This window comes from Hemicordylus capensis, chromosome 10, assembly GCF_027244095.1.
Source record: "Hemicordylus capensis ecotype Gifberg chromosome 10, rHemCap1.1.pri, whole genome shotgun sequence".
NCBI classification, from domain to species: Eukaryota; Metazoa; Chordata; class Lepidosauria; order Squamata; family Cordylidae; genus Hemicordylus; species Hemicordylus capensis.
This window is the reverse complement of record NC_069666.1, coordinates 16,926,712-17,048,430: the sequence shown is the minus strand read 5'-3', so window position 1 is coordinate 17,048,430 and position 121,719 is coordinate 16,926,712. Positions and strand designations below refer to the sequence as shown.

The 121,719-nt window shown below is 45.1% G+C and overlaps 2 protein-coding genes across 5 annotated transcripts; one reads left to right on the top strand and one right to left on the bottom strand.

Annotated features, from left to right (window-relative positions):
* Nucleotides 1-955: 955 nt before the first annotated feature.
* On the bottom strand, nucleotides 956-71,108 carry ARIH1 (ariadne RBR E3 ubiquitin protein ligase 1). Of its 2 annotated transcripts, none has more exons than XM_053271862.1 (14): nucleotides 70,489-71,108; nucleotides 45,532-45,599; nucleotides 42,659-42,803; nucleotides 30,117-30,209; nucleotides 29,908-29,963; nucleotides 20,699-20,765; nucleotides 18,978-19,084; nucleotides 18,571-18,613; nucleotides 17,841-17,912; nucleotides 15,544-15,674; nucleotides 15,152-15,208; nucleotides 7,467-7,740; nucleotides 4,545-4,657; nucleotides 956-3,979 (listed from the first exon to the last, which is right to left on the bottom strand). In XM_053271862.1, the coding sequence occupies exons 1-14, from the start codon at nucleotides 70,858-70,860 to the stop codon at nucleotides 3,895-3,897; spliced, it is 1,683 nt and encodes a 560-aa protein (XP_053127837.1). In that variant the 5' UTR covers nucleotides 70,861-71,108; the 3' UTR covers nucleotides 956-3,894. The 2 variants fall into 2 exon arrangements, with proteins under 2 accessions (XP_053127837.1, XP_053127839.1); XM_053271864.1 differs by having other exon boundaries at nucleotides 7,467-7,727; nucleotides 15,151-15,208; nucleotides 70,489-71,104.
* A 4,968-nt stretch (nucleotides 71,109-76,076) lies between these two features.
* On the top strand, nucleotides 76,077-118,948 carry HEXA (hexosaminidase subunit alpha). 3 transcript variants are annotated; one of them, XM_053271865.1, is made up of 14 exons: nucleotides 76,078-76,399; nucleotides 89,980-90,078; nucleotides 91,587-91,652; nucleotides 93,681-93,727; nucleotides 94,260-94,370; nucleotides 100,345-100,446; nucleotides 101,571-101,703; nucleotides 104,132-104,312; nucleotides 106,346-106,432; nucleotides 108,070-108,142; nucleotides 109,404-109,584; nucleotides 112,845-112,935; nucleotides 114,974-115,078; nucleotides 116,903-118,948. In XM_053271865.1, exons 1-14 carry the CDS (start codon nucleotides 76,156-76,158, stop codon nucleotides 116,964-116,966), a joined length of 1,584 nt encoding a protein of 527 aa, XP_053127840.1. In that variant the 5' UTR covers nucleotides 76,078-76,155; the 3' UTR covers nucleotides 116,967-118,948. The 3 variants fall into 3 exon arrangements, with proteins under 3 accessions (XP_053127841.1, XP_053127840.1, XP_053127842.1); XM_053271867.1 differs by lacking the exon at nucleotides 76,078-76,399 and adding an exon at nucleotides 89,757-89,839; XM_053271866.1 differs by lacking the exon at nucleotides 100,345-100,446 and having other exon boundaries at nucleotides 76,077-76,399.
* Nucleotides 118,949-121,719: the final 2,771 nt, after the last annotated feature.

Here is a 121,719-nt window from a genome sequence, read left to right as displayed (position 1 = left end):
AAGGAAACAGTCCCCAACTGTGTTGAAAGCATTGTCAAGGTTGAATTTCTAGCTACCCAGAAAATGCAGATCATTTGCTTCCATTGAGACTGTGGTCTTATTACTAGAGGAAAAGAGCAGACAATGCTTTTTCACAACAGTTACAAATGATACTAAGACTTTTACCAATCTCTTTAAAAAAACAAACCACACACCCCCAACTGTGGTGGAACACTAGAGAAAAGAGGTTTTCACACTACTACAAAAACCTGGTTATGTGTGGGTCACCAGAGAAAACATTAGCTCTGGATCTCCTAGGCCCAACATACAATGGCATTTGCTTGTTACAGAGATTTTGAAGGCAGAAGACAAAATCTGAAAGGGGCATGCACATTCATTCAAATCATTGTGTTAGAGAGAAGTGCTTAAGTTACTCCACAGCAGCACTTATTCCACTGCTCAGCAGTCAGGCCCAATCAAGAGGAACTAGTCTGGGGCATGCGAGTCACATGGTTGGTGATGTTTATGGCCACATGGAACATTTGTGTAGCCATTTGTGGAAGAAGGCAATTTATGTGTTGAAATCAACACATGGGGGGGAAAGACACGTGAACAGCCAAGGCTTCATCACCACATCCACCTGAACTATAAATCCCAACATGTCTTGGAGAAGGCCAATTCCTCCCTGGCTCACTCTACCTGTTCATCCAACCATATTCCAAGGTCAACGTTTTCCTGAGTTGTATGCAGTCAGAACTGTTTTATATAGAACTCTCCCTGCCACCAACAGTGACAGCCAGGTGACTTTAGATGCATCCTAATTGAATGGTGTGGGATATCTGAGCATTTTAAAATTAAGAGTTGTGTTGTCATGGTGACTTGAAGCTCTTGAACGCAGACTGGAACTAGAGAACATGGCTCCAGCTAAAAGCAGAAGAGAATTATTGCAAGCAAAGACAAAAAAAAAAAGAACTAGTGAAATAACAAAATAAAAGTTTATTAGAATTAGGAACGCTTTCTCTCCCTCTGTTTAGCCTTAACACGGAACAGTCCAGCAGTTACAATGAAGTCTAAGAACAGTTATTTCCACAGCATGAGGTGTTCTCTAGATGGAAAATTAGATTACGAATCTTCAGCCAGCTCAGGCAGATTGTCTTACCACCACCACCACCCCCATCACAACCACCACCACCACCCCCAAGCTGGATAATAGGATCCTGTACACTGAAAGATTCTCCCAAGAGCTCTGGTCTTGTCTCACGCAATAACTGATTTCTAATACAGCAGTTGCACTAAAACATTTCAGGGTTAAATGGTTTTGAAAAATTAAGACTGATACATACACTACAAAAACCAAAACAGCTGCAGTGAATTAAGTGGAATGGGTGAGTGGGGACGGGGCACTAAATACAGACCAGCATTCGCGCTTTGCTCTCCTTTTTCGTACGGCTAGAGGCCTTCTCTCAATCAGACCATGATAAAGTCAATACAAACCATTATTTCGTATAATGCACCAACCAAAGCTTGAGAGTAGCATCTTCATTGCCAAGAATTTGCTTTTGGAGAAAAAAAGACTCTGTGTAAAAGGACAGAGGAGGAAAAAGCTGTCTAGGACTGATGAGCAAGTCTTTGTAAGAGCTTCTGTTTACGTAATCTCATTCCAAAGTCCACAGCATTTGAGAAAATTTTCTAAAATTAGGTGTGTGATCCTCAGGAGCAGAAGACACAGCACATTCATACCTAGTTTGGATTTTTCTTCTTTTAATTTCATTGGGGGAAAGGAGTGGCAAGAGCAAGGTGTTCAGAAAACAAACGAACAAAAGATGCTGGAAGCATGAAGACACAAGGCTGACTCATTCACCCAACACTGCATGACCACTGGTTCCATCAATCCAATTTCCAAGAGAAGGTGCTCTTTTAGATAAAGGCTGGATTTTAAAGAACGTTGGGGAAACCTCTTAACAGGGTTAGACATTTCCTATCAGTCATGTGCGGCAGTGTGCAAAGGCATAGCAGGACCCACAGCAGAAAGCCTTCTAAGACCCATCCAAGCAGCAGCCACACCATACCTAGCTTAGTAGAGCATCATTATCTGCATAAATATCCACACCCTCTCCGAAGGTGACAACTCCTCTCCTACTACCGCCTTGCTAAAGGGAGAACTCAACACCCTCGCCACACAACAGGCATATTGCTCATTCTGCTTCCAGGAAGTTGTGGGTGAGCTAAAAAAAAAGGCAAGCAAATGAGCCCTGTCACACAAAAGTTTTAAGTGTGAACAGATGCAAAGCTTCACTTCTCATCATGCCATTTCAACACTAGCCTAGCCCCTTAGTGAGGCTTGTGCTCATCCAGTGGATTTTTTTTGAAACCCTCTCAAACAGCACACACTCACATAAACATACCACAAGCTTTCTGCAATTCCCTTCAGTTTTTTAAAAAACTGTTTGCTAGGCTGCATGGGGTGGGGCGCGCTGCTCTTCCAACCACACGATCCAAAGCACCATTGGGTATACGGAACTAGCTGGACAAGATCTGTGAAATCTCTCAGGTTCCTGTCACGGTGGGAAAATGCCACAAAATGGATCTCCTCATGCAGTGGATTAGACTATAAGTGACACTGTACAGCTGAAATCCTTTCTTTCCATTGGGGGGAAATACCCAATGACTCCAGAGACTGCACACCTCTGCAACTGGATGGAGCGTTTGCTTTCTCAGGCACTTTTCCCGACAACCACCAAAATGTTACCCACAGCAGCTCAATCTTTTGTTCTCAGGGTCACACAACTGACAAAACAAGCAACAGGAATGTTCCATTTGAGTACCGAATCCACAGAGAAAATTCCTAACACTTCCTATGAATGACTATGAGAGCCAGGTGCAGGGTGGACGTCTGACGTGCGCGGAAATGGCAAAGATGATCAAGAGGGATGATATTCTGAGCAGAGACAAAGCAGCCAGAATCACTACACTTTCATTTCCAAACATAACGCACACCAGGGCAACCAGTTTGCATCAGAAGCTGGAAGTGTGAGTGGGACGGTGTCCTTTGCCAGCAATGAACACACCCAAACCATGGAATAGTTGCAAAGGAGCTGCAGGAGGAAGAGGAGGAACCAATTTCTCTCAACACTTTGGAGAGAGATCGAAAGAAAAAGAGAGGAGAGTCATTACAGCAGCACACACTGCCCCCATCCCAATCCCAGGTAAAAAGCAAACTGAAAGAAAATGCACAGCAAATAGACATAATCTTGAAGATTTTTAAAGAATAAATATTTTTGTAATTAAACATTATGCAAACACGTGCCACGCTTGCTCTTTGTCCATGCATATGCGCTATTTACAATTTTGAAAAATACTGTGTTGTCCTCTTTGTTTTAAAAGTCATATACAAAGTTTTTCCTTGCTGTGTGTCCCCTCCCCCGCAAATCCTCTTTTCAATAAGCCAAACATTGACCCATGAACTGGTGCGTGTGTGAGGGGAGCAGGGAGGGGCGGGAGCAGGGGGGGTGGAAATCCCATACCAAAGTACATCAAAATGGCTGGTTGGACATGAAAAGCAGTGTCAAGAAACTGTTTTAAATTTCATCTGTAATACGCATAGGAGAAAGGAAAAAAGTCAGCTTGGAGAATGAAGCTACGTTACAAGTTAAAGTTGGAGGGGTTTTTTGTTTTTGTTTTAGTGCGTCTGTCACACTTACTGGCCACCTAGAATACTGTTGTACAATGGTTTATCTACCTTTTTTATTACAATATAATTTACTTAAATTTTCCATTAACAAAAACAGAATTCCGGTACTACAGACCAGCGGTGTAATAGGCGTAGTGCCCCTTTTTTGTGTGTGTTTTGCTTTAATTGCATGAGCACTCTAGATGGTAAAAGGTTTTTCAGAGTTCGCTTTATGCGGGCCAGACTCAGTCCTCAATATATTCCCACAGGTCCTTCTCGTAGCCTTCATGCACATGCTGCAACAAAACCTTTCGTCGACTCTCGCAGTATCTGCAAGGGGGAAAGTGTACAACCACCATTAGCAATCACGGCTGGCCATCTTACACCCCCAAAGTTGCAAAGTAATGTGGACGGACTTTATGCAGAATGGCAAGGAGAGTCAACACCTTGGGTATCTACTCTTGCCTAGCTCATCACAGAAGCCAAAAGCATGGGGCTTCAGAGGTTGTGCACTAGAGTAGGTGGGGCCTACTAGAATCACTATGCTGATTAATTCTAAGGCAGATGAGTACAAAGCATTCCAAGATCTTGGAATGAAGTTTGGCAGCCAACAAGCCCTTGATGAGACTTCTGGCATTCATCATGCTATTGGATTTCCCCAATTTTTCTATGTAGGGTTGCTGCTGGGCTCAGCCGCTAAGTCCAAATCACAGCAGCTGATCAGGCAACCTGGAACGAGGCCAACAGCAAGTTAGCTGGACAGTGTCTTGCACCAACAAATCATATTGGGAGCAAGCAGTGGCCTTTCTCTCTCTCTCTGCCACTTCTGACAAGCTAGGCCTGAATTCATTTTGATGGCCATCTTAGACAACCCGCCAACTTTGAAGGAGTATACCTGTACTTATCTTGCACTTTCTGCTTTATGTCTTGCAGTGAATCTTGGGATATATCTCGTTCCAGATACCCAGAAAGGACCTCGGTAGCGTTTTCCAGATCTGCTTGATTATTCTAGAAAGACAAGATATGTACAAACACCATTTTAATAACCCAGAAAAGTTCCTTGAAACACACACACCCACACCCACACACACCCACAAGAGTAAATACTACTAGGACCATGACCACGGATATTTATATAGCATTTTTCAGCAGTTCTCAATGTGGTCTACATAGAAAAATAAATAAGATGGCTCTCTGCCCCCCAAAAGGCTCAGAATCTAAAAAGAAATAGAAGGTAGAAACTGGAGATACAGTGCCACTGTACAATAGTCACCAGAGGGATGCTGAGGTTAGATAGGGCCAGTTTCTCTCCCATTTTCTAAAATTCTTAAGAGAATCACCACTTTGAAAGGTGACTCTTAAAGACAGAGAAGATATGGTCCAATGAAGCATGTTTCAAAATATCTAGGGATGCAAACATTTTCAACATATACTATTCAAACCTCCTTGAAGAAATACCTTCGACTCTTGAGGGGGTTTGACCTTATATTTGACATTCTTTGACCTTATATTTATCTCTCTGTAATCCACTAATTTAGTGGAAAATTAACCCTGTACTACCGGAGGACAAGAGCTTTTTTATGGGTATGTTTGAACTCCAAATAGTCACTCTCCTGGGATGATCATAGACAGATGGCTAATGACCCATTTTTAGGTAAACTCTTTCCCATCAAAAAATCATAGCTCTTAAGGACATTTGCACATGCACCTTTTTTAATTATTTCTCTCTGAAATCAGGTGCTAATATACTTTAGCTGATCTCAACCCCAACAATTAATTATCCTACTGCTTATAATTGGAGTTAAAACTTTAATTTACCAACAGACCAAGCTAGCTGATGACTAGCATACTAGTAGGTAAGGCAGAAGGGACTTTAAAAAAAAATTATGGCTTGACATGCTGCTGTAACAGAAAGTGAAAGGAAATATTAAAAATCACCTTTGTGAAAAGACTGAAGCAACTTGTGTATTAATTAGAATATTCCCTTTAATACTGCTTTTCTGGTAATACGCAAGTTTAAGTTGACACTGATCGGGCAGTTCAAGGCAGATGATCAACTAAATTATTTAAGTGGCTGATAGCCTGATTATTACAACAAATTATTTCAGGGGTTCTCCAACTTGGGTCCAGAGATGATGTTGGATTTCAACTCCCTCAATCCTCAACCACAATTGACAACATCTGGGGACTCAGTTGGAGAACCCCTGAAATACTTTTGTTCCCCACTCTTGCTCCTCAAGTTATTTGGATCTTGCTCCCTATTACTTGGAGCTAATGTGTCCCATCAACCCTGCAAAATTAACAACAAGTATTTGGAACAAAGCTAGCAACCTAATGACACAGCGGGGAAATGACTTCACTAGCAAGCCAGAGGTTGCCGGTTCGAATCCCTACTGCTATGTTTCTCAGATTATGAGAAACACCTCTATCGGGCAGCAGCAATACAGGAAGGTGCTGAAAGGCATCATCTCACACTGCGTGGGAGATGGCAATGGTAAACCCCTCCTGTATTCTTCCCAAGAAACTACATGGCTCTGTGGTCGCCAGGAGTTGACACCGACTCAATGCCACACTATACCTTTACTTTACTTGGAACAAACTTAACCATAAGTCAAAGTCATTAAAAGATAACCAATCATGCTCGGGGTGGGTGGGTAATATTTTATCCCAAAAGTTAGTATGGTCAGCTGCCATTCTGAGTCACACCACTGCTCCATCTAGCTTAATACTGTCTACACTGACTTGTAACAACTTGTATAAGTAAATTTGTCCTGAGGATTACGGCTTCACTCAGATATCAGTTAGTTAACCTTATATTATTTTGGAGTAATTCTGGGGGTCTTTCAGATAGAACTGGGATCAACTGCCGTTTTGACCCATGTGTCTCACTGGGATTATTCTGCCCGTTTAGAAACAGCTTCTTACCAATGTAAGAAGCTGCCATACACAGAACATAGTAGCTGCCATATATCAAATCAAAGCAGTGGTCCATCTAGCTCAGTATTGTCTTCACAGACTGGCAGCGGCTTCTCCAACGTTGCAGGCAGGAGTCTCTCTCAGCCCTATCCTGGAGATGCTGCCAGGGAGGGAACTTTGAACCTCAGATGCTCTTCCCATAGCAACCCCATCCCCTAAGGCAGTGGGTTCCCTAACTGGGAGTCTCCAGATGTTGCTGAACTACAACTCCCATCAGCCCCAGCTACAATTTATTGTGGCTGGGGATGATGGAAGCTGCAGTTCAGCAACATCTGAAGGCTCCCAGTTGGGGAACCACTGCCCAAAGGGGAATATCTTACAGTGTTCCCATTCAAATGCAAACCAGGGTGGACCCTGCTTAGCAAAGAGGACAATTCATGCTTGCTACCAAAAGAGCTTCTTACCCCTCTTTTGCTGCAAGACTGCAAACCATTACTTTAGACAGTAAACCAAAGATTCTCATACTTGGATTTCCAGATGCTGATCATCACTACCTGCCACAATGGCTAGAGGCCAATGTCTAGGGACCCAAGTTGGAGAACCTCCGGTGTAAACTATTCTGAGAGTTTTGGAAGGATCGCAGTGTATCAGGAGTAAAATCCAACTAACTGTGCACAATGATACTCCACGAATCCCCGAAGTTTTCAACAAGTACAAGTGAGTTCCCCTGTCTACAAAGAATACCTTTCCAAGCAAGAATATTTCACAATTCCAGAACTATAACAGAAAAAGCCTACAAAATAAATCCCAATGAAGAAGCAAGTGCCTGCTGTGGAATGTGCAAGCTAAGTGGAAGGTTCATCCAGTGAATGTTTCAAGAAGTCCGGCAAGCTTTCCTTACCTCAAAGATAATGGACTGATTATTCTTTTTGAGGTAGAAGGCAAAGACGTATGTGTACATGAGTGTGGCACGACACTGGCAAAGGACATCAACTGCTTTCTTCAGGAACTGGACTTCGATCCATGACATGTTGTGCTGCTGCATCTCCTCCATCTTCTGCTTGACTTGGGCATAGAGTTTGTGCTCAAAGCGCAGGCTCTGCATATGGTTCATGTAGCGATTGCAGTAGAAGAGGTACCTCTGCAGGGCTGCTCTGGATCGCTGTGTTAATTCCCATTAGGGGAAAAAGAAAACCAATAGTTAAAACAAAGTAATAGCAGAGCCACCTAATGGCGCAGCAGTGAAATGACTTGACTAGCAAGCCAGAGGCTGCTGGTTCGAATCCCCGCTGGTATGTTTCCCAGACTATGGGAAACACCTATATATCGCAGAAGCTATATAGGAAGATGCTGAAAGGCATCATCTCGTATTGCGCTGGAGATGGCAATGGTCAACCCCTCCTGTATTCTACCAAAGGCAACCACAGGGCTCTGTGGTTGCCAGGAGTTGACACCGACTCAACGGCACACTTTAATAACAGAGCACCACCAAGAATAGATTGCGGGGGGGGGAGTAATTGGGTGGAGAGCCAGTCTTGTGGTGTAGCAAGCATGAATTGCCCCCTTTGATAACCAGGGCTCATCTTGATTTGCATTTTGAGGGTGACTACATGTGAGTGCTGTCTGCTGTAAGATATTCTCTGCAGGGGATGGGGCCACAGCTCTGTGGCAGAGCATCTGCTTGCATGCAGAATGTCCCAGGTTCAATCTCTGGCATCTCCAGTTAGGGCTGGGAGAGACTCCTCCCTGAAAACCTTGGAGAGCTGCTGCCAGTCAGTGTAGAAAACATAGCTAGATGGACCAAGGGTTTGACTCTGTAAAAGGCAGCTTCCTATGCTCCTATATTCAGGGCCAATCTGGGAAAACATAGCAGAATTCTGTACTTCAAGCAGGTTCTACAACATTCCTGTACATAGGAAGGAAAATGCTATTGCTCTTTCCAATCTATGGCCACCTACAAGGTATTAGGAAATTAAAACCACTGTACATTAGACATACATCAATCAAAAGCAGAGCAATTCTGGTCTTTCTGATGATCAACTTATATCATCAGGAGACTAAAGTGGCACTGATCCAGAAAGAAACATTGGACTTACCATGAAGGGTTCTTTTTCATAGTTGAGGAGACCATCCTTAACATTAGGTTGTGTACTAAGCATGCTCCACAGACAAGACCCAATCTTTTGAACTGTAGGCATGGCTAACTTCCTGCCTGGAAGGCAGAAAATCCCCAGTTCTGGGACTGTTGCGCCAAACGAGGATACGTACAAACTCTGCAAATACTGCAAACTGTATTTTAAGGAAAGAAGAAGCAGAATAGGAAAGAACAGGCAGATATATTCCAAAGGCAGAAAAAAATGATGATAGGGAGATACTACAAATCTATATCCCCTGGAAGTTGCTGCCTCCCCAAAACAAGGACTCCCAGTTCTGCACCTAAGGAGGAAAAAACAACAGCAGCTTCCTCAGGTGGGTTGGATGGCCTTCTCAGCTATGAAAAAGAACGCTTCACGGCAAATCCAACGTTTCTTTTTCCACAGTTGAGGAGGCCATCCTTAACACTGGGACATTTCCAAGCTGAATTTGAATATGGGAGGGAAGCGGAAGGCAAACTAGACTACCTGCTGCTGGGCCGTGTGCCTTAGTGCCGCCTGCGCAGAATGGAAAGAAGAGATCTTGTAATGTTTAATGAAGAGTGTAATGAACGACCATGTAGCTGCCCTGCATCTCTCTAAAAGCAGGGTTTTGGCTGAAAACACTGCTGAGGTGGCTGCACTGTGAGTAGAGTGCAAAAAGAAGTTTGGAGGCCTATTAGGTGGCCGTAATGCAGGCTTTTACCCATGTGGACAAGGTGACTTTAGACAACATTCCCCAGGGACGACTGATGGAAGGAGACAAACAGGGAATCCGACTGATGAATCGCCTTGGTCCTTCTGATGTAAATTTGAAGTGCACACTGGACATCCAGAGTATGCCATAATTTCTCCCTAGGAGGGACCGGAGCAGGGCAAAAAGGAAGGAAGGATGATGTCCTCAGAGTGATGGAAGGCTAAAGTGATCTTAGGTAAGCAGGTCAGGTCAGTCTTAGCCCCACGAAATACACCTGGAAAACACATAACTCCTTCCGGATGGAAAGTGCCTTCAGCTCTGAGACGATACGAGCGGAAGTGATCACTGTTAGAAAGAGAACCTTATAAGACAGAAATTTTAAGGAACTGTCCGCCAAGGGTTCGAATGGAGGCTGGATGAGGGCATTGAGCACCTTGTTCAGGTTACAGGAAGGAAATCTTTATGCAGTGGGTGTTTTTTTTTTTTTTTTGTCAAATTAGTGGCCCCCTTCAGAAACAGACTGAGATGGGGGTGCAAAATGGAGGAATGTTTTGCTGAGAGATGTAGGATAGATGAGAGCTGATGTCTGGCGCTTGAGAGTGATGGGGCGTAAGCCCATATTAACCTTATTGTAAGAAGGCCAGGACTTCAGGTATGCCCATGGAAAGAGGGTGGACACTCTTCCTGGGGGCCCAGGTTGCCTGATTAAGAAGATTAGTGGAAGGTCTCCTGGAGGCAAAAATGGTGTTTTGCATGGCCTTCAAATAGCCCTTCTTAGCTAGGATAGAGCATTCAATTTCCAGGGGCACAGTTGGAGCCACTGAGGATCTGCATGCAGAAATATTCTTGCGCCAGAAAGTCTGGATGAAGAGGAAGATGCCAAGGCTGATCGACCAATCGATTTTGAAGATCTGGAAACCAGGATTTCTGAGGACAATGTGGGGCGATGAGGATGATCTCTGCCCTTTCCCTACAATATTTCTGAATCACCTTATGATTGCAGTTGGGGGAAACTCATACAGAAAACCTTGAGATGATTGTGAGGTGAGGCGAAGAGATCCACATTGGGAAGGCTGAAACATGCTACAATCTGTTGAAACACCAATGGATGGAGACACCATTCTGCTGGATCAATGTTCTGGCGATTGAGCCAGTTGGCTGTGCCCTGTAGATATTCTGCCACAATGGATTTGGCTGTCTCGTTGTCTGTGCGTTCCAGTATGTGAGCCCTCCTGACTAATGGGAGAAACTGAATCAAGGCTAGATGCACCTCTTGGAGTTTGAGCCAGTTTATGTTGTGGGTCGCCTCCCTGGTTGACCAAGTGCCCTAGGTGTACTGGCCTAGCCAGTGAGCTCTCCAGGCTGATAGGCTCGCATCGGTAGTGATGATGATCCACTCCAGAACAGTCAGTGGAAGCTCTTGATCCAGGGCTGGCGACAGCCACCAACCAAAGTACAGCTGAACTGAGGGAGCTAAGGGTATCTCCTTGTGCATGCATGCCATGATATCCTCCTGGAAGGAAAGCAGAAGCCATTGGAGGGGACAAGAGTGCCAGCAAACCCATGGAGTGCACTCCAAGCAGGCAATCATGGATCCCAGTAGCTGGGCTAAGAGCATGAGGTCTGCTGATTTCTTTTGCAGAAGGGGATGAATCAAGAGACCAATCCCCATGCTGTGCTGAAATGGAGAAAGGTGGCTCTTCTGGTAATTTATCAGGAAACTGTGCTCTCTGAGGGTCTGGAGGGTGAGCGGCAGAACGCGTTCAGCCTGAGGAAGGGAAGACACCCGAACCAGTGGATCGTCCAGAAGTAGGTGTACCTGAACTCCAAGGGTCCTCAGGTGCGCAACTCGAATGATCATGATCTTTGTGAAGAGCCTTAGGGTTGAGGAGAATCCGAATGGGAGGACCCGACAGTGGAAGTGGGACCTGTTGCAACGGAACCAAAGATACCTGTGGTGAGCAGAAAGGATTAGAATGTGAAGGTATCCTTCCGAGAGATCTATCAAGGCCAAGAAGTCTTTGTGGGCTATTGCTTCCTTGATTGTATGAAGTGATCCCATTTGAAGCTTCCATTTCCGGATAAACCGGTTCAGGCGCCAGAGGTTGAGGACTACTCTCCATGATCCGTCTTTTTGGGGGACTAGGAATGAAAGAATTAACACCAAGCCATAATTATGTCAATGGTATATGTTTTATTACCTTGATCAGCATGAGATGATGAATGGCCTGTTCCATCCGAAGATGTCCGATTGGATTTTTGGACAGGTTAAGGTGACATGATCGTGTGGATCAAAATCCAGAGAATAACCGTTGGCTATGGGTAGAAAGTACTCACTGGTCTTGGGTAGTGGGCTTCCTACTGCAGGTAAAAGTGGAGAAACTTGCTTCCTACTGAAGAGTAGTCCTTGCTTATGTTGGGACTAGGGATGCGCATGAATTGGTCCATAGGCCATGTTAGATGCCTGCGAACCAGTTTGCAAATGGCCCAGTCTGGCGGTCTGACACCCGGAGGGCAGGGAGGTGTCGCTTTAGGGGCGGGAGGGTTGTACTTACCCCACCCGTGCTCCATTTTTAAGTGAAATCATCAGGGCGGCAGCAGTACTCCCTACCACCCCTGCCCCCTTGTTGCCTGCGAAAAGCGGAAGTAACTTCCGTGTATGCGCGCGCCACTAATGTGCACGCCACACAGCATGCATGATGTCAGCAGCACGCGCATGCGCTGAAGTTACTTCCACTTTTCGCAGGCAACAAGGAGGCAGGAGGACCACTGCCGCCCCAAGGATTTCACTTAAAAATGGAACGCCGGAGGGGGGAAAGCGGCAGGAGGGGTAAGTACAACCCCCCATACCCTTACAGCGACACCCCCCCCCCCCGCTTGCACATCCCTAGTTGGGACTGGGAGGAAGATGGGGGAACTGTCAAGCTGCATTACTTCTGGCAGCTCCCCCCCCCCCCCGTTTCCACTGCTTATGCTAGGTGGGCTTGTAGGGGGTGGTACAGTTGTCTCTGCATTGTGAGAAGGAAGATCTCAAGAAATTCCTGAAGGAACAAAAAGGCTGATAATTAGAGCAAGGAGGCCTACGGGGGTCTCACCAAGGTGTGGCAAGGCCTTCTTTATTTTTTGTCTTTATTCTATCCTATGATCGGATTGAGCGCTTCTGCAAACAACTGGGAACCCAAAAATGAGGTGGCAGCCCAGTTATTACTAGGTCTAGCCAAAAGGTAACTGCACACAGCCACTCCAGCAGCCATAGCCCTAGATGCATGCTGGATGCAGTCCAGGCTAGAATCAGCCATAAGTACTGCCGCTTTAGCTAACTTGTTAAGCACTTGACGAAGTTTAGTGTTCTCGGGAGGTACCTATTGAGCTAATTCCTTCGTCCAGAGGACCGAAGCCCTGGCAGAGATAGAATTAGTAGCAGCAGCCTTGAGGACAGTGGCCGCCACTGTATAATTTTTGCAGAGTAATAAATCTGACTCTCTCCGCTCAGGGGTCCTAAGTTGCTTGTCACCCTCCTTAACCATCACCACCCCTAACACCAATTGTGCCACAAGAGGGTCTACTGTAGGTACTGCAATAAGGAAACAGACATCCTGCGGTAAAATGTATAATTTTTTGAAAACTTATTTAGTGGCTTGGTAGATGCAGGTATGGACCACTCTGCTAACATTATGTCCCTTAACATTTTAGAAAATGGGACTGTTGCAGTCTGCCCCATGAAAGAGGGAAAGATGTTCTGGTCTAAAGTGGGGAGATCTAAAGGCACGTCAGCAGGAGCTACATCATTTATGGCACGCTTGGCCTTGGCCAGGATTACCTAATCAGAAGATGAAAACGGGTGTGTAGAAGCTGGAATGGGAGCATGTGCAGCCTCATTCGAAAGCTCTCCCTCCTCTTTGTCAGAAGACACGTTATCACTCAAATTCACCCCTCTTTGAGAGGCAGCTCCCTCAGAATGAGGAATTTGAATCACAGGTATAGTCTTTGCTGGTATAGAGGAATCCTGGATAAAGGTTAGAGCCGCTGACGGAACTGCAGACAGGGTGGTGACAGGTACAGATGGAGGGATCTTGGTGGGTGGAGAGACTGCTCAGGAGGGACGTCTGGGTGGAGGGCTCTGCTCTGAAAGTGGGGATCTATTGCGCTTCCTGCGTTTTTGACCCCTGGTAACAGGAATAAAACACCCCTTTTCATTAACAGGAATGGCCCGTCTGGCAGGGCTAGAGGTGGGTGAAGATGACCACAAAGGCCAAGCAGGGGCCTGAGGAACAATGGGGGCGCGGGTAGGTGTAAAGGCACTGGGACCTCGGAAGGAGGATTAACTGGAGGTACAGGAGTAGAAGTCAAAGCCTTGATAATCGAACTGCATTGCTTAGTGATAAAATCTTGTAGCCATTCAGCAACATCAAGTGGGAAAGGGTCCTTGTTTGGCAAGGGGACCGTACTCACGACCTCCGCGGGGACCACCAGATGTAGATTCTGAGGAGCTGGGTTGATAGGAGGTACCGGCTGCGGTGGAGGTCACTCGGTCCAGCTCTGATGGCACTGCCGGGATGGAAACATTGTGCCGACCTGGAGAAGGGAGTAGTGGCAAGGCCGGTTCCTCGGCCCCGGTGGGCGGATGCATAGGCAGCAGAAGCAGTGTTGAGACCTCCGGAACTTCTGGCGGGAGAGCCTCTAGTTGCTATGAACCGGATGCTGGAGGCATCAATGGCATGGGCGCCATTTGGAACCACCAATGGGAGGTGGTGAAGAGGGAGCCTCCAGCACGGGAGGCAAGAAGAGCGCTCCTCACAAACCGCCTGAATGAGGAGGTGCTCACTAAGCCGAACTGCGCTGGAGGGCTTCTGGCGCCATCGTTATTGCTCTCTTGCAAATGGCACATCTTTTTAATGGCCTTTTTATGGGCCTTCTTGCTCTTCTCTATATAGAGAACGGAGGCAGCTCGGGGATTGTGCACAGAGCGCTCCTGGCATGGAGAAGCGGAGCAAGACCTCTGAAATGTGCTCCTGAATATTAGAATTGCCCTTGAGGTCAGCAGAATTGTGGAAAGTGAGCCCTCTAGTAAAGCTCCGGCACTGGAGCAAAGCATAATGGCCAGCAACCGCAGGAAAACATTAAGAATGAAAGCAATATCCAATGAGCCAAATTAATAGCAAAACATTTTTTATGGAAATTTAGAAATTTAAATGTAAAACAATTTGACTTCCTTCCCCTTCTGGCACACTTCTATGGGTGGTAGAGGGAAGAAAGGCAAGTAAAAGACAGAAAAAGCTGAAAAAGCTAGCCACCAATGAAAAAGTCAGGAGCTCCTTTATAGCCCTGTGTTCTGGAGCAAGATAGGACCAGAACTGGGGATTTGCCGCCTTCCAGGCAGGAAGCTAGCCACGCCTACAGTTCAAAAGATTGGGTCTTGTCTGTGGAGCATGCTCAGTACACAACCCAGTGTTAAGGATGGCCTCCTCAACTATGGAAAAACAGATGCTAATCATGTGCTCAACATTAACATGCTTTAAACCAGGGGTGGGGAACCTTGGCCCTCCAGCTGTTTTTGAACTACAACTCCCATCATCCCCAGCCATATGTGGCTGGGGATGGTGGGAGTTGTAGTTCAAAAACAGCTGGAGGGCCAAGGTTCCCCACCCCTGGTTTAAACAAAGCAAAAGGAACAATGCAACTGAAGCAGTGCTGGTTAGTCCCAAGTGTCCTATCAAAGCAAGCTTCTTGGTCCTCATCAAGTGTTATGGACTCACCTCTTGGGCATCTCTTGCTGCCTTTGCATCATCCTCATTGTAGCGATTACAGTTGTACCTAGAAGAGATTTTTATGAACATGTAGGTTTCCAAAGCCACTCTCCCTTCTTTCCATCATTCCATGGTTCTGAAATATTATTTTACTAGCACTTCGAAAGGAAACTGGAAGATAAGCCCCTGTGAGATCTTTTGCAGTCCAGGGTATATATTTGAACAAAGGGTCAAAGACCAGTCCAGATCTTCTCACCCTAAAAAAAGCAGGATGAAAAGGGAAGCTCTTTCATGCACATGCATCAACTATTGTTTTTAATCTGTGCAAAGATCTTCACGCAGAGAAGAGAAAAATACAATTAGACGCATGGGGAAGATTGAGAAGCCAGAATTTAGACCTACCAGGCAGATCCATGAGGCTCCCAAGGGCCAAGACACACCCAGCAAAACTCTGCTTTACAATTCTGGTTCCGACAGACCATGTGGTTGCAGCCTCCATCCTTTTCTATGGTCACATGGCATTTAGGGCATTCCTGCAGAGGGTATAAAGAATGGTAATGGTGGGAATAAAAACATGGAGATATTTCCCTCTTGTTCCCAACTTTTTAAAAAGGAGTGGTGCAGAAAGCACCATGATGGTACAAGAATTTCAGGAGTCGCTCCTGTGGCTGAACACCCAGTTGTCAGCTGGACTTGGCTGGACTGTCTCAGCAAGTTAGCGGAAAAGTAAGCTAATCAGTGCAAGTTCCACTTCTTCCAGCTCAAGTCTTCATTATGCTTCATAAATAAATATCAACATCATGAATAAAAATAGGCATGTGCCACTCTGCTAAGAATTCCAGCACTCTCAGCATTCTTTAAATTGTCACCTTGGCTTACAGTATTCATTTACTGATCAAGGGAAAAGCTGAAATGCCTGACCACAAAAGTTTTAAAGTGACCTCTGAGAGAGAGAGAGAGAGAGAGAGAGAGAGAGAGAGAGAGAGAGAGACAGAGACAAAAGAGACAGAGAAAGAGACAATGAAAAGTAAAGTTACTAGGAAGTTACAATGTTCACACCATATATATTAAAAATACATTTTAATTTATTAGAAGGGCCCCTTTATTGTATCAGCAGATGGAGAGGGAGGAGAGATTAACACAAACATCTAAGTACTTGTACTTCAACACCCATAACTATCTAAGAGAGGCATTCCCTTTTGAGAGACAGAGGAATGACTCTTCTAGGATATTGCCTGCTAGGTGTTAGTAAGAAAAGTGTTTTTCTTTTTCATTTGTTCCAGTTTCCCTTAAGTTTTCTCTCCATTTTGTTGGTTTGTGTTTTTATTAGTAGAAATAGTGCAAAAACATGCTGTAGTTCCCAGCAGGAGCTCCATTGTGCAGCCACCACCTTGTGGTGGCCATTTTTTATTAACCATATGCCTTGGGATGCAAGGTGTGGGGTGGGGGTGGGGAGAGAGCATGGCTGCCCCTTCAGTTCATAGCACATTCATTTTTGGAAAATGTAAATGGATCCCATTAAAAATAGTTCAATTCACTGGGAAAACAAGTGCCCATGCCTGCCGAGATGCATGTGTGTGTTTAAACACAAAGTATGGCTTATACTTCAAAGAAACAAGTATGCTTTCCCCTCAAGAATCATGTACATGTTTATGGAGACTCAATGGATTAATAGACTAAAATTTATACAATTGACTAAGATTCCTTTAATATTAAGGACTAAAGATAGATACACAAGGAATGTCTTAGCAAAGAGGCACCTTTTAATGTGGTGATGCTCTTTATTTAGCAGGGGGAGTGTAACTGGACCTATCCACCCCCAGCACAGTACCTCCAGTGACTGTTGCTGGTGTCTATCTTGTTTTTCTTTTTAGATTGTGAGCCCTTTGGGGACAGGGAGCCACCTTATTTATTTATTGTTTCTCTGTGTAAACTGGCCTGAGCCATTTTTGGAAGGGTGGTATAGAAGTCGAATGAATGAATGAATGGTCACCAGAGAGTATATTCTAGACCATGCCTGCTCAATTTTGTCCCTCCTGCAGATGTTGGCCTACAACTCCCATAATCTCTGGCTGTTGGCCACTGTGGCTGGGGATTATGAGAGTTGTCATCCAAAAACAGCTGGCGGGGGGGGTGTCTAAGTTGAGCAGGCCTGTTCTAGACCTACTGTTTTTAAATTCTTTGGGAATGGGTGTGAAAATATTTCATTTCACCTTCCACTGAATCATTTACATTTTACATGCAAGTAGCTGGTAATAAATTTTGGGGTGCTTGGCTATGGTTTGAAATTGAAGCCACCAAACCTTTGTGTTTGCAGCAATCCAGTTAGATGTTGCTCTGTCGCCATCACACTTCTTAATCCACTTCTTTAACCTCTATTAGGAAAGCATGTCAATAAGTACTCTTAACCTGCATGGTTTTAAGTGGCTGCCAATTTGGAAGCCCCCTTCAATTCAGGACACAAAGCCTCTTGACAATCATGCTAGACAGAATATTAGTATCTTTTGGCTCTACTGTCCCCGTGCACTGAAAAGCAAGAGGGGAAACTGCAGCCCCAAACAGGCAGGATTTGCCACCCCACTCGCTAGTTCAAGAGCAGTTTTAAGATTTGACTCAGACAGTGTGGCTGCAAGGGAAAAGCAACACTGGTAATAAATTTTGGGGTGCTTGGCTATGGTTTGAAATTGAAGCCAGCAAACCTTTGTGTTTGCAGCAATCCAGTTAGATGTTTCACTGTCGTCATCACACTTCTTAATCCACTTCTTTAACCACTATTAGGAAAGAGAGAGAATTATTCCAAGGGTGTCATAGCGAGGTGTTTAAATAATTAGTAAATACCCAATTTCAATCAGTAAATACCCAATTTCACCTACATTTGCAACTTACTGCTTACACTCCATGGAATGAGCAGAGTTATACAGCTTCGGTCCTATACACCAAGTGCTGTCTTTTAAGATCTAACACCCCGAGAGCGCAAACTAGGATGCCTCTCTCATACAAGGTGTAATTTCTAATTACCCTGTGTTAACTGGTCAATACTGCTTAAATTTTTACAACTGTTATTTTTAAAACAGTATTAATGCTTTTTAAATGGAAATACATGTTTGCACCAATTCAATAACTGCTTGTTTTGTGGTCATGGTCAGATTTAAAAATTATTCATTTGGATTCATCGATAGTTGCATTCACTAATTATTCCACTATCTCACTTATTGAAAGGACTTCCTCCTTTCCTAACCCTAAGGAAAACTAACCAGGGTACACTGATAAAGATGCTGTCATACAAGATGTCCTCGCTTTGAAGGTCTCAGTATGGCAACCCAGAGTACTGGTAGTCATCATAAAGAACAAGCATGCTGCCACCAAGATATTTAAACAGTAAGGCTGAGTTTACTTTGCTACGTCCTAAACAGCTGAGTTAACACTCACCTTGCACTTAACAGGATCATGCCAGTTTTCACCACAGTTAAAGCTGCAAAAAAAAAAAAAAAATAGTTTAAAGGGGAACCTAGGAAGCTGCCTTCTACTGAGCCAGATTACTGGTCCATCTAGCTCAGTACTGTCTACACTGACTGGCAGCAACTCTCCAAAGTTTCAGGCAGGAGTCTTTCTCTCTCCAACCTGGAGATGTCAGGGATCAAACCTTGGACCTCCTACAGGCAAGGCAGATGCTCTACCATTGAGCTGTGGTCCCATCTCCATACATCACAGAGTCTGCACAGTAAGGCATTTTCACAGCATGCCAGCTTGCCCAACGTGTGACTTATCAAGCCAAACACGCTTGCACATTAAGCAGTGCAAATCCTTACAATCCAACATGAGAAATGTTTGCTTACCAAAACTGACGGCCACATTTACAGCGAACAGGCTTAGCATCAGGATATTGTACTTTTACAACATGGTGGCAATCTGGAGCAGGACACCATTTTAACAGTCGATTGCACTGGAAAGAGAAGGCACGCGATCTTGACATGGAAGACCAGAACAAAAATATCAAGTTGCAGTCCAATCCTTTTCTTCTGTCTTGCCAGAATTCTCCTTTCTATTCCAGCTTCATTAAATCTCTACCAAGAAATGTCATCGCTACCATTTTGGCATGGAAGAGTCTGCCTGATCTTCACCCAAACTCCCGAATATGCAAAGCCAATTTGGCAGAATCAGTTATAAGGGAACCCCAAGATTATCCAGGCCAGGCCTTGACAAATCCCAAGTGCCTGGGAGCCATGGCACCTAGACAATGATATTCAGAGGCAGAATAATTTAATAAAATCTTTATTCCCCCGCCCCCTCCAGGCAGCCTTTCTATTCAAAGTATGTTACTGTGAAAGCTACTCACCACACAATGTCCATCACTAAGTCTGGTAATTTTATAAAGTGTCCATTGTCTGACTCCTAAACCTCTTGGGCTGGCTTCCTAAGAAAATTTGTCAAGGCCGGATCTAGGCTAACCAATGCATATCTAGCATCAGCAAACCCATTTAGTCCCTTGTCACCTTTTGCTGTCTGCTATACGGAGACAACTGTTGTGTTCTATTCCTCTAAACTCTCCGAGATACATCTTGGAGGTGACATTTCAAAAGTTTGCTTTTGCGGAACTTTAAAACCAAGATATTCTGGATTTCTGCTCAAAATAAGCAAATGGCTTGGCAAGAAGGCTCATCCTTTATTGCCTTGAATGGTTAATTTGTGGAGAGTCACAGCATAGCAGTATCCATGTGCAACCCACTCCCATGTGCCTGCTCTGCAGGCAGCCTCTAGTCCATGTGCCCTGCTGAATTTCATGTGGCCCAGCACCACATTCATTAATCTCTGGCTCCAGGCTAGGCACACAACGATTGAGGACCACAGGTAGGCTGCTGTGAGATTCTGCAATCCTCTCCAAATGAAGCTTTACCGGCATTTTGCAAGTGGGATGTATGTTGTTCTTTACAGCAGAGGACACACTCAGTAAGACTTTACATGTATCTCCTGGGATTCAGAAGTGAGCAAAGCTCTACCTGACTTATTTGGGTACTACCCTGGTGCAATATTAAGTTCTGATAATCATGAGCAACCATTAGGCTAGTTTCTAAGGCAATGCAAAAATAAACAGTGCCCAGTTATGCTCCAAGAACGGGCCGGAAGCAAGTGGCCAAAATACCTGCTGCAAGCTGGGGAACTTGCATTTGAAAATGATTAGAGAAGGTAATCCCCTGAACAGCTGTCAATAGCCACGGCAGTAAGGATTTTGGATTTCTGCTGCAGAATGCTGCCATAAGCAAGGCTCCAGCTTAAGTCCTTTTTATTTCAGGAAGTGCTCTAGTTAAAGAAACAATCCTACCTATTACTACCATTTCAGCACCAAAAGCTTAGCTCTAGAGCTGCGACTGATCTTTCAAACGCAAAGCCAATACTGCCGATAGAGACACCCCACTTGCATCAGTTCTTCAAACGGGACTCCTACCCTCCACTGCAGTCAAAGTTACACAAAAATGCTTATTGTTCAAAACAAGAGAAGCAAGGACAGCTGCTAGAAATCAGTGTCTCTTCAGCAGAGAGTTTTAAACTGAACACTCACCTCTACAAAACTATTGGTTATTAAATGCTGGTACTTTAATTTAACTTTTGAGTCTGTGATCAGGCGCCTATGAAGAGAAGAGAGGAAGAACAGTGTATTGAGAAAGTTCATTACTTTATACAGCCAAGATCTGGTTGTCCTTTTATACACTTGTTTGTCAGAAGCCAAAAGGAAACACATTCATTTTACAAGAGCGCAGGATTACTTTTCTAGTGCATTCAGTTAAAGATACTGTATACTTTAATTCCTAAGAAGCAGAAATTAATGTTTTTAACAAAAGATCATTTAGGATCAGATTTTATTATTTCCCCCACTTCCCAGATACTCCAACATGTTTGTTTCTACTCAGCATTTACACATCTGCCTTCATTTCCTTTAGAGCAGGGGTTCCCAACAGGGGATAGGAGTACCCCTAGAGACACCTGAAGTGCTCCCAGGGGGTACTCACAACTCTGTCTCCACAAACTGCAGGGGTGTGTGTGTGCATGTGGGCGCGCGCACACACACACAAACAATATATCCATGGGGTACCTGAGCTGAAGGTTTCCTATAGAAGGGGTACACTTGTTTTTAAAAGTTTGGGAACTCCCACTTAGCAAGTCCAGAACAGACTCTTTTGAGCCCAGTGGCCACTTTAACATTATACTGGCCAATCCAGCTGTAAACAAAACGGAAAAGCAAGCTAGCACCAACAACCATCATCATAAGATTGTTTAATATTGAAAGTTACTCCAGAAACCAGCACATTTCTGGAACACTTATAAAGTTTCCCCAAATACTTTCAAATCAAGAACAGTTACTGTATCACTCAAACCACTGATGAGTGTACAATAAAAGCTGCACAAGATGATCACTGAAAGACCGTAACAGAACCAGATTAATATTCAACATCAGTCTCATGTAAATTTATGCTATGCAGCTGTGAAAGTTAAGGCTATCCCAGAGATGTGCAGTTGAAAACTTTTCTAGAAAGTTTCCCCCTATCTTATTTTTCTGTTTTCCATCTCAACATGGTTTCATAAAATACATCAGTAACAATGAACAGATGTGAATGCAATTATTAGGCAAACTTGGAAATGGCACAGCTGTAATTTACGTTCTTCAGGAACGTTTTTCACACCTGGGAAGGATGTGGCAGTGCACATATGTTTTACTGATTTGTAAAAAAGAGGGTGATATAGTGTGGGTTTGCATTTTATATATGTCTATGTCAAACATTATGCTAAATCAGATCATAATCTATCTAGGGCATCAGAAAAGTTTGCATCATTAAGTTTTCTGAGGCAAAGTTATGCAACTAAGAGAATTCCTGAAAAACACCCAATGCAAATGTTTCTGGGAAACTTACATCTCTGGGTGATCCTACACTGAAACAAGTACACTGGGTAATATAGCTATCATGATCATGGAGTTCTGAGAAAGGATGTTTCCTTCATGAAAAGTTTGTGGTTTGTTCAAAAAGGTGCATGTCATCAATCTTCTTTGCCCATTGATTAAGCCATTTTTGGAAAGGCGGTATAGAAATCAATCAATCATAATAAATAAATAAAGCAAGCAAAGTATTTGCTACAAAGAGACACTAAAAACAGCGTTGCAGCAGGCATTTTGTGGAATAGTCTTAAGAATGTAAGCCAAATGTGTGCCACAGGCATTCCAGTTCTGGCTGCAGGACCTCTTCCCAATATCCCACATTGAAGCCCTTAGTACAGTTTCAAAAGATGCACTTAAAATGCCTAACCAAAAGGTAGTGTTTGACATTAATTCCTAGATGCTCCCTAGAAGGGAGGAGAGCTGGTCTTGTGGTAGCAAGCATGACTTGTCCCCTTAGCTAAGCAGGGTCCACCCTGGTTGCATATGAATGGGAGACTAGAAGTGTGAGCACTGGAAGATATTCCTCTCAGGGGATGGAGCTGCTCTGGGAAGAGCATCTAGGTTCCAAGTTCTCTCCCTGGCAGCATCTCCAAGTGAGGGCTAAGAGAGATTCCTGCCGGCAACCTTGGAGAAGCCACTACCAGTCTGTGTAGACAATCCTGAGCTAGATGGACCTATGGTCTGACTCAGTATATGGCAGCTGCCTATGTTCCTATGCTAGCCTAATCAATTTTTAGATGCTAGACCAAGACAAATATGAAAAGGGGCTTAGATAGGCCCCCTAAGGAAGGAGGGACAAAGCAGAGTTGTCACCATGGAGAGCTTGACTTGGGGCTCACTAGCCTGACCTGACCAAGAGGAAACCTGGTCCTCCCCACAAAATCATACAGAATGGCTGTGGTTCTTATGAACACAAATACTTCCAGACAGACAGACAGACATCAAGCTGTATAGTGCTTTATAGGCAATAACTAGCACCTTGAACACTGCCCAGAAGGTAACCGGATGCCAGTACAAGTTTGGGGAAATGGCTGCTGATGTTCTCTCTGGTTCACGTCTGCCAAAGGGCAAGCAGCTGAAATCTAAGCTAGGTGGAAGCTTCAGAATACAGGATAGTTTTCAACAGCCCCATACCGAGCTCATTACAGAGGTTAATCCAAGAGGATATGAGTACATGAACAACGGAGACTTTGCCTCTGGGTGAAGGGTACAGCCGATGAGTCAGCAGTAGCAGAATAAAGTGGTCCTGGCCACAGCTGCAGGCTAGGAATCCTGGAGCACAGCCAGGTCAGTCACCGTGGGAGGAGAGCCGGTCTTGGAGCAGCTAGCATGATTGCCTTGTGTGCTAAGCAGGGTCTGCCCTGGTTCTAGATGACCTCTTCCCGTGGTTTCTTATAGGTGTTAGTTTTGTTTCACTGTTATTAGTTACTAATTTGTCTCCAGGCCCAATTCAAAGTGCTGGTTTTAACCTTTAAAGTCCTAAATGACATGGGACCAAGAGATCCTAAGAGCCAGCTCTTCCACACGGACACTCAAATCAGCTCTGGAAGCCCTGAATCGCTCTGCTGCCCCCTCCCCCAAGAGGGGTATGCAAGACAGGGCCTTTTCAGTTGTGGCACTCCCAATTGCCAAAGCCCTCCCAAAGGCGGCCCTGTCTGGCTTCATCACTACTGGCTTTCTGGCAGGTTGTTTTCAGAAGGCCTTGGGAACAGTGCAAGTGAGCGCTATGCAGGATGCTGCTACTCGTTATTTTTCACTGGGGGGGGGCGGGGTTGGCTGTTTCTCTTATTTTTTAGTTTGCCGGTTGTTTTAAGTTGCTTTTATGGGGTCTCTTAGTATTGTGGCAGAACGGTAGGATAAAAATTTTGGACAGAATCCAAACGAAGCTAGTCTTGACTAAGCACCACTGAAATAAAGGAGACAAGTGAGTTATGGGCAACTGCACTCAGACACTTGGTTGAGAGGGAAAAGGTTGAGAAATCAGTAAGGAAATGCTGCAGCCACAAGACTTGCCACCAAGTGGTACCTAGGATGCAATCTGAAAGTACATGATGCAGCAACCTCCGAGTGTAGAGCTACTCCAGGTCTCCTGCAGATAGTGGCCTACAACTTCCGTCATGACTATTGGCCATTGTGGCTGGAGTAGCCCTGTTCTAAAGGGAAGCAGATCTGGAATCTGGTCAGTATATGGATGGAAGACCATTTAAAAGTGTGCTGTCAAGTCAGTGTCGACTCCTGGCACCCACAGAGCCCTGTGGTTGTCTTTGGTTAAATACAGGAGGGGTTGACCATTGCCTCCTCCCATGCTGTATGAGATTATGCCTTTCAGCACCTTCCTAGATCGCTGCTGCCCAATACAGGTGTTTCCCATAGTCTGGGAAACATACCAGCGGGGATTTGAGCCGGCAACCTCTGGCTTGTAAGTCAAGTCATTTCCCCACTGTGCCATTAGGTGGCTGGGAGGATCCCAATATAAAATCCTATGTTCCATATCTCTCTCTCTCACACCCACACAGTAACTGCAGAAAAGAAACAATATTCAACTAAATATTGGCCACAGTTTTCCAACCACAAAGTCCAGAGGCAGACGAAGGATTATGTTAAATGTCCTAGTCAGAACAGGGCTTAACAAATCCCAGGTACGAGGGAGTCATAGCATCTAGAAATGCAACTGGCAGCTAGATTAGGATATTAAGAGGTACAGTTATTTGATACAATCTTTATTTGTCCAAGGCAGCTCTGTTTCTGCTCTGAGACTTATAAAGGAGATAAAGATCACAGACCACCCGCCGCGCAAACAATGCCCATCACTAAATCTGATAATGTTGCAAAGTGCCCATTGCCTGGCTTCCTATATTTGGGGGCGGGCTCCTAGATCCAAAGAAAATTGGTCAAGGCCTGTCTTAGGGTCTAGGTATTTTCAAGGCTGGCTTTCGAGGGACAAGGTAACTGGAAACACAAGATGATTTTCATGGCACAGACGGCCTACTGCTATTTGTGTTTAAAATTGTTTAAAATCAAAATCGTGTTTTAATAGTTTTAAATTTAATTGTTGAAATGTGTCAATCTTTTTATTGGCTTTTATTGTTTTGTACACCACCCAGAGAACGTGTTTTTGGGGCAGTATAAAACTATGTATTATTATTATTATTATTATTATTATTATTATTATTATTATTATTAGGTGTTTGTTAAAAGAACTTCTGCATAACTCATTGGGTTCTGCATGTGCAACATGTTGAACATTTAGGTTGCTCTCCCACACTGGTATTCTCTTTAAAGGTTAAGTATGCCGTTGAGTCAGTGTCAACTTCTGGCAAACACAGAGCCCTGTGGTTGTCTTTGGTAGAATACAGGAGGGGTTTACCATTGCCTCCTCCCACGCAGTATGAGATGATGCCTTTCAGCACCTTCCTATATTGCTGCTGCCCAATATAGGTGTTCCCCAAAGCCTGGAAAACATACCAGCAGGGATTCGAACCGGCAACCTAATGCTTGCTAGGCAAGTCATTTCTCCACTGCGCCATTAGGTTCTCTTTAGGAACACAGAAAGCTGCCTTATACCAAGTCAGACCCCGGGTCCATCTATTGTCTAGATGACTAGCAGCGGCGTCTCCAAGGTTTCAGATAAGAGCCTCCCAGATTCTGCCAGGAATTGAATCTGGGACCATCTGCACACAAAGCAAATGCTCTACCACTGAGCTATGGCATCATTCCCAGAGGTGGTATCTATGAGTCTCCCATTCAGGCAGTGGCCACACCAAGGCCTGCTTAGCTTTAGCAAGACATATATCATGTGCCCTGTTTAGACCATGCTCTGAGATTCTTTGCTGACACCCTGCCCATGGAATGTTCTCTCTTTAAAAGTTCACACAATGACGTGCGTTTTTCTTTCAGCACCTGGTAATAGTCATTAGTACATTAATAGTACATTATTACATTTTTTAAAAAATCACTTTACATTATTGTATTTTTAACCTGGTTTCTTTATTGTCCATATGCTATCAAGTCTGTTTCTAAAGTGGTTTATTGCAAGAACCCCAGCAAGCATCAGGTGCTTAATGGTCTACTAGAGACTGGGCCAGTAGTCCAGAGTCTACTTTCTGCCTATCCTTGTCATACACGATGCAATCAGCAGCCCTTGGGAAGAAAGCCAACGCAGAATTTCACCTCAATGTTTTGGAAAGCTATTATAGGGTAGGGCAGAAATGGAATATTCCAAGGTAAAGAGCTCAGCCATTGTGATACTGAACAGTACTGGAGATTGCATTACTGTTGCCTACCAAATACAGTTTTGCCTCTTTACACACTGCAAGGAATTTTGATAGTTGTGGACAAGCTGCCTTTCAGAAGAGCTTATCCACCATTACTGATCTTCTTAGTGAGCAGCTTCTGTTACCTTCACAAGAACTCCAGATGAACTGTTTAAAAACCACAGCTTTAAGATGACATTGCATTTACTGCCTCTCATTTCTCCCCTTCCTACATTCCTACTCTGAAAGGCGAAGCAACACGCCAGATACACAGCATGCTAGGACATGGTGAACTGGTGTTCTGGGATCAAGTCCACAATAACAATATCCAGCTTCTATACACAAGATATTTGTTTTGCCTTTATTAATGGCTCAAGTTATAGACAAGGAGTACTGAAGAAACAAAGCAGAACAAGATGCTTCAGGAACATTTCCCTTTCTTAAGGAGGCTGGCTATGGATGGACAGGTGCACGCTATAGTCTGGAACTCCCTTAAAACACCTCATTAAGTCACCTGAAGTGCACTCTCAGGGAACATATGAATGAATTTAAGCCACTTACAACAGGAAAATCAATGGAAGCGGCAGAAAGGGATGATCTATCCAATACACACAGCATCTGATGCTCACCCTTTTGGTTTACTCCCTGCTGGGAACCAAATATGAAGGGCTGCTTACTAAGGAGCATAATTCTTTAGAACTGCACTTGGGAAGCAGCCTTATTAAGGCTACAGAACATAGCCAAATATGAACTAGGAAACACTGCTGCTTGTTTTATTATTGGTATAGAACAGCTCAACACCAATAATAAAGCAGCAAGCAGAGCTTGCTAATGAAACTTATTTCCGTGCATAATCATAGGGGTATACCAGTTTTTTGCATCTGGTAAAAGGGGGTGTGAGGATCCGAGTGAATGCAGGCTATCTATATACTTTTTAACGTAAAATGTGCCACAGTGGTCATTCTCCTCTGCCCCATACCACCACTTACATCCAATAGTTTATAGTCAAGATGGAGGAAGTGCCAACTGCAAAAGTGAAGCTGAGGAGAGAGGCCTGGAGAGCCACCAATCTCCCCTAGGTTTGCCCAAGCTGTCTTCCCCGCACAGTCTCAGGAGCCCACCCCAAAGTGATGATTTTCTGTGAGGAATACTTGAGTGTGGGTTATATTCAGGTGTAGGGTATAGGCATGAAAATACAGTACGTTTAACAGGCTACAGAAAAGTCAATGGGTGTGTGGGGGGGAGAGACAGACAAGTAACAGTCACTTCAGAATATCCACTTTCACTACTGAAACAGTATTAATGCCCTAACAGTTTACTCATTAAAGAATCTGAAAACAGTTTACTTGGAGAATAACAGACGTGCCTTTTTGTTTGTAGCTTGTAAAGGTAGCCTGAAATATTATCAACAGTGCATATGAAGTCCTAATAGAAGATGAGCCTCTAGAGCAGGCCTGCTCAACCTTGACCCCCAGCTGGTTCAGGACTAAAGGTAAAGTATGCTGTCGAGTCGATTTCAACTCCTGGTGCCCACAGAACCCTGTGCATAGAATACAGGAGGGGTATACCATTGCCTCCTCCCATGCAGTATGAAATGATGCCTTTCAGCATCTTCCTATATCGCTGCTGCCTGATATAGTAGCAGTGGGGATTCAAACCGGCAACCTTCCGCTTGTTAGTCAAGCATTTCCCCGCTGTGCGACTTAAAGTCCCATAATCCCCAGTCACAGTGGCCAACAGCCAGAGATTATGGGAGTTGTAGGCCAACATCTGCAAGAGGGCTGAGCTGAGCAGCTCTGCTCTAGAGCCAGCGTGGTGTAGCAGTTAAGAGTGCTGGACTAGGACTGGGGAGACCCGAGTTCAAATCCCCATTCAGCCATGATACTTGCTGGGTGACTCTGGGCCAGTCACTTCTCTTTCAGCCTAACCTACTTCACAGGGTTGTTGTGAGGAGAAACTTAAGTATGTAGTACACCGCTCTGGGCTCCTTGGAGGAAGAGCGAGATATAAAATGTAAACAAAACAAAAAAAAGAAGAGTCTGACCAGCAGTAAGAAGTACCAAAGAAGCAAAGCAGAACAAGATGCTTCTTGAACATTTCCCTTTCTTAAAGAGGCTGGACAAGTGTGTGCTATGGACAAGTGTGTGCTATGGACAAGTGTGTGCTATATTATGGAACTTTCTTAACACACCTCATTACACCCAAAAGAAAAAAGAAAAATAACTGAAAGTGCACTCTCAGGGAACATAAAAATTTAGCTGGACTATTTCAGATTTCAAAGACATCACCTGAAAGCCAATGACTGGCTGAACATTTTACATAGTGACATCGTCCCACCTACACAGGTGTTCAGCATCAAGCCACTTAATATGCCGTAGTTGAAAAAACACTGCTGATAAAAAGAACAGTGGCCTCTATTGAAGCAATCCTAGTCTATGAGAAATGATACATCCAAATGATACATCCAAACCCCGTGTTTTATTTCTGGAAAGGGGTTACACAGTGTGCTTGGCTAGCATACGCAAGGCAAAGCTGCAAGATCATGAACTTGGTTCATTCAATGACCTAAACTGTACTTCAGCAGTCCCTTAAATCTATGAAAACAGATAAGGTCTTCAGGAATAGGTTTGTTTTAATACAAAATCAGAGAAGGAAATGTTTGTTTTCCAAACATTCCAAATGTTTGTTTCCCTTGTTTTCCAACTCCCCAAACCGTCACTGCACCAACTATCTTTCCACTACCGCCATAACTTCTAGTCAGAGGAATACAGCGCTATGGCAGCAGCAAGTGTGATCTCCTCTCTCCATCCAGATTTTAAAGGGCCCATAAACCAGTGGTCTCTCTAATTTTTTCATCTCTGTGCAGAATGAGTTTTGTTCCGGGCGGCAGTAGCAAGGCAGGGTGCGTGCACCTGCATTCAGAATGGGGCCTTCCTGATTCAACCTGAGCGGGATCTAAAATGAACTGAGTGGACATCCAAAAACTTGTGAGCGCGTGCATGCCTTAGAGGGAACTGTGCCATAAACCCATTCGAGTATTGCAGGGGGAGAGGGAGAGTGAACATTCATGTACCTGATGCAGTGCCATTCTGACTAGGAAGTGTGGTAAATCACACAACAGCGTAGATGGCTTCAAAACTATAATTTATGTGATATACTAGTATACCTGATAATATTAATTAATTAATTACATTTGTACACCACCCCAAACTTTCATCTCTGGGTGCTTAAGACACTGCAAGCGATTAAGACACTGCAAGCGCAGCTAGATGGACTTCTTTGAAATAGCACATACTGTTTGTTTTATGACAGGATATGGACACAAAGATCCAGCTTCTCCATATCCTGAATTAAAGTGCATATCACAAACAACGAGATGGAGATGGCAAAAGAAGCATTCTATAATTGCCGTTCTGTAGACTATGGGGGAGGTTCACTCTTCCTAAGACAACCACAGATAAGGGCGCCCTTGGACCCATGGACAAGACTAACTCATATTTAAACACAACTCTGGACCAATCAATGAGACGCTTGCAGCTTGACAAACAGCTATTATTCAGATAATTTATCAACTATAGTACTTACATAACTGTATTGTCATCAACCAAGATATCACAGCCGTGAGCAGGGCATGAAATTGTCTGAGAGGGTGGAGAGGGGAAGAAACAGAAGGTGGTACATATGATTAGTTTTGAGGTCAGTGAAGAACTAAGAGCAAGTCAGCCTCCTAGACCATTACCAAACCCTTAACCTATTCTTCTAATAAAAAACATATTGTATTGTAAAAAAATTACCTGTCCCATGCCTTCCTCCATTATTTTGGTAGTTAAATATTCACTCCAGCACTGCATACAAAACTTATGTCCACACTCCAAGCCAGTGAAGTACTGCAAAGAGAAATGACATTTGATTCATGCTTTCCCCACTGCTGTAAAATTAAGTGATGTTTTCAGATAAGTATTCATGACCACAAAATGAATGAGCTCTCCAGATATCAGGTTCTTCACTTATCTTACAGCATCTTCCAAGGATTCAACCACCTAACCTTACTTCTTCAACCAACAGTCTTATTCATCTTATACGTAGAAATATCTATATATTTCTATTATTTCAAGGTTGAGTAGAAGTATAACGTAGACACCATCTTCATTTTTACAATAAGAACAAAGTCAAAATTTGAAGTACAAAAGAGAAGGATCAGAACACATGATCAGGTTTGTTAAAACAGGGCTGCACAACTTCAGCCCTCCAGCTGCTGGACTACAACTCCCATCATCCCTGACTGTTGGCTGGAGAGGATGGGAGTTGTAGTCCAACAACAGCTGTAGAACTGGAGTTGTGCAGCCCTGGATTAAAAGATATGAGGATACACCAAGATCTGGAAATTCATGGCCTGAAGTTCATTCACCAAGGAGTCAACCATAAATGTATCACATATTAATGGCAATAGAGGAAAAAAAGCTGTTACAAATGGTAACAAACAAAACATCACATGTACTTTCTTCTCCAGCCAATCATTTAGTACATCGTTGGAACAGTTTTGCTTTCCCTCACCAGTTTCACAACCTCCCATACAACTTGTTACCTTTCTGATCCTCCTCTTCTCTCCTCCCATGCCCCTTGATTACTTGCTGTGTATACCTCAAGCCTTGCTCACAGACAGACAATTTTCTCTGAGCAGGTGCTAACCAAGTCCAATTTCTAAGGGCAGAAACCCTCCAAAGCTAATCTATGAAAGATCTGCAGGAGTGCTCATTTCTCCCTATAGGTTCATTTCTCACATCAAATGGTAACCAATTCTGGTCTAAATATCATTTTAGTAGCATTTTGGAGGTCATTAGGACACCTAGAAGCCTAGGTGCATACTATCTTTAATTTGCATCAACGTAATTAAGGTAAACACCCCACAACATAGTTCATAATTGTTTCTCTCTGCCAGGAGAGGGACAGAGGGAGGAGTCAGCTAGGGCTGTAGTGAGTCACACCTGGTGGGAGGGGCCACATTCCTGTTCCAGTTCGAAGCCTACTCTCTATATAAGAGGCAAAGGCCAGAGTCAATCAGTCTTTATCACAATCTTTGACCAAATATCAAAACATCTAAAACAAATGTGAAGTTTAAATATAGCCGTATTGATAACAAATCCGTACAATGGATCTAACTGTTAGTGAGCAGAGTGCATCAAACTTGTATTGCAGAACAGAATTTCGCAACTGTGTGTGTGATAGATTGATTCGCATCTGTTAAATATTTGACAGAATTCAATCATCCTAGCAGAACAAGGTCAATTCACCTTCGCCTAAGACTTATATAAAAGACACACCACAGGAGCATATGTCCAACTGACTCAATCTGCTCAGAGTTACAGGGGCAATCTCTCTGCTCAACTGGAATTCTGCTATAGCTGCCAGCCAGTAGTTCCAAGGGGAGGGCATTCATACTCAAGAAGGCCCATCTATGGTTAGGAGAGGTGAAGATGTATAGGTAACTTGCTGGGAGAGTTCTCATCCCACCACTGAGCAGGTGGAATGACCTAGATGTCCTTGACAGGTAATTCTGAAACTCACTATCCCAGATCCTTCGTTTAATAAGTTATTTGGCTCTGAACAATCCCATAGAGAGGATTGCCTCAGGTGAAAGACCGTAGGTATGGAGTTTCCTAACACAGTTCTCCCACCAACTCGAGCAATGCCTATCCAATAACAACAAGGGAAGGAGACCAGAGGGCATTAAGTTGATTCTTGCCTAGTTTATTAGTATTCGATACCAAGCTCTGGCCTCTATCAAGGCAACACTCACTTACAGTCAGAGTGGCATGAGAAATACATTTGGGGGTCAGAAATAATCTTCTTAAGAACCTGGATTGTGCCCACTCCAGGAGGGAATACTTAATATAGGGTGCCAGCTGTGCCCCATATAACATTTGAGCCATCAATTTCACTAAGAATAAGTTGAGGGCAGCTGGAATGAGCATCCCTCCTTGCCACCTGTGGAAGTTGAGAGCTGCTGACGCACTTCTCTGTGCCTGAGCAGCAGCTTACCTAATTTAGGCGTTCCTCCCAGAATCCTGAAATACGACCCCCAAATACTTAAAACATTTAACCTCCTCTATATCCATTTATATTTTTTCTCCTATTGGGAGAAGGCCAAGGTTTTAGTTTTCTGGTAATTAATGTCCAATTGCTCTTCCTTGCAATAGAGGACTAAGGACATAAGAGCTCTTCTCATCCACACTTGTGACTGACAAAATGACGTCATCTGCATATACATAAGTTTTGGGTGGTATAAAAATATGTTAAATAAACAAATAAATAAAATATAAAAGAACAGGAAGCCATCTGCCAAACCCCTGAAGACACTTAATTAAAGAGTTAACACAAATACTGAATCATGATGGGGCTAGAATGCACCTGTTTGACCCCACTTGATGTCCTAATAGGCCAAGATAACTGGCCCTGCCAGCTGCATCTCACTCTGACTCATGCTGTCATACAGTTTGATCAGCAGCAGCAAGAGCTTCTTATCAATTTAGGTGCTACGGAACCTGGACCATAGGTGTACTCTAGAAATTGAATCAAACGCAGCTTTAAAGTCTACAAATGCAGCAAATAAGGTAGATTTGGAAGATCTTATGTATTTCTCAACTAAATGTTGCACAACCAGACAACATTAAATCGACTAATATTAATTAGGCTTATGGGTCTTCGATGGAACATTTCTATTACCCTTTTTGAAGGGTACCACAATTTCCAGACCCCAGTCTTCTGGTATGCAGGACGAGTTGTTTATATTGGTAAATAAGGCTGCCAACACTTGTGCCCACCACTCAGGATTTACCTTGATCATCTCAACTGGGATAAAATCAATTCCAGGGGCTTTACCACTCCACTTGATCAATAAGTTGTTCGGCCTCTGCAACTGATACTGGGAGCCAATTTGGAGTACTTTCAAGCGAGAGCCATGATTCAGGGGTGGGATGATTGGCACTAAAGTGTGTTAAAATGTGCCTCCCATGCCTTAGCTAGAATGCAGCAAGTCAGGGACATTGAGTCCCAACCAAAGCAACCTGAAATAATTCGCTAGAGTAAAGAAGAGTTTTTAAGTCTGGCCGCTTCTATCAGCTGTTGCCAAGTTTGCTCCAAAGCTTGTCTTTCTTTCTTGCCCAGCAGTCTTTTATCATCCTTTAAAATCTGGTTAGACTCAGGAGAGGGATGCCTCCTATGTTGAATAAAAGTGTCAATTAACTCCCTCTTTGTTGTGCAACATTTACAGTCAAACCAACCTTTGGATCTCAATCTACTCTGCGGTGATTTAGGTGTACTCCTTATAACGAATACCTGCAACTTTTTAGTAAGAGTTTCATAGAGATCCAAGATAGAACTAGCTTCAACAATCACCATTGCTAAGCTCAGTGAGGAACCCTCTTCCAAGTTTAATCAACCGCTCACCAGTTCACTAATTCACCCACACACCCTAATTCTAAGGGGCCCAGCTTCCTCTAAAGCATCATATTGTTGGTTGTAAATGGCCTTGATATTGATCGCTTGGGGCTTACAGATGATAACAGAAGATGGTCACTTTCCAGTCTACCATTTCAAAATGTGTAAGGAATTGGATCAAGTTACAGGAAATCAGCAGATAGTCAATGATAGACAATTTATAACTGAACCAGAACATAAACTGGTCTGGATAATCATCTGGTACTGCACGAATCAGGATAAACAAGTCCTGCACATTGGCCTGATGGACTAAACATAAACCAGCCACATTGCTTATTACACCCCTAGAAGTCCTAGGAAAGAGGGGTGAGCTATGCTCATCCCCTGGTGGGCATTCATGCTAGGATGAAGACAAGGCAGTATCAATGACATCCATTCTGGCATTAAAATCAAAAGCATTAAATGTTCTAAATGATTTTAATTGTAGACCGCAAGTTTTGGGTGGCATGGAAATATTTTAAATAAATATGAAATCTCCCCCTAAGACGATATATGCGGAGGAATATTTGTCTACACGTCTCAAGATACTGTTCCACTTGCTTCCAAAGATGTCTAACTTGAGCATGAAGACGTTGTGGGGGTAGATATAAATTAATGCAAAACATAGTAAAACAATCAAATTCCAAAAGCGCTGTGATGACCCACTCTGCAAGAAAAAGTTAATTTAGTAAACACAGCTTCTAGGTCTAAGGAAATAAAAATACCAAGGCCTCCCATTCGTCTGCACCTTTCTGGTTTAGACATGCATAATTTAAAGAAGGATGAAAAGTAGGTATAAAAAAATCTTGTAACATCCAAGTTTCCTGCATTAAAAATATCAAATTGTGTTATAAACTTTAAGGTTAAATCTGAACTTTTTGAGCCCCACCCTGCAATATTCCATGACAGCAAGAACAAGTTGTGGTTCAGAGTTAATTGTCAATTCTGGGCAGTAGCTGGCGCCCTGCTAAAACCTTAACAGGAGAGCCACTGGGGGCACCTATTGAATGCACATGCAGGTCAGATGGGGGCATTAAAGGCACTGGATGTTGATTCGGCCCTACAAGGGCTGAGGCTTGTTGTAATGAGGGCAGGTTTCCAGGGCTTAAGATCAGAGATGAGGAATTAATAGGTTGCTCGTGAAAATCCTGCAAAGTCTCTATCTCGCCAAGTGATAGATGAATGTTCACCACCTGTTCACATGCCTCCTGTACTTCCTGAGCCAAAGACTTAAGTCAAAACTGCCTCCTGTATAGGATCCAAAGCTGGCTGCAAATATAATGCACAGATTTCTATTTCACAGTCATGCTGAGCACTAGGCTGCCCCTTTGTAATATCCAATGAATGGGCTTGCATGGGTATCTCTAGGGACCAAGTCTTCACACAGAATCTCTCTTAATGCCTCACCCTCAGTAGGGGTTGCCTGTGCCACCACATCTGCATGGCTGGGTGTGATGCATTCAGCTACACTACCTGATGGAGTCAGATCTGTGTGATGGCAGTTCCCTCCTATCAGTTTGGACTCTAGGATGTTTGAAGATGGTTCTTCGGAGGGATCAGCTTCACCTGATGGACTGACCGCTCTGATCATCACTCCTGATTCCAGATGTTGTGGGGAGATCTCTGAATCAGTTAAATCAAATAAGCAGCTTCTTGTTTCCATAGGATTTTCAGTTGAATGTTTTCTTGGATCGAGGATATTATTTAATACTACTGTCATCACAATTTCCTCATTTATCTGCTGGGCTGAATCAGGCACTGGTTGGATGCTCATGACTTGGGCATTCTGAGCGAGAGTTTTCATCTGCCAGTTTTGCCAGTTCACTTTCACTCTATTTGACCATTATTGGGATCTAGTTAGCTAGTTGTTGCACCAAATCCCAGGAGCTACAGCATTCTCTAAAGGTCCTTATCAGCTCCTCAAGATTTTCAGTGTTTCTGATAGAATATTTCAGTTTCACTCTGACATGTGCAATCCACCCTCTCAGACCTCCTCCATCCAGCCACAGGCACCTGGCACTGCTCATTGACACTGGACAACTGCCCAGCCATTGTTGAAATTCTCTCTCTGAGGCCACCTTTCACAGCTGTGTGATTATTAGTAAATTTCTTGCCTCTTAATTTACAAGGGGGGATGGGATTATAGGAGTCCTGAAAAACTCACAGACCATTTCTAAACATCCCCATTTGTGGCAGATGGTACTGTAATCTTCAATAAACAAAGCTAATTGGTTTCTTAATGAGATGCAAGAATTTTGAAAGTTATTGGGGCTCAAGTTGGCGGAAGGGTTTCTCCTGAAGTTTACTTGTTTGGCTTTACCCCTTCCTTCCTCCCGGCCATTGTTCTCTTTAGATGGCTTGTCATCCTGCCTTTCTTTAACATCTCAGCTATCTCCTCCATTGCTGTTCCCAGACCCTCCATCTTCCCATCTACCTGATGGATTTTTTCAGAGAGATTTAAAGAGTTTCTGAGATTAATAGGCTTTGTTTGGAAAATATTTCTAAGTTACTTGAATCCAGTATCTTCTCGGGTCCTGGACAGCTCGAGAGGAGCTTCTAACATTGAGGAGGAAGTCTCTAATGGCAATGCTGGCAGTTTTCATTCTTCATTAGAGACAGAGGCTGTTGCTCCAATGCCACAAACCTATTACTAATGGGGAATGCATCTGTGATTCTCTCAAGGTCTTTTCCCCTTAAAATTTCATCCAGACATAATTGCTTACCAGCTTTGCTCCCTGAAGCTTCAGGGGCTAGCGGTGATGTACGCAGTTGTTTCTTCGAGCCCATCCTCTTCAGCAGATAAACTCATTATATCCATTGATTTGCTAATTATTATTAGAACAAACAGATAGCACAGAGCAAGAGCTGGAAACAAAATATGTAAGATTTCTAAAATCTAGCAATACTACTTATGATAAGCTAGCAATAAACAAACAGCTGAGAATACGGTGAGAGGGATGTTACCTCACCACCATCTTATCTCCCCGAAGGCCCGAGAGCTTAGAGAACAGGTATAGCAAGCAGGGTGTTGGAGCTTTGCTCAGAGTTTAGCAGGAACGTTTGCAGGGTAGCCAGAAACGAGTTCTCTTGATCACAAGGAGGCCAGTGGGAAGAGAATGTAAGTACTACTCCCTCCTTCATATTGTTAAGAAAGGAAGTTTAAACTGTTAAATAGCTAACCAATACAGCTAAGACCTAATTTTCTAATAAACAATCTCCAAAGACTATAAACAGCCAACAAAACCAGTTATGAAGATAGAAAGCCAGCAGGGGAAGGGGCATTTCCTAGTGTATTGCACAGAGTGTCACATGTATGACTATTTGCTCCATTGGCAGAAGTCATGAATGTGTACTCGGTGCAAAGAGCTCCCGGCTCTCAGGGAACAAGTTTGTTCTCGAGACCAAGGTGGCAGATCTGGAGAAGCTCAGAAAGACGGAGGTATATGGACGAGACAAGGATATGGCAGAGGCATCCCACTCCAAGGCTGATAGCTCCTCTGCTGGCAGGGAGAATGAAGGTCTCAGGGAAGGAGGACATCAGTCTGAGGAAGAGGGAAATGCTCCTTTAGAAGGGACCCCTTCCATGGATGATGAGCTCATAAACTCTCGCACAGGGGATACTCCTCCGGGGAGTGGGGGCCTCCTTGTACTGGGTGATTCAATCATCAGAGGTATAGAGAGATGGGTCTGTGACCCATGTGCAGACCACGTGGTGACTTGTCTGCCTGGTGAGAAGGTTACGGACATCACGTGGCATCTAGATGGGCTGTTAGGCAGTGCTGGGGAGGAGCCAGCTGTCTTGGTGCATATTGGCACCAACCACGTTGGGAAATGAAGTTGGGAGGTCCTGGGAGCCAAATTTAAGCTGATAAGGTAGCGTATTGAAGTCCAGGACCCACAAGGTAGCATTCTCAGAAATGCTACCTGTTCCACACACAGAATCAGCAAGGTAGAAAGAGCAGAGAGTTCTCAATGTGTGGATGAGACAGTGCTGGGAAGAGGGGCTTAGGATTTGTTATGCACTGGGAAACATTTTGGGGCAAGCAAAGCCTGTACAAAGGGGACAGGCCGCACTTGAACCAAGATGGAACCAGACTGCTGGTTCTTAAAATAAAAAAGGTCACAGAACACTTTTAAAATGACACCTGGGGAATGGTTGACATGAGCTGCGCAGTATCTGGTTCAGCAAATGCCATCCCTTAAGGTGCGAGGGAAGATTCAGATAAAACAGAAGGTGACAGAGTAGAACCACATAAAGAGTAGACAGAAGGCTGTGCAAGCTGGTCAAAGAGACCAAATGGCCATAAGAAAGATAGCACACACCAGGTAAGAGATTCAGTGTATAGGTGTGTATATGCCAACGCCAGACGCCTCCGAGCCAAGATGGGCAAGCTGGTGTGCTTGGTTGCTAATGAAAACAAAGATATAGTGGGCATAACAGAAACACGCTGGAAGAGTGAGAACCAGTGGGACACTGTTATCCCTCGATATAAACTCTATAGAAAAGACAGGGAGGGGCAGCTTGGAGGTGGAATAGCACTGTATATTAAAGAAGGGATAGAATCTAACAAGCCAGAAAACCTAGGAGGACAAGAGTCCTCCACAGAATCATGGGTGACAATATGAGGACTGAAAGGAAATGTGCTACTGGGGACATGCTATCACCCTCCAGATCAAAATGCTGAAAGTGACGGGGAGTTGCAGACGGCAATCAGAGATGCCTCAAGGAGAGACAGAGCAGTACTAATGGGTGACTTCAATTACCCACACAGACTGGTTAAATTCAGTCAGGTAATGACAAAGAGGTCAAATTTCTAGATATGCTGAATGACTGTGCCCTAGAACAGTTGGTCATGGAACCAAGCATAAAGAAGGTGACTTTGGACTTAATCCTGAGTGGCACCCAGGACCTGGTGTGTGATGTCAGTGTCATGGACCCTTTAGGTCCATGTGCAATCAAATTCAGCATACATACAGGGAGAGAATCACCAAGGAAGTCTAATACAGACACTTTGAATTTCAGAAGAGGAAACTTCTCTAAAGTGAGTTTGGTGAAAAGAAGAAAGAGAAAATCAGGAGAGTCACTTTGCTCCAGAATGCATGGAGTTTATTTAAACCCACAATACTAGAAGACCACTTAGAATGTATACCCAAAAAGAGGAAATGTACCACCAAGACTGGGAGGATGCCAGCATGGCTAACAGGTAAAGTCAAGGAAGCTATAATGGGGAAGAAGACTTCCTTCAGAAATTGGAAGGCCTGCCCAAGTGAAGAGAACAGAAAGGAACACAAACTCTGGCAAAAGAAATGCAAGGTGACAACAAGGGAGGCGAAAAGAGAGTTTGAGGAACATTTAGCTAAAAGCATCAAGGGGAATAACTAAAACGTCTTTAAATACATCAGAAGCAGGAAACCTGCCAGGGAGGCAGTTGGATTGTTAGATATTGAGGGAGTGAAAGGGATTGAGGATATGGAGGTTGCAGAGAAGCTAAATGTTCTTTGCATCTGTCTTCACAGCAGAGGATACTGCGCATATACCTGTTCCTGAACCAGGCTTCTCGGGGAGAGGGGCTAAAGAACCAAGTCAGATAGAGGTGACAAGAGATGTTCTAAACTATCTGGAAAAATTAAAAAACTAACAAATCGCCAGGGCCAGATGGCATCCACCCAAGAGTCCTTAAAGCAGTGGTTCCCAATCTGGGAGACTCCAGATGTTGCTGAACTACAACTCCCCATCGGCCCCAGCTACAATTTATTGTGATGGGGATGATGGGAGCTGTAGTTCATCAACATCTGGAGGCTCACAGTTTGGGAACTACTGCCTTAATTCAAATGTGAAATTGCTGACCTCCTTGCTAAAATATATAATTTATTCCTACAACCAGGCTCTGTACTGGAAGACTGGAACATAGCCAATTTAACACCAATTTTCAAAAAGGGATCCAGAGGTGATCCGGGAAATTACAGGCCAGTTACCTTAATGTCTGTTCCGGGCAAACTGATGGAAAGCATTCTCAAGGATAAAACTGTAACCACACTGAAGAACAGGCCCTGCTAGGGGAGAACCAGCATGCCTTCTGCAAAGGTAAATCTTGTCTCACCAAGCTTTTGGAGTTCTAGGAGAGTATCAACAGGTATGTGGATAAAGGTGATCTGGTTCACACAGTATACCTAGACTTCCAAAAAGCTTTCAACCAAGTTCCTCATCAAAGGCACTTAGCAGTCATTGGATAAGGGACTGGTTGAAGGACAGGAAACAGAGGGTAGGTATAAATGGAGAGTTTTCACAGTGGAGGGAAGTAAGAAGTGGGGTCCCCCAGAGATCTGTACTGGGACCAGTGTTTTTTAATTTATTCATAAATGATCTAGTAGTTGGCGCAATCATCAAGGCGGCCAAATTTGCAGATGATACCAAACTATTTTTTAGGGTGGTGAAATCCAGAACAGATTGTGAGGAGCTCCAAAAGGATCTCTCCAAACTGGGGGAGTGGGTGACAAAATGGCAAATGCGGATTAATGCAAGTGTAAAGTGATGAATATTGGGGCAAAAACCCCAACTTCACATATATGCTGATGTGGGTCTGAGATGTCAGTGACCGACCAGGAGAAGGATCTTGGGGTCATGGTGGACAGCTCGTTGAACGTGTCGACTCAATGTGCAGCAGCTGTGAAAAAAGCCAATTCCCTTCTAGGGATCATTAGGAAGGGGACTGAAAATGAAACTGCTACTATAATAATGCCCTTATACAAAACTACGGTGAGGCCACACTTGGAGTACTGCGTACAATTCTGGTCACCATACCTAAAGGAGGACATAGTAGAACTGGGAAAGGTGCAGAAGAGGGCAAACAAGATGATCAGGGGCCTAAAGCACCTTCCTTTTGAGGCAAGGCTACAACACCTGGGGCTTTTTAGTTTAGAAGAAAGAAAGAAAAGACGACTGCAGGGAGATATGATAGAGGTCTATAAAATCATGCATGCTGTGGAGAAAGCTGACAGATTTTTTTCTCCCTCTTGCATAACAACAGAACCAGGGGTCATCCCATGAAACTGACTGCCAAGAAATTTAGGTCCAACAAAAGAAAGTACTTTTTCACACAACACATAATCAATTTGTGGAATTCTCTGCCACAAGATGTTGTGACAGCCAACAACCTGGATGGCTTTAAGAGGGGGTTGGATAATTTCATTGAGAAGTTGATCAATGCCTACTAGTCTGAGAGCTATAAGCCACCTCCAGCCTCAGAGGCAGAATGCCTTCGTATACCAGTTGCAAGGGAGTAACAGCAGGAAAGAAGGCATGCTTCTCGGAGGAATCTGGTGGGCCACTGTGTGAAACAGGATGCTGGACTAGATGGACTTTGGGCCTGATCCAGCAGGGCTGTTCTTATGTTAACACTGAGTATACACTGCAATTTTCAAACACATGTGACTCCATGGAACCCCACAGTGTGATTCGCCTCATTAAAAGCTGAAGACGAGCAATATTAAGAACTGTAGAAAATTGAGATCAAAAGACTACAATCAACATGCCAATGTAGTAGACCAATTTTAAAAAATATTTTTCAATTTCCCGAACTCAATGTGATCCCATTATTCAGAGGGGGATGAAGGAGAACACAAAAATCACTAGAGTTGGGATTTCACTTCTTATCCCTAATTTTTTCTCCCATCAAAATTCTGAACTATTACTATTTGATCTTTGTTTCATTAAAATAGTTAATGAGGAAAACACACACACTCCATGTGGTGTATTGGTTAGAATGCTGGACTAGGACCCGGGAGACCAGAGTTCAACTCCCCATTCAGCCATGATACTTGCTGGGTGACTCTGGGCCAGTCACTTCTATCTCAGCCTAACATACTTCACAGGGTTGTTGTGAGGAGAAACTTAAGTATGTAGTACACTGCTCTGGGCTCCTTGGAGGAAGAGCAGGATATAAAATGTTTGGGTTTTTTTAAAAAAAAAAACCAACAACAAGCCAACCAATATTGAGTTATTTCAAAAGCTTTATTAATTTCTAAGAGCACTGATATGGTTTTCTGAAAATTTTTGAAAAGGGTATTTTTCTGATGCCCTAAACCAGGCCTGCTCAGTTTTGGACCCCCAGCTATTTTCCAACTACAAATCCCATAATCCCCAGCCATAGTGGCCAATAGCCAGTGATTATGCGATTTGTAGGCCAACATCTCCAGGAGGGCCAAAGTTGAGCAGCCCTGCCTTAAGCAGACTATATCCTCATTTGGTATGTTTTACATATATGTCATCAAAAAAACTTTTAAAGTACCAACTGTTAATTTTTTGTGCTGAATAGATCTCAAAGGTTTTCCTAATAACCACCAGTATTTGAACTGAAATATCTGATGGGGGCGGGGGGGGGAATCCATCATCATATATGTGGTTCAAATGTTATAGTAAAACAAATTCAAAGCTTTGTGTGAAAATCATTTTTATTTACAAAGATTTAGACACCACACAATAACATTTATAAAACATGCAACAGCATTTTATACAAACACTTCCAACCTCCACAACGAATAAAAGTAGAATTTTAGCTTTGGCTGTGCTACTCAAACCAAAACCACTCAGCTGAAATAACTTGATTTGGGAGGGGGTTAGTAGTAGCAACAGCAGTAGTTATCAAGAAGGTAGCTAGAGGAGGATGACATAATAGTAGCAAACATTTTCATTCAGGTAAACATACACAAAAAAGCCTAGTGGTAACAGGTGCCCATAGAAGCACAAGGCATCTCACACAGCAACATGTATTTCTTTTCGAGAAATAAATTTTACTTTTCACACCGAGTAAAAACAAGTCTGAGCTAAAAGCAACTTATTCTCAATTAAATAGGTACTCACAGAATTAGGATAATTCAGATAGCAGATCTGGCAAGGCATGTCCTGTGCAGATGACCTTGTGTTCATCTGACGTGTTCGAGACTTTTTACTAGGATTAATTACATGGCATTCTGCAAACAGCTTCTCCAGGTTGCCATCGAAGTACCTGTATGAACAGAGGAAGGTGATGATGGCAGATGTTAAATGAACATGTTCTGCATTGTTTTCCATTCAGAAAAATTATACCAGGACCCAAAAAGCACTTGCAAGTTCACAAGGGGCTTTCTGAGTACCTATGTATAGATCCAGCCTATATTCTGTCTCATCCTGTTTGCCCTGGCCCTGCAATGCTGCAAGACTGAATGTTTGCAGCAAAGGGAAACAGTAGCTTTAGTTTTGATCTTTGTATTTTACATCAGCATAGGCCTCTCCAGGCCTCTCCTCATCTATCCTTTGAAGTACTGTTGTCCTTAAATACCACAGATACAAAAGAAGGGTAGTATCCAAACAAAAACGCAATTCAAGAACAAAAAAGTTGTTCTAGTAAGAACTAATCTGCCTATTTTCCTTTCACTATCCCTACAACTGTACCAAATTTGATCCAAATCCATTAGACGGTTCACAAGTTAGCCCAATTACACCTCAAATCTTTACATGTCTGCCATCTTGAATTGGGGCGGATGACATCACAAACCACGCTGTTGAGGTGACCCTGTGTGTGACTCATTACAACTCTACCACATTTGGTAAAAATTAGTTAGGTGATCCACAAGTTAGCCCCCTTGTGCCTCAAATGTTCATGCATCCACCATCTTGAATTGGGTTGGATGACATCACCACAAACTATACTGTTAAGGTGGTCCAGGCATTGTGATGTTGAAGGGGGTGGGGCAGAGATAGAAACACTGGTCATATCATGAAGGGTTCTTTTTCACGGCCACCCAGCTGCCTCTCCTCCCCACCGCCACTTCTGCCCCCCCCTTCTTTCCCCCCTCCTGGGCCTTGCCTCCGCAGCTGGGCCGGGCTGCCGCCACGGCAACCAATCCTCCTGGGTGCGCCTCAGCCAATCAGGTGCATCCGCCACCCAGCCAGTCAGCTGGGCTCTGGGACGCATATTCCAAGGCACACCCAGGAGAATTAATATAACAGATATCCAGCCACCGAGTACAAGGCCATCCCCGTCTCCTCCTCCTGCTGATCATTCCCAGCATAATTGTCTTTTCAAGTTAATCAGTTTGCATGACATGACCAAAATACGTCAATCTTTGTTTAGTAATCTTAGCTTCTAACAATATTATTGGTTTAACTCAATCTAAAACTTCCTTATTCGTAATTTTCGCTGTCCATGGGATACACAACAGTCACCTCCAACACCACATCTCGAAAGCTTCCATCGTTCTCCTATCTGCCTTGGACTATCTGTGAAAGTCCAAGTTTCACAGCCATGTGTGGCTATTGGAAATATCTGTATTTGGTTAGGAGGCTAATATCTTTGCTCTTCCAAATTTTACTCATGCTGATCACTGCAGTTCTTCCAAATACTATATGCCTCCTGACATTGATCAATTTTAGAGCCAAGAAGAATAAATTCCTTTACTACCTCAAATATCTCATTACTGATCTTCACTCTGACTTGTGTATTCTCTGCAATCATCAATATCTTTGTTTTCTTGATATTAAGGTGCAATCCAAATTTTTTACTTTCTTCTTTAATTTTTAAAATTAACCATTCTAGATCTTTCTTGCTTTCCGCAAGCAATGTTGTATCATCTGCATAATGAAGGTTGTTAATATTCCTACCACCAGTTTTCACTCCAAAAGCAGATTCTTCAAAATGTGCATTTCTCATAACCATTTCTGTGTACACATTAAATAGTATGGGAGACAGGGTGCAACCTTGACAAGTGTCTTTCCCAGTCTTGAACCACTCTGTGTCTCCATATGCCGTTCTTACCATGGCTTCTTGATCAGAGTATAGCGACTGTACAAGATGGATGAGATGTGATGATATTCCCATTTCTCTGAGGCAATTCCAGAGCTTATCATGATCAACACAATCAAAAGCCTTTGTATAGTCAATGAAACACAAATAAAGGTCCTTTTGATATTCCTTCACCTTTTCCATCATCCATCAAAGACTGGCAATGTGATCACTTTTACTCCAAAATTGGAGTAAAGCACCCCATTCCATCCACATCAACAAATTTTGCTGAAACCCATACAGTGATTTTTTTTTTTTTTTAGTCACCACTAAGTTTCAGGTTGAATACAGCATGACACCAGATCATTCTGCCCATGACACAGGGAGGTGCCATTATCAATCAAGAGCAATTTTGGCTAACAGATTAACACTGTGAATATGTTTGGTATGGATCATCACCTATCTGAAACACCTGAGACTTCCTGTCTATCTGGAGCAAGGAGTGGAAGATTACCCATTGTGAGCTGTGACCTCCTACTTCGAGGGAGAAAAAGGAGCAACAAAAACATAAGCAATTCTAAACTGAAGCAACACTTAAATCTCCAACAATCCAGGAGCATGTTTGTGCTTGCATTCAGGATTATGAAACCCTCAGGAGAAGAACATATAGCAGAAGACTGGCATTAAAGAAACAACCGTTACATACCCCACAAGTATAATCTTTTGGAACTCGACAGATTTTCCATGTCCCCACCACACACCCACAGCATTTCTCTTCCATCCAATCATCTGATTTCCCTTATCAGTGAAGCACTTTTGTACCCAGAGTGGCTTGGACTATGTTTTCTTCACCAGGGAAGCTTGCAACAAAAATCTGAGAACTCTTCAAGAACATCAAATAGCAGCTAACTGGAGTGCTAAATCTAGCAGGTTACCAGTACCAAGCTACAGCCAAAAAAAGGTTTCTGCTTACCTCTCCATTAACTTTTCTTTATCCCAGTTGAAGTGACTAAGAAGTATCCTGGTGATAGTTGCTGGATTCTACAAAAAGAAGAAAGTGATTGTAGAAGAGAAAACACCAGTGTCTGCTAACAGTTAGAAATGTAATGCGTTTTAGACGCCAAAAGCTTCAATCATTCAAAGACAGCACAAAATACAACCCTCTGAATTCCTGCTACTAGATGAAATGTGTCCAAACAAAAAATCAGTCTTTCCTACATTCTGATTGATAAATGAGGGAGAAGCAACATCATGGTTTGCAGAGAGCTCCAGAAAGCTCTCAGGTTAATCATTAACAGAAATGCCACTGCTTAACAAGCTCTCACATAAGTAAACTAAGGAACTGTCTGGGGAAATACTCGCTTCTTTGCTATTGTTTGAAGACTACCAACACACGTATCGCTTCAGCACCTCAATGAGCAAAAGGAAACTGAGCCTCCAAAACATGATTGACCAGTCAAATATTGTCAAGTATTTAAATTGATTAATTATAATTAAGTACAAAAAACTTCAAAAGACTCTAGAGTGCAGTTCCTACTAGAAGCTTTAAGGAGTACCATGCCATATCACACAAAACCTTCTCTCCTCTCCACAATAGCTTCTGAGATAATCCTGACTCCTAGACACTTGAGACTAACAGGATCATCTCATTTTATATTACAACAATTCCAAACCCAGGACTGAGTGCCTCTGAGCATGTGCAAAAACCCCTTGCATTTGCTTCACAGCCTGTCTGGAAGCTGGTGTCCTGCACCTCACAAAGTGCAATGGCCCCACACTGGAAGGTTTATAAATCGTGATCTAGCAGAGTGCATAAAGGAAAGACAACCAACAAGTAATACAGGGAGAGCTAGTAATATAACCCACAATGCTCACCCTGGAGGAAAACAAAAAGATCTCATACTAGTGTTGCCAGCATTTTTGACAGAATGGAGTGGCCAATGTTTTAAATAAGAAACATTGATCCTACTTTCAGGGAATGTACAGAGCAGGGATTGACAGATCCCAGGCACCAGAGAGCCATGGCACCTAGAAATCGTGCTGTGCCTCCTTCATTAGGATATTCAAAGGTAGAGCTATTTGATGATATATTTATTTCTCACAGGTAGTCCTGTTTCAGTTCCAGGTATGATACAGTACTTTTAAAGAAAATAGAAAAGCAGCACATCTACTCTCCCCTTCCACAATCTCCACCACTAAAGTTGAATAATTTTATCAAGTGTTCATTGTCTGATTCCTCCTAACTTTTAGACTGGATTCGAGAACCAAAGAAAATTAGGTCCGAGATAGACAGCGTTTCTTAGCATGGATTGATAGGATCATTTAACTACCCCGCTGACTCTCAAGCAAAGCACGCAGTAAGGGTGACTGCTCTCCCCTTGATTATTTGACTCTATTAAGCCTCTGGCCATAGGTATTGAAGCTTCAGCTCTAACCTGCCGAGTTTAGCTTGGGACAGATCAGACTAAGATGGGGCAGGCATCTTTGGCACTCCAGCTATTCCTAAACTATAATTCCCATCATCCTCAACCACAATAAATTGTGGCTGGGGGTGATGGGAGCTGTAGTTCAACAATAGTTGGAGTGCCAACAGTTGCCTACCCCTGGATTAAGATGACATAAGGTTATCTTGGGAGCAACTTCATCTCTCTCATCTTCATCGCTTAATTCATGATTATTCCTTATATCAGGATCCAAGATTAATCAGTAAACACAAGAAATGCTATTAACTTGTTTCTAAAGTTGTGCCATCAAGTCATTCTCAACTCCTGGCAACCACAGAGCCCTGTGGTTGTCTTTGACAGAATACAGGAGAGGTTTACCACTGCCATCACCTGTGCAGTATGAGGTGGTGCCTTTCTGCATCTTCCTATACTGCTGCTGCCCGATAGAGGTGATTCCCATAGTCTGGGAAACATACCAGTGAGGATTCGAACCAGCAACCTCTTGTTCCCTCAGCAAGTTACTCCCCTGCTGTGCCAAAAAAAATCAGTTTGCAATATTATATGATCTAATTTCTGTTAACAAACCACACAACTCAACGATAAACTTTTAACTAATTGTAATAGAAAAGGAAAAGGGAAATTACAGAGTTCAGGTAGCCAGGTGAGCTTTGGAGGACTGTGGGCAGTGGTGACAGGAGAAGGAGATGAAGACTGCAGCAAGGCAGATAAAGAAATTGATAGGGTTCCACCAAATGTGGTCAGCTCCCTAGCCAGAGGTTGCTGGTTCGAATCCCTGCTGGTTTGTTTCCCAGACTATGGGAAACACCTATATTGTTTCCCATAGTCTGGGAAACAAACCAGCAGCAATATAAGAAGATGCTTAAAGGCATCATCTCACACTGTGCGGTAGAAGGCAATGGTAAACCCCTCCTGTATTCTATCAAAGACAACCACAGGGCTCTGTGGTCGCCAGGAGTCAAAAACAACTCAATGGCACACTTTACCTGTACCTTAGCAGCAAAGCACAAAACAAATGAGGACTCTGCTACTCCTTCAAGGACCCCAGGAAGGGTGACAAGGCAGTATTTGGCTCAGCAAACAACTCGTGGCTAAAAACATGGTTAAGAGAGGAAATGATCACAGATGGGAAAAGATACAGTTGAAACAGATCAGTTTGCTTTTTTTAAAAAAACAAACCTCACATTATTCAACAAGGAACTAGTTTTAAATAAATAATTTTGTAATAACCAAGAACTTTAAGGATAAGAGCTCTGACTGATTAGCAGCCCAAGTTCTGCTCACAAAGAGGTCACTGGAGTTCCTGGTGGGAACCCCAGTAGCCATTTAAAAAACAGATTGTGTAGGATTTCCATGGTATGGTTATTCCACCCCCAGACTGCTGTTCAATGCTACAACCAGGAGAAAATTTTACTCAAGAGAAGTTTATTCTTGAACAATTTTAAGATCAGATCTGCCAACTGCCCCCTCTAGTAGAAAAGAACTCCAAAACTGTCTCCATTTCTTGGCTGTTGCTGCTTTAATATAATCTACACAAGCCCACAAGGACAGTGTCTTCCTAAATGCCTGCCTAGAGGCAGTAATGGGCTGGATGAGGAATAACAAAATGAAGTTGAGGTAAGATGGAGGTACTGACTATGGGGGTTGGAACCAGAGAGAGTGTTTAGGACTGCCTCTTCTGGATGAGGTTACACTTCCCCTTAAACATCAGATATGCAGCTTGGGAGTACTCCTCGGTCCAAAACTCTCTCTGGTTTCTCAGGATGAGGCAGTGGTCAGAAGTGCTTTTTATTAGCTTCTGCCAATGTCTCAGCTACACCCATTTCTGGAGGTAAATAACTTTAAAACAGTGGTGCATATGCTGGTAACTTCCAGGCTTGACTACACTCTATGTGGGGCTGCCTTTGTACATAGTCCAAAAACTACAACTGGTACAGAATGTGGCAGCCAGATTGGTTTCCGGGACAAACCAAAGGGACTGTATGACACAGATTTTAGAAGAATTGCACTGGCTGCCGATATATTTCCAAGGAAAATATGAAGTGCTGGTTATTAACCATAAAGCCCTCAATGGCCTGGGTCCTTTGTCATTATCCCTGTTGCCTATTGAGATCACCTGGAGAAGTCAGGTTTCAGCTGTCACCAGCTCATTTGGTAGCGACTCAGGACCAGGCCTCCTCTGTGGCTGCACCAGGGGTTTTGGAATATGCTCCCTATCAAAATAAGAGCCTCTCCATCTCTGATTGCTTTTAGAAAGACCCTCAAGACATACCTGTTCTCTCAGGCTCTTAAATGCGATTCATTTTAAATTGTTTTTATCCCATGAAATTATTTTAACTTTTTATTCTGTGAAATTGTTTTTACTTTGTTTTATATTTGTTTTAAATTTGTGTACACCACCTAGACACAAACATATCAGGCAGTATATAAATATGATAGATAAATATTTGAACTGCCTACATCGTTCTAAGTCAAACTTTTGAATAAACCACTTACCAACCTTTGGTAAAGAGCCTAAAACCATAACTTTAGTTTTGCCATAGTTAACATTTAAAATTTCTTCTTTACAATTCTTGCCAAGCTTAACTAGCATTCTCTTCAGCCCAGTTTTTGTAAGTGAAAGGAGAATCATTTCATCAGCATGACAGGAAAACAGACCCTTTTCAGGAAGCAACAGAGGAAGGAAAAAATTCAGCAGCAGAGAAACAAGAACCAACCAAATTAATATAAAGACTGAATAAATATGCCAAGAGGCACCCCGGTTTGACCCCACATTTAGTTGCAATATGATCACTCAAAGGCCAGATAAACTAACCTTCATCTTAGTACAAGGACAGGCAACCTTGGCTCTCCAGCTGTTGAACTACAACCCCCATCATCCCCAGCCACAATAAATTGTGGCTGTGGATGATGGGAGTTGTAATTCAGCAGCTGGAGAGCCAAGGTTGCCTATCCCAACTTAGTAGATGTGTCTGAACAAAACTGTTCAAGGAACAGGAAGCAACTGTCGAAATCAGTAGTAGCCGGTTCTCCCACCCTCTGCCCAGTGTAATCAAAGGCCGCAGCTGAAACAACCAAAACCACATAAGGTATTTCATAACACTACATACACACGTTGAGACAAAATGGAACAAGACTAAGCCATGGTCCTTTGACCTTTCCTATAACTTATCTGTTTATAAAAGATGATCTCATTTACATTTCTCCATTCCTCTAACTTTTCCAACACAAAGTGATCATAAAACTTCACAGCGATTTCAAAGGAACTAGCTGATAGCAGCATTCCCTGTAACAGGGATTCCCAGATGTGGTTGACTACAACTCCCATCATCCACAGCTTTAGTGGTGTTTGGGAGTTGTGGTCAACATCTGGGAATCCTTGTTACAAGGAACACTGGTTGATAGTTTAGATTCTGCTTGTCCTTTTTCTTATGGACAGGAACCCAATGCAGTTAGAACTAGGAAACCCAATGCAGTTTTTCTTATGCCCCATGCCTAACGCACAGTTAAGATATCTGTTGAATTGATATTTGCAAACATTCTGATCAGAAGCAGCATCCACTGATTCATATTTGAATAGCTCTGCTGACAGCATGTGCTCATCAAGAGGACAGGAGCTCTAACACCTGTTTAGTAGTTACAGGGATCAGCACTTTTAATTTTTCAATGGAATATTTAGGTAGAAGGAGGATCCTCCAAATGAGAGCCAGAAATCTTGCTGTAATGTGAGGGCCAAGCATCAGAGGGGACCAGTTATCTCACCTAACCGTTGAGATACTAGTTTCCAAAGACAGCCCGCCATATTCACAATCATTGCAGACCTCTATTGCAGTTTAGCAAGTTTCCTTTTGTCTTAAAAGATGTGTATATTATATCGTAATAATAAAGTTGGACAGCACTTTCAGAGATCTTTCTTTCTGCTGTAAAAGAAAGATATATGGTTCTTTCCTGGCCCTTCTACACCATCCAAACCATGCATTACCACCAGAGTTTCGTTACTTACAAGGGTCCAGGTATTCATCATCATCATCTATATCCCACTCTTCCTCCAAGGAGCTACATATTTTTCTCCTCACAACAACCCTGTGAAGTAGGTTAGGCTGAGAGAGAAGTGACTGGCCCAGAGCCACCCAGCTAGTATCATGGCTGAATGGGGATTTGAACTCAGGTCTCCCCGGTCCTAGTCCAGCACTCTAACCACTACACCACCAACAAGCCAGCCACAGCAAGTGGAGAGCAATGCTGCCGCTTCAGTGTGCGGCAGGGAGGGGGCAAGGGAACAGTGGACAGGGTTGATGCTCAGGTGCTCGGGGGACCGGTAATGGAGCCCCACAGGCCAGATCCAGCCGGGGGGTGGGGGTGGCAATTTAACACCCCCGTATTATATAATCCTAAAGAGATTGCTCCAAGGATATCTTAATTTATTTCAAAAATCAGAAGCCACATATTCTTCAACAATTATGTGCAGGCTCAGCAAGATTACATTCTTTTGGAGGCAACACAAAATTTAGCTCACTCAGATATATCACTGGGGGCACATTCATCAGCTAAACCTCAGCAATCTCCCAATAGGAAGGGGCTAACAGAAGCTTATCCTTTAGCAGGCCTAGGATGTGTCTCCCTCAATATATCTAATCTAGCAATAATCGCCTTCTGTTCAGTAATGGAATTTTAAGGGCCTGGTTATCCTCTACTGATCTTTCATACGTGCATCATCCTAACTAATATGTTCCGAGGGTGCTTCCATGCCAATATTCCCACTTCAAAGGTGTGACACATCACTTTAGACAGTAATGGCTTCACTAACAAATCTGAGAATACAAAATGTATTCTGTTTTTAAAAATGCACATTTTTCTTAAGATTAGTGATCAAATGGTATGATGTTAAACATTAAAACTCAAACAAGCAGGCTATGTATCCAGTTGGCCGATTTTAGAGCAACCCTAGCTCCTATTCAGCAAGTTACCTGGTTTACCTTGACCCTGTTTTGGAAACCTGACAAGGTATAAAACTCTCGGTCAGGAAAACACTTAATACTATTTGCTTCAAATCTGAAAGGAAACAGAATTGCTCTTACCCTTTCTTAACTCCCCATCTAAGCCTGCCTTGGTGTCCCTCACCACCCTTTTATCTAGCCAAAAGTGTTCCTCCCTGACAGTCCCACCACCACCACCACCACCCTTGTACCACCTGAAGCAGCTGGTACAATTTGGCTAAAATATTATTTGGGTGAACAAAAAGAAACATTGGTCTTACCGTGAAGGGTTCTTTTTCACAGCTGAGGAGGTCATCCTCCAAGTAGTCTGGGTTGTAGACTGAGCATGCTCCAAGACAGGACCAATAAGAGAACTGAAGGCATGGCTAGCCTAAAGCGTGGGAGGCGGCCCAGCCACAGTTCCGGGACTGACATGCTCCCATAGAAAAGGAAAGGATTAGTTTAGCATAGAGCAAGCAGGCAGAGACAGAAAAGTACAGAAACACCTACAAAGCTAAAATGCCCTAGAAGTCGCCTCCACTCAGGTAGAACACACCACCCTGAACCAAACGAACCAACGTATAAAAGAGGGAAACAAGCATCCTAGGGTGGGCCGGACGACCTCCTCAGCTGTGAAAAAGAACCCTTCATGGTAAGACCAATGTTTCTTTTTCCACAGCCCAAGGAGGTCATCCTCCAAGTAGTCTGGGACATATCCAAGCTAATAACAGAAAACGGGTGGGACCAAAAGAATGCAAGTCAGACCACTTGTTGGAGGACAGTGCGGCCCAAGACCTCCTGAGAAGCACAAAAGGAAGAGATCTTATAGTGTTTGATAAAGGGTGTGATAGACGACCAAGTGGCTGCCTTACAGATCTCAAGCAAGGGTGCACTAGCCGCGAAGGCAGCAGAGGTGGCCACATTCTGGGTCGAGTGTGCAGTAATACCAGAAGGCGGTGGAAGATTTAAGGACTCATAAGCTACGGAAATACAGGCCTTTATCCACGAGGAGATCATGGCTTTGGAAACTTTAGTTCCCAGGGAAGACTGCTGGAAGGAGACGAAGAGTAAATCTGAGTGCCTAAATGGCCTAGTTCTACATAAGTAGATGTGGAGGGCACGCCTCACATCCAGCGAGTGCCACAATTTTTCTCTGGGATGGGTCAGTGGGGGGCAGAAGGAAGGAAGGACAACGTCTTGTGACTGAAGAAAGGTAGAATTGATTTTAGGGAGGAAGGTAGGGTCTAGTTTCAGGATGACTGCATCAGATTGGCACACACAGAACTCCTTCCGTACAGACAGGGCTCCTAGTTCTGACACTCTGCAAGCAGAAGTTATAGCCACCAAGAAGGGGACCTGGAGCGAGATATGGAGATCGACCTCTGACAGAGACTCGAAGGGAGCTTTTGTAAGGGCATTGAGGACTTTGGACACTCCTTTTAGGAATCTCCGAAGATGGGGATGGAGCTGTAATGAGGAGCCAGAGTGCAGATGGAAAAAAGAAGAGAGGGCCGATGTCTGGTGCTTCAGGGTGCTGGGCCAGAGACCCATGTCGAGACCAGACTGGAGGAAGGAAAGGACCTCGGAAACCCCTGCCGACAAAGGAGGTACATGTTTCCTGCGCGCCCATCTGGAAAAGGCCACCCATGAGGTTTGGTAAATGTGGTTTGTAGAAGGTCTTCTAGAGGCCAGAATAGTTGCCAGGACTGAAGGGGAATAGCCCTTCTGGGCTAATAGTGAGCGCTCAATTTCCAGGCGGCTAGTTGGAGCCACTGCGGCTCTGGGTGCAGATTGGGCAAGCATCATCAAGTCCGCTGATGTTACGTGTAGAAGAAGATGGATGAGGGAGTCTAATTTCTGCTGACATTCTGGTGGCAGAGAGACGGACGGGTGCTGAGTGTCGAAGATCAACCCCAGATGTTGGATAGTCTGCGACGGTACCAGGTGACTCTTTTGGCAATTAACGAGAAAGCTGTGGGAGGCAATGACTGACAGAGTGTGCTGCACCAAATTCTGGGCTAGAGTTAACGAGGACGCTCGGATAAGCAGGTCATCCAGAAACAGCTATGTGGATCCTGCTCCTCTGGAGGTCAGCAACCAGTGCCACCACAATCTTGGTGAATACCCTCTGGGCCGATGACAGACCAAAGGGGAGGGCCCTGTATTGATAGTGGCGGCCGTCGTAGCAGAACCTGAGAAACTGATGATGTGCTAGAAGGATAGGTACATGGAGGTAGGCCAGGGATAGGTCGAGAGAGGCCAGGAAGTCCTGTGGCAGGATTGCTTCTCTGATTGAGCGGAGAGATGCCATGTGGAGCTTCCGCTTGCGGATGAATCGACTGAGTGACCATAGGTTCCGAACTGCTTTCCAAGATCCATCCTTTTTTGGAACGAGAAATAAAAGCGAATAGACACCGTGTCATAAGTTAGTCAATGGCACGGGTTCGATGGCACTGATCTGAAGGAGATGTTGAATAGGAAGACACATTCGCTGATGTTTGTCTGGCTGAGTGGATCTGGGAGAGATGGTGACCTGGTCCGGAAGTTGTGTCCAAGGCGTAGCCGTAGGGAACAGTGGAAAGGACCCAACAGTCCTGAGTCGTGGTTTCCTACTGTGGACAGAATGTGAGGAGCCATCCACCTACAGTGGGGTAGTCATTGCTTTCTAGAACATGCTGGAGAGAAGGATCGGGAGGGACGTCCTCTAGTCGGTCCACCTCCACGCTATTGCCACTGGTTGCGCCAGGTAGGTCGATATGAGAAGCCTTGGTTGTCTCTGGGCAAGGCGAAGGCAGGTCCTTGGGAACCTCTGAACAGCCGAAAGGACTGAGTATTGGTTCGGAAAGGCCATCGAAAATCCCTGCGGTTCGAAGGAAAAGCTTTTTTCTTATCCTTGGTCTCAACAAGGATCAGGTCCAACACTTTGCCGAAGAGTCGGGCACCTGTAAAAGGGGTAGCCGAAAGGTTAAGCCTAGACCAAGGATCCTCATTCCAATGCTTTAACCAAAGAGAATGATGGACAGCAACCCCCAAGGCCATAGCTCGAGTGGCCTGCTGGATATAGTCCAGGCTAGAATCTGCCATCAGAGCTGTGGCTGTGGCCAACTTGTTTAACCCCTGGAGCACTATGGTGAGTTCGGGAGGGACTATGGCAGCCAGTTCCTTAATCCAAAGCATGGATGCCCTGGCAAAAATGGAATTAGGAGCATAGGAAACTGCCATATACTGAGTCAGACCATTGGTCTATCTAGCTCAGTATTGTCTTCACAAACTGGCAGCGGCTTCTCCAAGGTTGCAGGCAGGAATCTCTCTCAGCCCTATCTTGGAGAAGCCAGGGAGGGAACTTGGAACCTTATGCTCTTCCCAGAGCGGCTTCATCCCCAAGGGGAATATCTCACAGTGCTCACACTTCTAGTCTTCCATTCATATGCAACCAGGGCAGACCCTGCTTAGCTATGGGGACAAGTCATGCTTGCTACCACAAGACCAGCTCTCCTCTCCCATTAGTGATGGCTGCTTTGATGACTGTGGCAGAAGCCGCATGGTTTTTACAGATAAGCATATTGGCTTTGCAATCCTCTGGAGTTGAGTTGTTCACCTCCTTCCTTAACTACCAAGGCAGACACCAATTGTGCCACCGGGGGGGGGTCTACCATGGACACCGCCAAGAGGGAGGCTACCTCAGGCGGTAGGTTGGAATGCTTCTTAGGAATTGGGCCCAGGGCCTTAGACGAGGTGGGAGATGCCTATTCTGCTAGCATAACATCCTTGAACAAGGGAGGAAAGGGAACAGTAGCCACTGGAACAGAGCAGGAGGGGAAAACATTATGATCAAGAGAAGGCATGGTCTGCGCCATGTGGATAGGAGAAACATTTATAGCACATCTAGCCTTAGACAACAAAACCTCAAAATCTGAAGAGGTGGTATGAAGACAGCAGTGGGTGAACTGCATTCTCAGAGAGTTCTCCTTCCTCCTCGTCTGAGAAGGAGGCAGCCTCATCATTATTTCCGGTCAATCCTTCCTCATTATTTCCGGTCAATCCTTCCGGTCAATCCTTCCGGTCAATCCTTCCTAACACAGGGTTGAGATGCCCCTCCAATTGTGGGTGAGCATCACTGGGGACCACCCTTGTAGGAAGGAGGGCCCTGGATGAGATGACAGGCAAGACTAGGCCAGTGGCAGCCTCCTGTGGATTGGGAGTGGGAGCCCAGATGGGATAGAGGGCAGCTGCTGAGGAGCAGGGCGCTTAGGAGAAGGTGCTCCTTGGGAAGAGGAGTAGGGAGAAGGGGACCTGGGTCTCTTCCTCCTAGTGGGCATCCTGTGGCAGGGTTGAAATAAGCCCCTTTCATTAGCAGGAATAGGATGCCTGCTGGGACTGGGATAGGAAGAGGACTGGGAATGATCGCGATTAGCCCTGGGTGCCAGCAGTTGGCATACTGGCCTTAAAGAGATCAGATAACTGCCTAGAGAAAAAACTACCCAGCCAATTAGTGATGTCGGGTGGAAGGGTGAGGGAGCGCCTGGGATTGGCACAGTACTCGCGCCCACTGGGCACACGGAAGGCACAGAAGGTCTTGGTGGTGAACTCAGCTGCCTGGGCTGCACAGGTGAAAGAACAGCTGGCCATGGAGAGGCGGGGCACTCTGGGGAAGGAACAGCCAAACCCAAAGGTTGCAAAGGCGGCGAGGCCGGCAGGAGCACCCCAGCCAGGCACACAGGCAGGGGCTCTGCAACATCCAACACTGTCTCCCATACCAGAGGCTGGGGAGGAGGGCTGAGCAGCATGGTCAGCAAAGGATCACCTCCTCCGGCAAGCCAAGAGAAGGGATCAGAGGCAGAGGGAGGAGCCGAGTGCCCAGCCCCAGCGGCAGCTCGGTGTCCTCTGCACGTGTGTCCAGGAGGCGGCGAGGCTGACGTGCCTCGCAGACCGCCTGAATGAGCAGCCACTCGCTCAAGCGGACCACAGAAACGGGCGCCGAGCATGTTTTAGTGGAAGGGGCAGCTCTGTTCATTGCCTCCTTTAGGTGTTTTTCCTTCTTCCGTGCCATTTTATGATCTTTTTTGTGTGGCTTGCAGCCAGACACGGGAACAGCTAGCCGAGATTGGGCGCAGCATTCTGCGGGAGTGGGTGGGAGGACAGGGGGGTTCATCTCCCCGATAGCAGCAGAGACCGCAGGGACTGGTCTGCCCGATGGTCAGAGAGAGGCCCTTCTGAGAGGGAACCCTTCAAGGGCGCACCAGCATGTGAACGTTCCATGACCGAAGTGGTCTAGGAAAGATGAAAGTAAAATGAAGAAAACCCAAACAGCCGAATACATCAAAAAGGGGGGAATTTGGTGCAAACATTCAGAAAGAATATCGACTTCTTTCCCACCCTTGCACAGTGCTGAAAGGTGAGAAGAGAGAGGCAAAAGCTAGCCAACAAGCTCAAAGAGCGAAAAGTTTCAGGAGCAACAGAACCGACCTATTCTCGGTGTGAAGACAGGACTGGGGCTGGGTCGCCTCCCACGCTCTAGGTGAGCCACACCTTCAGTTCTCTTATTGGTCCTGTCTTGGAGCATGCTCAGTCCACAACCCAGACTACTTGGAGGATGACCTCCTCGGGCTGTGGAAAAATACACTTCACAATCTTAGCAACCAGCTAATAGCAATCTCTTAAAATCCTTATATCAGTAACTCCTGCAATCATCTGTTGATCAACTTTTTGGTCAGTAGGAAACACAAGGATCCTATACACTGTCTTCTGTAACCCCAGAAACATCCAGGTCTGGGAAACAATCTATTAGAAGTTAGGACTGAAGACACCATATTTGAGATTTAATGTACCCTAGTCAGGGGGAAGGGGTTCCCACTCCACTCTTCTTAGAGAATGGAAGTAGAACGTGTTCTGAACCAGGCCTGGGGCTCCCACCCACACCCACCCCAGCTCACAGTAAACTGAGAAAAAGCCCTGAAGTCTTAAAGTAAATCCCTCAAATATCTTCTTCTAGAACAAATGGAATAAACTACACACCAACACCAACACCCCTTGGCCGCCAAGCACAGCACAGCACTCAGTCGCGCAGTCTCTTGTTTCGAAGATACTGTGGAGACCCATCCTTCCAAGCCCCAACAGGGCTTGTGACAAGGGGACAGACAGATAAGGAACAGCTAGCATTAGCCAACCTTCTTGTATTAAGTTTCAATTTTAATGTCTGATTGCAGAATTATTTTACTTGTTGTGATGTGGGGTGGAAATTTTTCCAAAACAAAGTTTTCCATTATTAGTTACCTCCGCCCCCACTCCAGATCCCCAAAGAATGATGCCAAACCCGATCAGAATTTATTTAGGGCACTGGAAATATTTGTATAGTTAGACTTTCAGAAGAAAACACACCACATAAATAGGTAAGTTTGCACAGGAAGGTTTTCCAATTTAGAAGTTTTCCTAGAACTTCTAAGTTTTATGATCTAAGATCATTGCTCTTAGGTCACGGTCAGTCGTTTTAGGAGCTTTAACTGCAAAATAGAGTAGAAATCCCAGAAATACATAAAGCAGACTAAAATAGATCAAGCAGCCCAAGTTAAGGAATACATGTCCACATACGATGGAACACTCTGGCAAACATCCAAACTAACCCTGAACCGACATGCCATGGTTTTCCATTGCCCAAAATTGATCGACTTCCCTCATACAATCACCCCTTTCTTCTGTAGCCAGGTGTGCCTCCTGGAACTACATCCCTGACAGACCAGCTGCAGGAGGAAGAAGAAATTGCTAGTAATCAATCTTCCCCTCTCATGCAACTGGCACAATAGCGCTGGATTAAGTCCGGATATCCTGGTAAAAACCATACCAAGTATGTTGGCCTTGGCCCTGTAAATTCTGAATTACATAGTAAGCACCAGTGTTCTCTCTAAGTTGTGTGCATGTGTATCCACTCACAGATTTTTTGATGTCCACTCAGTTAATTTTAGATCCTGCTCAGGTTGAATCAGGAAGGTCCCACTCTGAATATACGTGCACACACACTGCCTTGATACTGCTGCCCAGAACAAAATTCATTCCTCATACAGATGAAAAAAATTAGAGAGAACACTGGTAACACATGTCTAAGAACTTGAGAAGTGCCTTAATACATCATCTGAACTGTTTGTGGTGGTATTAATATGAAGATATTATGTTATTCATAGAAGGATTATAAATTGGGAATCAAACTGTATTAAGAATTTGTCTACACTATAATTGAACACTTGAGACTGTAATCCTGCTGACTACCCCTGCTGACTTGGCAAAGAAGCACCTTTTTAACGTGGTGATTCTCTTTATTTAGCAGGGGGAGTGTAACTGGCCCTATCTACTCCCAGCACAGTTCCTCCAGTAACTCTTGCTGGTATCTATCTTACGTTTCTTTTTAGATTGTGAGTCCTTTGGGGGCAGGGATCCATCTTATTTATTTATTATTTCTCTGTGTAAACCGCCCTGAGCCATTTTTGGAAGGGCGAAATTGAATTCATCATCATCAGGATTTTAATGGGGAAACATTAGTATAGTGTTTTTTCCAATGGAGATTCACACATTGTTCATTTAAGTCAATTCACTAAATTGCTTTGCAAAAGTACTGAGGAAAATCAAGTATCAACACAGTTCACTGACATCCAAGAATTATTCAAACTATGAACATACTTGATGCGTGTTCTGAAAGCCTACACATGTAAGTCAGGTCAGCTTTTTCTAAAACTTCTGAGAGCAACATGTTACATAACACCCCTTTCTAGGTCTCTGCTAGTGTGATTAACATGCATGTTTTGTTGATCCAAGGATAGAAACTGCTAGTGGCAGGGAACAGCTGTCCTCCTCCTGCAGGCAACTCTGTTGAAGTTAATCTATCAAGAATCCACAAGTTGCTGAAAGAGTAAAAGCAATGGCTTCAGTAACATTCATCCTTTCTAGAAAGACTGCCAAAATTAGTATGAGCTGAAATATCAGTGATATTTTAAAGGAATGCATTTTAGAACCTAACCATAACACAAGTGATAGATTTAATTATCCTGAAGAATGCAAAAACTTCACATTTTTCTGAAACACATACAACATCAACATGAATTACTTTACGTTACAAATCTTCAACTTACTGTATGTTCAGGACTCTTCAGTACACTGGTCAAGTTAATACTACCAGCATTTTAACTGGATGAAATGACAGTTTACAGCAGGATGTCAGGACAGCATAGGCAGTCCCTCTTTTACCCTTTTAACTCTTAAGTGAGATAGGCCAATAAGTTGGGAGATACAAACACTGGCCCAAGGCCACCATAAATTTGGTGGCCAAGCAGGAATTTTTACCTGGGTCTTCCCAGTCCAAGGCCAGCATTCTAACCAAAATGGTTCTCAGTAATCAAAGTGGTCCATTAAACCAGGTATGGCATTAGCAAGCTCAGGGGCCACAGGTAACTCCCAGTGAAATAGCTCTCCAGGCCTTTGGGCTTAGCCTCTAGCCAATAAAACAAATCTTATTGGGTGGCTGGGGACAGTGCTCAGGGTTATTCTTACTTTCTCTCCCATTACTCTCAGTTTTCTTCACCCACAAAAGCAGCCTACAGCAATATTCTCCATTCTACAGCAATATTCTCCTGGAATTCAGTAGTCCTGCTTCCAGTACTTACCAATCAACTAGACCAGTGGTTCCCAAACAAGGGGCCTCCAGATGTTGCTGAACTACAACTCCCATTGGCCCCAGCTACAATTTACTGTGGCTGGGGAGTATGGGAGCTCTAGTTCAGCAACATCTGGGGTCCCAGTTTGGAAACCACTGAACTAGACCCTGCCCAACATTCATGGTTAGAAGGTTGGGCAGAAACAGAGGGCGGTACTGGACAAAAAACATGGAGTGGATTTTTCTGTGTAGCAGAACATAGAATAAGGCTATAATTAAGAGTTCAGACAGCCTGTCACTTAAGAAACTGCAAGTTTTTTAAAAAGAATTCTCTGCCTTTAACATGGTGATTCTCTTTATTTAGCAGGGGAAGAGTAACTGGCCATCTCCACCATCAGTACAGTACCTCCATTGACTGTTGGTGTCTATCTTATGTTTCTTTTAGATTATGAGCCCTTTGGGGAAAGGGATCCATCTTATTATTTCTCTGTGTAAACTGCCCTGAGCCATTTTTGGAAGGGCAGTATAGAAACCGAACCACCAACAACAACAGCTGGCCTTGGGCTTCTCTCTCAGCCTCCGTGTTAATTATCTGCTTTTTGATCGTGTCTTTGTCCAGCTCTGTGAAAATCCTATATTCTGTAGAAGGAATTATTTTTACAGGTTGCCATTTTGTGACTGACGCTTCCCTGGGCACCATTTTGCATTGGTAGCTCCCAAGACTCTGGTAAACCCAACAAAAAAAAGTAGCTCCTGGAAGGAACCCTTAAGTCTGTACACTCCTGTTTTAAATCCTTGTCAAAATGACAATTTCCCTATTTATCATGAAATTACTGTTTTAGAATATGTCTAATCTTTTGCACCTAGCACTGTCAGAAGCGAGTAGTATTTACCCATTCTTAAAGTTGAAACTGAAAGTTGGATATATATTTAAAGGCATACAGTCAAATATTCCAGCACAGCTCTAGACATCTCATTCTGCACCATGCATAACACAAGAGGAATAGACCAAAGGTCTATTTAGTCCAACAACCTGTTTTCCATAGTGGACAACCAGACGCCTCTGAGCAGCCCACAAGCAGGTCATGACCCTTCTTCCACTGCCTCTGAACCCAGGAGTGCTATTATCCAGGACTAAAGGTAAAGTTGTGCCATGACTAGCAGCCATTTATAAGCCTTTTCTCCATGAACGTGCATTTTTAAAATAATTTAAGCTAGCGCTCATCACCACATCTTGCAGCCACAAATTCCATTACTAATGGAAGACTTTAAGGTCCAGGCAGGGCTCTACAAATCAGGCTTAGTTCATTAGCCAACCATTATTTCTGCTTACCAGAAAGAGGGCTTAAGAGAGAAGCAGGTCTTCTGACATCTGCACTGGGGTATGTTTCTTACAGTGGGGGCCCCTCTCCTACTGCTGAGATGCAATTCCTGCTGTTTCTTATCTTCTCAAAAATGTACTTGAAACTCGACCCCTGGGGAGGAGCTCTGTGTGGTGTGCTCAGTAAAGGGCTGAAGGTACTGACCACTGGTGAGCAGAAAAGTGGGTCTGTAGTTGCCTGCATCCAGTCGCAATTTTTGTATTGTGTTTGACTCACTAGCTATCTTGTCCACTGAAAATACAGCACCTTAAGATATTCTTCAATGTATATGAAACGGAACCCACCTTTCAGTTTAATGTGAACACATTTGTTTCCTCTCCTAACTATACGGCTTCTCCCCATATCCACTAGGATGATGACCATCCCAAAGTTGCTTCAGCTTCCAGCACAAACATGCACAAATCACCTTCAGATGATTCCTTGGAAGCACAAATACAAAGTCTTCCAAATGAAGACTGACTTATTTAATTCCCTTTCTGTCAACCCCTTAAGTGCACAGGACAGGTAACAGCTATATCAAAACCAAATAGGAGGAAAGCTTGTGACAGTGAGCATGAATTGTCCCCTTTGCTAAGCAGAATCCACCCTGGTTTGTATTTGGATGGGTAAGTACTACATGTGAACGCTGTCTGCTACAAGATATTCCCCTTAGGGAATAGGGCCATAGTTCACTGGCAGAGAATATGCTTGCATGCATAAGGTCCCAGGTTCAATCCCTGGCAGCATCTCCAGGTGGGGCTGGGAGAGACTCTTGACTGAAACCTTAGAGAGCTGCTGCCAGTCAGTGTAAACAATGGACCAAGCTAGATGGACCAAGGATCTCACTTGGTATGGTATAAGGCAGTTTACTAAGTACTAAAACATAATTTAATTTGTTCCACACCAGGTTAATCTGGGTCACTGAATACCAGTCCTAAGAGGAAGGTTTTGCAGTTCTTCTAGAAAAGTACACAAGCTCAGACTTTGACAGACCTTTAAGGTGTGTTCCCTCTAACAGAGATTCCCAGATGTTGACTGCAACTCCCAGCATCCCCATCTGCAATGGCCTTTGGCTGAGGATTATGGAAGTTGTAGTCAACAACATCTGGGAATTCATGTTGGAGGGAACACTGCCTCTAAGGGAAGCAAGTTTCCACAACTGCTGAGCAAACATCAAGAACAGCTCCCTACATGCCCTCTCAGCAGGAACTTGGCATACGGATAGGATGGTCATTTTCCATCCAATGAAATAAGATGACTTGACTGTACCATCAGCTGTGCACTATTCAAGCAGCAAGGAGATGTGAGCTGGGAGGATAGGGAGACATGAGAAGGTCTAGAACAAACACAAGTGTGGCACTGATCATTTGTATCTGCCAGAACTTTCTCACTAAGCTTTTCATACTTTGCGAGAGAAATGGGACTAGCTAACCCCATGATGTCTTTTTCATATTCTTCTTTAAAGAGAACAGCAGTGAGTAATCTCCACTGGGTATTCTACCATTCTCTCTTATGGAAGATGTACTAGTGATTTTCCTGTTTTGGCACTAGTTTATTCTTTGAGACTTCTAGCCTTTGCATGCAAGAGGCCAGTCTTTCTGTACATACATTTTAATCACAGGGTGATTTAAGCAATGAATCTAGTAAATTATTTGCCAAGTGGTTTGATATACCTGAATTCTTATTCTTTACAATGTTTTACATCTTCAAGACACAAGACAGGTAAACTATTACAGGAACTTTTTTGTAGATTACATTCAGACACCCTATCTGTAAATTCCAGCAAGTCAGCTAACCCTACACACTCCTTTTGCACTGATGCTTCTTGCTGATTATTTTGGGTCAGAGTGTGTCTACATAGAGACCAACTTCTCACAAACTGATGAGATGCTAAACCTATGTCTGCACCACACCACTTCAAACCGCATGCTAGATTTCCAAGGGGGGAGCGATTCTATCATATGGCGCCCCCTTCTGCAGTCTCAAGTGGTATAGCCAGACCACTTCAGCTGCAGTTTGAGAAAACCAGCACAAGTCTAATTCTTTCAGGACTAATTCTGATTGTATACTAATAACTTCACTTCTAATTGCTTTGCTTTTTGTCTTGAGATGCATATTTGTAATACGCCCTCCAAAGTGCTTTAAGTGCAGCCCATAAAATCTGAGCCCGGTCACCTGTGAGCTCTTCTTACTACAAGCTTGAGGTAAGTTACACATGCCAGTTAAAAGGGAGCCTTTTGTTTTTTTCACATGTTTCTGCACAGTCAAGATGAGGCCTATATAACATTTGTAAGCCCACATATATAGCTTTCCTTTCATTTTTCAACTTTCATCTGAACTGCCAAACAGCAAAAGTTATGCTTTGATAGCTGAGAACAACAGCTTGCAGCTCTCCTTTTTACACGGGAAATATATGTAGTATGGCCTGAATCAAAAGTAGCAAGTGACACTTATTTCAGAAGTATACCAAATAGTATGGTTTTATGTAATGGGTATGTTGTGTATAATACACTGGGTGCAGTTTTCCTCTCTCCAATCCAAAGCAATGAAAAAGCCATCAAAATGTGGCTTCAGTTTCAGAATCTTTATATCCTCCTTATACTAACCTCTTTAAAATGAACACAATCAGCAAAGGATCAGGCCCTCACTTCTGAGTTTAAGGTACATACACCAATATGCATGCACTTCCGACACAGCATTTTTGCCTACTGTACACTGGTATAAGAAATATCTTAGCAACATAGTAAAGTGTGCCTGCTATCAAGTCAATTTCGACTCCTGGTGCCCACAGAGCCCTGTGGTTTTCTTTGGTAGAAGGGGTTTACCATTCCCTCTTCCCGTGCATTATGAGAGGATGCCTTTCAGCAATCTTTCTATATCGCTGCTGCCCAATATAGTACCAGCGGCGGGTCGAACCGGCAACCTTCTGCTTGTTAGACAAGCATTTCCCCGCTGCGCCACTTAAGGAACATAAGAGGCTGCCAAATATAGAGTCAGACTTGGTCTAAGAGTCTTCAGTCTTCTCTGAAGTGGCCTTTAATCACAATACAGGGAAACAAAGCAACCCAAGAATTCTGAGTTCAGGATTTCCGGGTCCATATTTCTAGTTTGAAGAAAGTAATGAAGTCTGAGATTAGAGGGCAGCAGTATCCTGAAGAATTCTGCAAAATCATTAACCAATGGCAACACTATATCCACCATGTTTGTTAAAGTAGCATACACTAATGTGTTATGTAATTTTGCTAATTTTTGCTGCACATTAATCTTACTATGTTTTTGGTGTTAAGCAAATATCCTACCTTTTTCTGTAAATAGAATGATAATTTGCTAATCCTAGTCACAACAGAATGGCATCCAATCTTTCTACATGATTTCCTTTTCCTGGATAAAATAATCTTGAGAACGTATCATTAGGTAGTTATTACCTAATGCACTTAGCTCAGCCTCACTCACAAAAATCCAGTCTGAGGGGTCAGAGTTGAGAATCCCAGAACGTGCTCGAAGGCTGAACCTCATCACTTAATCCAACACTAGCAGCCTAGGTCTAGGGATCCATCTGACAAGACACATTTGCTGTCTGAATAATAATTCCATCAAGTTTGACCTCAGAAGTGTCAGGCACCAAGATACCCCGATGTGCACAACTTACATACCTCCACAATGAAGATCGTTGGGGGCGGGGAGGGGGAGATAAGCTTGAGATCTGCATTCCTTGACCAGAACTGGCAAAAAGCATCACTACCATCCATTCATGCCTACTGACACTGCATTACCTACAAGTCAACCCAGATGTCCTGACCAAACAGACTTTAGCCCTTCCTTGTTTGATCCAAGGAACTCTTTAGAAGACTAAAAGACCATATAAGTTTCCCCCAAAGCAAAATGTTTGTGCTATTACTGTGAAGTATCCAACATGACTTGGCAAAAAACAAACAAGATGTGCAAGTTATTTCACAAGTATTTTCAATTTTTTTAAGTTCAGGATCTATTGTAGTCCTCCCTATTAAGGACAGGTTTGCAAGTAATATAAACCACCAGGGGTTGCAGGGTAGGGCGAGGACGCTCTTCCTCCAAGGAGCCCAGAGCGGTGTACTACATACTTGAGTTTCTCTTTCACAAAAACCCTGTGAAGTAGGTCAGGCTGAGAGAGAAGTGAATGGCCCAGAGAAGTCACTTCACCCAGCTAGTTTCATGGCTGAATGGGGATTTGAACTCGGGTCTCCCCGGTCCTAGTCCAGCACTCTAACCACTACACCACCCTGGCTCTCTGCCAGCACAGTTTAGGTTTGCAAGCCAAAGTCAGTTACCTCTCCTTTCTCACAATCCACCCAAGGCCTTGGATGGTTTGGGTTGTTTATTTTCAGTCCAGTCAGAGCACTAAATCTATAGGTCCAAGGCTTTGGACAAGGTTGACTGAGCATGATACACCATTTCTTTTTAGGCCTCCTTCTAGGAATGCAATCTCTGGCCTTCTGAACTCTAGCTCACCACACCTCCCAGTAAATCCATCCGCATCCTCTTGCCTGCAGTTCTGTATAGGACCAAATCAAGGGATATCTAGATGGAGATGAATGGTAGTAAACCCTCTGTGAGGTACTTAGTTGAGTATATTCTCAGTAGGCAGTGGGAGTCCAGCCCTCACTAGCTTGTCTTCCATTTTATCTGTGAGAACTGATTAAAGAAACATAAGAATGAAAGAGAGAATGGGCAACCTCGAGACTAAGTTAGTCATAACCAAGTCTCATTGAAATTAGTAGGACTTAAGTTAGTTATGACTGTCTTGTCTTATTTCAGCAGTACTAACTAGCTTGGATGTTGCCCAATGTGGCTTTCCTCCTAGCCCAGCAACAAAAAGATCAAACTAGCATCAACAGGTTTTTTCAAAATTTCCGTTTGAGTTTCTGTACTTTACTACAGCTACAGGAAGGCTCAAAGTCCACTGAAACACAGCAGAGCAAATGATTAACCCTTTCCTTGCAGACAATGTGTCTAATCAAAATCAGCACTCCTTTCAGCTACTTTCCTATTTGAGAAGGGAGAAATACCAGGCCTACATATCTTTTTCCTCCTGGGGAAGAAAGCATCGGGGGGGGGGGGCGGGGGCGGGTTTGACTGAACCAACAGTTTGCAGAGAAAGAGTAAAGTATACACACTGACATAGTGTAACACTGCTATGTCATGCGTTTCATTTCCCCAAACCAAATACACCTGCATCCTCATTCCATCATCAATTACCTCTTCAATTTTCTCCAAACAATTGCTGAAGGAAGTAAATATTCAAGGGTTTTCACATAAGTCGAGCCACCTAATGGCGCAGCGGGGAAGTAACTTGCCTAGGGAGCAAGAGGTTGCTGGTTCGAATCCCCACTGGTATGTTTCCCAGACTATAGGAAACACCTATATCGGGCAGCAGTGATCTAAGAAAATGCTAAAAGTCATCATCTCATACTGCGTGGGAGGATGCAATGGTAAACCCTTCCTGTATTCTACCAAAAAGACAACAACAGGGCTCTGTGGTCACCAGCTAGGTGGCCAGATTTGGCTTTTAAAAAGCCACATTCTGGCTTACGGCCCATTTGACCCACGAGTATACCCCTTAGGTTCTGGCAACTCTGGACCAGGAGTTGACACCGACTCAACAGCACAACTTTACTTTACATGCATCAATGGTTGCCTGCCCCTGCTACTGTAACCCATCAGTGTCACAACAGGGCATCTATTCCTGGTTAAGGAAGCCACCCTGTCTTTGAGAGCCATCCCAAGCAGTATTGCACTTGACTGGTGAGATAAAATATTTTAAATAAATAAAGCCAGAAGCAACATGGCCTCCAAACAAAGGAAATTTTTTGAATCTATTAGTGTGGAACTAACCACATTAGCACAAGCAAAATGAATAAACAAGTAAAACTCTGGCATAACCTTCCTTAGTAATCAAGTACACTCAATCAGTTTCTAAATTATAGTCATCTGCCATGAATTTCTCTAAGTACTGGAGAACTCTCCTTAGCCTCAAAATCAGTCCAGCACTATTAGATAAAGAGACTGTCTTTTAAAACAAGGCCTCAGTAAGTGGAAAACTTTGGTTTTTCCTAGTATATTAATAATATTCATGGCATCTACAACTTGGATGGTGAAGATCATGACAGCCTCTGTTGTCAGTGTGCCTTAACAATGGTTAGTGTTGTTAAAACCCATTTCCAATTACTAGGCCCTGAAGGAACCACACACTTGAGATTTTCTTAGTCCTTTGTATGAATTTGCAGTCTTGACGAACATGGCATGTAAACACATTATAGTTCAACCTGATAACATTTAGAACTATAGCAACCAACTATATCCCACCTGACCTTAGAAACCCCAGCTAACTTGGCAAAGAGGCATCTTTTAACATGATGATTCACTTTTATTTAGCAGGGGGAGAGTAAATGGCCCTATCCACCCTGAGCACAGTACCTCCAGTGACTGTTGCTGGTGTCTATCTTGTGTTTCTTTTTCGATTGTTAGTCCTTTGGGGGCAGGGAACCATCTTATTTATTTATTATTTCTCTGTGTAAACCACACTGAGCCATTTTTTGGAAGGGCGGTATAGAAATAAATAAATAAATAGTTTTGCAAGGTGCAGAAATATCAGTGGGCAATTTGGTTTTCTGCAAAAAAGGAGCTAAAAAGATCAACGGAGATACTGTAAGATCAACTCTTCCTTCTCAGCTCATATTCAACAGAACTGTAGCCCAAGTGCTAAATCAGAAAGAAGAGGCCCTGGCAACTGGAATGCTCACCCCCACCCGTTTAAAAAGATCTAGAAAGACTGAGTCTCTGAAGAAGAGACGCACACACACATATGTACACCCAAACCAATGCAGAGCAGTCCCCCTAAACAAGAAGTACACACTGAAAGTTCCTTAACACTGTTTGGTTCTTGAGGATGTAATGGCAACCAAGTCACTCCAGACACACATTTCTGAGCCTTGCCTATTATCACATTGCTACAATAAGCAGCTGCAGCGTCAAGCACAGAAAGAACCCCAGTTCTTCAGTGAATGCCAAAGCTTGCCCTCATGCCATTCTCCAGAGACACATCCCAGTATCCTCTACAACATGATTGCACAACTATGGTCCTCCAGCAGATGTTGGACTACAATCATCCCTGACAGTTGGCACTTTAGAGAAACATGTCAAACAATGTAGTCTCAAGATATTATATTTCCATAATACCCAATTATTTTCAAAGGCCTCCGTAGCTTAAAGAAACAGCATTCACTCACTCATCTATCCAAGAAGAAGCAACAGAAACCAGTGCATCCAAGAATGGTAGGAGATAGTATTCTCTCTATTTTTTTTCATCTGTGTGTGGAATGAGTTTTATTCTGGGCAGCAGTATAAAGGCAGTGTGTGCATGCATACATTCAGAGTGGGGCCTTCTTGATTAAACTTGACCAGGAGCTAAAATTAACCGAGCAGACATCAAAAGGTGTGTGAGCACATGTGCGTGCCTTAGAGAAAACACTGGTAGGAGATTTCTCTAGCATCCCAGGAGCCAAGCCAGACAAACTTCCTTCTTGGCCAAGACCATATGTGCTCATCTCTCCTGCAGATTTCAGCTGCCCTGGTACCCACCTCCCTCCACACCCCAGGTTGTCCTGCCACACTGACAAGGCTGAAAGATTTGGCCTACTCCAAAGAAGCAGTATTTTTTAAGAGGAACCTGATCCCTCTTTCTCAACCAGTCTGAAAATGCCAAGCCAGTGTCATGAACAGTGTTCTCTCTCTCTCTTTTTTCCCATCTGTGTGCAGACTGAGTTTTCTTCTGGGCAACAATATCAAGGCAGTGTGTGCACATGTGCATTCAGAATGGGGCTTTCCAGATTCAAGCTGAGCTGGATATAAAATTAACTTAGCAGATATCAAAAACCATGTGAGCATGTGCAGGCCTTAGGGGCAACACTAGTCATGAATAAAGTAGATAAACTAACAGGTCGTTCAATTTCCTCTACAGGTCCTTAATATACGGCAGGCCTGCACAACTTTGCCACCCCCACCCACGGCTGTTTTTGCACTACAACTCCCATAATCCCCAGCCACAGTGGCCAATGGCCAGGGATTATGGGAGTTGGAGGCCCAACATCTGCAGGAGGGCCAAGTGGAGCAGCCCTGGTGTAGACAATACTCCGCTAGACGGACCAAGGCTCTGGACCCGGTATAAGGCAGCTTCCTAACTGCTCCCCGCCACCCCCTGTGCTCCCCCAAACCAACTGTTTTCCAGCAGCCCGGGGAAACCGCCTCCCCAGCGGCCCAGCGCCTGTGCAGAGCGCCGAAAAGGCGTGGCTGCCCGAGCCGCCGCCGCCGCCGGCCGAGCCTCTCCTGGACCGCAGCCCGCATTCCTCCGCCGGCGGCAGGCCCCCCCCCCCCCGCCACCTCGCCCAGCCCAGGCGCGGCCCTCGCCCTCCGCCGCGTGCGAGCCGAGCCCGCCTCCCCCCCCTTGCGCGCGCGCACCTGGATGACCTCGTTGACCTCGCGGATGCACTCCACCATGTGCTGCAGGATCTGCTCGGCCGTCAGCACCTCGTAGCGGTAGTCCTCCTCCTGCTCGTGGCCCAGCCCGCCGCCGCCGGGGCCCGGCCCGCCCAGGCCGCTGCCGCCCAGGCCTCCGCCTCCGCCAGGCCCCAGGCCGCCGGTCTCGCCGCAGAGCAGCCCGTCGCGCTCGCCGCCCACGCCCAGCCCGGGCTCCACCAGCTCCACCTCGCCCAGCTCCAGGTCGGGCTCGTCTTCCTCGTCGGGCTCGTCCTCGTCCTCCTCAGCGCCGCTGTCCTCGCTGCACTCCTCGTCCTCGTCGAACTCGTAGTTGTAGCCCTCGTCCGAGTCCATGGCGGCGGGAGCGGAGGGGAGCGGGGCCGGCCCCAGCGGGCCGGGGACTCGAAGGCTCCGGCCTGCCGCCTCCCTTCGGCGGACCGATCCCAAACACCCGCCGCCCCTGCTCCTCACAGGCGCCGCTGAGCCAACAAAGGGACGCGTCCGGCCCGCTCCGTCACCTCGACGCACGCACCACGCACGCAGCGCGGCGCAGGGGCGCAACCCCACGTCGCGTGACGTCACCGACGTGGAGGGCCGGGCCGCTCGCCGCGCCCCCTTCAGAAAGGTTCTTGCTCGCTCTCTGTAAGGCGGTTCGTTCCAGGGAGTCGTCCATGCTGAGTGTGGCACCCGAAAAATGCCTTTGGGGCCGCCATCTTCTCAGTCTGTGCTGTGCGCGCGCGCACGCGCTAAGTTCTCTTCTACAGGGAGTGGTAGGATTTCTCCATTTTGGGTGTGGCAGAGCTCTGCCCGGTTGCCTTGTTGAATGTTGGCAACTCTGCGGTCTGACAACAGTTGTTAGATGAAAACTTGTGTGTAAATTATATATGAAATTTGCACACATACAACTTGTTATAACACACATACATATATAATTGTTTTATTATATTTAACTTTTCCGGCTTCGTTTAATTGTGTGCTATTTTTATTATGTAGCTCGCCTAGAGATATGAATTTTGGCAATACAGAAATCCGAAAAAGAAAAAAAATAAATGTGTGTATGCAATCGATAGATAGGTAGCCGTCTAGTTTCGAAAAGCCCTCAAGGTGGCTTACAAACTAGAACCTCAAGAAAAAACACTCTTAAAATCAAAGCAAATGCAAGAATAAACATAAAGCTAGATAAAATATATTTTAAATACAAATTAAATGTATGGGGAAACAGGATGGATGCTGAAAAGAAAACAATAAACCGATCTAGACACACTCAGCGTGTCAAATAAGTAGCATCAACACTGTTGCAATTCATCAGCAGGCTTCATGTTCAATACTCCTAAACACCTGGGACAATAAAAACAGTTTTTAACCTGAAGGACAACAATGTAGGTGACAAGCAGGGAGATCTGGAGAGGGCGTTCGGGAGAGTCTGTAACTATAGGTAATCTGCTCCCTCAGCCTCAGTTTCCCAACCACAATATAGGAATAATATTTACTTTACGGTTGATGTAAGGATAACATCTAGCCCTGTAAGATAATTATCACACTTGCAATTTGCAAGAGAATACTCTTAAAAGTGCTATAAAATGCTAAGTAGTATTATTGTTCAGCTGCTTAAAATATGCATTTGTCAACCCTAGTATTTTCATTTCCAGTCAGACTGAAATTATTATTACATTATTATAATACTGTTATTATTGAACTGGTCGCTGCTATTTTTGTGAGCTAACCCAAGAACATGGTTTCAGTATGTACCATTTATTCAATATGCTGCATGTACAATGTATTCAGTATGCTACATTTATTTCACAATTCAGGGAAGAGGTTGTTTTTACTAGTAAAATGTGGATCGCCTTTTCAAAGGTGAGAGTTAGGCACTCTTGCTCTCAGAATTTTCACAACCTGATGTTCTATCATACAACATTGATGGATTTTACTGATATATCTCATTAAGTTGATAATCATCACTGCCATAGTCATCAGCAAACACTTGAGTGTGCCAATTAAATTATATTATTATAAATTATTAAGTATATTGATAAACTGCTTTCCAACAAAAAAGTTCTCAAAGTAGTTTATATAGAAGAAGGAATAAGATTATTCCCTGTCCCAAAACAATTCATAATGTAAAAGGTAAGGCAAGTTAAGCAACAGTCTCTAGAAGGATGCAGCACTGCTGTTGGATGGGGCAGTTACTCTCCCCCTGATAAAAATAAGAAAGTCACCACTTTAAAAGCTGCCTTTTTCTTTGCCCAGACTAGCATATGCACAAATGTGCAATTTGCACAGTAGTTTTCAGAAACTCCTTTAACTTTCATTCCCATAATGAAACAATTCTGAAGAAACTGGCTGAAAGTAACCCTTCCTGAGGACAATCACTTTTAATTCCACACACACACACACACACAAACCGCTACATTAATGTCAAGTAATCATGCAAAAGAACAGATATTCTTCTAACAACATCTCCATTTTAATTCCAGGACAAGGACCAGTCAGTTTCCCTCAATTAGAAAGCTATTTTCTATAGTTTCCTAAAGCCACATATACATTAATTAATTAATACATTTCTATACCGCCCTCTGCATCTGAAGGTTACAGGGCAAACCCCATTTGTATATTTGAAAAGGTTTTGCAGTACCACACAAAACAGAATGTTCTGAGTTCTGCTTTGCCTGAGGTTTTTTTTTAAAGGCCAATCTGTAAATATTACATGACTATTGCTTTCACAGTAAAAATACTGGGCAAGAAGCAGGGGTCAAGGGGAAAAGTGTGTGTTTATGGAGTGTATGGGCATGAGCCATGTAGCTTGGCAGTGATTAATTTCTAAAAATAGAGATGCTAAAAGACACACACGACCACTGAGAAACTAATACGCTAGAAATCTCTGACCTGGAAGTGCTGCACTGTGCTAATCCTAGATGTGTGAGCTCGCTGTTGCTACTCAGTAGGAAAGGAAAGGAAAGATTGTGCCGTCATGGAGTCGGTGTCGACTCCTGGCAACCACAGAGCCATGTGGATTTTTTGGTAGAATACAGGAGTGATTTACCATTGCCTGCCTCCCGCACAGTATGAGATGATGCCTTTCCCATTGTCACTGAGCATCCGCCTCCAGCACCTTCCGATATCACTGCTGCCCGGTATAGGTGACTACAAATATATATTTACTAGGCACAGTCTGGGAAGCACACCAGTGGGGATTCAAACTAACAGCCTCTTGCTCCCTAGGCAAGTTGCTTCCCCACTGTGCCACCACAGCTGATTAGTAGCAAAGGCAAATTACTCTGAACATGCTCAGAAGCACTCTTCTTAATGATTACTTAGCCTTGGCATTCAGACTGGAGTCTGGAATTCAGCTTCAGGCAGCTAATGACTCAAAATAAGCTCCGTGGCCTGGATTGTCAGCTACCTGCAATCCTTTGCAGAGCATAGCCAATGTCACAGATGAAAACAGGGACTTGTTTCTAACATCCCAATGCTCACACCAAGTATCTCTTTGCTTCTTTATCTAAAGCAGCCATCATTTTCAATGGGGCATCTTTGTCAGGTTAGGAGGGGTTGTCATTCAGGATTTTGATCCTGATGGCTCCCTGCCCCAAGAGGACTCATAATCTAAAAAGAAACACAACAAGAAAGACACCAGCAACAGCTACCAGGAGGGACATTACACTGGGCTGAATAGGGGCAGTCCTTCTCCCCCTGCTGACTATAAGAAAGCCACCACTTTAGAAGGTGCTTCTTTGCTAGGTTTCCCAACATCCCAATGCCTGTGTAAGGGACACAAGGAGTCATTGGGAGCCTGAGCACTCTGTGTGTTTTTACCACTTTCCACTTAAACCACGTTATAAGTTACAACTTAGATTGCTTCTCCTCTGCTTCTGATCCAACCATGGTTAGCCAAACTGGGTGTGATGTAAATTTGTTGGCTAGAAAGAGAAGCATCATTAGCCAGTAGAAATAGGTTTCACACATGAGCACTATCTAGTACTCACAGCTTGCATGATTTTCATGATCCTGATAGTCAAGTCAGGTTTTATTTACGGTCCTAGACCAAACAATCCATGCATGCAAACAGCAGAACAAGTTATAGAAAACTCTATAGGTTCTCATTATACATCTTAAAAGCAATATAACAAAATTTGGCTACGGAGTTAAAATTTAAAACATTTTCATCAGAAAGTAAGAATTTAACAAGTTGTTCAGCAGATCGATCTGTCTGTTTACAGACCAGAGGTAAAATTAAGTGCTCCCTCGGTTGCCTATGTATTTTACAGGATAACAGAATATGCTCACCTAAGGCAGCCAGTCACTGATGGCTGTTAATATGAATGTTTTTGTTCAAGTCGCCTGTTGGAGTCACTGTTGGCAACCCTTACCACCAGAACGACAGAGTACTCTGGTAGGGAGGGAGAAGGGGAAAGAGTTGGAGCTCATTCATTATTTCATTATTAGTGAAAATAACTGGTTTGATCTGAGCCTTAGATTCTTCCCATTACTGAAAATAAGGGGGAAATGGCATCCCATAAGGGACAGACAATTTGGGGCTGAAATAACGGACATCCCTGCTAATAAGTGACTGTTGGTAACCCAACTCTAGAGTGGGCTCTATACTGTTATAGATTGACCAAACTAAGAGAAACTAGAGCACAGCATTCGGTTACTGTCAAAGATTCCTGATTTTATATATTTGATGACATTTTAGACTTTGTTCCCATTATTGTTTTCTCTTTTTACTGTGTATATTCTGTGTATATTGATGTTTGATCTAAGATCGTAAACAAACAATAACATAACATACAGCAGAAAGAAAGATCGCTGAAAGTGCTGTCCAACTTAATTGTTCGGATATAATATAGGAGCCCGCTCTGGGCTCCTTGGAGGAAGAGCGGGATATAAATGTAATCATCATCATCATCATCATCTGTGACGATATCTATAACAATTGACAATAAAATCCAGCCATCCCAGGTCCTTGGGAAGGACTCGATGTCTGGATAAAACAAACCAGTCAATAACACCTGTGTGACTGTGTAAACAAGGAATAATAATAATAATAATAATATTCTGTGACGATATCTATAACCATTGACAATAAAATCCAGCCATCCCAGGTCCTTGGGAAGGACTCAATGTCTGGATAAAACAAACCAGTCAATAACACCTGTGTGACTGTGTAAACAAGGAATAATAATAATAATAATAATAATAATAATAATAATAATAATAATCTGTGACGATATCTATAACCATTGACAATAAAATCCAGCCATCCCAGGTCCTTGGGAAGGACTCGATGTCTGGATAAAACAAACCAGTCAATAACCCCTGTCTGACTGTGTAAACAAGGAATAATAATAATAATATAGGTCAGTGATACCCAGGCTCTTGATTACCACTGCATATACCTCCCAGCCCTGCCAAGCTGGTGTCCCTCATTCTGGCAGTGAAATGTTGGCAGCCCGGCCACCAGCCCGGCGCCTACCACCTCCTCCTCCGTCCTTCCCACATGACGGGCTGCGTGTTGTGTCACGCGCGTCTATATCCCGTGCTCCAGGGGCCGTCTGGACTGCGTCATATGACCCGCACGGTCACCGCGGGGACTTCCTCCCTGCTGCTGCTGCTGCACGCCGAGACAATCTTGCTGTTGCTGGGTCGATGATGGCGGGGCTGCTGCTTCGGTTGCTGCCGCTGGTGCTCCTCTCTCCGGAGCCCGGAGCAGCCGTGTGGCCCCAGCCGCAGTCGCTCAGCCTGGATGCGGAGGGCGGCTGCCGCCTGAGCGCCTCGCGCTTCCGCTTCGGCTACGCGAACTCCTCGGCGGTGGGTCCTGGCTGCGCGGTGCTGGATGAGGCGTTCCAGCGGTACTGGGAGCTGCTCTTCCATTCCCGCCGCCGGGATGCAGGTCAGAAAGCCCGGGCCGCTGGGTGCAAGGATGGTGCCTGCCTGCCTGCCTCCCCAAGACTGCCTGTCGGCTGGCTTCGTAACCCCAGCCCTGTGAGCAGTGCTTGCGAAGGGGCTGCAGCCATGCGCGCTGCACACAGGCCCAGAAAGGCCCTGGATGCTCCTCTGGTTTCCTTTCTCCTGCGCTTGAGCATCTTTAAGAGGCTCGTTGGACGGGTCTTGTGCAGCGCCCTGGGCGGCTTGCCCCGCTAACTGAGCAACGAACTACAGTGGATCAGGGCGCTTTCAAAGGGGCGCGATTCTCTTCTTGTCTTTGGCAGGAGGAGAGCAACTGGTCCAGTCCAGCCCCACTGTGGCACCTTTCCCGTGGGTGTTGCTGGTGCCCAGTTTTATGCCCCCTTTTTTTGACTGTGAGCCCTTTGGGGACAGGGAGCCATCTTATTTATTGTTAGTTCTCATCTGGGTGGAGCACTTGGAGGGCTTGATTGAAAAGCACGGGATAAAACTATTCCTAGTAGTAGTGTGCAGAAAACCAGCCCGTCTGGTTGCAGTGGAGATTCAGACAGCAATCCTGTGCATATCACTTCCTTTGGGGCTGACTTCTGAATCAATCTATATATTTAATTCTCCTGGGTGCGCCTTGGAATGGTGATCACTCACCAGGTGATTGGCGAGGCGGCAGCGAGGTGGTGGGGGGCCGGCCGTGGAGGTGAGGCTGCGGCACTGCCGGAGACTGGGGCAGAAGGTTGGGGGGGAGAGGTAACTGCCAGCCCCAAAGAGCAAACAAATGCTCTGTGCGGGGTCGACTAGTATGCAGAAATGGCGCAAGAGACACGCTCATCCTTTGGCTTAGCAAACCCTTTCTATGAAAGAGGAAGTTCTTATATTTCCTTCTGCTGCCCAAAGCTTGCTCTGGAAACCCACTTGCTTGTACAGAGAGCAGTGTTTATTATGCATACAGTGCCATTAGCATCTTTGACACCTTACAGAGTAATGCAAGCAGAAATAGACTCCCCCCCCCCCCGGCCAGTGTTCCCACAAAGGCGTGTGCACGCTCACAAGTTTTTGGATGTCCGCACAGTTCGTTTTAGATCCCACTCAGGCTGAATCAGGAAGGCCCCACTCTGAATGCATGTGTGCATGCCACTGCCTTGATACTGCCTCCCAGAACAAAACTCATTCTGCACACAGATGAAAAAAATTAGAGAGAACACTGCCCCCTGCCCCCTAGGAGCTTACAATATAAAGCAGACAGTAGAGAAGACAGCAGAAGTAAGGAGCGGGAATTGTAGACAAATGCAGTTTTTTCAAGTCCTTAAAGCGGTGCAGCAGGGAAATGCTTGACGAACAAGCAGAAGGTTGCCGGTTCAAATCCCCGCTGGTATGTTTCCCAGACTCCACTTTCTTGTGATTGAAGGAATGCATATTACTTTAGAGTGACTAACTAATATTTAGGTAGAGGCTTTTTGGTTGTTAAATGCTTTGCTTAGGATGGCTGCTGCATCCCTTGTCCCTGTGGAAAGGACTTGCTATCGTGTCCTCTAACCTGGATAACTGTCAGCTTGGGTGTAGTCTCCTTGTGCTGATGTTGAACTCGTTTTTGCTTACATGCACTTTCCAGTACTGTGGTAGATGAACCAATGGTGTGACTCCATTTAAGGCAGCTTCCTGTTATGGGAGGAGAGCTGGTCTTGTGGTAGCAAGCATGAATTATCTGTCTATCATATTTCTATACTGCCTGATATGTACATCTCTAGGCAGTGTACGAAATTTAAAATATTTAAAAATCACAGATTAAAATACAGGACAATAAAAACAATAGAGTAAAATAGTTATTAAAACAAGTTATTAAAATTATCCCCTTTGCTAAGTAGGGTCCACCTTGGTTTGCTTTTGAATGGGAGACTACTTGTGTGAGCACTGTAAGATATTCCCCTTAAGCAAGTGGGCTGCTCTGGGAAGAGCACCTGCATGCAGAAGGCTCCAAGTTCCCTTCCTGGCATCTCCAAGATAGGGCTGAGAGAGATTCCTGCCTGCAGCCTTGGAGAAGCCACTGCCAGTCTGTGTAGACAATACTGAGTTAGATGGACCAATAGTCTGACTCAGTATATGACAGCTTCCTGTTTTCCTCTATGTTCGCAGTCTCTGATGCAGTCTCTGATCTTAGCACAGGGAGAGTTTGTGAGGGCAGTTGGGCTGGCTGTGTGCTATCAGGAGTGTTGTTTTGAGAGGCTATCGATAGTGTGAGCATGTTCTTCCATATATTTTTATACTGATTTTCAAAAAATAAATAAATCACAAAGCAATTTATGACGGAAAAAATAAATAAGATGGTTCCCTGTCCTAAAAGGGCTTGTAATCTAAAGAGAAACGCAAGGGAGACAGCCACTGGGAAAACACAGTGCTGTGGTTAGATAGGGCTAGTTGCTATCCTCCTGCTAAATATAAGAGAGTCACCACTTTAAAAGATGACTCTTAGCTAACAGAGGTAGGTTGTGTTGTGCGTATGCTGCTTGCGCTTGTGGAGAGAAATGTTTGTGCAGTTTGTAATAAGGGCAGGTCTCCAGTTTGTATATGCTAAAATCTCTCCTCAGGCCTTGAAAACTTTTCTTTGAATCTTTGAGCCAGCCCCAAAATGTGGGAGCCAGACTGTGTTCCCTCTAACAGGGATTCCCAGATGGTGTTGACTACAACTCCCAGAATCCCGAGCTGAATTCTTGATCCCCAGCTTGATCTGGGAATCCCTGTTAGGGGGAACACTGGCGCCAGACAAGGAACACTTGACAGAATTCCCAGACTCACTGTAGTGATGGATATGGGGTGGGGGGGGTGGTCAGAGGACGACTGTAATATAGCTAGAACCAGGGGCGGAGCCACAATTGTACAGAGGTGTTCAAAGAACACTCCATGTGGAGCCACCCCATTCAACCTAGCCACGCCCCCTGCGTCTGACATGTGATGCAGGGCGTGTGGCCATATGCGGAAGTGGGGCCGCATGGCCCTGTTCAGGAGGCGTTTCAGTCAGCACTCTGCTTCCAGCCTGGTTGGGAGTGCCTTTCCCTGGCTTGCAAGGCGGAGAGATGCGTTCCCAGCACTGGCTGAAAGCATCTCACAAATGGGGCCGCGCCTGAGAATTGTCAGTCCCTCATATGTAATATTAATGTGGCAGCATCTGTCCAGAGGTATTAATGTATGCTTTGTCAGCAGTATGATTTGTGCAGAGATGCTATTAAAACAAAAAATCTGTTGTTCATGCAGATTGCTGCCAGGCACCTTTGTGGGTCTGCTGACTTATTATTCTTTCCACACAGTAATGTTGAAATTATGTCTATCGGATTTAAGCATACATGAACTTTTTGCAAGACTCCAGCTTAAAAGACAAAACACCAAAAATGTATCTAATTAGAATAAAAACATACACGATAGGTGCACGCTTGCTCATGCTGCCCTCTACCGTCAGTCCCTCCTCGCTAATCTTACCCTTTAGTCTAAAATTAGTCTTAGTCTAATCTTCATCTTTGACTGAAGATAATTTAGAGCAGAATGCAAGGCAGAATTCACCACCCTACTCATATTATGAAATTTCTTACAAATCAACATTACAAATATAACTATCAGTAATGTTGTTGTTTATTTACGATCGTAGATCAAACATCAATAGACACAGAATATACACAGTAAAGAGAGGAAACAAAAACGGAAACAAAATCTAAAATGTCATCAAATACATAAAATCAGGAACCTTTGACAGTAACCGATTGCTGTGCTCTAGCTTCTCTTAGTTAGATCAATGTGTAACAGAATTTAGCAACCACCAGGGATATTGTTGGGTCCCTATCTTCTAATAAACATATAAGAATAGTCTCCACTGAGTGGCTTTTGAGATCTTTCAGATACTGAGATAAAAGTAAATCTCTTTCATCCGTATAAAGTGGACAATGTAACAGTGAGTGCATCAATATTTCGGGAACAGATCCACAGGGGCATAGTCTCTCCTCATAGGGTTTTCTCTCAAATTTCCCTGCTAACATCGCTGAGGGTAGAGCATTCAAGCGAGCTCTTGTAAACGCCCAGCGAAGCTTTGGTGAATAGATTGTATAGAAATAAGAGGCTATGACCCAATCTTTCTTGGTGCTTAGGGATTTTAGCGGCCTGTTTATAGAGGCCCTTTCCTCCCGGAAATTTATGTCCCTAAGCCTTTGTTTAACTATCAGTAATGTATTTATTTCTACATTGATATCCTGCTCTTCCTCCAAGGAGCCCAGAGTGGTTCACATGGTTAATTTTTTTGTTTATCTGCACAACAACCCTGTGAGGTAGGTTAGACTGAGAGAGAAGTGACTGGCCCAGAGCCACCCAGTGAGTTTCAGGACTGAATGGGGATTTGAACTTGGTTCTCCCTAGTGTTAGTCCAACAGATGCTGCTGACTTTAGTTCCATTATGGTTGGAGTTCCCAACATTCTTTAACAAGTGTATCTCTTCTGTTGCAAACCTTCAGCTCAGGTACCCCACAGAGATATATATGCGTGTGTGTTTGTTCGCATACATCCATGCGTGTGTGTGTGCACATCAGTGGTCTCTCTAATTTTTTCCATCTCTGTTCGGAATGAGTTTTGTTCTGGGCAGCAGTATCAAGGCAGTGTTTGCACACCTGCATTCAGAACGGGGCCTTCCTGATTCAACCTGAGCGGCTGTGTTCTGTCTAATTTTATTCTTCTGTGTGCAGAAGTAGCTTTGTTCTGGGCGGCAAGATCAAGGCAGTGTGTGCACACATGCATTCAGGGTGGGGCCTTCCTGATGCAACCTGAGCGGGATCAAAAATGAACTGAGCAGACATCAAAAAATGAGTGCACACACATGTGCACACCTTAGAGGGAACACTGCTGAGCAGGATCTAAAATGAACCGAGCGGATATCCAAAAACTTGTGAGCGCGCGCACATGTGCACGCCTTAGAGGGAGCATATAAATTTATATGTTACAGTTAGGGAGTCAGCCTACTACAGTCACTGGCTCACATCCAAACTAGGTTACTTATACAGAGTCTTATTGACATTAATGGGCCTGTTAATTTCAGTGGGGGTACTCGATGCTAATTTTCCAAAGTCTGACAGGCTGAGAAGACGGGTATGCTGAGCTTCAGCACATGGCCAGCCAATCAGGAGTGGAGGAGGGTCACATTGCTGAGGAGCTGCCCGCTTCAGACACATAGCATGGCTGCAGCTTGGAAAGAAGGCTCTGAGGAGCCCTTCAAGTACAATTAGGGGTGCTAGTACCCCCTGTTGGGAACCCCTGCATTATGGCATGGCATCAGAAGATATATAACAAGAATGAGACTGAGAAAAATGTTAAGTGTCAGCAGTGATTGAAGAATGCGTATCTTGAATTATCTGAAAGTGCAATGATTTAGAAATAAGAGGAGCAAGCATATAAACTGCTGTCAGCTTCCTGTCAGCGGCAAAATTCTAATTTAGGAAGTTTGGATTTAAGTCTAACTGTTTTCTCTTCTGGTTGCAAACTGAAGCCAGAAACTTAAAAGTTTAAGTTGCAGACTTAAAAGAACTTGAAAACACTCCTCTTCCAAAAGGCGTTTTAAACCTAGCTTTAATCTGTTCCCCATTTTCATTCAATTTTAGCCTTTGTGGTGTTACTGTAATTTTTGTTTCTGTTTGTTTTGTGTATTGTAAGCCACCTCAAGTAGCAGTGGAAATATTTTAAATAAAGCTGTAGTGGTTTGTGGGGTTTTTTTAACCAAACTCTAGGAAGAAATTTGTATGGCTGTGGAGGAAGGTCCCCGATCTTGACGGCTTACCTGAGTGCAGATCTCTAAAGGTGCTCAGTTGCTCTGAATATTGCAAAATTGTTTGGGAACATGTTTGCTGCAGTTCCAGTTTATTGTTTTAGCCATGGGCCATTAGAAAATGAATTAAAACTTGCAGAAAGAATTTAACCCAAGAAAAAAAAACCTTGAACAATGGAAACACAATCTACTAGATCAGATCTGCTTAGTATAATTGGTACTTGTCTCATTTAAAGCCGTCAGAAAAGTAGCAACTTTTTTCAGTGTCCTAGGATCCTTATTAAATAATAATGCTAGAGAACTATAATAGAAACATAAGAACTGTCCTGCTGGATCAGGCCCAAGGCCCAGCTAGTCCAGCATCCTGCTTCACACAGTGGCCCACCAGTGGGAAGCCCACAGGCAAGAGGTGAGTGCATGCCTTCTCTCCTGCTGTTGCTCCCCTGCAGCTGGTATTTGGAGGCATTTTGCCTCTGAGGCTGGAGGCAGAGGTGAACCTAGGTAATTTTGGAGCCTGGACCTAAAGGCCTTTGGAGGCCCCCCCCCCTGCAAATTAAGCATCATTATGTTCGGCCAGGCGACCACACCACCGGGGACAGACTAAAGAGGATTTGGGAGCTCCCAGGGGCTATGGAGGCCCTGGACCTCGGCTCCGAAGTCCAGGGATAAGAGGCACCTCTGGCTGGAGGTCTGTAGCCCTCAGACTAGTAGCCATTGGTAGAATTTATCGCCATGAATTTATCTGGACCCAAAGTTCAGACGTGATGTCAAAGTGCAGACTTTTATTAAATAAGCTCTATATTTATCTTTGACAGCCTGAGTCAGAGAACACTGGCATGGGCAAGATCCGCTTCGTGTTCAGACTCACACGGACAGGAATTTATTCTATTTGTTTGTTTTTCAGATTTGTTGACCTCTCCAAACTTCCGTCTCTGGGCGGTGAAGTTTATAAGGAGTTCTGGCCAGTCTGTCTTCCAGAACTGCAGCTAGCACTAGATGTTGTTGGACTACAACACTCATCATCCCCAGTCATTGTGACTGGGGATGATGGGAGTTTTACTCCCAGAGCATCTGAGAACCCAAAGTTTGCAGCATCCTGTAAACTCACTATACTGAATGTGCTAATGAAATCTAGGATATAAACTGCAAGTAATCCAATTGTTTACTGCAGTGTGGCAACTTGCTCCCTATATGTCAGTAATAAAGTAGTATGAGCCCTTCAGTACTGCTATCCAGACATGAGCATATGTTACTAGTAGATAATTATTTCCTCCACTTCTATCTTTCTGCTAATATCTTCTGAACTATTCAGCCTTAGATACCATAGCAAATAGTGTCTGGTAACTGAAGATCTAAAACACCAGTACTCATGGTGCAAGCTGGGAACCACAGTTAGCAGTACATATGAAGGATTCTGGTGTGTTTTTACACACACACACACACACACACACACACACACACACACTAGAGACCTGCTCTCATTTCAAATGGCGCAGACATTTCTCCCCAAGAACAAATGGAACACATACACAACACAACCTACCCTTGTTATGCTCCTTATTTGCTTCTTGAGTTTCCTGCTTTTTTCAGAGGTTTCTTCCTTGGTTTGTAGTTCACCAGTACTCTCTCTAATACTACTTCAACACTGCATTATTTAGACATACATTTTCTTTTTCAAATTTGGTGCAGGATGGGCTATGCTGCTTGAGACACTTTATTGATTTCTGTCCTCTGCTTTTTTAAAAACAGATGTGATATTGTTGCAGGCAGTAGTTTAGGCCAAGACAAACTAGCAGACAAGTCATTGCCACTGACAATTTGAGTGTAGTTAAGTCAGCCCTGGGGTGGGGTGGGGTGGGGGGGGGTTGCAATAGATGATTCAGACATCTGTTTCCCTGGTCATTAGTCATAACTGTGTGTTGATTTTTTTAGTGTATTTTAAATGAAATGTTATAAGTGTGTTCTATGCTCTTTTGTTGCCGAGGGCGGGTCCCAGGATGAAGGGCAAAATACAAATGTAAATAAATGAATTCTTGTCCATTTTTATCCCACACTGGGTTGACCCATTTTTTTGCCTGTCCTGTATGTGCTTTGCCAACAACTGCCTCATCATCAATCTTGGAGCTCAATCCTTGATGTCTGGTGGAAACTTCTGTATGTCAGCTCTGGAAACAACACTGCTTCCTGTATAGGTTCGGCCATTCAGTAGGACAATGGCTCCTGCTCAGTTGTTGAGGAAGCTCTTGATATGCATGCTGGGAGACCAGGCATGCCTCTATAGGGCAGTGCATGTGGTGGATGGATGTTGTTCTTCCTCTTCCCAGAGCAATCTCAAAGCTGCCTATTAAAGCTCTGAATGGCTTGGGTCCTGGCTACCTTAGAGAGCACCTTCTTGGATATGATCCCTTGGGTATGACCCATTGAGGTCATCTGGAAAGGTACATCTCCAGTTGCCACCGGTACATCTGGTGGCGACTCAGAACCGGGCCTTTTCTGTAGCTGCTCCTGGCCTGTGGAATGCGCTCTCAGCAGATATCCGCAGTTTAGACTCGCTGTTGGCCTTTAAGAGAGCCCTAAAAACTTACTTGTTTGGCCGGGCCTTCCAAGGTTTGTAAATTGTATTTTAATTAGTTTCAAATGGTTTTTTATTCTTTTAAAATTGTTTTTGTATTGTTCTTAGCACTGTGTTTTAAATGGTGTGTGTTTTTATTTATTTATTTTTACATTTTATATCCCGCTCTTCCTCCAAGGAGCCCAGAGCGTACTACATGCCCAGAGTGTACTACATACTTGGGTTTCTCCTCACAACAACCCTGTGAATTAGGTTAGGCTGAGAGAGAAGTGACTGGCCTAGACCCAGAACCTTAGGATGGTGGGGTTTATGTATGTATGAATGAATGAATATTAATATACAACTTAGGCAAGACTGTCCCTTGTTTCTCTTGGTCCTAGGACGGGTGGGCAAATGTGGTCCAGCTGTGGTTGAACTACAATCCCCATCATCCCCAGCCACGTTTGCCCACTCCTGCCCTAGGATGAATGCTTCTCTAATTTTTATTCACAGAGAAGCCCTCTCTTAAATAGTATCTGTAGTCAGAATAAATTATGCCACTTGAAACTTGTATTTGTGATCAGAGAGCAAATCTGGGCTTGCTTGTTGCAGAAATGGATTTTTAGGGTAATGTAGAACATTGGTCTTCTATGAATGGGTTGGGACTGGGGGTCCACAAGTAGGTTACAGCCCAACGCAAGGTGAGAAACACCAGCAGAAGCATTTTGCTTTTTAAAAAAGTAGTAGGAGGAAGTATTTTATTTCTCTCTGGTATATTATTACATTTATATCCCACTTCCATTGCAAAGCATGGGGTTTACCAAGCAGTTTCCTATCCAGGCACTGACCCAAGTCTAATCTTCTTAGTATCAGAAAGGTGGCTGTATCATGTGCCTTTCAACCATGCTGTATATGCCATGGCTGTATCAGTGCTATACCAGTTTAATTGGTATAGTTAAAACCTATAGTTCTCATAAGAATAGCCCTGCTGAAGTATCGGGGTACCCTTGACCCCAATAGGGGAGGTTCGTTCCTGGGTGGATGGAGCCCAATAATCAGCCCAGATGAGAGGACTTAAGATCAAAGCTTTATTTGCCCTTAAGTAGCAAAGGTGCTGCTTGGCTCGCGCTCAGAGCAGGACAAGGCTCAATACAGAGAGCAATACATTTATACTCTAAAATATTCTTCAGAAAACAGCTGCATAGAAGAGGCAGATAGTCAGGGGCGTATCTAGCGTAGGGCAGGCAGGGCATGTGCCCTGGGCGCCACTTGAAGGGGGCGCCATTTTGTAAAATTTAATAAATGGCCGCCAAAAACAAAATGGCCACCGCACATGCTAAAATGGCCTCTGTGAGGCCCTAGGCCATGCCAGGTCTTGCAGAGGCCATTTGAGCATGTGCGGTGACCATTTTGTTTTCAGTGGCCATTTTTTTAAAAAAATATATTTAAAATGGCCACTGCACATGCTCAAATTGTCCCTGAGAGGGCCTAGAGGCCAGCAGGGGGCAGGGGAACCTTTGCAGACCCCCTCCAGCCTTTAGGAAGCCCCCCAAAGGGGCTACAGGTAAAAGATTTAATATAATATAAGTCACTGTAAACATATTTAGTTTGGCACTAAGTAAAGAGAATCAGGGCTTGTGAATACTGAGCTGAAGCTTATGAGCTAGGATTGTATTCATTTGCTCTTACTCCGCTTCTTGTGATAAGTGAGTTACATGTGATGTCTTAATAATATGGCTATTAATGGTGAGTTTGCCTTTGAATCAATGTGAAATCCTTAGTATTAAGGCCCACTGGGAGTTTCTTGCTCTCTTTCTCTCATTTTCTCTCATGTCTTTCTGAAATACTAGAATATATTCCAAGCAGTGACACAGTTTACTCTGCATATCCTTTAATTATTTTCAGAATATCTGGGAAAAGTCCAATCCTCCATCTATTTTAAAAACATATGTAACAGTGATGCTACAATGCATAGTAGAGAATTAGGCACTTCTGTTTAGTTTTCCAAGTACACCTCCACATAGTATTTGGGTATTTCATGAGCCCCAGCATACTGAAATTTGTAGTTTCCCCAGTATTTTTTGGTCTGGCTACGTCCACAGCTAAATAGTTTTTGAAATATTAAAAGATTAACAAGCTTGACTTGTATTTTTGAGCTGATATTATGGTAAAGTTATCTGTATGATGGGTGTCAGATTTTTGGACAAGGGGCGCAATTTCAGTGCTTGCCCTAGGCGCTATTTTCCCTAGATATGCCTCTGCAGGTAGTTGTCGTCACCGTGGCTGGCCAAGGTTCCTGCCGTTAGGGAATAGATTACAAGATACGTGCAAGCAGTCAGCCAAGTCTGTTCCAGCCTTATCTTACTTCTTCAGCACTTGCAGTTACTCTGACTTTCGCTAACAAGGGAAAACTACCAGCAGGGATAAACAGTAGTGAAAACTACGGACAGGGATTCTCTGCAAAGCAGATCCTTGAGACTAGTTAAGCAAAATGGTGTAGCTTATGTCAAGCTGTGCACTTCTATATCTAATTTGCCATACAGCAGTCCCCCCTTTCTGTCGTTCGAATCTGAATCTTCAGATCTCTTTGAAGCAACCTATATCTCCCTCTCCTCTAGGGCGAACCAATACCTCACATACATCATACTCTGAGATATTAGCAGGTGTTGGATCCACATAGTCCAGTGTACCATCCTAACCCTAAAATGCCACCGTTTCTCCATCCATATACATCATGGCTTGCATCTCATGTTTAGGTACTTTTGGCTTCTCTGGAACGATATGTTTAGGCAACCGGACAAAGGGGGGTACACAATTAGCAAAGCAACAACAAGCGAAAAGAATAATGCCCATAGTTAAGAGACCCAGGACTAGGGAGCGTACCCATCCCAGATCAGGCAACCAACTGGTAAGCCATCCCCAGGGATCCCAATCCATTTGGACCCCTATGTTATGAAACACCTGCAGGGCATTTTTGAGTTCCTGGGCCTTCTGGTCTATTTGCTGGTTCTTATCCACATAGTAACAACACTCCTCCCCGATCAGGGCACAGGCTCTCCCTTGTTGGGCAGCAAGGATATCAAGAGCTTTTTGGTTTTGTAACACTATCTTAGATAAAGATCAGACCTCTCCTTGCAGGTCAAGTATCATGCTCAAGGTATCATTAAATGATTTTTCCACTTCCTGGGAAATGTTGAGTATCGCTCGGACCCGTCCTGCCGGCCGGACTGCACCAGCTGACTTGCCTCTTCACCCAGTGAGAGCCCCGGAGGGGTCGTACATAAGCGTTTGAATGCCTCCAGAGTATTGAATCTGGGGAGCTTTCTGGATCGGGCAAAAAGAGGCATCAATCCGATAGTAGTGCAGAACACAGGGTTTCACAAGGCCTGGAGGGCGGTCCTACCCGGTCTGGGGGTAATTGAACTGGAAAGAGTGAATGCCCAAATCAGTTTGGACAAGGACCTACCCCTAGGGGACAAAGAGGAAGAGGAAATTGGAGAGGGGGACCATCAGGAACCCTATCCCCCTTGGCTCAGCCTTGGCAGCCACAAAGGGACCAAAGTCAGATAAATGCTTATCTCTCCTGCTGTTGCTCCCCTGCAACTGGTATTGAGAGGCATCATGCCTCTGAGACTGGAGGTGGCCCACAGCCACCGGACTAGTAGCCATTGTTAGACCTGTCCACCATGAATTTGTCAAAGCCTCTTTTAAAGCCATCCAAGCTGGTGGCCATCACCACACCACATGGCAAAGAATTCGATAGATTAGCTATGCTCTGTGTGGAAAAAGTACTTCTTTTTGTCGGTCCTAAATTTCCCAAACTTCCGTTTCATGGGGTGAGCCCTGGTTCTAGTTTTGTGAGAGAGGGAGAAAAATTTCTCTCTGTCCACCCTCGTCCCTCTGGCGTTATACTGATGCCTTATACAGGCATTATAAGGAATTCCCTTGGCAGAATCTGATGCCTTACACAGGCCTTATAATGGTTTAACTGTCATTCCAACTCCCCGGCATATAAAACAAAAACCCAGGGGTTGTAGCTGAGAATTTCCTGGCCAGTTGTACATTTCCCAAAGCTCCCTAGGGAGAAGGAATGACTTAAACCAGTATATCTGCAGTGCAGAGATGCCTAAGAGGGAGAATAAGAAAAACGGAGAAATGCACATGTTAAACTTGGTCTCAGGTTGTAGCTAAAAGTGGTCTCTGGACCGGAAAGGTTGAAGGTTACAATACAATACTTATATTGCTACAATACTTACTGTATATACTGCTTTTCAACAAAAGTTCGATAAATAAGATGGTCCCCTGACCCCAAAGGGCTGCCAGTGTAAAAAGAAACATGAGGTAGACACCAGTAATAGCCACCGGAGGGATGCTGTGCTGATGATGGATAGCGCCAGTTGCTCTCCCTCTGCTAAATTAATGACCACTTTAAAAGGTGCCTCTGTTAGCAGGGGTAATAGTGTAGCCTTACTAGTGCAATATATGTCTGTGAGTGATCAAAAGAGATGAGGAAAACCTCTTCTGGGTTTTGTTTTTTGCTTGAGCAGAAGCAAGATGAAAAACTCCTGATTAGATGTGTCTGACCCTGCATCTCAGCATCCACAGAATCCTCTCAACTATGGTTTAAACCAGGGTTTTTCAAACTGGGGTTGGTGGTGTGACTGCCTGGCCAAAGTTGTGCACCCCTGATCTAAACTATGGCTTTTGTTGATCATCTGAACCCAAGGCTTGACAGTTCCCAAGCGTCCGTATAATGGCACCTGGAAATTTAAGTGTGGTACCTGACTCGGGTGGTGGTTGGAGACAACCAGCAGGAGGAGGAGTATGCAAGCATGGTGGGGAGGTTACGCCCAGTGTTCCCTCTAGCAAGGATTCCCAGATGTTGTTGACTACAACTCCCAGAATCCCCATCTGCAAGGGCTTTTGTGTGAGGATTCTGGGAGTTGTAGTCAAGAACATCTGGGAATCCCTGTTAGAGGGAACACTGGTTGCACCCTTCTCTTGCAGGTCATGTTGGTCCATCACCTGCCTAAGCCAGAGGGACCCCACCAGGGGGAAGAGGAGACGACTCCCAGAGAGCTTTGTTGGAGGTGAGAAGAGTCCACTTCCTCATGGAGCGGAAGGCATGTTGGCTCCTAAATTTAAGAAAATCTGTTGAGGCCTGCCCTGAACTCACCAACTGTAGTATTCTCTGTTCTATCGCTTCCTTATTTCCAATTGTGTATTTCAGGGAATGGCCACTCTGAGGATCCGCTGTGCACGGAACTGTTTGTCTCTGTCGCCGAGCAAGGATGTGATGGCTATCCTTCCATGGATTCCTCTGAGAATTGTAAGTTAGCCTATTCCCAGTGCCATGGGGTAACCATGTCTTGGACCAATTGCAGTCAAGAACTGCTTCTCTGTAGCTGGAGGTACAGCGGGCAAGCTCTGAATGGACACCACTTGACCATTTTTCAGAGATTGAGCTTTAGAGCAGGAGTTCTCAAACGTGGACCCCCAGATGTTGTTGACTACAATTTCCATCATCCCCAGCCAAAGGGTGATAGCGACTATCTCTGGCAGCACAAAGTTACAGGTGGCTGAGTAGAAGAAATTCAAGGGTTCTCGAGGATAAGGGTAGGATTGCTCTTCCATCCTCGGTTAAAAGCTGGGTAGCCTAGCCAGGAGCAACATGGCCTGGAGAGCAGGGATGTGCACGAACTGGTCTGAACCAGTTGGGACTGGGCGGTTCGAAGGCGGGAGGGGTATAACTTTAAGGGCGGGGGAGGGTGCAACTTACACACACCCACACCCCGCTGCCACGTTTCCCCCACCGATGCTCGCTTGAAAACCATTCCAGTGGGGCAGCAGCGTACCTCCTTGCTACCCCCGCCGCTCCTCGGACCGGAAGTGACTGGAAGTAGCACGTGCACTTGTTGGGCGTGCGACGTGCACACACGCTGCTTCTTGTCGCTTCCGGTCCAAGGAGCGGGTGGGGCGGCAGGGAGGTATGCTACCACCCCGCCAGACCAGTTTTTAAGCGAGTGCCAGTGGGGGAAAGCGGGGAAGGGCGGTAAGTGCACTCTCCCCCACCCTTAAAGTTATCTGTCCCCCGCCTTCGAACCAGCCCCTGCCAGTTCTGTGCACATCCTTACTGGAGGGAAATGTGTGGGTGCTGATGATCATTCAAATCAGGGTAGTCTGTCGCCTCCTACAACCAGTGGCGTACCGGGGGGAAACGGCGCCCAGGGCAAGCTATGGCCCTGAAATGGCGCCCCCCACCCCCACATACCTGGCCCGGCGCGGCGGCCAGCGATTTGGCGGTGGCGGCGATTCGGCGGCAGCGAGTCGCCCGCCGAGTGCGGTGGTGGCTGGTGTGGTGGCTGGCGGCATCCCATGCCCATGGCCTGTGTAGCGGCGGCGCGGAGTGCAGGCAGCGACGCCGAGCTGGCCCAGCGTCGCTGCCTGCACTCCGCACCGCCGCTACACAGGCCATGGGATGCCGCCAGCCACCACACCAGCCACCGCCGCACTCGGTGGGCGACCTGCCGCCGCCACTTGGCGGGTGACCCACCGCTGAATTGCCGCTGCATGCCCGCCACCAGACTTGGCGGGCGATCCAGGGGGGGCGGCGGGGGGAAAGCCACTTTTTGGCGCGCCCCCCCACGCGACCCACCGGGGTGGCGCCCGGGGCACGTGCCCCCCCCAGCCCCCCCTATAGTTACGCCACTGCCTACAACTTGGGCAGTTGTGTGAACCAGCCTACTGTTTGCACATCTGAGGGTTCCCTTCTCTTGGCCAAAGTCGGAGGGATGACTGTTGAAAGCAATGACCTCAGATGGTGTTTTTTTGCTTCAGATAAGCTGACCGTTTCAGCCGAGCAAATGCTGCTCACAGCGGATACTGTCTGGGGATCTCTCAGAGGTAAGATGTCCTTGGATGAATGTATTTTCTCATTGGCTGTGCTGCCAGGCCTGCTTTTTAAAACATGTTTTTGGGGTTTCCTCCCCCAGTGGGGACAAATGCACATCAGAAGAGTCTTGCAGGTTCATACTGGGACCCATAGCAGGATTCGATTACTTAATAAGGTAGTGCGCAGACGCAACTCAGGTCGGCTGGGGGGAAAGGCAGGATCCTACTTTTCTGCACTCAGATGATCCGAGCCTGCTCCTGCCACTCACACGCCCACACGAGTAGCACGGTGGCGATGTCTGGGACAGAGATCTGGAGCAGAGTCCTCCAGTATCCCACAATGCATTGCATGGGCAGTGGAGAGGCTACCGGTGTCAATGCAGCAGCTTCCTGGCTGCTCTGGATGAGCCCTCCCTTTTGGAGATTGCACCCAGCTTCAGGGAGCTGTTGAAGACAGCGCAATCATGCCCATGATAAGGGCTGTGAGGTAGAATGAGGTTTTTCCCTAGGAATGTGCACAAAATTTGCTTGAACCAAATTCGAATTCAAAACCATTGAATGAGTGGAGATTCGCTCAAATCTATTGGAGCAATTCTCCACTCTATTCAATGGTTTCAAATTCAAATCTATTTGTATTTGATTTGAATTCGAATCGATTCGAGCAAATTTCATGCACATCCCTACTTTCCCCCTCTTACCTTGGTAAAGACCAAGGTATAGAAGCCCTGGTAGCCCTGGTCTGGGGCGCACAGTAGACGCTAGCCCCGTGGCTGCACACGAGTCTGTGGAGGTGTGTTTACTACCTCCTGCCCTGAAAGTGCTGGTAGTGAGAACAGCCTCAGTAGGTTTTGTTTCTGGTTACATAATACAGAGCAAGCGGAGTTAAGCTCAGTTGCTCAGATTGTATTGAAACCTGGGCTCATGATGAATGTAAGAACATAGGAAGCTGCCGTATACCAAGTCAGACCATTTGTCCTTCTTACTCAGTATTGTCTACACCAGGGATTCTCAACGTTGGGTCCCCAGATGTTGTTAGACTTCAACTCCCATAATCCCCAGCCCCAGCGGCCTTTGGTTAGGGATTATGGGAGTTGGAAGTCCAATAACAACTGGGGACCCAACGCTGACAATCCCTGGTCTACACTGACTAGCAGCAGCTCTCCAAGATTCCAGGCAGGAGTCTTTCCCAGCTCTTCCTGGAGATGCCAGGAATTGAACCAAGGACCTTCTGCATTCAAGGCAGGTATTCTACCACTGAGATACCAAGCCACCCACAGCCCATGCCTCCCCTAATCTTCCCACTTGCTCACAACAATTTTACTCACTCACAGTTTCACTTCACTCACTCATAATTTCAAAAGGATAACTTTCTGACAGCCTGGTTCATTGAGCTGGAGTTCCTTGCCCCCGCCAGCCAGCAGGAAGTTTCTCTTTGTAGCATGTAACTTACATTCTCTCTTTCCCACCACTGAAGATGTCAGCAAGTTGGGAGAGGTAGGGGGGAGATCTGGTTTTGTGGTAGCAAGCATGAATTGTCCCCTTTGCTAAGCAGGGTCCACCCTAGTTTGCATTTGAATGGGAGACTCCATGTCTGAGCACTGTAAGATATTCCCCTTAGGGGATGGGGCCACTCTGGGAAGAGCACCTGCTTGCTTGCATGCAGAGGTTCAAAGTTCCCTCCCTAGCATCTCCAAGATAGGGCTGAGAGAGACAGTCTTACCTATAACCATGGAGAAGCCGCTGGCAGTCTGTATAGACAGTACTGAGCCAGATGGACCAAAGATCTGACTCAGTCAAAGGCAGGTTCCTGTATTCCTCAGTGCTTTGACTGCCCTGTCTGTCCATTATATTTTTATACCGCCTGATATGTACATCTCTGATTACTACTCTCAAGTGTGGAAAAGGGCAGGGTTGGCTGGCAGATGTCGGGTCTCTCACGTACTTCCTCCCACAATACCTCCTTCACACTCCACGTCCTCCCCCTGGATTGGTCCTCCCAACTGCCAATATTCACACAAGTGTTTCTGGCTTGTTCTACAGGGCTGGAGACCTTCAGCCAGCTTGCCTGGAGAGGAGATGATGGGACGGTGAGTGCCTTGTGTTCTGTGCCCCATGATTGTTTACCACCTTGAGTCGCCCGTGACAAGAGAGGTGGGGCAAATGTTGGCTAAGTGAATCGCCACTTTAAAATGTGCCTCTTTGCTCACTTAGCAGGGATTAGTAGCAGTATCCTAGCTCATGCTTTTTGTGAGTGGACTCGTGCTCTTCATCCCTGGCTCTGTTTTATGCTTGTGTAACAGTCCCTCTGGCTGACTTCTCAACTGTGGTGCAGGCTACCCTTTCAGCTTCCTTGTTGCACTGTCCTCCTGCGAGGCTTTGTCTTAGGAAAATGGAGGATGCCACTTAGCCAGCTGTGGGTACTGAGTCTTCTCCTGGTCCTGATCTGCAGGGCTGTAGAAATCCACTAGTCTACTAGTCTGTGACGAGTAAAAAATGATGCCTGGCGAGTGAAAAACATCCTGATGAGCAATGTGCCAACATAGCTTGACAAGTTAAAAATATGCTGTCTGTCTGATAAACTTAGCCAACATTTGTTCTTCTGCCTCTTCCTCTGCACAGTTCTACCTCAACAAGACGACGGTTGTCGACTTCCCCCGCTTTCGTCACCGGGGTCTGCTGCTTGACACATCTCGCCATTACCTGCCTTTGAAAGCTATTCTGGAGACGCTGGTACGTAGGGGATGGTCTTGCCTCGGTAACCTTGTTGTGTGCCCTTGAGTTGCTGGGCCCTCTACAGAACAGCTGGTGGGTTGCTGGACTCCTTGGAGCATCAAACTGGTAGGTTTGTCTACACGTGCTCAGAAGTGTAGCTATTCTGTGCTGAAAACCTGCTGCCAGCAACTGGAGGCAGAAAGGGAGGTAAGGAACTGCACGCCATACAAACCTCATTCCTCACAGAGGTTCCGTTTCTCACCTACTACCATGAGTAATGAAACTGTGAGTAACGAGGCATTATTCCTATGGGGAAAGGGGGTTAGGAACATAGGAAGCTGCCATATACTGAGTCAGGCCATTGGTCTATCTAGCTCAGTATTGTCTTCACAGCCTGGCAGCGGCTTCTCCAAGGTTGCAGGCAGGAGTCTCTCTCAGCCCTATCTTGAAGATGCTGCCAGGGAGGGAACTTGAAACCTAGATGCTCTTCCCAGATCGGCTCCATCCCCTGATGGGAATATCTTGCAGTGCTCACACATCAAGTCTCCCATTCATATGCAACCAGGGCACACCCTGCTTAGCTAAGGAGACAAGTCATGTTTGCTACCACAAGACCAGCTTAGGTTCTTGAGTTGTATAAAAAGGGCAATAATGTGAAAAACAGCAAAAATAACTTATTGCACCATGCTCTACGCGGTCTCCTTGTACCCAGCAATGGCCAGCAAAATCAGCCCCCCAAAACACTAGAAGTAGGGCAAAAATGGGCAAAAATTAAAAAAAAAACCCCACCACCATACGCTGTGGGGTCTCCGTGTGTCCTCGTGCCCAGCAGTGCCTCCCAAAATCACAAAAAAAAATTGGTGGGAAAATGCCTTTTTAAACAGAAATGATCCACAAAATGGCTCCTGCTTGCATGCTGCTTAGAAATGCCTACAAGATGGCAGCAGGAAGTGACCTCGTGGTCTCTTCTGGCCCTCTAGGAACCATGGATACATGGGTTTTTACCCTTTATTATCCATGGATAATGAAATTGGGTGTCAATTAGACATCTGCGCATACACGGAAACGCAGATGGTGAGTCCACAAATAGTGAGGTTTCCCTGAACTTCCTTTGAAAAAGGGATTTGATACTGTGGATTTCCTGTTGCACCCTTGAGCGTGGAAAACTGGCCTCTGTGCAATGGCAAGAGAACTGCATCATCGTACTTGGTTACACAGTACTCAAGCAGTCCAGGCTAATGAAGAGACTCGGGCGATAACATGCCACTGAACACCCGTGTCTTTCATTCTGTTTTTATCCCCTAATGAATGCTGTTGTGAGGCTTCCCGAAGATTCTGCTTGGGCCATAAGACAGAAGATAAATTTGGAGGAATTATTTATAACTCAAACAAAATCATGGATGCTGTTGCAGATCCTTTCACTGATAGATGGGTGTCCAGCTTTGGGGGTTTGACTAGAAGACCTCCAAGATCCCTTCCAACTCTCTCATTTTATATAGAGCGTTCCTGCTCTATAATCTCCAGCACCAGCTTTTCTTCCCTTCCAGCTGAACCTCATTAAAACAACTCCTGGCCAGGATGCATCTTACATAAACTCTTCTTCGAGCGAATGCAGTGCACCACTTTCTGCTCTGCAATCTCTTCAAATTTAATCTCAATTTAACCTAAATAAAGTGAAGGGAGGAGGGATTAAAATAGGCAGGAAATGCTTGCGGTTGGGAATGACATGGGGGTGGCTGAAGTGGATCTGCAGATTTTCTCTGCTCTCCGGTAAAGAGCCTTGGCATTCCCATTCTGAATAAATAGCTCAACTGCTGGGCCCAGTAGCCCTTCCTTGGCCAACACGCCCTGATATCGTCATAGATGATGTTGCTGCTAAGAGACCATCTTGTGTCATGGCACTTGGAACCAGGACAAAGGGGAGGGAGTGTTCAGGTTTAATTGCACACACAAAAAAACCAGATATGTAGGTGATCTGCAAGGATGTGCTGAAACATGCTGTGGATTCACTTGCTTGAATTCTGTTTTGTGCTCTATGGAGCACTTTGACACACCTACAGCTATCTCATGCATGGCTTGGCTTTTTGGCCTTTACTTTTGTTTTGTTTTATTTAAAAACCAAAACTTCAAACACTCCCCCCCCCCCCACACACACATCTCCTTTGAATTCCAGGTATACATGTCCCCCTGCTTAGGAGGCCACGTCATGCATCTTCCAAAGTAGGCTCTGGCCCTTACAAGCTTCTGCCATCGCAGTTTGGTGGGTTGTTTTTTTAAAGTGCTGCAAGGCTGTTGGAAATGCTATAGCACTAAACCATGGTATGCGAGGGACTGCCTAGCCAGGATCTGAGACTACATTTGGAAGCTGGTTTGCAGGGGTGTATGTGTGTGTTTTAGAGCAGGGGTTCCCAACCGTGGGTCCCCAGATATTGTTGGAGTAGAACTCCCATCATCAGTCGGCCATTGAGGTTGGGGATGATGGGAGTTGTAGTCCAGCGACATCTGAGGATTGGAGAAGAAAGGAAAGTCAGTCCTTTTAGAGCAAGAATGGGAATAGGTGGACTTTGTAACACATCTAGTTGGTGTTCAGCTCTGGAAGCCACCTACAGATGAAGCTGCCTTCTACCAAGTCAGGCCATTAGTTCTCGGCTGGACTGTTAGCAGCAGCTCCTCAGTGTTTCAGATGGAGGGGTCTTTCCAAGCTTTATCTGGAGATGCTGCCAGGGTTTGAATCTGGAAACCTGTGCAAGCATTGCACTTACGCTACCACTGAGCAATGACCCCTCCTGTCAGTTACCATTGAGAATCCCATCCAAGCCTTCTGTGGTTTTGCATCCTTCAGAACTACCGACGGGTTACCTTCTTGTGTTTATATTTTCCTGGAAACCATGAGGATGTAAAATACATATTCATCTTCTACAGAGACACCACAAGAGGCATCAGAGGGTGCATTACAGGCAATATTCTACTACTGATGATGACCTGCCGCTCTTCAACCTTAGTTCTCAGAGCAGTTTGCATAGAGAAATAAATAAGATGGATCCCTGTCCCCAGAGGACTCGCAGTCTAAAAAGAAATGTAAGGCAGACACCAGCAACAGCCACTGGAGGGATGCTATGCTGGGGATGGATAGGGCCAGTTGCTCTCCCCCTGGAAGCTTTTCATACCCGGCTTTTAGTTCACATCCCCTCTGGAATGGAGGTCTATGTTCACATATTGGCCAAATTTACCCCAAAGTCCCTGTGAGCTATTAGGGAGTACTTCACCCACAATTTGGGTTTTTCATTGTGCATTAGAGTGTAGCCCAATTTATATCTGGGGTTCAAAAAACCCGCTTTTTGTGTCGGTTTTTTGGGGAACTTCGAACACAGTAAAGCCTCACAGAAAATCCACTGTAAAGCCTGCTGTCTGGGAAATCTCTTGCTAAAGAGCCAGCATAGCGTATTGGTTAGAGTGTTGGACTAGGACAGGGAAAAGGCAAGTTCGAATCCCCATTCAACCATGAAACTCACTGAGTGACTCTGGGCTGGTCATGTATCTCTCAGCCTAACCTACCTCACAAGCTTCTTGTGAGGACAAAAATAACCATCTACACCTCTCAGAGCTCCTTGGAGGAAGAGTTTATATATAAATGTAATAAATAAATATAAGAGAATCAGCACTTTAAAAGGTGTCCCTTTGCTCAGTTAGCAGGGGTCTGGAAGTGAGCATTTCCCCCTCTCTTGCACTAGTGCAATGCCTTTCCAATGGAAAATGCGGCACTGTATGCAGGTCAGTGCAATAGGAAATGACTCTCACATTGAGTGTGTCTTGCCCAAGTGGCACCTGCTTGAAAAATAGTGAAGATTACTGATTTAGCGAGTGGAACATCTTGAAGGTAAACAGTGTCCTGAGTGCTGAGAGGAGATCTGGTCTTGGGGTAGCAAGCATGACTTGTCCCCTTAGCTAAGCAGGATCTGTCCTGGTTGCATATGAAAGGGAGACTAGAAGTGTGAGCACTGTAAGATCTTCTCCCTTAGGGGATGGAGCCACTCTGGGAAGAGCAGAAGGTTCCAAGTTTCCCTCCCTGGCAGCATCTCCAAGAAAGGGCTGAGAGAGATTCCTGCCTGCAACCTTGGAGAAGCCACTGCCAGTCTGTGTTGACAATACTGAGCTAGATGGACCAATGGTCTGACTTAGTATATATCACCTTCCTATGTTCCTGTGAGTGGGCTGAGCTTGACATGGTGTTTCCCCAGGCTGCGAAAGGAATTATTTGGGGCAAGACATCATGTTCTCCCCTCTGCACTCCTGCAGGGTAGATACTCAGAAGTGCCATTGGCTGAGAGAACCTGCCAGTTATGTCATTGCAAATCCCGATGTGCAGGCACCCTCCATGACAGCCCTCATGGCCATGCACACTCCAACAACCAGAGAAGCTGAGAAGTACTGGCGCTCTGTCCCTGTGAGCCCCCCACCCCCCCACTACAACCCTGGAACCTGCCCATGCAGGGCAGAGGAGATGGAAATGATCCAACATGTCCTGTTATATAGCCCCTTTTATAAGGACTCCTGTACAAGATATACACAGCTTGGGGGTATTACTGGACCCAGCTCTGCTTTTGGAAGCTCAGGTGGAGGCGGTGGCCAGGGTTGCCTTTGTACGGCTTCGGCTAGTGCGCCAGCTGCATCCCTTTCTCGAGAAGGCAGATCTGGCCACAGTTACCCATGCCTTAGTCACGTCACGTCTGGATTACTGTAACACGCTCTACGTGGGGCTGCCCTTGAAGAATATCTGGAAACTGCAGCTAGTGCAAAATGTGGCAGCTAGGGTTTTATCTGGAGCTGCTCACTGGGATCACATCATACCCATTTTGAAAGAGCTGCACTGGCTGCCGGTTTGTTTCCAGGTCCAATTCAAGGTGCTGGTTTTGACCTTTAAAGCCCTTAACGGTTTGGGCCCGGGATACCTGAGGGACCGCCTGCTCCCAAGGGTTACTGCCTGCTTGATGAGGTCATCTGAGGGGGCTCTGCTCCGGGTGCCGACAATGAGGGAGGCTCAGTTGTCGTGCACACGGGACAGGGCCTTCTCTGTTGCTGCCCCCAGACTCTGGAATGCTCTCTCGGTGGCTATTTGCTCCTCGGTCTCCATCACAGCTTTTAGAAAGAGTGTGTAATCTTGGCTTTTTGCCCAGGCATTTATTTGATTCTCTGCTGCTGCTCTTTATACTCTGTATTGCTTTTATGCTTTTGTTTTAAATTTTTAATCAGATTTGTTTAATATTTTTCACTTAATATTTTAATTGTGTCTTTTTTACCATCATGTTAAAATTTTTGCTGTAAACCGCCTTGGGATAGTTTTAATGGAAGGCGGTATATAAATTTAACAATAAATAAATGCATACATACTTCCCCTCTACCACAGATGCATCTGGACAGACTGTAGCGGTTCTATACTAAGCTATTGCTCTCTGATATAAATTAATCCATACCATAAGCATGGTAGCTAAATCCTGCTGTGTAAAGTAAAGTGTGTGCTGTTGGGTCAGTGTCAATTCCTGGCACCCACAGAGCCCTGTGGTTGTCTTTGGTAGAATACAGGAGGAGTTTACCATTCCCATCTCCCGCGCAGTATAAGATGATGCCTTTCAGCATCTTTCCTATAGCGCTGCTGCCCAATAAAGGTGTTTCCCATAGTCTGGGAAACATACTAGTGGGGATTCCAACCAGCAAGCTCTGGCTTGCTAGTCAAGTCACTTCCCCGCTGTGCCATTGGGTGGCATGTGTAGCAGTGGTGAAAACACCACAGCAATTGACAGTCATGATCCAGTTGGTTGTAATCTCCCCCCCCCCCCCAAACCCTGTTTTTTATCTTTTGATCGAAATAAATACTGATTTTGGGTTTGAACTTCGGGCAAACTCCACAGGATCACTCCTCGAGAATGCCGTCCTTGCTAGTAAGTTTCTGAAGAGCTAGGTAAGAGTGACTTTCATCTGCTCTCTGGTTCCCTAGGATGTCATGGCGTACAACAAACTCAACGTGTTTCACTGGCACATTGTGGATGACCCGTCCTTTCCGTACGAGAGCATGGTCTTTCCGGATCTCAGTTGGAAGGTAGACTCGTGTCTCCTCTGAATACGACAAATACGTCTCCTCTGAACGTCAGAGGAGCTTGTCATCACTGTTGGTGCATAGGATACTTGCTATAGTCAGCCTGGGCGGGGGGGTACCTTGTTCCCCATGGAGCTTGGTGGGGCTCAGGTTTTGTGCATGAGCTCCAACTCTAGAAAGATTGCTTGGAGTTACATTTTCTCTAGCTCTGCACAGCATGGTGATCTCCTCCATTGCCTTGTTTGCTAATATTAAGTCCAGCCAAGTGTCTAACTAGTTAGGAGAACTGCATGTCTTTTTACAAAAGCATTTTGATCTCTCACTCGAAGAGCGAGTAATCGAAACGCAGGATGTGCGAGCCTGCTTGTGTTGAGCTGGCCCGGTTCAGGCGGTCTGATGTCGAAACGGACCGCCACCGCCCTCCCCAGTTTGCGGTACCGGTTCATGGGCCAGCTCGGAGGGTGTACTTGTAATGGGGAATCCGACTAGGGTTACCCTTTACAAGTATACCCCCAAGCCAGCTTGCAGACTGGAACCGGCCAAGCTCGATTGAGCCTGAGCCTCCTAGGAGGGCTCAAATCCGGTCCAGATGTGAGCCAAACCAAGCTAACGTCCAGCTTTCACATCCCTAAATGAAACCTCTACCAACATTTCTGCCTCTGATCAGGAATAATACATTTTTCTTCTTGTTTTCTCTTAGCCATTTTATGTTGTTGTTGTGACCGATACAGCTGGCTGTGTAGGATGTTCCCATGAAATTCCTTGCCCATCAGAGTAGAATTAGTATCCTAGATGGGCCGTCATGTCCAAGTTGCCGCGAAGGGCACCTTGGCACAACCCCCACCCTTTTATACCTGAGGAACAAATGGACAGCAAGGGGGATTAGGGGATCAACCTATTAGGGGATGCAGAAAACCAGTTTGGGAGAAAGCTCTACCCTAGTCATGTTTCTAACACAGGAGTCTTCTGTGCACAGAGAACGTTGTTTTGTATGGTTGGGCTTTCTGCCCTGTGAGTCTGCGCCCCCCACAACCCCACCGTCTGACGTCCTGCAGCTCAGACAAGAGGTTTATCACTTGAGTGGGGACCAGGCCTATGAAGGAACTTGTGTGTTTGGGATTTTCCAGGGAGCGTACAACCCCGTCACCCACGTGTACACTGCTAGTGATGTGAAGACGGTAATTGAGCATGCCCGACTGCGTGGGATCAGGGTGATTTCGGAATTTGACACTCCTGGCCATACCCACTCTTGGGGAGCTGGTAAGGGCTTGCCTGTGATGACCAGACAATGTGTACTCGAATCCCCGAGGCAAAGGGCATTTTGAGTTGAGAGTCGGGATACAAACACCCCTAGCTGAAAGAGATGTTCTAGATCTATATATATATGCAGGAGAACCTCAATATCCACAGAACCACTATTTGCGGTTCCACTTATCCATGGTGTGTCTAATAGACACCCATTTCCAGTATCCGCGGATACTAATGGGTTAAAACCCACATATCTGCAGTTCCTAGAGAGCCAAAAGTGACCATGAAGGTCACTTCTGGCCACCATTTTGTCTGAAGGATAGAGGAGGAGCCATTTCGTGAAAAAAATCTGGCTCTGCCCCCATTGTTTTGGGGGCATTTTATCCTTTGGGGAGCATTCCTGGGCACATGGGGGACCCATGAGAAGGACGGTTCTGGGCCATTTGGGCGCTTTTAATTCTTTCCCTTCCACCCTGGAACATAATTTCCCTTTCCCCATAGCCCTAATGCCTCGTTACTCGCTGTAGTAGGCAAGGGACGGAACCCGCACGGGTAACAAGGTTCCCCGTACTAGTAAATGGTCTTGCATCTTGCAAACATTCATCCTGTACCACAAAATGGCCATGCACGCTCTCTCTGTGTCTCTCTCCCTCCCTTCACTCATTGGTAGTTGTGCAGAAGAGTTTAGAAAAGTGCATTGATAGTCTCAGCACTTAAGCTATCTAGGAACATAGGAAGCTGCCATATACTGAGGCGAGTCTCACGATCAGTGAGACTTGCCGGAGGGGGTTCTATGGGGAGACCGGGCTTGGCCCGCTCTCCCTGCAGATGACCCAGGCTGCAGCCTTGGGCAGCCGGATCGGCTGCCCACATGACTGCCGACTCTGTCACGGAGCCGGCGGGGGCTGCGGGGATTGGGGGCGGCGCTTGTTTCAGCCACCCGGCGGGGGTCTCCTTGTGTGTTGCTGCAGCGCGGCAACATACGACCGAAAGGACGGGGTTAGCGGAGCACTTGCTCTACTAAGCCTGGTGGTTCTCACGCTCGCCAAAAAGCAGGCTAGGCTCCCTTAGCTCGCGTTTTGGTGATCATGAGAATCACCTCACTGGGTCAGACCATTGGTCCATCTAGCTCAGTATTGTCTTCACAGACTAGCAGCGGCTCCTCCAAGATTGCAGGCAGGAATCTCTCTCAGCCCTATCTTGGAGATGCCAAGGAGGGAACTTGAAATCTTCCGCTCTTCCCAGCGCGGCTCCATCCCCTGAGGAGAATATCTTACAGTGCTAGTCTCCCATTCATATGCAACCAGGGTGGACCTTGCTTAGCTAAGGGGACCAGTCATGCTTGCTACCACAAGACCAACTCTCCTCTCATTAGACCAGCTCTTCGTGTTTTGTTTTTAAATTCTGAAGTGATTTCATGCAAGTCCGACACAGATTGAAATGCATGGCACTGAAAAAATATAGCTTGTCTCTTGCTTCATCATTCAGGGACAACCCTGGCTTTCTGTCTCAAAAAGTACCCAAGAAAACTGCCAAAGTTTGTCAGAAGGTATCATTCCTCATTGTTTTCCAATGGGAGAGTTTCCCGACATTTTCCAGTAAATTGGTCTTTTCCAGGATTTTTTGTTTTCCTGGTAGTCTGGGCAAGGTCTGAAATCTACCTGTAAAATGGCATGTTTGTTTCGATCTTATGTGGCATAGCATAGTAAGAGTGTTGGACTAGGACCAGGAGGACCCGAGTTTGAATTCTCATTCAACCTTGAAACTCTCTAGGTGTCTCTAGGCCAGTCATCTGTGTCTCAGCCTAACCTACCTCACAGGATTGTTGTGAGGACAAAAATAACCATGTACACTGCTTTGAGCTCCTCGGAAGAAGAGCAAGATAAAAGTGTAAAGAAATAAAATATAAATAAATAAATTGAGTGAGTGAAGCCCAAGCAGCTGGAAATGCCCATGATTGAACTGGGACCTTCTGCATGCAAAGCGGATGCTCTACCACTGAGCTATGGTATTTCCCAAGTACCTTCTTGGCTTTGCTCTTTATTTGCTGGGCATGGGCCTAATCCACAGCTCTCTGGGAGGAGAGCTAGTCTAGTGGTAGCAAGCATGAATTGTCCCGTTTGCTGAGCAGGGTCTATCCTGTTTGCATTTGAATGGGAGACTACATGTGTGAGCACTGTATTATATTCTCCTTAGGGAATGGAGCCACTCTGGGAAGAGCAGCTGTATGGTTAGGGCATCTCCAAGATCGAGGTTAGGTTAGGGCATCTCCAAGATCGAACTGAGAGAGACTGTTGCCTGCAACCTTGGAGAAGCCACTGCCAATCTGGGTAGACAATACTGAACTAGGTGGGCCAATAGTCTGACTCGGTATAAGACAGCTTCCTATGTTCCTATCCTACTGCTGTCTTTGACCTCTTTCTCCCCCAACCCCTTCCAGGTCTCCCAGGGTTGTTGACTCCCTGCTATGCAGGTCTGAAGCCCTCTGGAGTCTATGGACCAGTCAATCCCATCCTCAACACAACGTACCAGGTCATGGCCAAGCTTTTTGAAGAAGTTAGTGCTGTATTCCCAGACTTCTACATTCACCTTGGAGGCGATGAAGTTGACTTCACGTGCTGGTTGGTCTTGCTCTTCTGGAGTGATAGTTTAGTAGTTTATCACTGATAGTGATAGTGGGAACTGTAGGCATGTAAAACGACACTGAGAAATGTGGGCAGAGACTGGGAGATGACTTTAAAATAACTTCTGCTCATCACCAAACCCACTAAGAATCCTGTTTGCCCTAAATAAACTTGTTCAGTGGCCGCATCCATCCCTGGAACCCTAACCTGCTCAAAACAAATTGGTCCAGTATCAGAGTTCCTTAGAGCAGGGGTTTCCAAACTTAGGTCCCTAGATGTTGTTGACTACAACTCCCATCATCCCTGGCCACAGTGGCTGGGGAAAATTGGAATTGGACTCCATCAACATCTGGGGACCTATGGTTGGAAATCCCACTGTGGATGCCAGGTTAGGACCTCTAAGGCTTTTAATTGAATTATTGTGTTTCTGCTGCTCTATTGAATACCGTGGCTTTATCAAGGGGTGCTTTTGCTTTTCTCTGCTTCTTCTGTGTGTGTGGCTCATGGAAGCTGATTCTAAATGTGTTCTGACTTCTAATGCAGTATTGTAATTTTTGACTGACTGTTAGTTGCTTTGGAGACTTTGAACGAGGAAGTGGCTCATAATGATGTCAATTCAAATGAATAAATAGCATTAAAAGTGTTCTTCATTGCCAAGTCCAGGAGCCAGTGGCAGCTCTCACTTATTCCAGGTGCAATTCCCTGACTAATTACAGGAGAACCCCTTTATAATAATGTGGCATTAAAGTCAATGTAAATTTGGGGGTTAGGTTCTTGCACTGCCCCAAACTGTCCCCCAAATGACAAAATGAGCCAAATAAAGTGCCCTACCCTGGTCCATTACCTTTCAGAGGTCCACTGATGCCCCCCACCAAGTAAAAAATATGCTGAAAATCACATCCACCTCCCCCATTTTTTTAAAAAACAATGAGCCATAAAATGGCTCCCAAACTCAAAATGGTGGCCCGAAATGACCTCCAAGATGTCTTCCAGCCACTTCAGACCCATAGATATGCGGGTTTAACCCTTTTTTGCTGATTCCTTCCACCCCACACCACCCACATATACTGAGGTCAGGTGTCCATTACCTGACCACAGATATGCGAAACTGCGGACTGCGAGTCTGCAGTTAACGAGGGAAATGCTTGACTCACAAGCAGAAGGTTGCCGGTTCAGATCCCTGCTGATACTATATTGGGCAGCAGCGATATAAGAAGATGCTGAAAGGAATCGTCTCATACTGCGCGGGAGAAGACAATGGTAAACCCCTCCTGTATTCTACCAAAGAAAACCACAGGGCTCTGTGGGCGCCTGGAGTCGGAATCAACTTGAAGGCACACTTTACCTTTTACCTGTATTTATTAGACCTTTGCAAAGCTTCCTTCAGCAGAATAATCCACCGCCAGCACCATGCGGAGGCAGCTGTACTCTCAGCAGAGTTGCCGTGCTTTGCTTGTGAGGCTGCATTAAGAGAAACTGAGCCCTCTTGAGCCCCGGCGCCATCTTGGATGGTGACCTTGGAGCATTGGAAAATGCAGTCCTCTTAGAGCTGCGTGAGGGAAGCGCTGGGAAAGACTACACTGCCCAGCACTCCATGTGCAGCTTCTGAGATGGTGAGGGGCCTTGACAGGGCTCTCTTTCTCTTAAAGTCCCTGCCCCACCATGCTGCAGGAGGCAAGAGGTCAGCACCGTGGGGAATGGCTCTTGTGTGGATTTATTATTATTTTTTTAAAAAATTGCCCAAGTGACCTCTGGAAAATTCTGAAGATCACTGAAATGGGATCTCTGTTTCTCAGTGGCTGGTAGGACTCTTTTCAGCTTCCCGGTTTTTCCCTTGTGATCTTGGGCACTAGAATCATGCGCTTCAAAAATTTTTGCTTTGCAGTGAATTGCAGCCACTCAGAGCTGTGTAGGACAAGAGGTTTGGTTTATTTTTATCCCTGTTGGACTTGGAAGAGGCCATACTTGCTTGGGGTTTGGGGCACCGTTTATTATTCAGTTCTGATCTGTGTCCCTCCTTTTGCATGCAGGAAATCTAATCCTGAGATCCAGACTTTCATGCAGAAGATGGGATTTGGCCAAGACTTCACCAAGCTGGAGTCCTTCTACATCCAGAAGTAAGGGGGTTTATGCAGAGCAGAGGCTGCTTCCAAATGGATCACCCCAATTCCGCATGTCAGGGGTTCCCAATGTTGGGTCCCCAAATGTTGTTGGACTACAATTTCCATCATCCCCAGCCATAGTGGCCAAAACTTACTGATCTCTCGACCCCTCGCCAAATATAAAGAGGTCTAAGTTGAGGCAGTTCCTTTCTGGGATCTGTTTGTTTCTTGTATGCTGGCCAAGGCTTTGGCCATGGTGGCTGGGGATTGCAGTCCAGCATTATCTGGAGACGCAAGGTTGGGAACCCTTGCTCTGTGTGATGTTTCTCTAACTGGACCTTCAGAGATGTGTGGCCTCCTGGATTTGTGGAAGATAGGAAGCTGCCTTATACCAAGTCAGACCACTGATCCATCTACCTCAGTATTGTCTACACTGACTGGCAGCGGCTTCTACAAGGTTGCAGACAGGAGTCTTCTCAGCCCTATCTTGGAGATGCTGCCAGGGAGGGAACTTGTAAGCTTAGGCATGCAGGTGCTCTTCTCAGAGTGGCCCCATCCCCTAAGGAGAATACTTTAGAATGCTCACATGTAGTCTCTCATTCAAATGCAAGCTGCTTAGCGAAGGGGACAATTAATGCTTGCTACCACAAGATGAGCTCTCCTTCTGCTAAGGCAGAGCTGTGCAATTTCTGCTGTTTGGAGGCTACAACGCCCATCATCTAGTATCCACAGTTGCCAAGAGTCCTAGGTGATGGGTGTTGTAGACTGACGTATGCACGAGGGCTAAAGTTGTGTAGTCTTGTGCTAAGGGGACTAATCTATTACTGGTCTTTGTTTTTAGTCGTTCTGCCTTTCCCAAGGCAATCTTATCCGGTTTCACACAATCGTTCGAATCTAGGTTTAATATAGGTTACTGACATTAAAGGGATTGTGTCAGAATCACACCAAGGCAAGAATCGCGAGTTCATCTCGAGCCATAAACCACCTTGGCACAATCACACTCAGTAACCCATGTTAAACTCGAGCTCAAACAATTGTGTGAACCAGGCCATTACATTTCCTCTTCTTTGTTTTTAATTTGCAGGGTTACCTCTTCCCACCTCTCCCAATCTAGAGATGTTTAAGTTGGGGAAGTTCCTCTCTAGGGTCTGTTTTTCCTGTCCACTGTCAAGCTGTACAGAGAACATATCTGTACAGTGCTAGCAGTGGCTACATGAATGGCCCCCTTGGCTAAGCAGGGTCTGCCGTAGTTTGCATTTCAGTGGGAGACTACATGTGTGAGCACTGTGAGGTATCTCCCTTAGGGGATGGGCCATTCTGGGAAGAGCATCTGCATGCTTTCATGTAGAAGGCTACATGCTCCCTCCCTGGCATCTCCAAGATAGGGTTGGGAGAGACTCCTGCCTGTAACCTTGGAGAAGCTGCTGCCAGTCTGGGTAGATAATTCTAAGCTAGATGGACCAATGGTCTGACTCGGTAGAAGGCAGCTTCCTCTGTTCCCATTTCATGGTTGCCATGTTAGGAAATACTCCTAGCTAGCACTGATGCTTTGAGTGAGCATACCAATGAGGAAAAGGCACTTTCCTGGAGCCAGAATACAGGTAGAATGGGAAATGCCTCCTTCTCATCAGTACTTCTTCTCTCTGCTTCAGGCTACTGGATATAGTCTCTTCGTACAACAAGGGCTACGTGGTGTGGCAGGAAGTCTTCGATAACGCAGTGAAGGTGAGGCTCTCCACCGAGGGTACACCATCTTATGTGCCATTTACTTATACGTATAAAGCACCATTTGCCTATGCACCATTTGCCTATACCTATAAAGCCCTAAACAGTTTAAGCTCTGGGTATTTAAGAGAACGTCTTCTTCACCATGAGTCCCACTGCCTGTTAAGATCATCTGGAGAGGTTCATCTGTGGTGGCCGCCAACTCGTCTGGTGGCTACTTGGGAACGGGCCTTCTTCATTGCTGCCCCTGGACTTTGGAATGTGCTCCCTGTTGAAATAAGAGCCTCCCCATCTCTGGCAACCTTTATAAAGGCACCGAAGAAACATTTATGGTTTTAATTTTTTAATGTTGGTTTAAAATGATTTTAATGTTCAAAATGATTTTAATTGTTTAATTGATTTAGTTTTGATTTCAGTTGTTTTGTTTTTATTTTGATGTAAACCACCCTGAGCCATTTTTGGAAGGGCAGTATATAAATAAAATAAAATAAATTTCCTTAATACTTGGAGCCAGGGCCAGATGGTGACATGCTGAAGCCCTAAGCCAGGGATAGGCAGTGTGTGGCTCTCCAGGTGTTGTTGAACTACAACTCCCATCACCCCCAGCTGTAATCATTTGTGCCTGGGAATGATGGAAATTGTAGTTCAGCAACATCTGCAGGGCTGCACATTACCTACCCCTGCCCTAAGCTATGTCAACCTTAAAAGGCATAACTGCATTACCCCAAACAAAAAAATACATATAACCAAAAGGACAATGGAAATAGAAATAATAAAGCTCCCATTTTTACTTAGCAAAGTTTGAGCAGCCTCCCCCGCCTTCTTCCACCGAGGCCTTCTCCATGATCGTGAGAAAGGGCTCACTGTCTGAAGTGTGCAAAATAAGTCTGTAACAGAACTGGAATACTTGGGCATCATTTCTGATGGTGTTAGTTGCATGTTTTGTACACTATAAGATGTAAGGATTTTGTAGAAACATGGCTTTATGGTAAGAGAGGTTCTCTTGCCAGTGGGTGAAGCTTGGAAACTTGCTTATGGCTACAGCCATATGCCTGATTCTGTTACCCTTGGAATTGCCCTATGGAAGGGAGCCAGGAAGTCGGCTGGGCTCTAACTCGTGTGGCATTTTGCAGTCTCTGTAACGATCACAGGGTAATCACAGAGGCTTTTGCTTATTTGGTTCCCTCGACTGCTATCTGGTAAGAAGCAGGTAGGGCTTTTTCCGGGCTTCGGCCCCTGATGTGTCCTCTCCTTTGCTCAGGTGAGGCCAGATACTATCGTCCATGTGTGGAAATTGAGCGCCGGCGCATACCCAAAAGAAATGGCTCAAGTCACCAAGGCCGGTTACCGAGTCCTGCTTTCGGCTCCTTGGTACCTTAACTACATCTCTTACGGGCAGGATTGGATAGCAGCTTATCGGGTGGAACCTCTGGCCTTTGAAGGTATGTTAGGAACATAGGCAGCCACCATATACTGAGTCAGACCACTGGTCCATCGAGCTCAGTATTGTTTACACAGTCTGGCAGCAGCTTCTCCAAGCTTACAGGCAGGAGTCTCTCTCAGCCCTATCTTGGAGATGCCAAGGAAGGAACATGGAACCTAGATAATCTTCCCAGAGCGGCTCTGGGATTTGAACCAACCAGCGGGGATTCAAACCAACAGCCCCCTGCTCTCTAGGCAGGTTGCTTTCACATTCAGGTAGTGACAAAGAGGCCAGGTTTCTAAATACGCTGGTGCTCAGGACCTGGTGCGGGATGTCAGTTGCATGGAACCTTTAGGGAACAGTGACCATAGTGTGATCAAATTCAGCAAATATGCGAGGAATGAATTGCCAAGGACATCTAATACAGGCACTTTGAGCTTCAGAAAAGGAAACTTCTCTAAAATGAGGAGTTTGGTGAACAGAAAACTGAAAGGGAAAATCAAGAGTCATTTTGCTCCAGAATGCATGGAGTTTATTTAAAGCCACAATAATAGAAGCTCAATTAGAATGTGTACCAAAAAGGAGGGAAGGTACCAGCAAGTCCAGAAGGATGCCAGCATGGCTAACAAGTAAAGTCAAGGAAGCTATGAAGGGGAAGAAGAATTGCTTTAGAAATTGGAAGGCCTGCCCAAATAAAGAGAACAGAAAGGCATGCAAATTCTGGTAAAATAAATGCAAGGAGACAATAAGGAAAGATGTAACTTATACAAAAGTATGCAACTGATCCCTACAATCAGGATCTGTATGAGAGGACTGGAAAGTAACCAATGTAACACCAATTTTCAAAAAGGGATCCAGTGGGGATCTGGGAAATTACAGGCTGGCTAGCTTAATGCCTGTGCCGGGCAAATTGGTGGAAAGCATCCTCAAGGATATTGTTAAGCATATAGAAGAACCGGCCCTGCTGAAGGAGAACCAGCATGGCTTCTGCAAAGGTAAATCTTGCCTCACCAACCTTTTGGAGTTCTTTGAGAGTGTCAACAGGCATGTGGATAAAGGTGATCTGATTGACATAGTATACCTGGACTTCCAAAAAGCTTTCAACAAAGTTCCTCATCAAAGACTCTTGAGAAAACTTAGCAGTCCGGGGATTAAGGGGACAGGTTCATGTGTGGATTGGTAACTGGTTGAAGGACAGAAAACAGAGGGTAGGTATAAATGGAGAGTTTTCACAATGGAGGGAAGTAAGAAGTGGGGTCCTCCAAGGATCTGTACTAGGATCAGTGCTTTTTAATTTATTCATAAATGATCTAGAAGTTGGGGTAAGCAGCGAGGTGGCCAAATTTGCAGAGGACACCAAATTATTTAGAGTAGTGGAATCCAAAACAGATTGCTAGGAGCTCCAAAAGGATCTCTCCAAACTGGGGGAGTGGGTGACAAAATGGCCAATGCGGTTCAGTGTTGGCAAGTGTAAAGTGATGCTTATTGGGGCAAAAATACCCAACTTCACATATATGCTGATGGGGTCTGAGCTGTCATTGACTGGCCAGGAGAGAGATCTTGGAGTCATGGTGGACGGCTTGTTGAAAGTGTTGACACAATGTGCAGCAGCTATGAAAAAGGCCAATTCCATGCTTGGAATCATTAGGAAGGGGATTGAAAATAAAACTGCTCATATCATAACACCCTTATACAAATCTAGGGAGAGGCCACATTTGGAGTACTTTGTACAGTTCTGGTCCCCATATCTTAAGAAGGACATTGTAGAACTGGAAAAGGTGCAGAAGAAAGCAACCAAGATGATCAGGGGCCTGGAGCGCCTCCCTTACTATGTGAGATTAGAACACCTTTGGCTTTTTAGTTTAGTTTAGAAAAAAGACAACTGAGGGGTGACATTAGAGGACTATAAAATTATGAATGGTGTGAAGAGAGTGGAGAGAGATAAATTCCACCCCCTCTCTCATAACACTAGAACCAGGGGTCATCCCATGAAATATTGCCAAGAAATTTAGGACCAACAAAAGGAAGTACTTCTTCACATTACACATGATTAACCTGTGGAGTTCTCTGCCACAAGATGTGGTGACTGGCACCAGCCTGAATGGTTTTAAGAAGAGTTTAGATAAATTCATGGAGAACGTCTATCAATGGCTACTAGTCTGAGGGCTGTAGGCCAGCTCCAGCCTAAGAGTCAAGATGCCTCTGAATACCAGTTTCAGGGGAGTCACAGCAGGAGAGAGGGCATGCCCTCAACTCCTGCCTGTAGGCTCCTCAGAGGCATCTGGTGGGCCACCATGTGAAACAGGATGCTGGACTAGATGGGCTTCCTTGGGCCTGATCCAGCAGGGCTGTTCTTATGTTCTAATGAAATTGTCATATTCCCCCAAAGCCTTATCCAGATCAGGCCTCACCCAGAAGTAGGCTGAGTAAAAATGTTAAAATAATAAAATGTTTTCGCTGTGTGATATGAACTAATGTTGGTTTACTATCTCCAAGACCCTATGTTTACTGGGTTTTGTGTTATACTTCAGTGCATAGCCACACAGCCACTTGCAAATATTGTTCAGATTGCTTAGGCATTACGTGGGTTATGCACTAGAAGCCCTAGTATAACTGAACTCATCTGTTTAAAAAAGTGCAATATGCATATGGGAGTATGTGTTTCAGGCTTAATGTGCACAGCCAGTATCATCTGTATTGATCTTAATATTAATATAGGGCTGTATCTAATGGCTTCCTGGGTGGTCTTACACCTCCTTTCACTAAAATATGCCTAGTATGAGTTCAGCAACTCTTGCAAACTTACCTGACATTCCTCTGTGATTATACTGTATAAGGCTGAATATGGTCATTAGATCTGAGGGATCAGACTCCAGCCTTTCTGATGCAAATTCCAAATGTAGGCTAGAAGAATATTGAGTAGGGACCTCTTTGGAATGAGATGAAAGTACCCCAACTTGAGATGTCCGTTACGCCCTTAAACGAGGTGGCACAAAACCCGGGATTTGTGGCACAAACCTTTGGTAGAGATTTTAAAGGGATGTGATGATCATTTTTGGGTGGTCAGGAGGAAACAGGGTTGAATAGGGACAGTTGCTCTCCCTCTGCTAAATATAAGAGGGCCACCACTTTAAAAGGTGCCTTTTTGCCCAGTTAGCAGGAGATTTAGTTTTATTGTTTGGTTTTTTTAATTAATGTATTTACTTACAGCCAGTGCTGATTAAATCTTGTTTAATCGATTCAGTTATTACAACAAACCTTTGGCTTTTTTTCTGACAGGCAGCCCAGAACAGAAAGCTCTGGTGATCGGTGGGGAGGCCTGTATGTGGGGTGAATACGTGGATGCGACAAACTTGTCCCCAAGACTCTGGTAGGTTCAGTAGTTGTATGCCAAGCCATGCCCTACGGTCGTTCTCACAACCTTTTATCCTGGAGCGGAAAAGGCAGTGGGGGAGAGAGGCAGGAACGTTCTTATGGTCCCCCACACAACCGGATGTTGATTTCCTTCTCGCCATGTGGCCACACGATTACCACTACAGTGAGTGGTTCGGTAAGAGAGGCCTCAAAAAGGACGCCCAGCCTCTAGAAAGCCCACAATGCACCATTCTGCATGCCCGGTGTATTGAAGGCATTCTAGAGGCTGGGACGCTCCTTCCCCTAGCCTCGATGGTAGGATAGGCTGCCGGCAGCCCCAATGGAGGGCTGCAGACAGTCTGTGTTGCCATGCAGCTGGGGAGTGGAGTAAGAGAGTATGTGCTCTCTGTCTTACCTCACTTCTAGCCTGGGTAAAAAACTTTCTGAGTGGAAGGGAAGTGGTGGATTGTGTGCAGCAGCTACAGGGAAAACAAATGTTGGGTCTGTAATTGGGAGTCCCAGATGTGTTGGCAACACCCCTCTGTGCCTGCGCAGACAGCCATGGTGCTGGCTGGATCGGGCCCAGATAAGGCAGAAACCTCCTACAGACAAGCAGTCGTGTCCTCCCCTCAGTGTGATTGTGCTAGGCCAGGGCTGCTCAACTTCAGCCCTTCAGCAGATGTTGGCCTACAACTCCCATAAACCCTGGCTATTGGCCACTGGCTGGGAGTTATGGGAGTTGTAGTCCGAAAACAGCTTGGCGGGGGTCAAAGTTGGGCAGGCCTGTGCTAGACCTTGCAAGATGTGTTCAAGACATGGACCTCAAAAGAAGGTTCTCAAGCTAAACTTGTGCTGGATTAAATGACTACCATCCCATGATAAACTGCAAAGGATCTTATTTGAGTAACTAATGGAGGAGGAGGGCACCGATTTTTATGTACTGCTTTTCGACAAAGAAATTATCAAAGCAGTCTACATAGCAAAGTCATAAGAAAATGGTTTTCTGTCCCCAAAGGGCTCACAGGGTAAAAATAAACACAAGTTAGACACCAGCAGCAACAGCCACTGGAGGGATGCTGTGCCGGGGTTGGATAAGGGCAGTTGCTCTCTTCCTGCTAAATATAAGAGGATCACCACTTTAAAAGGTACCTCTTTGCCCAGTTAGCAAGATCTTGTGTCATATGCTTTTTTAGGCTGATGCCCAGCCCACCTCATGAAGGCTTATGAGATCACCCAGTATTCCATCTGTGTGTGTATGTCCATGTCCCTATCATCTTCGCAATGCCTGGACCAATATGAACCGAATCGGATACAGTTGTAGGGACACCTCAACAGCATACTTCGTGATGATGTCATATACCCCAATTTAAGATGGCGATCGTGTAAACCTTTGAGGCGCTAGGAGGTTAACTTGTGGACTGCCTAACCAATTTTAGCCAAACTTGGCACAGTTGTAGTGACACAGGGACACCTGAATGGTGTGGTTTGTGATGGTGTAATCCACCCCAAATCAAGATGGCGGACTCGTGAACATTTGAGACACAGTTAGGCTAACTTGTGAACCACTTAACCGATTTGAGCCAATTTTGCTACAGGTGTAGGGACACATAGGGACAGCTCGAGGGCGTAGTTTGTAAAGATGTCATCCACCCTGATTCAAGATGGTGTACACATGAACGTTTGAGGTGCAAGTGGGAACCGATTTGGACCAAATTTGGTCCAGTTGTAGTGATAGTAAAGGGAAAATAGAACAAGTTCTTTCTAGAACAACTTGTTAGATTGTGAGCCGTTTGGGGATAGGGAGCCATTACATTGATTTATTTATATCTATGTAAACTGCTTTGGGAACTTTGTTGAAAAGTGGTATATGAATATTCATCAACTTGGTACAGGAAATTTGTCTTGCCCTCTCCTGGGTAGCCTCTTGCATTTCTGGCATGGTCGGAGAACTCCTTTCCCAACTGCTGCATGGGTCTTGTCCCAGCCAGAAAGGTGAGCTCTCTCAGCTGCTCCTTGCAGAAATTAACATGTTGCTGCACTTCTGTCTCCTCAAGGCCTCGGGCTGGCGCTGTAGCGGAGAGATTGTGGAGCAACCAGACGGTCAGAAGCCTGGCAGATGCGTACATGAGGCTGGCAGATTTCCGATGCATGCTGCTCACGTAAGGCCCTCTTGTTACCTGCGGCTCTCCCTGGAGGGACACACGTGCCCGCATTGGTTGTGTTTCAGTGAAGCTACTGAGAGGATGTAAAAGGGCAGCCTCTGAGCTATAGCTGGGTGTAACATGACTTTTGTGCAGAAATATCATACCCTATCACCGCAGCAGCAGCAGTGTCACTGTGTCAGTCTTCTTTTCACCAAACTCCTCATTTTAGAGGAGTTTCCTCTTCTGAAGCTCAAAGTGTCTGTTAGACTCCCTTGGTGATTCTCTCCTCACATGTACAGTCATCCCTTGCTAACCTTGGTTTTACCAACCGCGGTTTTGAGTAGAGGCGAATGGGAAATTGTGGCAGGTCTTGCCAACGGCAATCTGAGTATCCGCAGTTGGCGAGGGTTTTTTAGTGAGTGGGGGGAATGTAGCAATTGGGGGGGGGTGTTTCAGAGGTTCAATCTGCTCATTCCTCTTGGTGACCCTTGCTGACTTTGTTGTCCCTTGCTAATTTAAAATGCCTTTGAGTGATTTGAAGGGGTTAAAAAATTTCCAGAGATTCAATCATCTCATTCTTCTTGATGACTCTTGGCGATATTACAGGACTTTTTGTGATGTTTTAGCATTTTTAGGGGGTATTTTTCCCCCTTTATTTTTAGGTCTTTTTGCGGTCGTGGTTCCCCTAACCCCCTGTTTCCCATAGACTTTTAATGCCAACTGTGAATTTTCCGATGGCAAGGTTTTGCCAGAACAGAACCCTAGCGGTTGGCGAGGAATGACTGTATGCTGAATTTGATCACACTATGGTCACTGTTCCCTATGGCCACTGACATCTCACACCAGATCCTGTGCACCACTCAGAATTAAGTCCACGGCCGTCTTCTCCCTGATTGGTTCCATGGCCAACTGTTCTAGGGCAAGTCATTCAGCGTATCTAAAAATCTGGCCTCTTTATTACTACTGAATGCGAAATTACCTAGTCTGTGTGTGGGCAATTGAAGTCACCCCATTACTACAGCTCTTTCTCTCTGATGCCTCCCTGATTTCCTTCTGACACAATGACATTGCCTGAGAAGACAGGTCATAGCAACATAGGACGCTGCCCTTGGCTGAGTCAGACCCTTGGTCCATCTAGTTCAGTATTGTCTACGCAGACTGGCAGCGGCTTCTCCAAGGTTGCAGGCAGGAGTCTCTCTCAGCAGCACTATATGGAGATCCCAGGGAGGGGACCTGGGACCTTCTGGATGCAAGCAGGCAGGTGCTCTCCCAGAGTGGCCGCATCTCCTATGGGGAATTCCTTACAGCAGGAGTGTCAGACTCTGGCCCTCCAGCTATTTTTGGCCTACAGCTCCCATAATCCCTGATTGAAGGCTGGGAAACGTAGTCCTTCCCATAGAACTCTTATGACATCATGAGATGTCTTAAAAAACATTATTAAGATTGCCTCCTCTGTTTTAAGACACAGAACCTTTTCAAAAAGTTGAGACACAGCCCCAGCATGGTCAAACGACACATAATACTGCCACCTTGCTGAAACTAAGCAGGTCCTGGTGTGGTCAGTGCCTGGATGGGAGACCCTTGTATGTCACCTTTTGGGGATGGGGCCTTGGCTCAATGGTAGGGCATTTGCTTTGCACGTAGAAAGTCCATGATGGCATCTCCAGGTAGGGCTGGGAAAGACTCCTGCCTGATACCCTGGAAAGCTGCTGACAGTCAGTGTAGACAATACTGAGCAAGATGGACCAAGGGTCTGACTCAGTATATGGCAGCTTCTGATGTTCTGTGTGCCTAAGTACGATCTTCCACTGATATGTTAATGTTCCTTCTTCTTTGCAGGCGAGGGATCCGGGCAGAGCCCCTTTTCACCGGCCACTGTGACTATGAATTCAATGCACTTTGACTTGTGCATCCGGCTCCTCTTTGGTTCCACATACCTGGATCGCTTTTGCATGTCCCGGAGAGTAGTAGTGATTTCCCCCCCACAAATGAACATTTCAGGGATGCACAAATGCAAAATCAATCAATTGTTGCTTTGGGGGTTTTAAAGAATACTTTTAATAAAAACTCAGTCCAGTGCATTCAGCTGGAGAAGATGCTTCGCTTCTCTGATTTTATATTTTTTGTAAGTGCCAAAGAGGTTATATAAAGGGATCAAGAGAGACACCAGTCACCCTACAATTATCTCTTGTTGGAAGATTCCTAATAATTTTTTTTCTGGAAGCCTCATGTGCTATCTGTAATCATGGCCCAGAACCTGCAATAAGAAATACCATTCTCTTACAAATGTTAGTGGTTGCATTGTGCAGGGGTAGTCCTTTCATAAGGCGAGGTGAAGCTGTTGCCTCAGGTGGCAAATTATTGAGGCACCAGCAGGATGGCAAAATCCCCACCACCATCACCATCAGAGCAGTTCTTTGGGACCAATCATCTGACCCTTCAAAACTTCACAACGCTTTGCAAAGCCTGCAAGAAGCACAAGGAGGGAAGAGGAGGCTGCGAGCCACCTCCCTCCCCCTGCCACTTTTTAAGCTCATAAGGGTCAGTTGTGAAAGAGCGTTGGTCCCAGTGTTCCCTCTAACAGGAATTCTCAGATGTTGCGGACTACAACTCCCCGAATCCCCAGCTGCAGTGGCTTTTACTTGGGGATTCTGGTAGTTGTAGTTGACAAAATCTGAGGATCCCTGTTAGAGGGAACACTGGTTGGTCCCCACAAGAATTGTGGGGCAAGGCAGTAATTTCCGTCTTGCCTCAGGCACCACCATACCTTGGGTTGCCCCTGCTCAACCACACCCGTTCCCAGATGTTTCCAGTCCCAATTTCACTGAAAAGTGTGGGTGGTGTTGGGTTTGGTTCCCTGAGAGGTGGCCTTCTGGTAGGAAGCATGAATTGTCCCCTTTGCTAAGCAGGGCCTGCCCTGGTTTGCATTTGAATGGGAGACTACATGTGAGCACTGTAAGATATTTCCCATAGGGGATGGGAATAGCACTTGCATGCAGAAGGTTCCAAACTCCCTTCCTGCTGTCTCCAAGATAGGCTGAGAGAGACTCCTGCCTGCAACCCTAGAGAAGTTGCTGCCAGTCAGAAGATATTGAGATGGATCAAGGGTCTGTCTTGGTATAAGGTAGCTTTCCATGTCCCTGTCTTCTTCCCTGCCATGAGCCTTTTGGAAAAGGTAGATTGACACCCTTAGCCATCAGCTCAGCCACTGGAGTCTAGCTGCTACTCCTTCTCCTCATCTTTCTGGAGAGAAGAACCAGGAGCGTGGACAGTTCAACAAAAGGGTTGCTTCTGGATGTTGGCATCTTTACCATCTTCCACTTTCCTGTGTCCTTCTGCCCTTTACCTCTGCCTTTTGGAATTCCTTGTCCTGTGCCTCACCCACAATGGTGACTGATTCACAAAAATGTGTTTGGGTATACCTGCCCAGACATCCAGGAGTACGTAGCTTTAAATGATAACCACTGATGATAAGAAAGCATTCCTCCCAGGTTGCCTGGAGACCAAATTATAAAGAGAGATTCAAAATATGTGTTTTGGTGGCAGAACTGCTTTAGCTAGAGTGAGAAATGACAAGTGATGTTTTAAATCAGATCTGGCAGAGATTCTCAAACTTGGGTCCCAGATATAGTTGGGCTACAATGTCCCCAGCTGCATTGTGGCTGGGCATTGCAGCCCAACAACATCTGTGGATCCAGGTGCGAGAACCTCTGACTTACGGAAAGAGGTACCCAATATGTTGATGTATCTTCTCAAACGCTGCCTTTTCTGTACTGCTTTTACAAAGTGGTGACTCCAATACAATCTTGTGCCTTGAGGGCCATCTGTGTGGAATGGCAGGATGTTCATGATTTAAATAAATGGATACATAAGATTTTCAAATGAGCAACCCTGTTCTAACTTTATTTCTGGATGTATGGATATTTTTAAAAGTGTTAATATATATATGAGAGAGAGAGAGAGACTCCTGTATGGTAGTCTCCAGGTTTAATATAAGGATTTTGTTAATGTTGCCTGATCACCTGGAAGCACTTCTTACATGTCGTAGGCAAGTGGCTGTTTGAAAGCCTGTTGTAAACTGCTTTGTGAAATGAATATGAACACTTACCTTTGCTGATGAAGATATGGTTACCTAGCATGTCACTGGAATGGGCCGGAGAAGGCCTGAACTGCCAACCTGGGCTACTCTGGCGGAGGCCAGCAGGTGTGTATGGGGGGAGCCACTGATATCACCACCGAAAATTGAGTTAAGTGCCCCCTGACTCCCCTGCCACCCCCTCTCTAGCCTTAGGGAAACCTCCCTGCCCTTTACCTGTAGACTCCCAAACCGGTCTGAACTTAGACCGGCCAAACCGGGCCGGTTCTATTTGAACCATGGTTTTATTAATCGAGCCAGCTCACACACCCCTAATTCTACTCAGATTGCAGGCCGGTTTGATTTGAACCTTAAGATCTTCGGAGGCCCTTCTCCAAGTGCCCTGCCAAGCAAAGTTAGGTGGGGGGCTGCTAGGGAGAAGGCCTTGGCCAGGGATGTGTGTTGGTCACACCCTGTTTATTGAACAGGCTCCCCAGTGAAATTCGCTTGGCACCATCACTTTGTTCTTTTAGATGCCAGGTGGAGACCTTTTTGTTCACTCAGGCTTTTAAAATTTGATTTTTTTGAATTGATTAAACAAAGGTTTTTTAACTTTGTAGTCAGAGGTGCACCTAGGTAATTTTGGAGCCTGGACCTAAAGGCCTTTGGAGGCCCCCCCCCCCCGCCCAATGCAATTTAAGCATTATCATGCTTTGCCAGATGATCACACCACCCGGGACACACTAAAGAGGATTTGGGGGCACCCAGGGGCTGTAGAGGCCCTGGACTTGAGCCCCAAAGTCCAGGGGTAAGAGTGCCTCTGTGGGGTGTGTGTGTGTGTGTGTGTGTGTGTGTGTGTGTGTGTTGGGTGTGTTTATTGGATGTTTGGGCGGCTAACAAATAAAGTGTGGTGGTGGTGGTGTTATTTACAGAAATGCTAACTAACATGTAGCTAACTGGAAATGTTAACTAGGGCTGATCTGACACATGTGTTGTACTTTTTTCTTCTGTATTCTGGTGAAGAGGAGCATTCATTTAATTAATTATCCTAGTATTGTTTCAGGTGGCTGCTAGTTCGGCTGCCATGCCAGTAGGCGGCAGTGGTGCTCTGGGGAAGGCCCCTGCTCCTTGCCTTCCAGTGCGGCATCTTGGGCTTTTGAGCGGGGCTGGAGGAATGTTTTCATTCGGCTGTCCTGGTCTTAAAAGTCCTTGTCACTTTCTCATGCAGTGCAAATAGCTACTACTCCCTGCCCTGCCGAAACGATTCGGCTTGTCCCTACTGGTTGCGCTGAATCAATTTGTGCACATCCCGAGTCAAACATTTTTGTGCAGAGTTGACTAGGAATGACCCACATGCTGTGGATTTACTCTAGGACTCTGAGGCAGGCTTTACCAGAGTTAGAATTCAAGGGGACAATTGCAAGATCACTTCATGCAGCAGATCAGCCTACCTCAGGGATTCTCAACTTTGGGTCACCAGATATGGTTAGACTACGGTGCCCATCATCACAAGCCACAACGGCCTTTGGCCATTCTCCAATTCCTCTAAAACAGGGTCCATTATCTGGGGATCTAAGGTTGATCCTGGCTTACCCATTAATACTCAATTGGCTATTTATGCTTAAAGCTACTGCTCCCTGCCCCACCATGTCCCTACTGGATGCACTGAATCGATTTGTGCACATCCCGAGTCCAGCATTCTGACCACTACACCACATGGAACCAGGGGCGTAGCAAAGTCAGAGTGGGCCCAGAGACAAGATTTTAAAATGCCTCCCCCCCCCCCACTGAAGCTCAGCTCATGAAGTAAAGAAATCTTAAATGAGGCTGAATAGTGGTAACAAAAAGCATAGTAAAATTTATATATATATATGTGCCACAATAGAACATCATCCTAAATTATTTTTAAAAGGTTTTGTAAATTGTGGACGATGCAAGTCATTTAATGGTACTAGAGAAACATGCTGTTCTGGTAGCTTCAGGTCTTAACACTTAACACTCTTAACACTCACATCAGTTTCGGAGGATGAATATAACTGAAGGAAGTCTGGGTGGGTGCACAGCTGGGGGAGTCAGTCATGTGATTTGCCTCTGGGGGACGCCCCACGGCAGTGGGCCCCCAGACAACTGTCTCCCCTTGCTCTATTATAGTTACACCCTACATGGAACATAGGAAGATGCTTTATTTACACCAAATCAAACCATTGGTCCATCTAACTCAGTATTGTCTACACTGACAGCAGTTCTCCAAGGTTTTAGGCAGGAGTCTCTTCCAGCTCTACCTCAAGATACCAAGGAGTAAATCTGGGCCCCACTGCATGCAAGCATGTAGATGTTCTTCCACTGAGCTATGGCCTCATCCTTTAAAGGGAGTACCTTCTAGAGCTCACCGGTATGCTCCCATCCCAAATGCAAACCAAGACAAACCCTGCTTAGCAAAACATGCTCACTACCACAAGACCAGCTCAATGGCACTATGTTTATAATTAGTATGGCTGTACTCAACATGTGGGAAAAGAGTGTGTGCATGTGAGGGGAATTATCCCTTTCCCCATAGTTTAACCACTCCTTACAGCAGGCC

Excerpts from the sequence above, each read along its gene's own strand:
- ARIH1 (XM_053271862.1), bottom strand. The coding sequence starts at position 70,860 with ATGGACTCGGACGAGGGCTACAACTACGAGTTCGACGAGGACGAGGAG. Across the intron at positions 29,964-30,116 it reads TGGAGGAAGGCATGGGACAG|ACAATTTCATGCCCTGCTCA; the intron begins GTAATTTTTTTA and ends CCACCCTCTCAG. Across the intron at positions 4,658-7,466 it reads ATCAGTCCATTATCTTTGAG|AATAATCAAGCAGATCTGGA; the intron begins GTAAGGAAAGCT and ends TTGTCTTTCTAG.
- HEXA (XM_053271865.1), top strand. The coding sequence starts at position 76,156 with ATGATGGCGGGGCTGCTGCTTCGGTTGCTGCCGCTGGTGCTCCTCTCT. Across the intron at positions 104,313-106,345 it reads GAAGTTGACTTCACGTGCTG|GAAATCTAATCCTGAGATCC; the intron begins GTTGGTCTTGCT and ends TTTTGCATGCAG. Across the intron at positions 106,433-108,069 it reads GAGTCCTTCTACATCCAGAA|GCTACTGGATATAGTCTCTT; the intron begins GTAAGGGGGTTT and ends TCTCTGCTTCAG.